The sequence below is a fragment of the Barbatula barbatula genome (genome assembly GCF_947034865.1).
Source record: "Barbatula barbatula genome assembly, chromosome: 25".
In the NCBI taxonomy this organism is placed as follows: Eukaryota; Metazoa; Chordata; class Actinopteri; order Cypriniformes; family Nemacheilidae; genus Barbatula; species Barbatula barbatula.
In genome coordinates, this window is record NC_136788.1 from 10,057,979 (window position 1) to 10,180,588 (window position 122,610).

The window sequence follows — 122,610 nt, forward strand, 5'->3', positions numbered from 1 at the left end:
GATCAGTCATTAATCTGTTCGGTGTATTTTTAGAGCACTTCCCCCGTGTTTGATGGCTAAAGACAAGCTTTGGGAACATCTCTCACTAGTGTTTACACAAGACTCCCCCAGTCAAGGTCAACGGTACCCTCACTTCTCGGCCACTATTAGGAAGACTGTGCCAACACTAATGAGTTGACCGCTGGTGACATGAACTTACTAATTGCTGCAGTTCTATTTATTTCTATGCTTTGTGTTATTGCCACATGTCTTAGAAATACCAGAAGAGTGTATTGCTTTTGTGTTCATGCAATTAGTGCAACCTTTACAACTAGATCTTTAGACCTGTGTGATACAAAACATCTAATTATCACATACTCTCATTTTGGATAGCTTTATAACATTGTTATATAAATGCATTAAAGTATAAAGTATACAGTATATTTGCACATCAGCAGTGATCAGTTAAGAACTAATGCAGTGTCTAGACACTGTAAAAAAATTTGCTTTTTAAGTTTTACAAATAAAATGAACTCGACTTTATAAGTCAACATTTCAAATATTTTGAATGTGTAAAGGAATAGTTCACTTTAAAATTTGCCCCTTTTGACTTTCCATAGCAGGAATAAAAATTACTACAGAAAGCCAATTTTGAAGTGAACTACTCCTTTAAAAATGTCTCTATATTACTGCGGTGTCACAATATATTGACAAATATTGTGATATTAAAACACCCGCGTATTGTATCGAAAACTGTTCAGCAAACTATTAGAAATTTTTTACTTATTAATTAATATTATTTAACTCTCTAGTTCTTTCAAACCTAGATCATTTTCTTTGTTCGGTTGACCACAAAGAAAGATAGTTGGAAGAATAGCAACTGACATTTCTGTTGACTAGGCCTATATTTTGAGTATAACAAAACACATAAAAATATGAATTCGACTGATAGCATCATTCATTTATATACAAAAAGCTTTCTGTTTTCACGATATTATCGTTACCATGAATTATGTTATTTTTATACGTTGCATCACCTCAACCAGTTGACTTCATTTAAAATAGGGAATTGAAAAGAAAAAGACTCATAAAGCTCACAAAAAGTATGTCATACAAAACACCTCCAACGCCTTTATATTCTAATTCCAGAATTTCAACTAAAATCAGATAATATAATGGCAAATCAGCAAAAAAAGGCCGAATATATGCAGTAATATTTTACAGTGTTGTGAAACTCTAACACAACCCCCACTCAAACAGTACAACACTGCCCTCTAGAGGAATTTGCGAAAAACGTCACTCAGGACCTTCATCATCGCGTAAACTTATATCACATTCTCATCAAACGCACTTGCTTAATGTAAAAACAATTAAATAAAAACATTTTTAATAGAGAGCGACTGGCTTAAAACGATACAATGGTTTGCAGTGCGTCGTCTGTTTATTTGAACTTTCTTTGAAGCAAAGACTGTAAATATCTGAGGGATTATGCTAAGGGAACCATTTGTATGTAGTGTGTGGTCCTGTGTGCCAAACGTGCAGTTGTTAAACACACTTGTTGCATGTGTGAAACAGCTCAGCAGGGTTAGTCAAACTCCTCCCATTCCCCGCCCACAGAAAACAAACTCCTCGCATCGGATCCTTCAAATCTTGCTTTTTGGTTTCACGCGATGAATCTTAAGTTGCGGGGCTGACGACTTGACGTTTTCATTTCATAGATATGGGTTGTAATAGGTGTGCTCGTTGAAACGTCATTGAACTTTGAAATGTGTGAGATTCGAAGTGATGAACTTAATCTCGAGGACTGAGAAGAACAACCGGGTAAGTAAAACATTTACTGAACAAGAGCGTGAACATTTAGAGCATCACATGACATGTTTTTCTGAATTTATAATCGTCTCATCCTCTCAACACAATCGTGCAACGTACAGTATAAAGAAAAGAACTTGAAGTGTGTTGACTTTCAGCGGCAGGTCAGCAGCAGTCCTCGTGATCGGAGATGCTGTCTTCTTTATTGCATTATCCGAGTATCCTCATGTGTTTTGTTAAGGCTTCACAAGCCTCTCATTGGACAGTAATCCCTGATTCACCAAAGCACTTAGTGAGTTCACCAAAGCAGAAAGATCTTAAATTCTTCTTAAGGAGCCATAAGAAGTGTGATGTCTTGCTTGGGGTGATTTATGATCCTAATTCTTGAAAATTATGCATGCAAGTCCATAAACCAATAAGCTGAATAAAGCAACAGTAGTGGGTGTTTTAAGACGTGGCTTGTTTAGTCATGCTTGTCTTGGCCTCATAATAAGCAGATGGTGAGTAAGAATGCATAACATTTTCATTCATAATCTCTTGCTGCGAATGTTAGACTGTGAATGAGCTCGCTCGCTCTTCTACTTGGCATTTTTTGGAACCGAGTCCGTGTGCCATCTGATATGACATCATTGCCATGTTCGTGCTGGGTGGATAAACACAAATTTAACTCACAGAGGCATCCTATAATCGAAGACATTGTTTGCCCTCTTCAGAAAAAAACGTGGTTACCATTGTGGGACTGTTTTTGTTTGTTGATGTGGAAAGAGAGAAAACCTATTATTAGAGAGGTTGGGATAAATCTGCAAGTTACAGTTGGTATCCGGTGTCAGATGTGTGTGGGATCGAGCTGTGATGTTGTCAGGGTTGCAGCGTGTGAGCAAGACGCCTTGACTCAGAATTCTGGGTAAAGTCAAATCAGATTGTGTCCTTGATGGTCTATGAGTTCTTCTTAACGTTTGCGCAACTGATCTTTTTTTTATTGTGAGAGACGTCAGATAAACTTATTGGCTCTTGACATGCTCTGCTGCGTGGATAGACACCGCAGGCACGCATGAGCACATGCGCCTAGTTCACCAGGAAGTCTCGACTTAGTCTGCACATCAAAGGAAACACGCTTGTTTATCTCATAGATGCTCTATGTGGTTTTCGCTCTGACACGGGCATCGAAACAAAATGAGTCACAACACACTATCTGAGGTAAACAACTCCCTTAGCAGTTTCATGGGTTGTGTGACATCAAAACCTTTTTGGTTTAAATTTGTTCCAGATTTGAACTGGCACCTGCCCGTTCACGCCCCAGCTGAACCATGGGGTCATTCCGAAGGCCCAGGCCCCGTTTCATGAGCTCGCCCGTGCTGTCAGACCTTGCCCGCTTTCATGCCAGCTCGCCAACATTGCAGCTGTCCAATGTCAGCGTCTGGAACAGGTGGGTGGTTGTCTTTTCTCTTTGTTATTCTTTTTATAGATGCATAAACGTTTATTGAGAAAGCAAATAAAATTATTTGAAGTTGCTGAGCTTGTATCTTTCGGATAGCTTGACCTTAAAGCTTTGAGGCAGAGAGGTCGACAGTACATGTGACTCAAAAGTGAAATCTTACTTTTTCATTTATGACTTTAGTGCCATATTTAGTTTTCAAGGGGGAGTACCCAGTTGAAACATGCGGTTAAAGGCATTCAGAAGGAAGCAGACAGCGGCTTTCGCCTACACTACTTCCTCATGGAAGGGGACCTCCGATGCCCCTTGCTCAGGAAGCCTACAGCAGGATGTTGGTCAAAATTTTACAATTTTGCTGGCAAGCTAAAGTTATTTTAAACAAATAGAAACTTGCTGTTTAGAATGCTTACTTCGAAGAAATGAACGTGAGGAGAAAATAGCAGGCAGTGTTATTCGTTTCTAGTTTTGTTTTCACTGAGTGCAACTCCATTACAGCAATTTGCATACGATTTTCTTACTTTGCAAAGTGGTCAATGCGGTTAAATAAAAGCTTGTTTACACTTTTCCAGGTTGAATCTCTTTTTTTTATGTTTGCAGTGTTCAGACGGCTGTTATTAAGGTGTTTCAAGGAGGAAGCCTGCAGACCAATGAGCTTTACACCCTGAATGAGAGCATAAGGTAAGAAATCAATACTCGGGATAACAGACGTGGTCTCAGATCATTTTCACTCGCTGATACAATCAAGTCAAAATAGGTTGAACTTTGCAACCAAGACTTAATATCATAAGAACATGGGGGTGGGTGACCATTTCACACTAGCAATTGCATAGAAATGTCTTATAAAGCTCTCAGAATACCTTAGCAACCACATGGCAACACCCTTGCAACATCCTAGCATCATTTTCATTAACAAGCCCTGCTTAAATTTTGTTTATTAATAAGGTTAATTACTAATCAATATATTGAACTTTCTCAATAGGTGGCTTCTAAGGACTGAGCTTGGATCATTCATCACAGAGTATTTTCAGGTAGAATCTATAGGCCCTTTTGACATGACGTCACTTATCTTCCGAAATTCTTCGTTGAACAGTACCTGTTTGATTATGAAGTTGTTTTATTAGCGAATGTGCTAGGATAAGTACTCTGTCAGTTTATTTTCACGGTTGTTAAATTCCAGCCCGCCGACAAAACTGAATTTATTCTTCTTGTTTGTTGCAAGAAGACGGATGTTATGATACACTGCTTTGCGAAAAGGCAGAAGTTAGGTTACGTCTTTGTGAAAAGGGCCTATTCTCAGTCGCATGAACATAAGAAAGCAAATTTCAATGAGAGTTTAAGAGCGTTAAAGACCACGTGTTATTCGTTCTATTCAGGATCAGCTCTTGAATAAAGGTCTGACGTACATTTTGGAGAAGATTCAACTTCACGATGGTAAGTGCTGAACCACTTGGACAGTTTTATGGGGGTGTATAAATGATGATTTGATGACTAAATCATGAGTTTGTTTCCGAAATGAGATAACTCGGATAACATTTTAAACACTTGTTTTTTATTATGCTAAACATATTAATGTGTTTCATTGTGTAATGTATAGTTAGTATCTGTTTAGTTATTATGGCTTAAATCAAGACAAACCAACTGCAGTTCGATTGATATTAATTGGAATGCACAATAAAAACATATCGCATTTTGGAAATAAACTCTTCAGATATTCATTTTTGGGTGAAATGCCCTTTTAACACACCTGAACCATCCAATTTAAACATCACTGTCTTTTGTAATGTTAAAGGTTAAGTAAGTACAGATGTGTTTAATTCAAGTCCTTCCCTGCATTCTTCTACCATTTCTCATACCCAGATGAAACTCTTCTCCAAGCGCTGTCTGAAATGTGGGTGAGGTTTTTCACGGAGATCCTGCCAACTCTCCAAGCTATTTTCTACCCTGTGCAGGTATTAAAATGATCTCACCTACCATTCAAAGTAGTCGGTCAGTGTCAAATTACTGCACCAAGACTGTGATGACTGGTTGTTTTTGGCTCTGTGTTTAGGGTCAGGAGTTGACTGTGAGGCAAATGGCTCTGCTGGGTTTCAGGGACATGGTTCTGTTGAAGGTTCCTGTGGAAAATATGCTTCACGACACCACATACCCTCCTCCAATCACACAGATGCTTCTTATCCTGCAGGTGGGGTTTTATTAATGACACCTCACACATAAATGAAACTAAAAAACAAGAAAGTATAGGCGTTTCAGCGATGTGGCCCAAACTTAACTTCCGGTAGACTGGACTCAATAACGGATACTTGACTGTAGTTTTAATTCAATTTACTACAATTAATTCACAATAAAATATGAATCCAAATGATTATTAATATAAATCAAATATCAAATAAATCGTTATATTATAACCAAACACAGACCGGAAATTAATTTTGAGCATGTGCCTCTGATGAAACCTTCTATAGTTAAGTCTACTTATTGTGTACTTCTCAATGTACTACTCAGAAATAAAATTAAAATTACACTTTAATATATTTTAGACTATTTGGCCTATACGTTCTTCTACTCAATTATACTTTCAAGTATACCTTGATCAAAATATTAAGTATTCCAAGTATGCTTGAAGTTGCGTGGACTCTTTTAAATGATTAACCTATTAAATACTATTTTAAACACCTTACTATTTGTACTTAGCTAGTATACTTTAAATGTGTATTTTGTTCAACTAAACAAATGTGCTGTAACTATTGAACCAACTATCTATACCAACTACGGTTTTCTAACTTACAATAGGTTCACTTGTAGTACAGTTACGGTACAAACGAAACACATATTTCTAAACTAGTTAACTACTCAAAGTTTACTACTGTTACACTCCTTAAAAGTGTACTTTTATAAACCAAAACATGAGATAATTTAGTCCCAAGTATTATTAAAATGGTACACTCGCCAGTATACAACTAGTTTGCACAATTCATTTGGTATACTTTCTACAAAAGAGAATGCTTTAAAAAATCTTAAACTTTACTTAAGTATGCTAAATAAGTACACTTTTTTTAAAAGGCACCGAAAAACATATGACAAAAACAAACGTTTTCAAAAATCTTTTCAAAACACACTCCCTGTCTTTCATTTTTGAGAAAGCTCCCACAGTTGATTTTGCCAATACAGCCCTCGGACCGCTCAAAGAAATGAGCAATATTTTGGTAACACCACAGTGTTTACATTTCAAGAGGGAAGATCATTTTCTTTGTACACTGAGCTTCAACAGACCCTTTTTAACTTCAAAAATGTCAGCTGCTTTCACACACAGGTGAAAAAATAAAGCAGACATATGAGGTCAAGTACCACGCTTTCAGAGAACATTCCCGCTGTGGAAGCGAGAAATGTTGTATGTACACAGAAATAGTGTGGGAACACATATGTGCTTTGTGGCAGCGTAATCAAAGATGAAATTTTAAGTGGCACGGTGACACCAAACACCCAGTCCCGACATTCATTTTTTTTCATATGGATCTTCCACACAAAGGAAATTTGTATGCTTTGTTCGTGAAGTAGAGCTAAGGTCGGAGACCACAGGGATACCGTGTCTTGCTTGAGGGCATAATGATGATGGAACACAATGATGCATCATTTTGATGCCAAATCACTCCCACTTTTCATCTGTCTTGGGATTCAACCCAGAAATGTAACTCTTTAGCTTCCAGCTTTCCTGAAACATAAGCCTTCATTTTGAATCCTTGTTTACTCTGGTCAGGGCATTCATGAACCTAACGGACCCACGCAAGAGTATTTCTTACTCGAGAAACTGGTGGATATGGTTATATCTCCCTACCTGGGTAACTACCTCTACTTGAGCCAAAGTGAATCTTCTTCAGGTGGTTGTTCATTCTTTTACCTGCTCAATTGTTTATTTTTTCATGCACAATGGAGTTACCATGAATCTAACCATTTAAATCTCACCATCTTCTTCCGCAGAAGATCATTCGGAGCACCTGAGACCGGTCAACACACCTCATTGTGGTCAACCTGAGATTACGGTAACACAATTTGCCCAGGAATCCTTCCTGGCACCTCTAGTTGAGCATGAAGGAGAAGCCTACTTGGAAAATACCAGAGGTATCAGACGCCACACCGTTGCCAATGTGGACTCGGACATCCAGCTACTGTCTGTTAAAAACAGGATGTGTTCGGGGAAAGTCGAGGTCAGTGGGGTGACCCGGATCATCGAGACAGGGAGAAAAAGGACTCCGAATTCTTTTTGTAGCAAAGCTGCTTTTTTTAATTCTAGGCAAGGTGCTGTGGAAATTCCTAGAGGCCAAAGCACTGCTGAGATACAGTGTGGCCTAACCAGTTAGAAAGCGATGCAGGAGATTTGTTTTTGAGAAACGCCTACTGCAATCCTCTTATTTTATAATAACTGTGACAGGCTGTAACATGTTTGTTTATTAAAACACAGAGGCTACTTGGAGCTGCTCTCATGGGGCTCAATGAAAATAGGTGCAGGATTATGTTTGGCCTGTCAAAAAAACATGTTTCCTCGTAAAGCTCACTGAAAGTCACACTTCTTTTCTGCCGTGGAGCTGGCAACGTTGTGTGAAAATACGTCCTGGTGAGCTAACCAAGTTTACAGAGGTACAAGCATGGTATTAGAAACTATAATTATATAATGTTCCCTTTGGATACACTAGAATTTTAATATAATTTTTAATTCCTAAGCGATCATACAGTTTCATTTATTTGTAATTTTATTCGAAAATATGCAAATATGTTAAAAATTTGTGTTTACGATTAAAGTCATTTGTTGAATGTTTTATGATTGCAATGGTATTGTACCTTCTTTTAAAATAATAACAAGAATTTGTGGGTTTGTGCAAATAAAACTGTAAATATTTTTTGAAGTAATAAACTTGAAGAAAGGTCACAAAATGAGGTACTCTATCCAAGTATGTTGTTTTGGTGTTGAATTAAATCATTGCTTGAAAGAACTGTAAAAGAGAATGTGAAGCTGACGTCGCGCCATATGTTGCAGTGGCGCCGCCATCTTGGGAGGATAACACTCCACTGCTATTATTGGTTTGATACAGTTACTTGTTCTGTTTGATATATGGCGAAATCGAAAGTGCAAGAACCATGGGCTCTTCCTGAATGACTCTGCGTACGGCTATTGCAGTTTTTAACAAAGCAAGACCGACCTACCATAGTTATTTCCTAATCAAACAATAAAAACAAAACGCACTGCATTGAACCCAAAAGCTCCCAAAATGGCACAACATTCAACATGCCTGTGACGTCGATTTACAAGCTCTAGCCTATTGTATTGTTTCTGAGTATGAACATTTTATTCTAGTATACAGTGAGCTTTTTTCCAGAGCAGATTAGCGTTTAAGAAGATTTGTGTGTTGTTGTCAAATCCTGTTTATAAGACACTTGGTGGCAGTTTTTAGGCATATGAGATCTGCTGAAGAGCTTTACACTGTATAAGACGTTTAACCTCATGGTGAAGCCAAGACACCTACGTCACTTTCCTACGTAACTGATTGGTAAGAGTACGGTGCTAGTAAAGCCAAGGTCATGGGTTCAATCCCCAGGGGATTGCACATAGTCTGAAACAAATGTTTAGTACAATGCAATGCAAGTCACTTTGGATAAAAGCGTCTGCCAAATGCATAAATGTCACAATGTAACATTAGTTGCGGATAAATAGCATTATAACTTAAGGAAATAAAATATTGCAAACTGAATGAAGGCTGCACGTCATCGAGGTTTATTATTTAGGGTTTTCTTTCCGATAAGCAACCGTTAGACTGCATTTCAAGGTAAGAATTAAACAACAGTGATTGCGTCTTTTGATGAATAAATGTTAATGTTGTAATGTTTTAAAATGAAATAAGATAGCCTTGATGACGTATGCGACCTTCGAAGTGCGCATGCTTCACATTGGGGTGCAGATATCGCGTGCAGAAAAGTAGAGATGATGCAGGAAGCGAAAAAAGAATCGCTGGTCTATGATGCCATCTTCTGGTAGCTCTTACAAATTTTAATTTTAAAATAATTATATAAACTTATCAAAACTTATTTTATTTGTAATATATACAACAAAAATACATGCATTATCAGTGCCAGTCTAATTCATTTAAAGTCCGCCAGAATCACTAATAATAATGATCCGTCGGGCTCCCTATAGACCTACATGTCATTTAAACATCATGTCATTCAAAACCTGCGTGTCTTTCTTCTGCAGATCCCAAAATAAGATATTTTCAAGAATGTTCTTAACCAAATACATCGACTTCCATTGTATGGACACAAAAGCACAATTTTTCTCAAAGTATCTTTTGAGTCATAGACAGATTTTGAACTATACGGTGAATAAATGTTAACCGAATATGTGTTTTTGGAGAAACTTTCTCTTTGTGTGTCATTAGACACCCGATCCTGCAGATGGCGCTATTAATATGTGGCGCTGTGATAGGTGTAAAATCCTGTCAAAACGCGCAGAAGAAAAGCTTGTCCCGCGGCGCCGCTCAGAGCAACAAACCCAAGCTGTAGTATTGTACGCGAGGACGACACTTGTGTCCATAATTACACCGTATTCACAGCTCATAACCACTGTGCTTAAATATCGTGACGCGTTTAAAAACATTTGGGTGTGGACGACGCATTTGTCACAAAAAGATCAACAAAAGCGCATTTTCATTGAAATCCACCGGAGAGGTCCGACACGCTGATGGCGGCGACAGTGGAGGAGCTCTATCGTAACTATGGCATCCTCGCCGACGCGAAAGAGGATCTTAGCAAGGTAAAAAAAATATCCTCCATCTGTGTTGTGTGTGGATAAGTATAATACTCTTGGCATGTTCTCCTGGGGATATATTTATATTAATATTAACGCTAACGTTATATATATATATGATTAGGCCTTGTCTGAAGATTAGCGTGTTAGCATGTTAGCCCCAACGGTTGGCTGTAGGGCTTTTTGAATGAAAAGTCATCGAAGAGCCTTTAGGTCGATTATGCGTGTGAGAAATGTTTATTATGAAAATATTTAAATTGTTATTTTTATGTTAGTGAGTTGTAAAGAAAAAGTCGTCACGTTTAGCGGTGGGCTTGTCCTACGCCATTTGCGTACGTTAATAGGTTTGGGAATTTGTATTTCAGCTGATCTGCTGAATTGCAAACCGATGCATGATTAACAGCTCAGGATATCTATGCATAATGTTGGATGATGGAATTAGCTGTTTGAAAATTGTATATTTCTTTTATATTTCGTACTATGGGAGTAATAGAGGTCATTTGTTTTTGTAACTAAATATTTGTCTTTTTCAGCATAAAGATGCCTACCAGGTCATTCTGAATGGTGTTAAAGGTGGCCCAAAAGAGAAGCGACTAGCAGCACAGTTCATTCCCAAATTTTTCAGCAGTTTTCCAGAGCTGGCTGACGCTGCCATCAATGCACAGCTTGATCTGTGTGAGGATGAGGATGTATCTGTAAGTACATTGTGATTTGCATGCTGTGGGTGGCATGCGATGAGATGCTAGAAGTCATAAACTTTGTTTCGGTTTTGCAATTTTAGATTCGGAGGCAGGCTATCAAAGAACTCCCGCGATTTGCGGCTGGCGATACTTTGCCCAGAGTTGCGGACATCCTCACACAGCTTTTGCAGACAGGTATTAAACGGATGACCTGTAAAGCATTTGTTCAATTTGGCTTTAAATAAAACTTTGTTTTAGTTATTGGTAAATATTGCTAACTAATAATCCTACTTTTTTTATCCTTATCTTTTAGATGATTCTGCTGAATTCAATCAAGTAAACACGGCATTGATCTCCATATTCAAAATTGATGCAAAAGGTATCATCCAGTGCCAAGCACTGATCAGTTTTGTTACGTCATGATCGCCATAGCACCAAGATTTAATTGTTTTCTCTGTCAATGCCTCTCTTTAAAGGTACTTTGGGAGGCTTGTTCAGTCAGATCCTGCAAGGAGAAGATATTGTACGAGAAAGGGCGATCAAGTTCCTTTCTACCAAGTTGAAAACTATGCCAGATGACACTATGACAAAAGAGGTGGAGGATTACATCTTTACGGAGACTAAAAAGGTATCTGGATGTATTTTTTGTTTCAGACATGCAACCGAAAGCTAATTTTTGGTATGTGTAGTTGACACCAAGTATCTGATCATCGTCTCAGGTTCTCGAGGATGTGACCGGGGAGGAGTTTGTGCTTCTGATCCGTATCCTGTCGGGACTGAAGATCATGCAGACCGTCAGCGGGAGGCAGCAACTGGTGGAGCTGGTGGTGGAACAAGCATTCCTTGAGCAGGCCCTTAACCCTGCAGATACTGACAGCGTTGACAGGCTCCTGCAGTGCACACGTCAGGCTTTACCACTCTTTTCTGTGAGTAAACACATATTATAGCTGCACCACAAATGTCTGAGAAAACCTGGTCACATGATGAATGTAGAGTGGGTCACCGAAACCCGGTGCCATATTACCCATGTAACTGGACCAAACCAAAACGCAGATTTCAGTGACTCATTTCGCTGCCACTTAAATGTTGACTGAGCCGTCGATTGAGACGTGCTCTTATTTATGTGAACAAAAGTCGGAAAGCTAAGATAATACAAATCAGACACATCTCATACAATAATTAAACGGATCATGATGATCTGTGCGTGATTTGTAGTGAAAGACAGTTTTAACGTGCGCTCTCTCCCTCCCATCTCCGCTAAATCAGCATTCATCACCGGGTGCAGTCTTTATCTTCAATTGCTTCAAATTCGCATTAGGCAAATTTAAAAGTGAAACTGACAGTAATTCAAAACGCATATGAAGTTCTTAACACAGTAACGCATTTGACAGGACGAGAGCGAGACACAGCAGTGAAAGTGCAAAAACCTTATAGCATTCGTCAGTCTGAACTCTATACATCAGTCTGTCATGCTTTTTACTCTTGACTGCATGTATAGGCATTATACTTATTAATTATACATAATGTTTGTTTCAAAATACACACATAATGTAGCCAAGAGGGCTCTCGGTAAATGGACTTAATCTGTTGATGTATTCAACACATTGTCGGCCCATATTTCATACATGGCAAGCACTTAGTTGTAACTGGAGGATAAACAAGGTAAACAGTAGATACGATAACGTCTTTCTAGTAATGTTAGTGTCCATGCTCATTTCACATTAAACTTTAATCGTGAGTTTGTTTTGTATTTTTTAATTGAACATTTTGTTCTTTAATGTCATCCACCAGTGTTTTGTGGCTCTTTTTTAAAAGCATAGAATTAGGCACCGGTACAGTTTTAAAAGCATCGATTTAGGCACCGGTACAGTTTTAAAAGCATCGATTTAGGCACCGGTACAGTTTTAAAGCATCTAATTAGGCATCGGTACAGTTTTAAAAGCATTGATTTAGGCACCGGTACAGTTTTAAAAGCATCGATTTAGGCACCGGTACAGTTTTAAAAGCATCGATTTAGGCACCGGTACAGTTTTAAAGCATCTAATTAGGCATCGGTACAGTTTTAAAAGCATTGATTTGGCACCGGTATCAGAAAAAACCCAAATGATACCCAACCCTAGCTTGTCATGCTAGGACAAAGTTTGGAGTAATTTGTTGAAATTCAAATAGTATTAAAGTAAGAAAAAAGTTTTACTTGTTTTACTCTATATTTACAATATTTACAAAATTTGAGAGTGGTCTGTAAATGTTCATCTTTTTAATACTTGTGTGATTTTCGTTTTTTTAGAAAAATGTGCATTCTACCCGCTTTGTGACATACTTCTGTGAATACGTTCTCCCCAACCTCAGTCTCCTTACCAGCCCTGTAGCAGAACTGGACATCCAGCTTGAGGTCTGTACAGTGTTTTGTATTGTGTCTTTATCTTTAATGCTTGTGGCATACAGTGATGCGACAGTTGTGTTCAAATGCAAATTCTGACGCAGTATTGATGTCAATAATGTTCGTGAAAGTAAACTGGCGATGCAAATTTTATGGGTGATAAAAGCCCAGTTTCACAGACAAGGCTTTGCTTAAGCCAGGGGCCGGTTGCATAAACCGCTTTGACTAGTCTTAGAAGTTCCTCATCTAATTTGTTTCTTCGAGACTGGTCATAACTTCTTTAAATCAGTTACATAAAAATGTAGATTGTGCTAATTGAAATATGAAAAGTAAGACTGGTTAGACCTAACTAATTGCTAGTCAGTGAGACTAGTTGTTAAGATGCAGTCTTTTGCAACTGGGCCCAGGACAATGCCCTAGTTAAACAAGGAAATGTGAACATCTTGGTTGCCTTGCGTTTGACAAAACAGGAATATAACGCCAAGCTTGCCCATCTATATCAGTAAATTGATCGACAGACTAAATGGTTCAGCAGAACATCCAGTCATAACTGAAGAGTCGGTAAATGTGTGGTCTGGAGCAGTCATTAGGTGTGTGCGCGCTCTTTTCTGACTGACCTAGACTGGAATAGACTCGGAAATTTAGAAGGTAAAACAATATAAAGCAACCTGTCGATCAAAAATATCAATGTCGACTAATTATCAACGTCGATTATATCGACCAATCGCGACAGCCCTACCTGACATATCTTAAAGTGTGGCATTGCCATTGTTTAGTCTCAAGATGCACACCAATAATTTTTATTGAAGGCATTTTAATAAAAGTGACTTGAATATCCAAATTTTTTCAAGGTTATGTGCTTTGTTCATGCATTCTGTAAAGTTAAAATATTTTGGTAATGAAAATAAAAGTTAAATGAGTGATTATTATTTGTAGATTATTCCAGCAGTAAGACACAATTTATCTTTATATTAATGCTCACTTTAAGAATGAGAGCTCTGTTAAGAGCGCTTAAAGCACTGCATCACTATAATGGAGACTTGTTTGCTTTACCCTGAAGAAAACAGCAACTTAGTAAGTAGTGAAGCAAGTTTTCCGTTGTTTATGATGAGCATATCTATGAACTTTTGATCATCCCGTGTATGTGACGTGTTTGCGTTACGGATGCGGCTCATGTGAGCAGCAGTGCCACCGGGGTAAACTCTCGCATCTTCAAGTGGCGAGCTCCGCCATCTCACATATAAAAAAACCTGCTGTAGTTTACACAGGACAAGCAGGAAATGTGCATTGATACACCTTCATTCTACACGTTACTTTGATATGTGAACTGTCTTTGTAGTGTTTTTTGTGGAGGGAACGATGTGGGCAATTTATTTCACCTTTGCCAGCAAGCCCTGAACATTAACTTGGCACTATGAATTGCACATTTTCAGCAAAAAACAAGCAAATTTTGCCAATTTGTTTTCAGACATGACAGACAAGATGTTACAAAATATTTTAACAAAAATACAATTTTGACCTCGTTTTTGTATATTCCTGAAAGCCTCCCTGTGTGACATGGCCGCATCACCTTGACTTTCTTCCGCGCATTTATATATGATTGAATTTGACTCCGCAGAGCATGTGAAAAAAGATACATATGATGATCATTTGCCAACTCGAGTGTTCATGTTTGTTCTCTACATTAGGTATTGTGGCCAGTCTGCTTTATTAACGGGTTTTCGTTCGCTTTGCTTGAGCTTTTAATGTTTTTTGTTCTGTAACACATATTTTCGATGAATAAACTCAGGATATAATGTAGGATTATTGTGAATCCTACATTGTCATTTAAATGTCAAATTTAAAAATGAAAAATTATTCTTAATCTATTATATGATAAATTAGTCGATATAAAAATAGTTGTTAGAGGCAGCCCTAATATCAGGGCACTTTGCTTTCAATTAAGGCTAAAACTTACAATAAAGTCTGGAAGTAGTCTCAAGCCTTGTCTATAAAAATGGGCAATGTCTGTAATGTTCGAAAATGCTCCTGCATTTTAAGTTTTTTTAGTTTTGAAGAGCTGTAAAAAATGATGTTTGCTCTTTCAGGTACTGAAGTTATTAGCAGAGATGAGTCCATTTTGCGGAGACATGGAAAAACTTGAAGTCAACCTCAACATGCTCTTCGAGAAGCTACTGGTAAAAAACATAAAACTTCTGACCTCATGGAACAATCTGACAAGCATTCCACTTTAGCCTCTTCACTGACCTCTGCGGATATTCACAGCGGTCCCTCTTTCTTTCTCTCTGCTTTAGGAGTTCATGCCCCTTCCTCCTGAAGAGGAGAATGGAGAGAATGCAGCGAACGAAGAGCCCAAACTGCAGTTCAGCTATGTGGAGTGCCTGCTCTTCAGCTTCCATCAGCTGGGCAAAAAACTACCCGACTTTCTCATCGACAAAATCAGCGCAGAGAAGCTTAAAGACTTCAAGATCAGGTCTGTGATTTGTGTTGGGACTCTTATTAAACCAGTCAAAATGATGATAGACATCTAATTGTGTTGTTCATTGAAGTTTGTGGTTCGTGTGTAATGTAGCTGGTTGTGAATAACCAAAACATTTGCTAAATTCACATCAAAGGGAGATGTTGTCTTTAACCGAAATCGCTTTAAGGGATTACAGCAATCTGCTTGTTAGGACTGCAACAAGCTACTACCTGCAGTTGTGACATTACAATGGCCAAAATTTACATAACCTCCGCTTGGAGTGTACACCTGTTATAGATGGGTTCAGCGGCAATAACTTAAACAAACGTTATGTGGCCCAAGGTTACCTTTTCCGTAGACCTCCACAAAGGATCAATAACTTGAGTAGTGTGACTGTATTAATATACAATTAAATATAAAATAAGTTGTTATATTATAACCAAACACAGACCGGAAGTTATCGTCGGGCCAGTGGGTACGTCCGATGAAACTGTAGTGCGCCACATAAAGATAAAAAAGACCTCAAAATACTGTGCAATACTTGGGCTTTATTATTTTTTACAGGCTACAGTACTTTGCACGGGGACTGCAGGTATATATTCGGCAACTGCGTGTTGCTTTGCAGGGCAAAACCGGAGATGCACTGAAGACAGAAGAGGTATTGTAAGATTTGCATATTTTGTACAGCTTTTGGTTAATTTAAACTCTTTATTCATTATGTTCCCATTGTAGAAGACACCTGTCAGGGAATAACAACAGTTGTTTGTGTATTTTTTCCACAGAATAAAATAAAAGTTGTGGCTTTGAAAATCACCAACAACATAAATGTTTTAATCAAGGTAAGGCAAACACATTATTTTAATCGACTCTTAAAGGGATAGTTTGCCAAAAACTGAAAATTCTGTCATTTACTCAAACTCGTGTCCAAACCTGCACAAAAGAAGATATTTTTGAAGGATGTTAGTAGCCAAACATCATTGGCCCCTATTGACTTTCTGTTATTTGGACACAAAACCACAGCTGAATTTCTCAGAAGAAAGAGTCCAAGATATACAGGTTTGAATGACTTGAGGGTGAATAAAGGATAACAGAATTTTTATGATTGGATGAACTATCATGTTACGATTTGGGAAATGTCTGATTGTTTTAATTTTATCTCTAGGATCTGTTTCATAACCCTCCATCATACAAAAGCACAGTTACTCTGTCCTGGAAGCCAGTACAGAAAGCTGAGGCAACAGCAGCGGTTGGGTGGGTCTTTCAAATGCACAAATTACCTTTTTTTTAAGCTTTGCTCATGTCCTCAAGATTGACATCCGTTTGTCTGCTTATTAAAGTTTTTTTCTCCTTTATCTCTTCTGTGTATTAAAGTCAAAAGAGGCTGTCTGGAGATGACGTGGGAGCAACAGCGACAGCAAAGAAGCTTCCCGCAAGTTTGCCCAGGAGGGACGCCCGTCAGATCTACAATCCACCCAGTGGCAAATACAGTGCCAGCATTGGGAACTTCTCAAATGGTGGGTTTGTACTTATGCGTTATATCTAGTCAGGTCTTTTCTAAACACATTTTATTTAACTGCAACAGGTGTGGTTGGCCCTATGAAATCTTTGCTCTAATATGGTGAAACAAACCTGCGTCTATTTTTATATATATATATATATTTCTCATCTTCACAGAACAAAGAGGAGGCTTCAGGGGTGGCCGGGGCCGGGGTTTCGGAGGAAGAGGAAACAGAAGCCGAGGTCGAATTTATTAAGAGGACTGCAACGCAAACAACAGCATAACCACAACACACCAACATCTGTACCACCCTTCATGCGTCTCTCAGACACCCTCAATCCCTTTGTTTCTCCTCATTTGGTTTTATTCTTGCGTGTTTTGGAAAATCTTATAATGTTCCTCACCATCAGAGCGGCTACACGTTTTTTTGTCCTGGATCATTGTGGAACAGGTCTGCCAAGGTGTATTTTTTTTTAAGGAGTTTTTGTATGGTGATACATCGTTTATACTTTTCTTTTTAACCTTTTTAATTTTTCAGTGCTTTTGTTGGATCAAAATGACAAATTTATAAGAAGTCAAAATTTTATCATAAACTTGTGTGGTTCAAATCAATTGCTGTCATTGATATATTCTTCAGGACATCAAATATTTAAGTTTGTACAACACCTCTTATGCCCTGATGTTTGCCGTCAACTTGGTTGTATAAGTTAATAGATATTTTTGAGATGGCTTAAGATTGAAAATTGTCCTTGTAGAGTAGAATTTATTTAGTTTATACATCGCTAAAAAAAGGGTTTAAGGAACCAATCTTTTTCAGGTATTGCTTCCATTCGAGTATTCCATTTCAAACATTTTGCATGCATAGTTTATAGGAGATATTTTGATGTTTTGGACTAAAGGGGAAAAGACATTTATGTATTACAACTGTTGTTTTCATTTCGGACAGATTTTCACACACATTAAAAATCTTTGCCTTTTTCAATAGTTGGAATGATCTGCTCATGAATATGCATTGTTAAAATGTTTTAACACTGACAAACTACATCAATTATATCATGCATGTTAATACAACAAATATCACAGATGAATACATTTAAGTTTCTGATATGAATATCTATTGTATCCACTTGATTATTGAACAAAGTTTATGAGTTCATTCTGTTTTTAGGTCAGAATGAACCTAAAATAAAGATGAGTGAAAGAAACATATAGCTACTAAAAACAATGCCATTTGGCTCTTGCAAGCTATTGGCTTTTAGTTTGAAAGGCAAGAGAAAAGTATAGTCCGCCTTCATGTGTTTAAATGTATGACTTTTTCTGCAGACCACAGATGATGGTATTTTGAAGAATGTTGATAATCTAACAACATTGGAGCAGGTGGACGCAAAACCACAGAGACATTTCTCAAAACATCTTTTGTGTTCCACGGAAGGAAGAGTAATACATATTTTGAACAACACAAGCGTGAATTAATGATCACAGAATATTTATTTTTGAGTGGATTGTGCCATCAAACTCTGAAACTCCACCACTAAGAGAAATGCAAACTGATCAATTGCCTTTTTCTTTTTTTTACAACCGAGCAACCAACACAAGTGTTTTATCTGTGTAATGCCTCATTAACACCAGTAGATGGCCTCCGTGTTCACGGTACATGTCCACACTGCAGCAGCGCGAGTTTACATTAGTTAAAAGTGACGATAAAATAAATAGTAAACGGACAAAACCTGACTCTTCCTATAGTGTTTAGAGAAGTCCTGGTCTGTCACACAGATCGATTCTCATCTACTTTATATAAAGATTGTTGTTTAAAAAAAATCTTAACATTTCAAAGGGCACGTTGCAACAAGTATGCCCTCGCGCACAAACAATTCGGACGATAGATGGCGCTACCGGCCGACAGTGACGGAGCCGCGGTCGCTCGTGACTAGGTATTTCCCAAATCAGTCCCCTTAACCCCTTCAGATCAGTCACGCGCCATATCACGCGTTAAAGTATCTTAATATAAACGAATGATCTCTCTGTGACCGGTGCAGGTTCGAGCGAGCACGTCCCGGAACAATTAAAGAACAGACGGGATGCAACAGTGGGGGCGATCGGCTATTTTCGTAAGACGTGATAAATCGATCGACCAATCAAGAGGTGTGCAAATAAGCCGGAACAACACAGCGTACGATATCAAACAAAACGTTCACGATACTGCAGTGAGCAGGTGGGGCGGGTGCGCGTTAAATAAACCCGTCAACGCACTTCTGTACGCCAGGCCCAGCGATTTTCTTTGCGTTATGAATTGGGATCAATCTCACGCTCGTGTTCTGTGGGACCGTTCACGACGTGCACGACTATTTATTGTCACCGCGTGCAAAGCCACACGACCGAAGCGTTGCCGGAGAACCGCGAGAAAAACGCGAAGACGACCATCCGCCCCCTCATGTACAATGCCTGGAATAGTAACAGCACTGCCAGGCTTACTAAATATAGCAGCCAGTGAGTGTTAGCATGTCAACTAGGAACCCGAATGAAGTCGTTTCCACACGTGTGCCTGTTGTGGCTACACATATCTACACTAATGGGCTATGCAGCAGGTCTTTAATAACAACTATAAATAGATCTAAGTGTTAACTTTCATTCTACTGTATTGCTGCATACGGGTGCGCACCTGTTCAAGATGTTCAGAAAATATGAGTTCAATGCACGCAAATATGCAATTCTCTTACGCAAAACCTCGGACACGACGAATCGCGTGACATTTTAAACGCTCGTCTGTCGTTTCGAAATGGGATGTTTTTTACGCAATAGGCCTATGTGAATGGAGACAAGGGGCTGGATTGAAACGTGAGGTATCCGTGCTATGTGTTTTTTCTGCAGTTGACTTTGAGATGTATTAATGAAAGGCGCGTGGCTTTAAAAGTTCGCATCCCAGCTCAATTTTGAATAAAGTTACTGGATGGTCTTTGTTGCATTACTTGCAATTGAAAGCCTTCACTCGGTTTCTAACACTAGCTTAACATGTCACGCAGGAGGAACATCATGTGACAGCTTGCCCGTTCATAAATATTCACCGTCTCTATTCATCCAGACTCTTCTCTTGAGGTAGGCATTGTGCCTCGACTCTGAACCATGTGATTCTGACGGGAGGGGGGTTCTATAAATAGCTCTATAGCTCGGCTTCCATTGACATCATTTAGGCAAGAGAGACGGAAAAATAAACAGAGGGAAAGGGCTGTAAGGGCGGAGATTCTTAATCTAAGCTTGAAATTCAAACAAACCCTCATCAATTTTGATTCCCCTCGCCACTCTCCAATAGAAACCATCGGGGAAGTGTTGGTTTCCTAGAACATCTTTGTCTCTCCCCTTAGTGGAAAAAAAGAGAGAGGTGGGATGGGTGGGTGAAAGTCAAACAAAGGAAAAAGAAACGTCTGACGAAAATCCAAAGCAAATATTTTGGATTATGGTGTTAATGGGAGAAGGAGAAATATTATGGTTTTGGCTATACCTATAGGTATAGGTGAATGAAACAGCGGCGTTGCAAGCCATGTCAATGTCTGTGTCTAGCTCATCAAACTACTGGTTTCTCCAAAGTGTTTTGTTAGGCAAAGTTAGATCTTGTCAATGAGTTGTTTAATGTACTATTGCCAATCAGGGTGTTTCTTGAACATCATACATACGTATAATCCATAAAGTCTTGTGAATAAGGTAATTCCCGTTTGTTTTTCGTCAACATACGCACAATTGTGACAACGTCTTTTGCATGGATAGCATTAATAAAGTGCTCAAGTCCCTCTTGATCAAAAGTGGCAGCTGGGGCTCCAACTATTGTTCCAAATGTTTATTGTTTCACATGGTCAGGTCTGTAGCCTTTTTAAATCAAAGATTTACTTCCAAGGTCGACTTAAACGAGTCATCTTACAACTCAGTTGTACCCAGTTAAGGTTTGTGGTTTTTATTTCAACCGTTTGAGTCACAGACTTTAGACTGCTGTTCCTGTCAAAATTGAGCCAATGTGGGTTAAATGAGGAGAATCTCTGAACGAGCTCAAGCCCACACAGCCAAAATCTGGATATTTTTAGCTTTAGTTGTGGGTACAATCGTCCCGCTTCGTTGTCAGATCAAAGCTACCATTTTTAGCACCGTTGGCGGTTTTATTTTTGCCATTCATCTAAATATTTACTATTTCACTCCCCCGTTAGTTCTTGTCACCTCCTGCATATTCGTGATCGTTCCATCTTCGTAGCAGTTGTCTGAAGACTCTTTGGAACATTCAGTTTTGGAGAATAGTCGTCACTGCGCATCCCAATACATAACATTGTTTGCATGAATCAAATGTTTTTCAACAGGCTTGCATTTCCAAGTTCGTTAAAGTCGATCAAACTGAATGAAAGCCTCTATTTCTTTTTGACGCCCCAGTTTAAGCACCATGGACAGCAACAACCGACGCATTCGAAAACAGTCAACTGCGGGTGACCTGAGACGTGTTTTTTTTTTAGAATTCAATAGTTTTGAAGTATATTTAACAAATGAGTAAATAAAACGCGAACTGCTATTTTTTTAAGTGAGCTGCAAGTGGTTTGGGGGGTCCTGAATGGGGTTTGGCGACACCATGCGGCAAGTTGAACTACAAGATTTCGTGATGTTTTTACCGCACTGGTCAAACGAGTGTACTTTGTGTACTGCACACTCGTATATTTCCACTTGTATTGGTATGTTTTGGGAAGTCTTCCTATAAGCCCCCTGCATTGCACCCTAGTTCACATTGCACGCGCTCCTGTAACCCTGATTTGCAGGTGTGATACCCCTTTACATGCTCTAAGATATTTTATTTAGATGCATCTCAATATTAATATCTAATCGTCTTCATACACAGTGTTTGCGCATGGAAGTCAATTTGCACATCTGTCCCTATCCCTTTGCACGAGTCTAATTACATGAAGTTACATTCCGCGCCACCGATGGGAAAACTTAAATCTCGGTTTGGGATAATATATAGGCTAGTGGTGTGTCTGCCGCGGAATCCATAGGAAAACGAGTTTTTCCACGATGCCAGCCGACAGCAAGGAGGGGTTTTGCTCGGATACTAAGCTGTTGCCAGTCGCAAGGCCCACACTGTATTATCGCCCATTTTTGAGTTTCATTTAGCGCGTCTTTGCTTGTTTCAAGCCATTTTCATTGCCGAGTGGCTGTCTGAGAGCAAAACAGCGATGGTTGTTATCAGCAGCCATAGACTGTGAAGTGGGAGAACCTAAACGTGACGTCAATGCCTAGTAACTGACGCAGCCCTCAAAAAAAAGAGATTTTGCAAGCGTTAATTGTGATTGTGTATTGCTATAAAGACTAAACATGTTCTGTTCGCAGTACAACAGATCAGGGTGCGCGCCAGTCCGCGTAAGTTTCTTCCTCTCTCTGTGTGTGTTTTGTTTTTAACGGGGGGCGAATCCGTCCCGAGTTTCCAAGCGAAAGTTGCATGGAGACACGCCGCGTAATAATAAAGAGGATGGTGAGCGACTTAAATGAAAAGGTAAAGCGGGAACAACTCGACCCGAGATGGACCCCGACTGATGATTTTTGGCGAACATGAAGCGTTTAGCCATAAGAGAGAGGGGCATTGAAGCAGTTCGATTGAAAAAAATAACTGCAGTGATTCAACGGAGGCGAATCGGAGACCTTGTATGGAGTTGGAGAGGCAAAATGTATGTGCATTACATGCACTCCACGTAACGCTCCTGAGCGATGTCTTTGTGAGTGTTTTTTTCTTACTGGGCGCTAAAAATAGCATCAGTGTTTGATCGTGGTCCAGAAATAGGCAGAGGGTATCACTTGTATAAAAAGGTCTGCGATTCCGACAAAACTTGGACGTGTTGCTGAGGAGAGATATGAATCAATGGCAGTATTTGATTTTCATCTTGTTGTTTTTGTGTAACATGGTCACGTTTGACTGATTTTATACTCATGTATATGTTCTTTCCTGCTTTCAGCAAGGGGTTGGTGCACTGGTAAGTACACACTCACAGCAATTATGTGTTTTGTGTATTTTATTTCTTTTTTTTTTTGCACTGTTTGTTGCATGCATGGTGTTGGGTAATGTGCCATTCCCGCCACTGAAACGTCGCAGATGCAACTGTTTAGTTCACAGTTCGTGCATAGTACGTGCACATCCAGAATAGATTCTTATTTTACCCAGTTCTAAAAATAATATAAACCACTCTCTCCTCAGAGCAGGAATCTCACGAATGGTAAATAACTGAACCGAAAAGCAAATCCAAACTCCTTTGTTTGACGGCGCTGTTGAGCTGTTGATTATTTTTTCGCGTTGCCTCTCCGCCACAGCTTTAAATATGAATGGAAATCGATAACGCTACAAGAGTAAGTGGATGTCGCTCAAATATGTGAAGAAGAATATAGTGTTATAAAAATAGGTGGAAGACGCGGTGCCAAAGGGAAACGCACCAGCGCAGCCGACGAGGGAAACCCGGTGCCTGCCTGCACAGACTGGTGCCGAGAATACCGTGTGGCGTCAAGGGTTTCCGCGCATCCTTTGCCCTGCAACAAAATCGCCCTTAAATGGTCAGCTTTGTTTCGGGCATCACCGCTGAAGGGATGCCGCTGGGCTACTCGGCACTCGTTCTCCAATTTTACTCTGAAGTTTTAAGGATGGTTATACATTTTGCAACATTCCCGCCTGCGTTGTTTGAACAGTTCCATCAGTTGTGTTTGAGACTGTGTAGCTATAGGCGGATTCACATGGATTACTCTTCCGCCCACGTCATTTTCAGTATACAGTACTGCAATAGACTGTTTTCTATTGCTACGGACAATAATACTGGTCTTGTGCCAAAACCAATGCGTTTACGTTGCATTTAACACTATTTGTGCAGTTCCGCAAAAGAACACTTGAGCTGCGATAGGCAGTTTTGCTGTAATGTTTTAATAAATTTGCAAAACTTCAATTCTGCAGCGTGCACATTTTAATACAAAATATCTGTAAAGACCCTTGTTTTCAAACGACAGCAGCATACATTACCACATTAGCGCCTTTAAATATACAAATGTATTTAGATGACTATTTATTTTAACAGGTCGCGTGAAGGGGGTAACACCCCAAAGCAATATTTACATGTTATCAAGTTTCAACTCGCTTAAATACTTAGAATCGTACATGCCGATATAGTGTAGCGTTGTGTGTTCGGGAATTATCCATCATTGGTTGTGCCGTGGCTGAAATACGATATTTACAGGAAAAACTCATTACCTTGACCTTTTCAAAGACACACTGGCTCTCTTTGTTTAACAAACATATCCCAGACATAGCAAGATCTTCTTAAATCAATGCTGGCGTTGTAATTTTAGTGGAAACACGGATTTTATACGAGTCGTGACTGCTAAAGTGAGTAATATGTGCGCGTTGGCTGCGTCAGGAGATGCAGTCGCTGTGCGGTGCAGACAGAAGGGGGAGAATCGTGACTGACTGGAGACGTCCGCAAATGATGCGACCACCCAATAAAATCCTCATAATGGTGGCATGTAGCTTGATTTTTCGTACACCTGTTACATCTCAATCCTCATATCTTTGCCTTTAACCACCTCAACCTCCCCTTGCACCACGAAGGCACAAGAAAAACATCAGTGATTAAGGGGAGGGAGGGGGGATCTTGCTTTGGGATGCATTTAGACGAGGGTGAGGGCGGTCCAGATATAGATCGTGACCCTCCCACTTCGTATAGTTTCTTGCTTAGAGTTCCAAGAAGGGATGACCAGAGACTGTTGTGAAATGTTTTGACAAATGATCCAGCTGCCCATGTAGCGTGGATGCACGAAAAGAACTTCACGGGTAAGTCAAATGAAGTCACATTCCACAGCTGTATTAAGCGTATGGCCAAAATATTGCGCTAAAGGGATCAAGCAGGTTCTTTTTCAGCAGTGTTGTCATAGTATTGAAAAAATGTTTAATTGATGTTGTAAGGATTTGACGGTTGTAGATGCATTCATGTTTTTGTATTTCATTTAGCAACTTTCTGGAATGTTTATTGTAAGATTATGTTTGTTTGTTTGTTTGTGCCTTCAAAGTAGACGTATGGTTTTATGTAATGTATGTCATTTGCTATGTGCTGTTGATAGTTAAGAGACCCCCGTGTCCTCACTGAGTGGTATCAGCCAGTGAACTCTCTGTGGTCATGCAATGATATTGCCTCAGAAACCTGTCATGTTGTTGTCGTCGTGTTGACGATGTGATGTTTTCTTGCTTTACGTGGACATTAAAATGCTAGTTGCCAGTTTTACGAAACAACCACAGAACGTTTACAATGGCTTAACGTGTAAATCTTTGTCTTGAATGAAAACATGACGACGCACGCCACCCTAACATGTGAGTGCCGATAGCAACCCATTTTGAAACGTGACGGGGCGAACAAATTCGTTATAAATATATATGCATAATGCTATTATCTTACACTAAATATTTGTGATCACTTGCGCCAACTAAGATACAATTGGTTTCCCCTTTCTTTCTGTCTCTCTCTTTTTTTTCAAAAAGGGGGGTCCCTATAAGAGCAAGACACCGATTGGTGGATGACGATTTTTTGTTTGCTCCAATAAGATCTCGCGCTGCTCTCTATTTATTGCGAGCAGATTACAGACTGCTCTCTCCTCACCAAGAGCACTTCAGCGGCACTATCTGCTCAGTTCCACACTAAACGACATCGCGGATATATCGTAGTACCAACAAAATTTCACGACAAAAACAGAGAAGCTCAATGGTGTCTGTATCGTGTGTGTGTTTTTGTTTAGAGGTGACTATGTCAGTGCATGTCGGTAGGCAGGAGCGAGGATAAAGACAGGGAAAATAAACTACTGGGAACGAGTGAATTCAGGACCGCGGACAGCGCACGCAGAATTACAGGGATTTGGATGCTGGCTGCTCTGAAAGCTACCCATGCTCGTAGAATGTGAATGAGTTGGATACAGTTCAGCCACGGAAAAGGCTCTCGGTTTCCCGATGGACACAATAGGATTGGGAAACAAGAAAGAGCCATGCAAACGACACCTGGATGTCACTGTTTGATGTCACGGACTTTGCTGCACGCAGACTGCGATTTGTCTTTCGCGAATCTTTTTGCGGTCTGGGCTTGCTGTTCATACGTATCTAGCTGGGAAGCCCTTACCCCAAAAAGCATTTGCGGAAGGCGCATTCACCGAGTTTCCATCGTACGATGCTCCATACACTCCGCGGAATCAAATACTTGAACTATTATTGTTTATTTATTACCATTATTATTATTTATATCCATATTTATTATTCTTATTATTGTATAATTGCATTTCTTTTTAACTAATATTTTGTTTAACTGATCATTTTCTTTCAGAAATATGTATTCGCTGTGTATTGCGGCTCAAATGTAAAGCCGAACTTCTCTGCCAGTTACGTCCCCAAAGTCTGAGAATCCTCCCTGTCGAGAGTTATCTGGCGTCTCCAATGCCAGAATATTTGCTCTCGATAATACTATTACAAAAGTCACCCAAACAAAACCACAGTTCCACCAACGAGCTTCCAGTTTGCACGTGGGAAAACACAGTGGTCCATTCGGTGGAGAGAGGGGAACGGGAGGGAGGTGTTCTCTCGTTAGTGTGCTATTCACTTAGAAACCAAACAATCTTGAAATGGCCCCACCCTGTTCGCAATAACATATTAGATACACACTCTGTCGGACGCAGTTATAATTCTACATTGATTTATTTAAAATGAAAATATCAGCCCATTGACACAGTATCAGTGTGTGTGAGAATGAGAGAGTGTGAGTGTAAGAGAACACGTCAGCGTAGGTGCCGAAAGACAACAAGGTTTCTCGCAGCCTCCACGCTTTCTCCCTCTCTCACACACACGTTATTTGGGAAATATGACACCTCGATTAAATATGACACACCTATGTATACCCAGAATATAACTTGTGGACACATTGGGTGGTGAAGTTTCTTTAAGACATGCAGATCCAGTCCATTGAGAAATTCATAACAAAAAATAAAGTGATGTGTTGTGTGTCACTACAATCTAAGTTACGACACAGGTCCCCAAGTCTTTTATAATGCATTTCCATTTCTGTGCGCTCCTCGCTAACAAAATACAGTACAGAATACTTTCCTGCCTCTTCTCCTTTATGTAAGAGTAAGACAAATACAATTGTCCCCATTGCATGCTACAGTTTTTGGAGCTGGAGTCCCTTAGTGATGACAACCCCAAATTCCTTTAGACTAACATTCATTTTAACTCGCCTAACGCATTATTCAATTATAGCAGAGGTACGTTGCCTTAGATTATATGGCTATAAAGATTAGAACAATTAAGAACGAAATAAACAGGCGCAACTCCCAGAATGACGTGGAGAAAGACGACCGAGGCACTCAATAATCCGTTTGGTAGCAAAATTGGGAAACCCCAATAGAACCTCACCTGACAACTGACGTGGTTTTCCATCACCCATTGAGTTTAACGACGGATATATCGAAGTAATGAAATCAATTTGCTCCAAGTAGCAAAATATCTAAAAAAGTAGTCCAAACATCAGAAAAATAGGCGGGGCTCTGGCTAAAACTTGTAATAAATGTTTTTCTTTGCCATTAAGCGCAGAATGAAATAATGAAAGTGCTGCTCGTGTTGTGTGTGGACGGGTTTCTTGACGCACGTGTTTAATTCGGTCCCCAGACGATAGAAATGCTTCTGAGAAATTACTTACAGGTGGTCTCGTGAAAAAAATATTTGTTGGCCTTACGATCTTCTATTATTATTACATATTTGATCATACGAATGCTTGATTGAATAGCCCATGGAAATATAACAATATTGCATAAAAAGTAATGACGAAGCTCGCATGCCAAGAACGTAGGCTACATTAACCAAATAATACGATTTTCTTGATATCTTAACACACATTAGGGAACCTTAGTATGTTCCCCGTATTCTCAAAATCGTTTTCATCTTTTGGCATATCAAAACACTATTTCAGAAGTATTTGAAACGTGTTTCTCTGTGCAACGAACGAAGTGGCTGGGAAAGGCTTTTGTATCCACACTGTCTTTCTACCAAGTGTCTCTAACCCTTGTTCACCAAAAAATGCCTGAAACCTTTCAAAATACCCAATAACTTCGCATTCACGCATACTTTGTGTTCTTGTGTCTGTGCACAGGGAAGGCGCAATAACGACTCCAGCTGCCACCCAACTTTCCCATCAGTCCCTCGAGCGCTCCGTCCACCTTCTTCAGCGTGACGTCATTGTAAGTTTGCCTCTTCTTTGAGACCGAGAGTTGGCTCATTCATCTTTTACCTTTCACGTCGTGCCTTTTGCGAGGCGTCCTAGCGCACTTTCAAAACTCTGGCTTCTGTTGCAGTTCGTAACTGCAGCAAGCACACGACTTTTAATTTCTCCACATTACAACGTTTCGAACCCTGAAAATTATTTCATTGTTAATGTGTCTATGAAACTCTACGTCCAGTGTTTGAGTCAACCAATACAGGCTGCAGTTGGCAGTACGTTACATGTACTAACTCAAAAAGGGTTGTGTGACGCATGAGTATGAAGACTGTTTAGGTGCATAAGAGTAGGCCTTCACTCAATACTTGTAATAACTTTGTTTGTTTTAAAAGTAAGAAATATTCTTGACTGAAAGTCACATGCAAACATTTTTTGTCACTTTTTTCCTATTTTGTATTGGTTTTGTACTTATGAGACTTAAGAGAAGAATTACATCTGATACATGCAGTTACACGAACACACACGCAAGCATACACTAATTTCATAAGATTATGTTGACGAGTTTACACTTTTTTAGAAGGCTGTTGTGTTTTATTATTGCTAGATAAAGCACAATTTGAAAATCTATGTTTTTAAGTATGCTTTCAGGCATGCTTTTGAGGAGCTCTCACTGCATGCTTTTTCTTTTATTCCACAGACGTGTTCTGGAAGTCCTCTGTGAAATAGCTGCAGCTTATGGAGAGTTTATAAGAGCTTTAGGCTCCAAAATACATAAAGTATAATATAAAAATCTGTATATAATATAATAATTTTCTCATTTATTTGCTTTGTCAATCATTTCAGCTTTCATTGTGTGACTCTGAAAAGTATCTGTACCTTTTCAATGTAGTTTAACATACAGCAAATGGATAGTTTTATTAGATTTATTTCAATGAGAAAAAAGTTGAGGGTATTTATCACACACAGAAGAAGTGACAGTATTGCAGATTGGACGTTACGGCAGCTACTAAAATATATAGAGTGTATATATATAAAATATATAGAGTTTTTCTCTTGTGAAAAGAATTAGTTGTTATTTAACACATTAGTGTAAACGTCTTACACCTCTAAACAGAAATTACATAGCATACGCTTGAAATAAAAAAATTATCATTTGAGTTAAAGCTAGTTACAGATACTCGAAAGTCATGAATGCTGTTATGCCTATGCTGAAGTCATGAATCAAATTATATTGACAATATATTATAATTTTTAGTACAGACAGAGACGGACTGCAACACTGCTACAATTTTCTTTAGACATCTACTTATGGTGTACTTTTAACACCTCAGAAAAATATCTGCAATGTGTTTGTCATTCATTTAAAAAAAATTCAGCATGCTGTATCTCACCAGTTAATGTATTGTTTCAGTTTTCTCTTATATATTGAAACATTGTTTTTTTTTAACTTCTCTCGTACACCCACAAATTCAAAGAGATGTTTAACAATGTGTAACAAATTTAATTATAACTAATAAGTGACTCAAGACCAAAGTAAAAAATGTAAGTTATTTAACAGGTTCACAGATTTACATTACAATACACTTATAGGTTAAACTTTTGTCATCATTTGCACTATTATTATTATTTGTCACTGTTTATTTATGTCTTTTGTTTGCCCCCAGCTCATGATTTCTAGTCTCACTCGATTGTGTTACTTGTTTGTCTGAGGAAGCATATTCCAGAATCACCTTACAAACATGATGCCATACCATTTAAAGCTCACCCTAAAATTTCAGTGACTTTTAAAAGACATCAGTATATTTATACATGTAAATTCTAAACCTTCACTGTTATTCTAATCATTTCACATATGTGATGCCTATCAGGGCAGATTAAAAATGCACCGGATTGATGACATCATGCACAAAAAAGGGGAGAAAGTTTGTGTTTGTAGCTTCCTATTTCTTTCTTTCCCTCCATACTTCCAACATTCCCTCCATCCTTCCAAAAATGAGTCAGGGAAGGTGTGAGAGATGAGTCAGATCTGGGCGTAGGTTTAGGGGATATACTTACGAGCATGGTCCCGTAACAGGAACTTGTCACAACATTTGGCTGCACGTATATACAAAAATGGCCCATAGCAATATGTGACTGTGCGACTTGTGTTTTTGAGGAATATGAAATGTCAGATGGTAAAACAAGACGTTCGTCTGTGGGTACAAAGTATTTTGCTGTCAGTTATCTTGTTCAAAATAAATTACACTAAATAGCATGAGACTTTTAATTGAGAAATAAAGCTTACATCTATTATTATTACGAATATATGTATTTTAATAAAACACATCTCACTATGGTGAAACTTCTGAGATGATTTCCTAGTTTTTGTCAAATTGCTTTTGTTAAAATAAACAAGTTGTAATGTAAGAATAAATCTGCTGAACCATAACTATTGCACTATAAATGTATAACTTAAGCTAAAATTACTAAAATAACTAAAAAGTAATTTTCACCGTTGAAGTATGTGGTGTTATAAGTTTGTTTAATGTTAAAACAGAGCAATCTAAAATATATCAATTAACTACTTAACACAAACAGTTGTAAGTAATAAATAACATAACGAAATATTTTTGTTTTAATGAACAGTTTTAAGATAAGTTCTGTTAAAGAATGCAAATGCTGTGTAAGTGTGTGTGTGTTTGTTTCTGTGTGCATGCATGCATGCCTCATACTGTATGTTTCAGGGAATTCATTGAAAAATAATAAATGTTTTATTTACAGGAAATCTGCTGATGACAGAAGGTCCAGAAAATTACAAAAATGTGACGATGAACTAGAACATACACCAGGGAAGGAAAAATTGAGCAATGAAAAGTTGCTTATAAGAGGGTTCACCAGTACTACAGGTATCAGCCGACACCCGTCCAATTTCACACATACACAAGGCAACATGGGTGTGGCCCATAAGGAGTTTATTTATAATGCAAAACTCACTTTCTGTGTCGTTACGTGTACATCTTCTGTTCTCTAGATTTGTTGGGTGAAACTCAGTGCTCTGCAAATCATAACTGATTCATACATGTAACTCAACATAACATGGACAAAATATTTATAGAAATATTTTTTTAATAGAAATTAAGAACAGTAATTAAGAAAATGAGAGAGGCGACATTTAATGAAATGAAAACAATGTTAGTCACTTCATTTAGTGTTATGTCATAAAATCCTATTTTAAAATATAAACAGCTTTTTCTTTCTTGAAAAATAAAGTGATCGTGACCAGTTTATCTTCTAAAATTAAGTCAGAATACAATTTTTTTACGAATGCTTGCAAAATAGTCTAAACTCACTGGAATATCATCCATTAAAGGAAAAATCTTTACTACATGTGTTTACAGAAGAAAAAAGGTTTTTAGGTGTCCAGAAATCTTTAAAGAACAATGTAGATGTGACAGGTCAGGTTTAACACAGACGTAGTGGAAGTATGAGTTAAAAAGAGAAACAGTTAAAAGCACTACTATTGAAATGTTGCTAAACAATCTGGATGTAATTTGCTGTATATAAATTAAATAATATCAAAGATTATTTTCTGTCAAGTATTTAATACTGATATGTTTTAATCTGGTTTATAAATTAGGCAGGGACGTAACCAAAACAGAGCCACGTGTTGACTGAACACATGTATTAATTAGATTAATATAAATTGTGTTTTGTTAAATTCCGAATATATATTTTGTCCCTCTACAATCTTGGCATTGAGTACTCATAATGTCCATATATGCTATTGAGTTTGAAAGATAATTCAACTAAACTGACCATGAGAAAGTCATAAAAATGTAGTATAGCTGGTGTTAAAGTAAAAATAAGAGACTCATAGTTTAAATACTGATTATATGGTGAATTGTAGATCACTTGTGAAGCCAGTGAATTGATCTGCAATGTTTCACCTGAGAAGTTGCTTTAGTAAAAGCACACATAAGCCATCACACAAGTTATTGGGGGTTTCATGAGATGCATTGACCATTTCTCTTGCATTTCCAAAATATCCAGAACAAGCAAGACAGACAGAAAACAGACGTGTTTGCACATAAAAGACAATACGTAATGTACTGACCTCTGAGGGGGGTGGGCTGGTGGCAACTTAAAGCTGTTTTTATTTATATATGTAAAGTATTATAATCTTTGCTGTGTTTTAGGTTTTATAGTTTTGGTGAATATTAGATTCACATTAGGTCTGTTTTCTATACCGTTGGAATGATGCTGTTAAGCTCAATGCAAAATGTATTCTTACGGTTCTTTGTTTGGATTTGATATTGATACTGTTTACTTTATATAGTCAGTCTTTCAATATCATAGCAGAGGGGATATAAAGTGGTCACATAGAGATGATTTGACCATGGTGACGTAGTTTTGAGACTTTCATGGGTGGCTTCAGTATTAAATCTCTGTGTGTGTGTTACACTCTCACAATAAATGAGAGATGTAGTGTTTCTGTCAGGTACATAAAGCGTGTGTGCATATATGAATTGCACAGGGAACGTCTGTGTGTGTGTGTGTCAGGATTCTTTACAATATAATTTAATGTCTGTATTTTTTTTTCCATGCACAAATGTACTGTAGATAGGCCTACAGTACTATTGAGTGTGTGTGTCTAAATGTGTATAAATATAAGTGTGACTGAAAGTTGTGTTTGTTTCATCATACTGTGAGAGTGAATGTGTACGTATGTTTCAGTGCCAGCAGGAGTGTGTAGAAATTTGTAAGCAGTTCTATTGTGAGTCAGAATGATTTATAGAAGTAACAGTATGTGTACAAAGCATCTTGTATTTAAATATAGTGTATGCATGTGTGTTACAGTGAGTGTGTAATGAATGGTCAAGAAGATGAAGGCGCAGGTGTTGTGTGCGTGGTGGCATATTTACGTTCTAAAATTAACACACAGAAGATGCAAATGTGTGTGGAAAAGTTGCCAGAATAATTAATAGCATTATTTAATGAGTATAAATGTATGGATATATGTTTGAATAAATGTGAAGGAATGCAAGTCTAAAGGATGTGTGTTTGTCTTTTAAATTGTATAGACAATGTAAGCATTCTTTCAGTGGCACAAACACATTTATATACCAAAAGATGTATACGTGTGTTCGCAAGTTTTAGAATGCATTGTATAAATGTCTGTGTGTTTTGTGAAACCTTCTATATAAAATATAAACACGTATAGGTTAATGAGTGTGCTTCTGCTGTTTGTATAGACCGTGAGTGAATGTGTATGTATGTGTGTTTATTCTGAAAGAATAAAAGGACTGTGTGTTTTTCATATGTGTGTGTGTGTGTTTTAGAAAACTTTGTATCATTACAAACGCACAAAAATATGAACACGTATAAGTATAAGTGAGTGTATGTGTGTGTAAATGCTAAATATCTATTAAGTACGCTAATGTGTGTTTTATAGACATTGCAAATTTGTGTGTGACCATTTATGTCTAAAAATGCATAAGTGTTTTAGTGTATGTATATGTTGTAGTGCGTTATAAAATTATTCAAAGGTGTGTGTGTGTGTGTGTGTGTGTGTGTGTGTGTGTGTGTGTGTATTAATGCATGTACATGAATACGCAGGTGTGAGGTTATGTAAATGTACCCAGAATTCTGTGTATGAATGTATGCACACATGTAAATGTGTGTGTGTACTGATGAGTAGCTGGGAGGTGGTGCACATGAGTTTAGAGAGAAAGAGAGAGACGGCAGAACAGATGTGACACGTAACGCCATGTGCAACATGGATTTATCAATCTCACATAAAGTATTGTGTTTTGAAGGCATTGTACATTCTGAAATATTGTAGGTAAATTTTGATCTGTTATTTAAAAAAGGTGCACGTTTGAGTCGAAAGTTTGAGAACAGTTTATATAAAGGAAATTATATTGTAGGGCTCAGTGTCTTTTAAAGAACTGATTATTAAATGAGGAACTGAAATACAGAACGTACTTTACAAACAAATCTGTCAAACTGGGACTTCCCTAATTTTGGAAATAGACCGTGAATATTGTCTAAGCATGTTGTTTTGATCCAAAATACTGTATGATGTAAATAGTTGGACCAGTTTTCTAATAAATATACAGATTTAGTGAAATTACATGTTATCTATTTTAAGAATTGTTGTATGCCCGTCAATGTTGTAAACAGGGTAGAGAAGGTTGATTTGACAAGTGTCTGTTTTATATTAACTGCTATCCACCCAAATTATAACCAAACTAAAATTTGCTTTTGTTTTCTGAGATATAAGGACGTAAATGCACACTTAGACGGTCTTGGAAGAGCATGAAAATGACTTTGCTGATATCTCTGTGTGTGTGTGTGTGTGTGTGTGTGTGTGTGTGTGTGTGTATGTGCACGTGTGTAAGTGTGTGCCATGCTGCTCTGTTTTCTTTTATTTTTCAAAAGCAAAAAATATATTTTAATAACACACCTTTAAACAAATTTGTATTTATCTCTTAATGTTATATGAAATGATCCCTGTTGTGATATTGTGATCCCTATTTTATGATGTCATAAATCTTCATTTGTTGTTTCATGTGTCCTTTAGACTGCGTCAAGCGTGAGAAAGGCCACAGTTATGAGAATACTGAGTTCCTAAGGTCAGGCATCACAACCAGGACATTCATATTTTTTAATCATATAATGCGGCCACTGACCTGCTTCAAGTTGGCACGTCTCTCAATAAATTGTACAAAGGAGATTAGTAAAAATGAATGTCACATTCATCTTATAAATGAAATATAAACTGACGAATGAAAATGTTGGATTTTCTGAATAAAGAGTGTTGATAGTGATGACAACAACCTTGAATATTTACGAAAACTAGAACTTCACATGTGCTATTTATGTAAATTGATATAACCGTTTTAAGATTATACACAGATGATGCATGTGAAATCATGTTTTGAAAAATATGTTTATTCAACTTTTTATGTCTCCACAGGATGAACATCCAGAAAGCGTACCTTGGGATAATACCTTAGGAATGTCTTGTGCACAAGATCATCCTCAAAGCAACATCTGTTTGTGTGCTTTACACCTGTTAATGGAAATTCCGCAAGTTGATTACTTTATAGGAGCAAGTTAACACCCTCAGGTATTTAAAGTCTTTGTCTGTAAAGGTTTTTTGTATAATCTGGACAATGCTACGTTTGAGATTATTCAGATTTCTGTCAAGTGTACATTTTGACATATCAGATATGTAAAGAATTGGTGGTAACAGACAAAATGCAGTTTACGAGGTAAAAACTGCGAGCATGTAAACGCATGTGTTGTTTTGTTCTGTTGTAATCTGCGAACACATTGACATTCACGTAGTCTGATTTAACACCGTTTTCTTTTGAATATCTTGTGTATCGTTGCAAGAAAAAGTCTGTGCGTATCTTAAATTGCTTTTGTTGTGCGCGTGCCATAAAGATGCGTTCGCGTAACGTGAGAGCAAAAACAAGGATTTTGTTTCAGCATGTGAGGGTTTATATTTGTGAGGATGGTGAATGGATATTTAAATAATATAATTCGTTTTCTGATAGTTTGCTCGAAGATGTTTATAGGAAGTTTGAAGGTTTGATGCGGTGTGGTTTGGGATGCGCTGTCCACTTATTGTGGTGCTGATATGAACTTCTGACGTGACGACCTATTACTCAAAATAAGCTTTAAACTCAATATTGTATTGTTGTACGATTGCTTTACCTTTTTCTTCTGTAGAGAAGTGTACAAATGTAAACGAAGCTGCTGTTTAAAGCATGCAATGTGGAAGACGTCCTAGCTGTTACTCTCATGGGGGGAAAAGTTTTATGTTGTCTGTTATAAATTGTCTGTGAAGCCACTGGCAAAGATGTAGCAAAATACGAATGCTGATGTATTCTTGACAAACATACGACTGAAATCAATTGCACATTTTGCTGTCACGCTGCTGTCTTTGTTTCCTGACCCGTCAAATAAAGTCTGTCATTACTTTATTCTTGCCTCTGTTTATTATTTGTCTGTTTTAATTAATTGAAGACGTGTGGAAATAATTTCCACATTTGGTATTGTACATTATTGTAAATGTTCATAATTTTAGAGCTTTAAATTATAAGAAAAAGCATGAGGGCAGTGCAAAGATGAAGTGTCAACATTCCACAGCCAGAGGTGCTTACAACTTGAAATGCTCACATTAAAATGCATTTATTCGACATAATCGACAAGTTTTGTACTTTGCACTATGTGCTTTACATGTAATATGCGTTACTTCAATTGTGCCCGTTTCATTGGGCTTATGTTTTAGGTTAGGTTTCAGTCGTGGGCAAAATCAAATGTGCTGTAGTGATCCAGTCTGTAGTAGTCTGACTGAATGTGTATGTCTGACACAGCCCTAAGAAGCTAGGCAGGGAAATAAGAGCCAAACATCCGATTAAAACGCGTTTTACTGCTTTCAACGCTCGCGTATACCTAACACACTGACAGTCTTGTAACACACGAGTGTGTGCGTGAATAAAAACATATTTCACAACGCTGTGCGATCATTTTTCACAGGTTGATCGCAAGCATACCTACTACGTGCCTGTGTGTTTACATAACCAGTCTCTCTTCCGTTCTCGTTGAGAGTTCTCGCGATGCTTCAGAACAGGGACGTGTGGTAATTGTAGTTCGATGCACAACGAAAGGTACGCAAGAACGCCGACCGTTTGAATTGTGACAAATAAATGCGTATATGTTACAAAACACAGCCCGTGAAATATAAAATCAAACAATGCGTAAGCTATTCTGTTTCCTTAACTAACGTGCACCAAACAGACTTATTTTAAAGTATGACTCATTGGTTTGACAGTTTAGTGAATGAATGAGACTGGCGTTGCTTCCTACCAATAACATCTTCCTGACTGCATTTCAGGGGCGGGGAGTATAACTCGGCTCGGCCAATAGGCAACAAGCTTCATTCATAAAATAGTGTGTGGGTGATCGTCGGAAGCGTAGGTTTGGAGGTTTCGTAACCCTGACTGAATAAGAAAAACCAGTTCTGAATCACAACCAATGACATTATTTCAATGGAGGTTACCATAATGTTTGTCCAATCGTTTCTCACTCGGAACAGCTTTCGGTCCGCCCCATCGAAACGGAGAACCGAATGAATGAGAATGGGCTCTTTGTGATTGACGCGGACAATAGCTAACGAACGGTGAGTTGCAATTGGCGGACAGGAGTGTCGACCAATCCACACTGGACGTGGGTTTGCATGGGCGGGGATGGAGTAGGTGGGAGGTGTGCACTTAAATCTGGATAGACTCGTATGTTAGAGTTGTAGGGGTGTGATGCCACAACCTGCTTATAAAGGGGCGCACACGTTGAGGCTTTAAAGCAGTGCATAACGCCCAATATTGCAGGTCATTCACCACAGACACACAGCCAGTCGTAGACATGGAGTCGTTTAACGTGGTGGAGACGCTACAGCCTGCCGAGAGAGCGCTCTTCTGGGTTGGTGCACTTACAACGGCCTCGCTGACGCTGTGGCTGTTGTACAAGATTCTCACTGGCTTCAGGATATGGGTGATTGGAAACGGGGATCTACTCTCACCCAAATTGGGGAAATGGGCAGGTAAGTTCAAAGGCATTCGGTGACAATGAACGCTTGTACATGGGTGGCAGAAATGTGCTGCGTAATTGGAGAATTAAACTTGATTAAAATGAACTTTGTGGATTTGAGAAACTATCATCAATTTAACTTTTGGTCGTTTTGAGGCAACATATGCAATTTAACACGTCATTGTTCGTGTTTATCACACACAGATGAACGTACAATCGATAGGGAAAGATTCAATGTAATTGAGGCTTCAGGATTTTATGCGTGTGGTCAATGGAGGCGTCGGGTTGACTGGTTGCGCCATACATTCATATATTATGCGCAGATGACATGTAATTCTGAGTCTGTCAGGTGTTCACGCCTGCTTCAATATACGTGTTTAAAATATGCCAAATATGCGACAATGGACTCATTATATCGCAATCTATTTAATTTGAGAGTTACGACAACTCTTACGGCGTCGTCATGCATAAAACGCATACAAGTTTAAATTTGGGTAGTTATGTCGCCAATTCAGTGGCTTGTATTCATTTTAGAAACGTCTAGGTTTTCCTCAATCTTATATGCCCGGGCCGGCCTGACCCAGTTATTCAGTTTCCTGGCTGCACTGTGCCAATGTTTGTCCAGACAAAGGCGCCTTTCCAGATTGATTTGACAGTTTATTGGGGAAAATGCGGCTTGGCGACTCGGTGGATGTGTTTCAGCCGGTGCTGTCGATTGTGAATCGCTTCTTCCCCTCACCGGGGCACGGAGGTTGGTTTTGGCAACATGACGCAGTTTAAAACGCCAATCTTAATTATAATGCGGGTCCACACCACGTGCGCCATGTGCGGGGAGTGTTGTGTTTTGCTCAAATGTTAAAAACGCAAATTGCAGCGCACGTATTCTCACAATCGGACATAAAACACAGTCAGTTCACAACAAATCGCACTGTCAAACATTTTGAAATGGCTCATCATGCCGTAGTCGTTCACTCGTGGGGATGTTGCCTAGGCAGCAGGTGCACCAGCATTTAAAGCCCTAGCGGCCGGAGTGGGTATTGCACAGCAAGCGTTTGCGAGAGCTCGCACTCTCGGTAATGCGCTGAAGAATATATTTCTCTTTTTTTTATGTAAAGTTCAACACGCTGATGGTTTTGAAGTGGACAAACCATAGTGTCAGAGTTTCAGGGTTTTTCCTAAGGACACGATTGCGGACACGACACACACAAGTGAATCTGCAGTCGTTTAGTAAGTATCAGTCAGCCAAACTGAACTATTAAACGACAAATCTAAAGCGACAGTTTAAAATGGCATTAGTGCGTTCTGTTACTTTCAGTGACGTGAAATATGGAGGTGACGAGGGCCACTCCCTGAAACTCAAAAAGGTTTCCAGTTTGACTTGTTTAGTTTTAATGTGCTTTATGATCTCAGAGGAAGCTCGCGCAGGTCAAATGGATGCGACTTGATGGAGGTTGGGGGAAGGGAAGTCTCTCTTCCTGTCCATCCAGAAGCACAAGTCTCGTGAAATTGAGCAACAGTGCATTTTCCCAATCACGAAACTGGTACTACATACAACTGACATTGCGTTCACGTTCTGCGAGCCCCCCACCCCTCCCGAGCCATGTTACGAACTCGTTCTCCTTAGTGTACCTGTCACGGGTATGAAGTCACAAGACTGCATTTTTGTGCACTGTACAATGCGCTGACTTTGCAGTAGTTTGAAGGTGACTCATAAAGTGAGTCCTGCTGACGAGTTCTGAGGATGAAGCAACGGGAAAAGCTCTACGGTGTGTGTGTTATAGTTAAAAGCTGAGGAATGCCCGATTCATTTTAATAAGAGACCCCTGGTGTCGTTCCAGGGAACTGCACTGCCATGGTAAAGGCTTTGAGAGGAACTTCCTGTTCAAAATTGTTTATTGCTTTTTGCACACTGTGTTATCAGGTATGCTTTCTCCCAAAATATATTGCATTATATTAATGAAAGAAACTTGCAATGGATATCTTTCATTTATATACAGTCGTGTCATTTCAGGTATGACTTTCTTCTGCAGAACACAAGATATATTTTGAAGAATGTTGGTAATCAAACAATTTGAGACCCTATTGATCTCCATATAAAAAAATCTCAAAATATCATTTGTGTTCCACTGAAGAAGAGTCATATACAGTACAGGTTTAGAATGACATATGGGGTGAATAAATGACAGAATTTGTTTTTTTGGGTAAACTGGATTAAAGGAACAGCACAGGATTAATGTATAGACAGGCCTCCACTTATACTTCATATCAGAAGAAATTAAGTAGAGTGGAGGCCTGTTACATTGTCAAATATTTGATAACAAAAACGCATATTTCACCAAGAATTAAAATAAAACTGTTATCATTTAAAATGGGAAGAAATGAAGTGTAGCCTATCCTTAACTCTATTTTAGGACTACTGCCGTGGAAAACTTTCCTCATTATGAAGAACAATACCCCCAAATTCAATAATGCAACCAACTCCTGGGTGTTTTTTTGCAGATCATTTTCATCACATTATATTCTTAACTGTTACTATGTACTGTATTGCACTGAAACAATACAAAGAAATATCTATTTCTTCACTATAACAGTGCTGACCTGGCTGCGTGAGGAAGCCAAATTTAGAGTTTCATCACCCTCCCACCTTCCCCTCCTGTGGCTCACTTCATCCTTACTTAGAACATTGAATGTGTTTGAGAATCACAGTTATGTAATCGAGCTGCATTCATGAGGACAGGGGCGACGTGTCCCACAAACTTATTCTGAAATTCATTCGGAGGGGATTTTCTTTTTAAAGAGCCACTTTGACTTGCTTCAGGTGGAAGGTGGTAGAATGCAGAGTAGCTTATAATACAAAGGGTCAAAATGAACCGTGTGTCACAAATTTAACATCTAGTTTTTCTTTATTAGTTTAGGTGGAGTTTGATAGATTACAGCATTACATTTAGTTTGCATTCCAGTTTTGTGCTGTGCTGATCGTCCGTCCAGGTTTGTGTATAGCAAAGTTAGCCCATTCATGCTGGGTTAAAGTGGCAATGTGAATGAAATGTTTTCCCTGTGGATTTGGACTGCGCAACTTGTGAATGTGTGAGCCCTTGCGGCTCTCGCTGTGAATGATGACAGCGTTTGACTGGCGCTCGCATTCAGAGGAGGGGTCCGAAGGTGGGGGAGCTCGGAAGAGAATGCTGCTGTTCATGTGACCAACACGCACGTTGCCACGTGCTGAAACCGAGGATGCTGGGTAAAATTGCTACCCCCTTGTCTTTTCTCACCACCTCCTCCCTTTCTCCCAGCCTATCTCCATCACTAAGCTCCCACCCCTCTCTCTCCGCGAGCCCCCACCCTCCCGTTTCTCTTCTGTCACGACTCTGCTCCATTTATTTATTTATTTACTGGAAAAGGAAATCTTCCATGTGCCGTTTAACGTTACACTTACAATGCGCGAATGTGTGTCATGTACCATCAGTTTCATAGGATCTCTTTTGCCAAAATTTAGGATTTATATGGTTTAAACGGGCTGTACAAGCAATGTTTGTAGTCATTTTAACCATTTTGTATGACAATGTGTTCTAACACCACATATAGCAAACCGTATGGTTTATGTGAGTGGCTGTGCTAAGAAATAAAGGGGATCGGTCTCCTGTCTCTGAATCATTTTTTTTTTACCTTGGGCATGTCTGACAGGTGCTACTTCATGAGATTTAATGCATGTTGCATGCATTTTTCTAGATCGTAAAAAACAATGTCACTGCAATATACTATAACTATTTTCATATTTGCCCATTTTTGTTCTAATAAAATTTTTGAACAAGGAAACTGCAAAGAACTATTGATTTGTCGTCACTTTTGTGCTGCTTCTATTTATGTCATCACACCCACCCAAAATCTTTTTTCAATCCACCTTTATCTGGTTTCTATTTTGGGTGCTGAACTGCTCTAGTGTGTAGTTTTCCAGCTGGCCATGTGACTGGCTTGTGCTATTTAAAGCGTGTTGCTTCTTTGGGGATGGGGGGGGTGTGGAGGTGTTTGCATTCTGCAGTGCTACCGATCCAAGAACGGAACAGTTCATTCATGGAGGGGGAAGAGAGGGAGAAAGAGTTGCGCAGATTGCATACAGTAGAAGCTGGTCTGAAGGTGCACGCAAGGACTGCATCACCCCCCCCCAAACTCCACCAAACAACCCCATCAATAGATTCGGTGAGCTTTTTTCCTTGAACGGTGTGGTGTACCAAGGGCTCTACAATGAGCTGTGTTGCTGGGGGATAGATAGAGAGAGAGCGAGAGAGAGAGAGAGAGAGAGCGAGGGCAGCATCTTGTTGGTATTCAAGTGCTGCGGCTGTTCCAGACGAAGCAGCTATTTTTACTCACCAGGCTGCTTTTTTTAGCGCAGGAATATTGAGTCTGTGCGGCTCTTTATTTCTGAACGTACTGTTTGTGAACGAATGCGAGCACGACTGCTTGTGCCAAGCTGCTTGCAGTGGGACGAGTATCCGCCACTATCCATTCTTCAGATCATACAAATCTTAATATCAATTGTATGATGCCTTTAACTATTCTAGGTAATTTTACCTCTTGGATGTTTGAAATCTGTTTTGTGAAAAGCACTACCGATGCTTTTATCCAAAGCAACTTAAGTGCATTTGGGGTTTACATTAGCAATTCTTGTGACGTTCACGTGGCTGCTTGCGTACATCGTGGTTGGTCCTGGTTGTATTGCTCACGTCATGAGAATTAACTCCTGCTGGGTGATTTGATTGGTGAAGGTCCATTCTGGGATTTCCGTATCGTGCATGACTCAAATCAAAACAACTTTTTGCACATGGGATTTTGGGCACAAAGTTTCAATGGGGATGGATTGAGTTGCTTTGAATGGCCTACAATGAAGCCAAAACATATAGCCACATCCTTGGATTGATTTCTGGAAACTGTCACCCAGGCCGTCTTGCCCTTAGCTTGCGTTCTAGCATGCATGTACATATACACAGTGTAATATAAGATTGGAAGTTTGGGAAAATATAAAGTGCTTGAACATTCACGGAATGTGACCCATGGCCACATTTTTGGTGACGCATGCTGTGAAAGATCCGGTGTGTTAACTAAATGTGGATTCTTTGTGTGGTCCAAATCATAACTATTAAATCGAGGGTTAGGAAATGTTTTCAACCCGCAAGCTTTGTTCTTCAGTCATATCTTCATTTATTCCCATACAGATGTAAATAGACCCAGAGTGGTTTAGCCTTAATGAATCAGGGTGTGCCTAATTCTAAGGATGAATAAAAAAGCTTGTGAATTACTTTTGTCTCCTGGCTTTCATTTGTTCTTGTGCTCTCTTGCTCTACCCACATCTGACTTTGCGCAGTCTCCCGTCCCCCCCCCCCACCTCTCCCCGGTTTCTATTTTTAGCAGCCCCCAGGATCCCTCCTCACCTCTCCTGTGCTGTCGTGCTCTACAGACGTCATAACCCCATCCACCCCGTTCTCTTTCTCCACAGCCCTGTTCTTTCAAATGACCACTGCCATGTCACACTTTGATCAGCCATCACATGTTGTGTGTCTATGCTTTTGTGCGCGTTGTATTAAACGTGAACGTCGTGGGATGTAATGAAAATCTGTTTTTATTTATTCACCCGCATGTCATTTCACACCTGTATTTGACTCGTCTGCAGAACACAGATGATGATAGTTTGAAGAACGTTTAAGCAAACGACATTGTCTTTCGTTGCATGGACAAAATAACAGCGTATAACCCCATCTCCTCGCGGTGAAATTGTGTTTTAGGTCATTGTGAATGACTGAAGTAAATTTTTCTTAATAATGGAATAACGAGGTATGTGCACTTTTTGGAGGGGTGGAATTAGCCATTAACTTCATTGCTAGTACCTTAAATGACCAGCATTTAGTCTTTTTAACACTCCGTGGCTTCTACTAAAAGATGAAGTGTGTCATTTTTTTGCCATGCAGTTTTAAAAATTAGTTTCAAACAGGTTTTTAACCCCTTTTCTCATCTGCCATCTGTCAAACCGATATCAAAACCTTAAAGCATCGCCTCAGATCAGTGTTCTGCCAGGCTGGTCAGGATTTTCGAACAGTCATACGTTAATAGTACCATCATGTTTACGTTTTTGGGAGAAAAGCGTTACTTTGTGCATAATAAACTGGTGTAAGTGTAGTTTAAACATCAAATTACAAACTTCAGCTTGCAGTTTTGCATAATGCGATTTGTATGTATATTTCTGACAAGTTGGTTTTCATTGAATAATTAAGATGATCATGTCACTTTCTTTTTCCAGTTGTGACGGGAGCCACAGATGGGATTGGGAAATCCTACGCAGAGGAGGTGAGGGTTTCTCTTCTTATTTATCTCCTCGCTCCACGGAAAGCACAGTGACTCATCACGAGACAGAGGTTTTCACTTTGAGGCCAGGAGAAGGAGGGTGACTAGAAGACTGCTGGTGGTGGAAAAAGACCAGTTACCTCAAATAGCATGCATGCCCGAGCAGTCTCAGTTCTTTCATGTCACCCTTGATGTTTAGTAATTAACATTGAGTCATGGACTTAAACTAGACTTACTGGTAAAGCAACAGTGTTCCAGTTTCTTTGTACAAAATGGAATTGCAAAATTGCTATACACCTGTCTGCCATTGATTGGAAAACAGTTCGATGGGCTGTTTTAACACTATAGATTTTAGGGCGTTTCCCCAAAATGATGCGAAAACCATTCTGCTGTCTGCCTAAAGTGCTAAAATTGTTACTACAGATGCTTTATATTTTAATCATTTCATTTATTAAAATATATTCTTTTTTCAGCTTGCCCGACGAGGATTCTCCATGATGCTCATCAGCCGATCTCAAGAGAAGCTCGACGACGTGGCAAAGTCTCTCGGTCAGTCTGCGTGTGTGTGTGTTTGTAAACTGCACAGCTCTTCTGTTTGAATGACAGACAGTCCTCCTGATGTTAATGAAACTAGGTTTATTTTTAGCCCCGTCCTGAGAGATAGGGTGGGGGCCTGATTCCCTGACTGGGTGGAGAGCTGATGCAGTAGTGCGCAGTCAAAGGTCCATGGGTCGTGCACAACTTCTCCAAATGATGATGAACTGCTGTTTGACTTTTCTATTCTATTTGCGGAGAGCGACGATTTTGGATTCGTGCAGTTCAGACTTTCTGTTGGTCGGCTGCATGCACGCTCTGGGGGGGGGGGGGGGGTACGATGAGGATCCAGAGCATCCACCCTTGATTTAGTTACATGGGTTGAGGGTCACGCATTTCCCCTTTGTCACCCGATGGGACATTTGCGCATTGAATCGTAGTGCCCCGACCATTCAAGATGGACCTAAAACCAACTTGTTTGTCTTAAAACATTTAACATTTTCATAAATAATATTTTGACTCTCCTCCCCAAAACGCTGTCTTTTTACGGAGTTCCCACTGTAAAAGCCTTCGACAGCTTTCCCTGTTTTGGTATGAATGGAACGCGACAGGATTAGCGATTTATGAATGGCAGTTTTCTCATACTAAGGAAAGCAATGATTCGTGCTCAGTTTTTACTCAATAATGAAGTAAAGATTGGTAACAAGATGGACTGATTCCGCTGAAAGGCACTTTTTAGGGAACCATTTGCATCTAGGAATTTGCAGTCACATGCTTTTTTCAATCCGCTTTTAAGCTGTATTGCATGCAGACACTTCACCAATAATAAGGTCTGAAAATTTGTGGAAATTACCCTTAGTTGGTACCATGTGCGTGTCGGAGGCACACTGGAGGAGGTGGCCATGGCAAATCACAAGTCGGGGCATTCAAACCCTTGCGAATGCTAATCCTCACTCATCTTGTCAGATGCCCAAACCAAACATTTCAATGCACGTTTGCTTGTATACAATGCCGAATTGCATCCTGTTCCGAAGATCATTTTCGGTCACGGTTTTTGCTCAAAGACTTGAGAGGAATTTTCCTATCATAACTCACAGGAACAGTGTTAGACAAATGAGCATTTGGACAATAAATTCTAATTGCTGCAGGCACCTCATGCAAGCAGAAGGGAGGGCAGGGAAACCTGGTGAGTTTCAATAGCTGCTGGGTTTAATGGTGAACGGCGCCCCCTGCCGGACACAATAGGTGGGTTTTCTGCTGCAAGGTCCCAGTGAAGTTATTTTTAGAATAGCAGCAATGGCAGGGATGCCTGATCTCAGACAGAGTGCTCTAATGCCAGTATTAGATCTGCAGCTTAGTTTGACTGTAAAATGACACGGACTGATTTTAACTCAGAATCTTAATATTGTTTTGACTTTCTTTTTCAGAAAGCACGTTCCATGTGGAAACAAAGACCATCGCAGTGGACTTTGGTCAGAATGACATCTATTCTAGAATTGAAAAGGGTCTTTCAGGACTGGAAATTGGAGTTCTTGGTGAGTGTACTTCTACCCCAGTTTTGTTTATGCACGAGCCTAATCAAATGGTACAAAACATTCTCGGTGTCTTTTCTTCACTCAAATCATTTCTCCTAGTCTTGTCAGAAAATGTCTGTGTTCTTGTTCTCTCTGAAATCGTGATGTTTTTTATCATGATCTCGCGTCTCATTTCTAATGGTTTATCTCCCCCTGCTGGTGATTCTTGGGACCACACCAGGCATAAAATATTGAATTACATATGATCTTTTGTGTTTTTATCCCAATAGTTAATAATGTGGGTATCTCATATCCATACCCTGAGTTCTTCCTGCACATTCCTAATTTGGAAAACGTGAGTAACTTATTCTTACACTTATTGCACCGTGTAACAAGCCATTTTAACATTCACAAAATGAAGAGTTCGGTTTCAAAATGCAAACTCAAATGAGAATTCAAACATGTTTTTTATTTTGTTAGTTGTAGCTGTGTTTATTTGTTGTTTTGGCTTGAATAAAAACAAACCAACTGCAGTTGCACAAAAAACATGATTTTTAGGCAAATTTTTAAAACGTAGTTATCTCATTTCAAACTTATCTTATTTGTTTCCTCCCTCCTTTTTGTATAGTTCATCGATACTATGATCAATGTCAACATCACCTCAGTGTGTCAAGTAAGTCATGACTGATTCACAAATATAAAGCTGAATGGCATATGAATTCATACAGGTTTTAATATTTAGAAATATAAGTTTTAAATGTAGAAATACTGTGGCGTGACTGATTTGATCCGCTCCTATTGTACCTGTTCTCACTCCCCATGTTTTGCAAAACTCCACCAACGCTGCTTTAACCACCCACGCATTATCTCTCTGTCTCTCTCGCTCTCTCTAGATGACTCGTTTGGTGCTGCCTAGAATGGAGGCTCGGTGAGTCTTTGGATTTTATATACTTAAGTAAACATCCCACTAGCATGTGACTGGAATTCCTAACATGTCACTCAAAAGTGCAGCTGTTTTAATGAGTGGCTGGATGACTGTTTCCTTCCCGATCATCTCTTCGCTCATGTTCTCCCACTCTGTGTAAAATTGAAAAGCAACAGTGCTTTGATCCGATTGGCTAACACGATGTCACATGCAACTCTTAAACAAATGCGATGCAACTCCTAAGCCAATGCTGCGGGTGAAATTTTGTACAAATAGGTCCAACCCTCTGCACACCCCGGCGCTCTACTGCGACTGCAGGGTTACTGCATGAGAAATCTGGTGCCATGGCAACACACATGGCGACCATCATTAGATGCGTGTTCGAGTGCAGTGTCCCTTTTAGATTCTCAGAGCTGTAGGGGGTTGTGTGTTGATTGTGAGTTGTTTTTCATACCTGTTTGGTTAAAGAAATGTTTGATGTCAAACATATAAACAATTAAAATAAAGGTTCTGTTTCTCATTTCAGAACAAAAGGTGTTATTCTCAACATCTCTTCTGCCAGTGGCATGTTCCCCGTCCCACTGTTGACTATCTATTCCTCTACAAAGGCGAGTACTTGCATGACAGTTGATATTTCTAAAGCTGTTGCCCACATGGGTCACTCTACACTTGACGTTACAGTTGCGTTGATGATATTTCATATAACGATAATATTTTGTATTTATATTTCTACAGGCTTTTGTGGACTTTTTCTCGCGTGGACTTCAAGCGGAGTACAAGTGTAAGGGTGTCATCATCCAGGTGAGACAGAGATTACTTTTCTTAAACCGATAAGATCTAGAATCTACCAAAAATTATCAGCATTTCTAGATGTCTTGTGGCCATTCCAGTAAAATAATTACACATTACTTTTGCTTAAAAGTGAATATGAACTTGTTTTATTGCTTTATTTGAGGTCTTGACAAATATTTTCTGTTGTTTTTACTTATTTCTCCAGTTAACATTTTCTGCAATTAAATGCGAAGGGGAGAAATATTGTTAGTAGTTCAAAAAATGAAGATTTTACCTACACTCATACCTATAAATCGTAAATTCAAAATTGAATGGTTTCTTAAATGTAAAGCCGCTGTATTTTGCAGGTTAGCTGTGTGTTGTGATGTTTTTTAAGATGACTCCACATGTAGGGCGGACTTGACCTTTTGATTGTATAAAACGTTTGAGAGGTCAGTGTGTTAATGTAGGACTGGCTATGTCGGATGAAAATTAAAGTAGAAGTAATGAACCATATTAGATCTATGATAAGATTTCAAAGTCAATTTCCTATTTGACAGAACCATCATCTTTCATTTATAAAATCCCAATATGAAAGACTTTCAGGAAATGACACCAAACTTTGTCCCTCTTGTAGAGCGTGTTGCCTTTCTTTGTGGCTACCAAGATGACAAAGATTAGGAAGCCGACTCTAGACAAACCTACCCCTGAACGCTACGTAGCTGCTGAACTGACCACTGTGGGACTGGAGGACCAGACCAACGGCTATTTCCCTCATGCCATCATGGTAAAAATCCCTATAAAAATAGACTTTCAATTATTAATTGCTTGTAGAATGAATGTGCCATTCAGTACATTTATTTAGCAAATAAAATAAGAATTGATTTAAAGAGGAAAAACGTAACATTGTGTCTTGCAGGGCTGGGTGACCACCGTCATTGCCCCCATTAAGCTGGTCATCTATCTGGGCTTGCGACTGAACAAGGCCCAGCGTGGAGGCTACCTTAGGAGGAGAAAGCTGCGATAGGCCGAGGATATGGTGTGATCGGACAAAATGTTTTACCAAATGTATGTGCTGAGATTTGAGTCCTCTCAAATCTTTGTGCGAGTAATGGTGTTTTTTTGTTGTTGTATCTTGTGTATGTTTGTTGGAAGAATATCTGTTATGCTCACGTTCCACAATGACACATCTTGAATGAAGATTACTGAAAATAAGAGTTTCTCTTGGCTTTGACCTGTTGCTTGTTGTCTGAAGTGGGGACATGTTTTTTGTTTTTATTTAGATTTTTTCGTACAGGGTGAACTACTACATTGCAGGGAACACTTTCATGCCACTGCTGTTGTAAGCAGAGAGATATTTATATGGTGTTGGGTTTTTTATATTTATTGAGTTTTATATGGGGCTGTTTACTTGCACTGTTGTTAACTTAATTGCCAATATATTCGTTTGCAATTGTGCCTTATTCCTCCTCAATGGGTGCTGGCCTTTTTTTAAATTCTGAAAGTATCATGTCTATCCTGACTCTTGTACTGTATCAATACGAAACCAAGTCTCACTTAAAAGGTTTTTGGTATGTTTTTGCCCTTTCAGGTTCAAAGTTTACCTGCCAGCCTTGATCTATTTAAAACCTGTGCCTTTTTATAGAATAGTTTGATATTGGTCCCGTTTATGGACGGATCATCTTTTGCATGTATGGTGGATCTAACACACGTTTTTTTCCCTTCCACTGAAGACTTCACTGTGTGGTGGAATATCACCACATAGTATTTGAGAATTACCTCCATAGCCTAGATCTCTGTATGACCAGTGTCAGTCAGGCTTAAACGCCAGGTGGTTTAACCTGATTTGTTGCCGCTGGTATAAAACTTGAATGTTCTCATTCCAGACCTATTGAAGAGTGGAACACCACGTGCTGCTTTTCTCCTGACAATCTGAAATGCTTGTTTGTTAATAAAAATACTTTTTGTAATGATTTTGCATTTGTCTTTTCTAATAAATTTTTTAACTGTGCATATGTCTTCCGTGTCACTCTTTAAGCGCTTTCATATTACTACGAGGGTTTTATGTATTATCTGTACATTTAATTGAATCTGCTTGATTTTAGATCACGATGGATATAAATTACAGTAATGTGGAAGTTTGTTTTTGTATCCCATCAAACGTGAAATAAAGAACTAATAGTGTAGTAATTGGCAGAAATTATATATTATAGTCCATGCATTTGTAAAGTTAAGAAATTACAGTTTTACATTTCAGTAATCGGCTATAAAGCAGTGATGTTCAGTAGTGTTCAATTCTGAGAAGGGTGTCTAGGCTACCTTGTCCAATATACTGCATCCTCAGTGTACCATATTAAAGGCATTGATTAGGCAGACAAAATGAAAAAAACTGATAGGTATTGTAACACAAAAATACATGTATAGATATGTAACTGATGTTGTTACTTAAATACAGGTTGAGGCAAATGTCTCATGTCTCACCCCAGCCATCTCATCTCATTGTCCTTCCTGAGTTTTTCAAAGTTTTCTCGTCACAACCTGTATTAATGTTTTTTGCACACTAGTCCGTACATATTTGATAAAGCGCATTTTACATATATGTAATGCATTTTATGTTCATAAATGCTTTAATGAATCAAAGCTTTTAACTCCTGGTAGGAACCGTTTCGCTGGTCTTTGTAACAAGCCGGACTGTTTTCGCAGAACACCAGAATTCTCAGATTGTGCTGCACAAACCGAGGCTTGGAAAGATTATTTAAGTAATCTATTGAGTTTAAAGTACTTTGTCGACTAAAGTAAGTATTGATGAAGGTAACAATGTTTGGTATTAAACAAACAGTGACTGATATACGTTACATGATCGAACACCGTCAGTGTCTCTCGCAATTGTCAAACATGAGCACTTATGTTATTCATTTTTCAGAAAGTAGATGTGCTTTTTACAATATCTAACAGGTGAAATGACTCAAATGTTGCTGACACGTAGTACAAAACATAATGAAAAGAACGAACGTCTTATTTTGTTTATATGGTTTACTAAAAGCCTCAAGGTGGCAGTGACATCAGATATATTTCTCGTTTTTATCAGTTGTTTGATGACGGATAAAAGACAGCGCTTGAGGGTCCAGGGCTCTTGGGCTAAACCTCCGATCAGACCACAACGCCCTGCTGGTGGGTACAACGTAATACGCACTTTATTTGGGTAAACCTACACGAGAAAAATAAAGTTGACCGTGTACAGATGTTATATCAAGAATAACAGAAGTTAATGTGACATTTAAGTCAACAAAAAATGTGCATTCTGTCATCCCATCCCATGGCCTCAAGATGACTTAAAATCATTTACGTAAATCCTCAAGATGCTTCGTGATGTTTGGTTATTTTAATGTTGAATAGAAATAAAAAAGGTTGAGATCTTGTTCTAGTGACCAGACAAAGAGGAAAAGTAGTGAACTAATTTGTGGATGTTTTTTTATTTTGGTTACAAAATATTTTTTACGCTTTTGTCAAGTCATTACAGTGATGCATGAATGGTTTTGTTAAGAAATTGCGTTCAATGCTGTTGTTTTATCTTAAGATGTCCAGTCGACACAAGTGTCATGGAAGTCTGGACCACAGTCATTTGTGTTCAATCAGCCAGTTAACGTAAGAGCAATTCTGTAGCACAGAGCTTTTGTATGTAGTTTCCTGGCACGTGGTTTGTCTTGTTTGTCTGATTTGTCTTTTGTTTTTTTCAGACCTTCAGAGAAATACCTCCGGAGAAAGTGATCGAGTGAGTGACTCGATCTGAAACATTATCAAGCAGCTGGTGATTAACACATCATGTATATCGACTGTGGTCTTTTTTTCTCAGAGATGCTGGTGACTATGAGATTAGTCAAGGTCCTATGGGAGTTTCACGGTAAGAATACAGATTTAGTTTTTAGCTTTTTATTAGTAGCATACTGTTTAATATTTTCACTGTCAGACTATCTCCAAGATTTAGATTTTTTCATGTGGATCACTCTAAATATTTGCAAAACCCGCAGACAAATATGAAATGAATAAATTTATTAAAAATAGCTTGTCAAAATTGACAACAGTGAAATGTTGGTTTTGAAGGTACGAACTTTTAGTCCAACAGTGACGATATGATTAAGGATGTGGGACCCTGATCACAGGCATGCATGAATAACTTAGTCCCCTATAGAAAGATTGATTTTCAGCAAAGATTTTATTCATAAAATCTAGTATGGTAACGCAAAAAAATGATCACAATTAACATTAACATTGTGTTAACATAGGAATGAATTTATGTATTTTGTTGCTTTAACTGCTGAAATTCTCATTACCGTAATGCGTCTCAATTTGCATAATATTTGTAATTCAAACAGAGTTAAATTAAAATATTATGAAAAAAAACAATTGGATGTTGTACTAGATGTTCTCAAATGATAAAACATGACAAAACAATTATTGACAGAATATTCATGTACAGTATAAAAAAATGAATAAATAGTTATGAATACCATGACTGATATTTTCATGATATATTCAAAAAATTTCCAAAGGATGTTTAAAGAAACACAAATATAATTTTCTAGTTTAAAGCTTAATATTCTCTTGTCATTCATAATTTTCCATTTAAATATACTACATTAATGTCTTATTGCGCATGATTATTAAAAACTTGCTTAGTTATCATGGCATCACTTTCTTTTTTCAGCAAAACATGCTATGGGATTGACAGTTTTAAATTGTTATGGTAATGAGAATTTTGTATAACCTTTTGTGTAAAGAAAAATAGAAATTGTGTTAAACTGTCAGTAAAAGTTTTGAAATGAATGCTTTTTAAACATGTTATGCCTTGTTTTTAATGAACTAAAAGGAAATGTGTTGATGCAAGTCTTTTTAAGAAAATCGTGTTTGACATCTTAAGATTTCATTTGAATCACCCATAAAGACCAAGGCCAGTGTTGTATTATACACCAAATAAGATAGTAGAGCAACCGCATACTGTGTTTCTGTCCAGATTGAGATTGTTCCCGGGGTTCCTACCGCAAGAGGAGGCTGACTGGATGTTTAGCAAGTTGCTCGCTGAACTGCCCTGGTCTCAGAAGACCAATTATAGGATGATGGGTAAGTGACAGGTTGCTGCACAATAGTGGAAAAGATTTGAGAAGTTTTATAACTGATCGAAAAATATTATGCACCAGACGTGAATAATACTCTGGTCCAGTAACAAACCTCTTTAAGACTTTATTATGTAGAGTATGTGAAATAAAATGTTAAGTGCTTTTGGATCCGTCTTGTTTACATCTTGAAAAAAATGTCTATACTGTATGCAATCTAAATTGCAAATATTTTATTATACGAGCTATTTTAGCAGGAAGCTCTTGAAAGGATGAATTTGCCTTTTAAAAATGACTAGTTTGAGAAGGATTTTCAATCCCTGCATGCTGTCTTTGATATCATAATGTTGGGATGCAATTGACCTGTGGCGCATAAGCAATTAGTCACATGACCCAAAGTCGGCCATCCGTCCCCCCAGTGGTAAAAATGTGCGTTTATCACGCGCGACAGTCTTTGCATCTGTCTACCCCACACATGCTTGCAGAAAAACTTCTCGTGGTGACTAACACTATCCATGAGTTCCTCTTCATCTCTACATTGGCAGGACTGCCACTGCCTCAAGCTCCCTCGTCTGTTTACCTTCACCAGATCTGACACTGTGAAAAAGTCCCACATATACACAATGTTTAAACATGTGCTTTGAACCAGTGACTATGATTGATCAAACCTCTTTTTTGTGTTCCTGTACTGAAACTCAGAGAGTGCATTTCAGCTCCTTATTTGGTGCCCTTTTTCCCACTTTTTATTGACGGACAGAGAAGAATTGTAAAATAAAACCTGATTCAAAACTGCATCTGTCATATGCCATTTTTGTTTAATTCTTGCATTTTGTGATGGAGAAAGTTACACAAAAAGCATGTGATACAAAAGCCTTATTTATAATATTGTTGACTTTTAGTGTGTCATCCACCGCAGGCAGTGCATATGAGGAACCAAGACTCACTTGCTGGTATGGGGAGTTGCCATATACATATTCACGCTCCACTTTGGAAGGCAACTCTCAGGTATATCTGTGCTACAGTGTTGTGATGCATTAGCAAAAATGGCCTTTTAAATTAAATGTACTATCAAAGTGTTGAAAGTTAATTATATACATATATATGTTTACTGTTATAGTGGCATCCAGTTCTCGCTACAGTGCGTCTGGCCATCGAGCAGAAGAGCGGCCACACCTTCAACTCATTGCTTTGTAACCTGTACCGGGATGGTAAAGACAGTATTGGCTGGCACAGTGACAATGAGCCTTCGCTGGGACCCCAGCCTACCATCGCCTCTCTGAGTCTGGGAGACACAAGGGTGTTCAGTCTGCGTAAACAGCCGCTTCCTGTAAGTCTGCAGATTTTTTGTGTTTAACCTCCTGTCACAGGTAAACTAGTGTTTATGAAAGGAATCAACGTCCTATCAAAATGATGCATTAGAAACTAGAGCATTAACGTTGCCATATGTTACGATCCACTTATGTGACTATTTTACATCCTTTATTTGTGCAATTAAACAGCGACTGTACGAAATGTAGCGGCATCTAGTGGTGAGGTTGCGATTTGCAACCAACGGCTCACTCCCCCCTCCCTTTCAAAGCACTATGGTGGCTGACACAGAGCTAAGACGTTGTAGTGTTTTCGCTTCTTTGCTGAAGGAGATAACGTATTTACGAAACGTGCTCTGTAGAGCAGTTTGTTCATTTAGGGCTACTGTAGAAACAACATGGTGAATTCCATGCAAGAGGACCCGCAGTGTATTTCGATAGAAATAGCTCATTCTAAGGTAATAAAAACATTCTTTCGGGATGTAACGATGCATTTCACGATCATTTCACGATCCGATTCACCTAGATTTATTAGTATAAAATGAGTTAAGACAAATTAGGCATGAACAACTGCCCTTTTATTATTTCCCAAATGCTCAATATGCTTAATACAAATATATTTCATGCCAAATAACAAAACTAAACTGCAATTTTTAGACAAATTCCAAATCACATAAGAAACTAATAATACAAAAGTCTCTTTAAAATGAACAAACTAAGACTTTGACTTGGATTTTTTACATTTAATATCAGCATATCCATATTCTCCAAGTTTGCAGTAAACACAGTGGCCCCTGCTGTTCAAAACATGTATTGGGATTCAAATAACATCTCAACCGGCTTGAACCGGCTACGCTTTATTATGTAAAGTCTTTATACACCTCTGAAGAAATATTTATGTACATCATATTGCATTTCTGTCATTAAATCCTACCCAAAATTACACACAGCACCTTTAAAATTATGATTAAATATACCTTCTTTATGTATCATGGGCCAACAGTGTATGTAAAGGACAAATGTTCAGTTGATCTGTTGGTTTCTCGGTTTCAGGAGGATAAAGGCGACTTCACCTATGTAGAGCACCTGCGGATCCCGCTGACTCATGGGACACTGCTGCTCATGGAAGGCTGTACGCAGACAGACTGGCAGGTACAGGAACCGCTACGTCATGTTGAACTGCTGTTAGGAATGTTTTTCTAGTGACTGCGGTCGCTGAAATGACAGTGAAATATATAATAGATTTTAGAAACCGGAGCACAATGCCTCACAAATCACAAACGTGACATCACAAGGCACCTAATTTAGAAAAGACGGCAGGGATGAAAATTATATATATATTTTTTTTTGGGATTGGATTCAATTTATTGTCATTACACACATACAAGTACAGTGCAACGAAATGTATTTAATTTAGTAATTTGAAACATAGAATGGCTGTTTTAGTTACAAAGTAGTGGCCAAAAGTGATGTCTGGTGGGGAATATTTGTGCCTCAGATTAGATTGAACCATCCATATATGAGGTGTATGTTACAAAGTAGACAAAACACTTTTTTAAATGGTATTTATTTGCCAATTGTTTGACACAAAACTAAACTACAGCATATCAGAGAACAATCAACACAATTTACAACTACAAATGCATAGAAAAACAAGAAGCTCATGATAAATAAAGCAAACATGGACATCAGTTGTCAATCTTTTTTGTTTTCTTTCGCGGTAATATCTTGTATTCTTGTGGTTCGGTAGGCTTTGTGCATGAGTTGTGCGTATTTCTTTTGCCAAACCTCCTTAAATTATTTTCAAAGCTGTGCTTCGGTTTACACTCAAAGCTACGCGTCATGCATGTTATGTTTTTAATGCATCTTTAATAAAATATTTGAATAAAGACCAAACACGTCACTTTTAGCCACTACTGTATAATGCCAGTATATTTTATTATGTTCTGCCGTTTCACAAAATTTTGAGTGGCTGAAAGGATCACATTTATAAAAATATTTAACAAACAAATGTGGCACTTGTACAAAAGGTTTTATATTGTCCCAATGAGCACTTATAACACAAATTAAGAATTTCACTTATATTTAGGCTAGTTTGAAGTGTTGGAACTGAGCTTGGCCAGCCATAGAATGTTTATTAGTAAATTACGTTGTCAGCATATTATTTGAACCAATTCTCAAACATTATCCAAAAAGGGTGTTTCAAGAAGTTGAAACCTGGCAAGAAGGCTAGTTTAGTCTAAATTGTTATTCACTGGCAGCTTGTCCATTTTCTAAATGTTGTTGATAAAGCAGACAAAGCCGATAGGCAGCGTGGAAGACCGTGTTCCTTGCTTTGGGCAATACCGTTACAGTATGTTCTGGATGTTCTGAACATGATCACATTTAGTAGTGATGATCTTGTTATCAAGAGTTACAGTAAGTTCTTCAGAACATGCTCGAGTCAGTAATAAGTCTCTGTTTAGATCAGGAGATTGGAAAGACTTGGTTGAATATTATCGATGTTCCCCTGTTTAATATTAAAGCCTGCTGGAGGTTATTTTTGTCCTGTTGAAGACGTGGCTTTAGATTCCGACTCCAAGGCAAAACTGCGGGCCTCTGGTTGGACACAAAGAACAGAGAAAGGTCAGGGCGTTTTATGGCGACACCTTTAAACGTTATAAGAAAAGGTCACTTGCAGATTGAGCCAAAAAGCTTTCAGAGGATCTTATTAGGTTGGCGTAACTCACATGGATCTGTCACAATACAACTAACTAGGTCCATGTGTTCGGCTGTTAGCAGTGTGCAAAATAGAAAGATGGTATGTTTACACCAAACACAATAATGATGTTCAATAGTTATTTAGAAGAACGCCCCCATTCACCTCCATTATATGGACATTTCTCAAAATATATTTTGTTGTGCTCCATAGAAAAGAGAGTCACATACAGGCTTTGAACGACATGGGGTAAATAAATAACAAAACATCAGTATCTGGGTTGTATGTATTGTACAGTATCGTCAGCCTGCCTCATCTGCTTGAATCAGCTCTTCTATTTTAACTTTGAAGTTTTAGTCCTGGTCTTTTCCAGCATCGCATAAACAGGCTTTTGACTATGTAAACATACCACAAATAAATATATTAACAGCAATAAAACGTGGCAGCATAATATACTGCGTGCTTGCAATTGAGTACATAATTGTTTTGCTGGCAATGGACGTTGTCTTTACTAAAAATGTAGAACTGATATTATTTTACATTAATAACCTACATTAATAACCTAAATGAGTATACACATTAATTGACTAAATGTTACTAACCATAACAAATGTTCACAGCCAGGATGTGCATTAGCTCATTGAAACTAGGCCACTGGGTTGAGTTAATCCAGAAGCGTGAAGCTGATGTTTGTCTCTTGTATTATTCACTTCATTCAAACTATAAATATGTTCACTTTAAAAAGGATATGATGTCATCATAGGTCATTTTAAACCTGTGTGATTTTCTTTCTTCTGCATAACACAAAAGAAGACATTTTGAAAAATGTTGGTACCAAACAAAGTTGGTTCCCATTGACTTTTACTATATGGTCACAAAACCACTGGGGACCAACGGTTTTCCTTTACCAACATTTTAAAAAATATCATCTTTTATGTTTTGCAAAAGAAAGAAAGTCACACAGGTTTGAAATGACAAGAAGGCATGTACATAATGACAGAATCTTCATTTTTGAAAATAACTTTCCCTTTAATGTTCTTTGGTATAGCATCAGGTGGCAAAGGAATACCACGATCGAGGACCTCGGATAAACCTCACCTTCCGCACCATATTCCCAGAGAGGGAGCATGCCGGTAGGAGTTCCTAGAGATGAGAAACAAAACGGCACAGTAGAGATGAAGCCGGTTTGACAACAGGCTTGAAGATGTGGTCAGTCACAGTCCATACTGTTAAATGCATCCGTTCTGTTATACTTTATTTATTAAAATAATTACAACATGCAAAGGTTTATTTTCTAACCTAAAATTGAAGTGTTTTTGTTAACATAAATTACCATTTTTGCACAAAGCAATTGTTCACAATATTGTTTGTTTGTGTAATAAAAAGTGTAGGGGTTACTTGTTTACACTGTTGATATGTCCAGTAAACTGTAAAGAGAGCCGAGTGGCTCAATATTTTGGTTACAGCCCCCTAGGGGTCTGTTGAAAATATTTTGTGTTGTAAATGTTCATAGCTTTTGGCTGAATAAATGTGAACTACAAACCGTAGTTCATTTCTTGTCACCATCCTCTTAACATCAACAAAATGATGCTGCAAGCACATTAAAACAAAGTTAGTTATTTGGTACATTTTATCATTAAAGTGAACAATTTCATGGCGAACTTTTAGTATTTTTATTTGGCTACATCATTATCAAGAGTACATGTAATTGTGTTTTTATTGGCCGAGTTTTACACTTGCTGTTGGCATTATCATTTTTTATTAGTCACGTCGAGTCTTTCAGGGGTTGGCTGGTGGGCTGAATGGCTCCCTCTGTCAACACACGTCATCGGCATCCTCAAGAGAGTTCCCAAAGAACTGTTTTAATGTTCTGTATATGATGTTTAAGAGCAATCGCTTCAAACTTTATAATACATAGTGCAACTGTGAAATATGGGAAGCTTAGAAACACTGTCTGCAATTAAAAAATGCCCTTGGCAGCACTTTTCAATGGCCGATTTTAGCCAAAGAACTTTATCAGAATGTTTAGGTACTGTCGATTGTAAATCTCACACTCATGCACTAGCTTGAGGTTTCGAGTGATTTGTTGCTGCACTTTCATTTGAGTTACTTGGTTTTCCATTATATCCCGCTGGCGATGCGGTGCCTTTCAGAGATTTCCCATAAAGACCGACCTGTACATGGAAATAAAGCTTTTGTTGAGGAATGTTGGAGACCCCTGCTGTGTAATGGGATCATTATTTTTCCACCACAATTACCTTTAATGTAATGTCTCACTTTCTTTCTACACACTGTTGGGTTAGAGTTAGGTAGAGGTTTATGTTTTACACGCAACATTAAATATGACCCTGGACCATTAGTATACTTTGGTATTTGTAGCAAAAGCCAAAAACACATTGTATGGCTCAAAATGATCAATTTGTCTTTTATGCCAAAAATCTTAAGGATATTAAGTAAAGATCATGTTCTGTGAAGATATTCTGTAAATTTTCTACCGTAAATATATCACAACCGTTTTTTCTTTTGAGTGGATACAGTGAAATCGTGAACACAGATGACTGGAAACATACCTACATCGCTCGCTGCTGCCCACTCTTTGGGAATTGCCCACTCAAGTTTGGTATCTATGTAAAGCTTAGAATTAACTTTCTATTCCTGTTTTTCTTAAAGTCCTGTCATCATTTCCTCACCTTTGTTTTCATTTCAATTGCATTGCATTGGTTTTGTGATTGGGGGTCCAGTCTTGTTCGGATACCAACTTTCTTCAAAATATCATATTGTGTTTTCTGAAGAACAAAGAAAGTTTGAAAGGGTTGAAATTTCAAGAGGCAGGGTAAATGTTGGGTAAACAAAATCTTTTTTGGGTGAACTATCACTTTTAACAATTACCCGCTACAGCGCCTCTGATGGACAACTTTACAGGCGATTTTCTCAATATTGATTATTTTGCACCCTCAGATTCCAGATTTTCTAATAGCTGTATCTCGACCAAATATTGTCCTATACTAACAAACAATACATCAATGGAAAGCTTTCAGATTATGTATAAATCACAATTTCAAAAATTGACCCTTATAACTGGTTTTGTGGTCCATGGTCACAAATACACCCATCTCACACTTTAGTTTGTTTAGTTAACCAGCATTAATCGGTTGTCAAAATACCTTTCTACCACTATTGCGCAACTGGCATAAGTATCATTACATAAATGTAAAATCTGACTTGATGATCCATGCTTTCAATAATTCCCAGGTGCACTGTGAATATGTGACACACATACTCCTCCTGCCAGACTCTCTGCCAATAGCCTTTAATGGGCGTTTGTTAGCGAGATTTGTTGTTAACACCTGTCTGTGAGTGCTGGAAAAGGTTTCTTGCGTCCAACAAAAGGAGTCTGCTTTCAAGTTACGTAAGAATCATGGAAACTATGTGCATCTTGCATCTCAATACTTACTTAAAGGGATAGTTCACCTAAAATAAAACATTTGTCATTTATTCACCATCTTGTCATTCCTAGCCTGTATTACATTTATTTCTTCTGTGCAGCACAAAGATATTTTAATATCTCAGTGGTTTTGTGTCTAATCCATACAGTGTGAGAGTCAGTAAGTGTCAATGGCGGCCAATGTCGTTCAGTTACCAACATTCTTTAAAATATCTTCTTTTCTGTTTTACAGAAGAAAGAAAGTCAAACAAGTTTGGACGGACAGGAGAGGGAATAAATGATGAAAGCTTTTTCATTTTTGGGTGAACTATCCCTTTAACCTTAAGATGCTTCAAAAGGCCCAGCTTCATTTTAAGCATGTTTTGAATAGATGTGGTCTGTTGTTCTTGGTCCAGACAACTTGGAGTCCACCCAACGTTTTCACCCCCGGAATGACCTGTGCCAGACTTTCATGATGACACGTCCTCACTCCTCTTAATTCCCAGATCAGAAGGCTATGTCATGGGTCTGGACACACAAAGCTAACAGCAACATGCGCTGCATCCGCACAAAGTCATTATCTGAAGTGTTGTCTTTTGAAATCCAGGCCTGTGTTCCATCTCGGCTCTTTTCATTGCTGTCGGTAGTAAGAACCAGATTACTGCGGGTAAGGAAAGGAGGAAAACTCCTTTTTCCTGCAGAAAACAAAAACAACATCTGCAGAGAGTACATTGCATTCTGCACTGAGATTCACCCTCAGATTATGGGCAGATCCCCCACAGCGTTTTTACGTCCTTGAGAAAGATGCTGCTTAAATATGATTTATCATTTAATATTGTATTACATAATATTAAATGTATACACACATATATACAGTATGTGTGATGTGTATAATAATATATGTATATAAACTATGGGTCTAAAGTTTTAGCATAATTGAGTGAAATGTTTCTCATTGTCTTAAAGAGGTTTTGAAGTGTCTAAAATTAGTTTTGTCGACAAAAATAGAATTGTGCAAATGCAGATTTTTTTTCATTACAAACTAAAAGTTGCATTTAGTCAAAAATGTCTTTGGAATGATTAAATTTGAATAATGAAGAAAGATCAGCCAATAAGATCACAAAATAGATAGAAATAGGGTTCTACTCAGTGTTGTTTAAAAAGAATCTCATGGTGAAACCTCAAGAAGCTGCTTGATAAAATGCCAAGAGAACAAAATCTAGTCAAGGTAACTGAAGATGCTAAAATATAAAAGTTTTATTTTAAATTTAAAGTTTTATTTTTATAGTCCTCTTTGTGTTTTTTCCAAATTTGGATGAGCTTCCTATTTGGTCTCAAATGTGGGAAAAATTATGAGTGTCTAAACCTTGGGACCCTTTGAGTAAATGCGTTTATATTTTGTATTGTTTATTTATATGCATATTTAGCATTTATATTTGTATACTTTATTTCTTATTATATTTCATTTCAGAAATGTATCATACTCCAAGTGTTATGGCATTCATGCTTTTTTAAATGCTTGTATATGTTGAAACCAACTTGTAAGTTATAACATAAATAACATGTTGATGTAGCTTAACGTGAGAAATGTATGTTTATGTGTTATCCATTACCGTAGTGGAATGTTTTGGTCCGTGATGGGTAAGTCAGGAGGATGTGACTTTTGGATGGAGTGGAGGGTTTTCCAGGGCCAGGTCTTAAAGGGATAGTTCTCCATAAATGAATAGTCATTATTTACTCACCCTTTTGTCATTTTAAACCTGTATGACTTTCTTCTGCATACCACAAAATAAAATATTTTAAAGAATGTTGGTAACCAAGCAATTGCGGTACCCATTGACTTGCATTGATTTTGTGCTATAGAAGTGAATGAGGATGTTGAATGTTGTTCGGGTACCAAAATTTTTCAAAATAGCTTGTATTTGTCTATTGTTAGGATCTGATTTTATTATTTTTTATTGTTAAAAAGATTGTAGAATTGCAAGGTTAAAAATTATTAAGCTGATAATCAAATTGACAATGTGTTCCTGTGACACATGGTCTGCATATCTTGACATCATCACATGATGTCACCTGATTGACAGCGGGTGAACGTGTATGTGTTTGCTAGTGTCTGGTCCCTCTGTCCCAAAATAGATTCAATTTTATTTACAGTAGACTTTACGGTAGCCCTACTGCGTCTGAAATCTGGGAAGCAAGAACCAGGGAGTGTGGTTGATGGTTTCCTGTTTTGGTTTTAAAGGGTCATCCTTAGAGCCCATGACGAAACGGGTCCGTGGCTTATGTCATCAAATCCAGCCCATGCGTTTACTCACTGCACCTAAAGTATCTTCGGGCTCATTGCTTGTCCGGGGCTTTTAGAAGTTGAATGTAGTCAATGACAGATCAGAATGATACTGGAAGTCAGAGAAATGAATGCTACGCTTATTATGGAGATGAGATCATGGCCTTGGCAGTGTGAGGTGTGATTCTTGACATGTGCATGTTGACTAGAGCTTACTACACGTCTAGTAAATGAAAAATAGTGCTTATATGTTGTAGAGTCTATATTCCATTACAAATTGAAATAGAATGATACTTAAAGGAGTGATTTACTATCAAATTAAAGTTTCATGATAATTCACTCACCCACATGTCATAAAAGCCGTCTGTGTGTTTATTTCTTCTGTCGAAAACAAATTGAGGCTTATGAGGAATACTCAGAATCTAATCCATACATTTACAATTTTATAGTGAACTACTCCTTAAAAGGGACAGTTCACCCAAAAGTAAAAATGCAGTCATATTGTTTTCGCCCTTGTGTCATTTAAAACCTGTTTGTGACTCTTTTGTTTGTGGAACACAAGAGAAGTATTTTGAGAAATGTGTCAGTGGTTTTGTGTCCATGTGGAAGTCAATGGGGATCAATGTTGCTTCAAAATCTTCAAAAGTCATACAGGTTTGGAATGACACAAGGGTGAGTAAATTATTAAAGAGTTTAATTTTGGGGTGCAGTATTCCTTTAACTTTGAACATTTTCATGAATTCTAAAATGTCTTAGTATGTGGCATGTCCCCTTTTGCTTTAATGACATCGTGCACTTGAGATGACTTGGATTCCACAAGCTTGTGCAAAACCTGATGATTCATGTCAGAATGTTCTGAAGAGTATTGATGAAAATATGACCTTTGTACCAAAGAGGATAATGTGAATTTGCTTGCATTCAGTTGGCTAATGATATTGTTTGTCAAAGTCCTTTCCATTTGTGCCAAGGTTAAAAGAAACAAATCCCACAAAAAAATATATGTTTTGGACCCAATTCAATGTGAATGGACAACTCTTATCACAATGTATATATCCAGCCCTTACATTTGTTACTATTTTATGCACAGTGTGTACAGATATCTACTGTATTTTTAAATCAAAGATAATCTTTTTAGACCACATTTGTTTGTCTCGTGCATTTAACCACTTACTCTCCTGCCCATGTGTTTGTTACTCTTTTATATATTTTCCCTCTGTTGTAACTGCACGTATCCCCTTCCCTTCTGCCCCAACCCCTTCTCTGTTTCCCAACTCCCTCCCCTGCTGGCATTTATTTCAAGGATCTGATTCGGAGGGAGTGGAATGGCAGCAGGGTTCTCAGTGGGTGGGCGGAGCCTGTACGGAGTGGGGAGATCCTGGGGGAGTGAAGCACTATAAAAGCCTGAGCTGGTTCATCCCTGTCAGTAGCACGCTGAGAAGCGGAAGCGAAACGGCAAGACTGCACAAACAAGTCTGTAGCAAATTCTGAGCATTTATGAACCTGATCTTCTGGAACTTAAGGATAAGACGAAACGCTCTTGAAACAAACAGAGCAAAAAATCAACTTGCACAGAGAAAACTGGAGAATTACAAAGTTCTCCCATCACTGACATCTCCGAAGACGAACGCACAACCATCTAAACCTATGGCTGCACGCCCTATGGAGACGGTGGGTTTCGCCGTGCTACCCGCACACATCTTGGCATCAGCCATGGAGGAGTTTCCCCAACAGCTGCCTGTACCCAAGTGTATGGCACGGGGTCGGAACCGTCCTAGGCGGCCCCGAGATGCCCGGTTCAAGACCCAGCCGGTGACCTTCGCTGAGATAGCTGAGGTGGAGGAGGAAGGGGCTTCGCCTCTGGAGGAGGAACGTGCGAGACGATCGTTCTTGCAGTCGCTGGAGAGTCTGAGGAAGAGCACACAGACTTTGCATCAATCAGGATCCACACAGAGCTGCCGCACGGCGTCCGCACAGGCGAGTCTGGACTCCAGTGACTCAGACTCGGCGCAGTGAGAGATGGAGGAAAGGCTCACACACATATCTGCTTTTCAAATTCCTGATTTACATCTGTTAGCCTTATGATATGCTTACAATGCAATTTCAACGTACAAATTCCAGTCGTGTTACACTGTGATTGTTTAAGCTCCTCTGCAAGAGCAAAGTTGTAGCATTTCAGAAACCCAAAATCCAACGCAAATTCCTTTTTCTTGCACAAGACGAGCAGTTTTGTCTTTAATGAACTTGGACTGAAGAGGTATAATGCTGTATTCCATTGAAACAGATGTTGTTTCGTTTCCCATGTGCCTGTTTAAAGATTGCACAGTCAAATGGGTTCTCACTGCTGTGCAGGATGTAGACTGTTGGGGTTTGATATAATTCATGATGGACATTTGAAAGATGTATTGACAGACCCATGTACTGTATTTTCACAGAATTTCAAACCCTAATGTTGTCTGCTAGATTGGTGAATTTACAAATGAACTCAATGAGGAGCAAATTATGTTACTTTTTAAAGGTATCTTATATTTATTCACAGATTATTTTGTTATAACATAGCATAGCAATTTTAGATAATTGTTCTGTTGACACTGTGGACTTGTAAAGTCACTGTTACTGAAAAGAAAACATAAGCCTTTATACTGTTCTTTGACTTGACCTTTATTATGATAATGTTAATTTGTTTCTTACTTTCTTTCATAGGTATGCAAATAAAATTTATAACCTTGATTTACTGCTGTTTTTGTCAATATATTTTTGACAGGTTTTTTTAGAAAATGCCAAAAGACAGAGTGACTTTTAAAATATAATGGTCATTATCAGCACTTAAATATAAATGTAAACTATGATTAATCCTTATTATCTAATTTATATTATATATAAATATCTAGTTGTATTATTTTTTTAGAGACATAGATTACAGATCAACTCTATATTGTGGAATTTGTCCTTATACCAATTTCTCGGGTTTTGAATTTAAACAGCAAACTAGTTCATGCAAAAATGTGTTGCATAGTTTCAAACTAAAGCTTTACAGTAAATGCAGGGTACGCAAAGTTATATAGATGGTATTATTAACAAAGTACATTGGCTGTACCAACTTTGAAAAAGTCTAAATTTAACATCTTAAAAATGCATAAAAAATTCTAATGTCATAAAAACATGCACATTAGTGATGCTTACTGAAAAATACATTTCTGTGGAACATCAACTGTGTTGATGATATAAATACTAAATTTATAATGCAAATACTTCTGCAGTGATACCATAATGTACTGTAGATACAATGTACGTTATCCATTAGTAAGAAAATATAGTAGAGTTACTTTAAGTTTATATTTACATTAATGCATTTGGCAGATGCTTTGATCCAAAGCGACTTACATTGCATTATACATCTGTTTCTGACTATGTGCAATCCCCTGGGATCAAACCCATAATCTTGGCATGGCTAGCGCCATGCTCTAACCACTGAGCTTCAGGAAAGCGTTTGTAAGATTGTAAAAGTCAGACCATTATATTAAGTGACATTTGTAAATTATAATAGCTTAATCTTAAACCCAATATTAATAGACCATAAGTTGGCAAGCCACATGCTAGTGACAAGAAACCAAAACTGGAGAAAGCACTTGGGGAATGCCAGACTCAACAGGGAGGGCTACTTCTCCTCCAAATGAGTACAAGAACGTGTGGTTGCCATGGAGATGGTTAGGGCTGTGGAATAATATGTTTTAAGAGTTTTGTGAAAACAAACTTTATGTCCTTTCTTGTAACAATAGCCTAAGCTCAATAGGTTGTGTCGGGTTTATGGCTTCTGCCTATAAGTTACTAGGAGCGGTTAAATGTATGATTTTGAAAGAATAGTATAAAACCTGTAGGGTCTGTAATGACTGTTTAGTTTGAGCCCTCTGAACGATAATCTAAGATGATAACATGTTTACACAGTGTTTACCCACAGCCCAAAACAACGTAATGCCTATCCGGAGTCCCTACTCGATATCAGATCTGTATCTGCCAGTACAGGCATCTAAAAATACCATCTGTCTGATTTGACTTCTGATCCAGTTACATTTTTGGAAAACACGTCTCTCTACCCTACTGGTAATTCTGATGTGTTGTGAAAGTGTGTGAATGTTTCAGGGATTACCATCTGTTTCAGAGAACCACAGAGAAGACTTGCATCTAAATATGGATGTTTTCTCCTTTAGCTAGATATTAATGACATGACGTATTAGGACTTACTGCTGGGCATTGTTTACAAGATGGTCGCACTCCAACAATATCAGTCTTCCAATGATTCTTCTCAGCTTCGAGGACATTTTCCTTCTGAGAAATACTGCTTGTTCATGTCTGTCTGTACCGAAGTGCCTCAGCAACCTACTTTGAATGTGGTTGCCATGGAGATGGTTAGGTCAGTGAAAGATGATGTTTTGAAAGTGTTGGGAAAACAAACTTTATGTTCATCACCAGCTCCTCCCGTTCCTTTTCTAAATACAATCCATAAACTCTCGGTGTATTTACATTTACATGTTATTAAAGGCTTAATGTCAAGGCTTTTTCTGATCTTTTTGGTGTTTTTGTACTATAGAAACCTAAACCAATGCATGTATGAGATTCTGTGATATACTGTATCTGATTATGAGAGGGTTGGCTAGTGCATAATGTGTACTGGACAAAAATAGCTTTCAATAATAAACATGTTCCCAGAAGGCATTTGGAATAAATCATTCTTTATTATGTAACAAATTGTTCTTTATCTTTTCTTTCTTGCCAAAAAAGGATTCGAGCTGAAATAGGTTGTGTTAAGGAGACCATCTTGGTGTTGATCATTCTCTCCAAGGCTATAAAACTAAACAAATGAATTTCAACTTTAAATTCTACTTTGCAATGGTGTTTATATATTTAATATATTGTTTTCTTTGCATAATTGTATTAATTAATCAAATATGTGGGCTTGAAACATGAGAGAAAAAAGGAGACAAAAACAGTTATTCATGTGTCCCGGTTTGTAAATGGATTGGCACTGCCGATTTGGGCTGAGTGGTATAAGAAAAAAGAAGGGCTTGTAGATTTTATTCTAATAACATGGCAAGATCATAAGCCAAATTTTGGGAACATTTAAGATATGTTGTCTTTTATAACAACCACATTTACATTACCTTACATTGAAAGGAACATATTGTTTTAAATAACATTATTCATTTTCCAGTAACCTTACCTTTGTCCTGCAACTCAAAAATGTTTCTAGTTCAGAGTCGTCTGGGTGCTGAATCCCTGACCTACATTCTCAAATGCCTCAAAGCAGAAAAGGAGTTTGGGGTCAAAAACAAGAAGCACATAACTGGAAGCACCGTGTTCCCATTCTCCCAAATGTCTGTCTCTTTCTCAGTTTGATCTTATAGAAATAAATCTCAAATTGAGGATATGCAGTGACTGCTCAGTGAGCAGAAGCTATCCCACTTCCATTATCATTTCCTCAAAATATTAATTAGGCCAGTGGCCAAAACACGACATGCGGTGAATGATTAATATATGTGTCAGGGAAAATAGAAAGATCAATACAGTACGTGTGATATATGCGTCAAGAATAAACAGAACTCATCCGACCATATAATGAAAGACAAGAATACGCTTTTGTCATTTGGAGTTTGACAATCCATTTTCTCTCATACATTTTCATTATATGGAAAGGAGTGGCCAGGATGGATCGAAATAGAAGTGCTGGGATAAAGTGTGAATAAATTCTGTAAGATTTAGATACTGTCAGGCTGGCTGTCTGATACAGCATCATTTTCTGGTCAAATCAATGGAAGGATATCAAAATGCATCCGGTGTTACTGCTTGGAACTTATCTAAGCAATGTAATCCTGACATTTCCATGCTCCTGACACAGATAGAGAAGTCGTCTGAATGTGTGCCAGAATTTTCAATCTATTCTCCCAGGTCCTGCTGAGAATTTGTTCCTTTTTTTATCATTTTACCATGCCCTTTATCTGCGTCATATTCTCCTGGCAACAGCAGAGGAATATTGAATGCACTTAAAATGGCCAGATTTAGGGAAAAGATGTTTGTTTAGGATGACTGACATTGAGAGTTTGCGTCAAATAAAAACACTAGGGTGGAAATTGAAATTGTTAATTTGGTAATGTTGAACAACTGCAGTTGAACTGTTTTAACTCTTATTCTTATTCTCTTAAAAGAATAAGAGAAAGATATAGTCTTACTCTTATCATGAACACAGAGAAAGATATTTGAAAGAGTGCTTGTAAGCAAACAGTTCTTGGCCCCCTTGACTACCATAGTAGGAAAAATGACAATGGTAGTCAAAAGTGCCCCAGAAATATTTCCTCAAAATATATTTTTTTGTGTTTCATTTTTGCTACTATGGTAGTCAATGGGGTCCAAGAACTGTTTGGTTACAAGCATCAGAACAAATACATTTATGCAGATTTAGCTCGAGGGTGACTAAACGAAGACATCATTTTCATTTTTGGGGAACCGTTCCTTTAGGAAACCCTAAAACGTCAGATGTGTGTCAAAACAAACAAATAAATAAAATAATAAATGTTATTTATTTAAAACAAATAAAAGTAAATCATTTTCTTAGCTCTGTCTTCTTGTTCTTTAAACAGTGTTGTCGTTTTTAAAGCTTTGTACGCAACTGACTCCCATCCACTAGATGCCAGTAGCACACAAACGCGCTCCATTCTAAGAGAAGAAATTATCTTATTGACATGACCGAGGACGTATGACAGAGCGAGGACGGAATGACGTATTTGTCGTTTTATTGACGGCAGTTTTAACCAATCACGCGATGAGAAACAAATGACGTTTTTAAAGTTCGAGTTGTAGAGCGTTTGCTTTGGCCAATCACATTCAGCGAATTCTCAAGCGCGAACAGTTGAAGGGATCCCCGGAGGCGGTGGCTAACGTAAATTATTAAATGTACGTAAACAATACTTATGAGTTCAATTTTAAGAACACGCACGTTTTAACTGTATATTCAATGCACGAAGTTAATAAATAATCGATCGTTTTCTGGTAGTTTTACCTCAACGACGCCGGGAGACATGACTTCTGTTGAGGGAAGTAACGTACGTGCGCATTTGGTTGCACGAGCTCCTCGTACGACGTTACTTGTTTAATTTCAAAATGTAACGTTACTCATTACGACGCAACGTCGCTACTAGCATCAGTTATATTTACTGTGTTTGTAATCACCCATGCGTTAGCATTTAAACGTCGGGGGCGATAGTGTTGTTTATGACACTGCCGTTATGGCCTCTCAGAATGTCGTGTTTGCCATCGACGTGGATTATCGACCGGAGGAGACCAGCAGCACGACCAGTGCGTATCAAAATCACCTCAAACACTGGATACTACGAGTCCTGCTCAGTTTTGGAAACAAATACGGCCTGGAAAAAGTGCGATGGGGGTATAAACTATTTCATTCGAGGACCGCGAAGAGTGCCACGCTCTTACCCAGACGGGCAGATTTCAGGGAGCTTCACGAGAAGGCGTTCGGTGACTTCGAAGAGGAACTGCTTGTCAAATTCAACGTCGAAGAAAAGTCACCCGACGTTAAGTGTCGGGGGAAAACGCAAAATAAACTGAAACCGAGCCCGTCGAGTTGTGTCCAGAATGCCTTGAAAGAGATCCTCCTGGATTTCCAGTGGGACAGACCCGACCTAACATCTCCCACCAAAGTGACTCTGAGACCAAGACGGTCCAGTCGAAATGGCAGAAATGTCCCATTACAGGACGACGACCTTGACAAAAATGTCCTGTTCGTCGTATCTGAATGCCCACGCTCTGAAACGGAGCTAGGGGACTACTTGTGTCTTCGTAGGGAGGACGGTAGACAACACAAAGATGTACTAGAGCAAGTGTTGTCCAAAAGTCTCATAGATATGCTTACGCAACGTAAAGTTGTGCTGCATTGGGCTGACTCGGGCATATTGAAGGTAGGTAGTGGTCCTATTACTTACAAACCCGTTTTTAGAAATGATGATCTTGATGTTTACTACTAATTTTTCAGGCCAGTCATGGGGTAGAGGACTACAATGGCATAGAAACGGTGGCAGAGCAACTGGGACAGGTCGGTGGACAGGTGATACCCATGCTGTCTCCTTGCTTGTCAGTAAAGGACCAACATCCAGGTGTAAGCCCTGCACTGGCTACGGGAATGGATGCTTTTCCAATAGAGTCCACTTGCATCTACATTCAGTCCTCTGAAAGGATGCACCGACAAGCGTTTCCGCCTTTAGGTGGATCTCTTTGCTGGATTGCAGGTAAATATAATGCGGTTTATAAGTGCATTTAAATGTGTGCTTTGGTGGTATGACGGTCATCAGCATCGTAGAAAATATTTGTATATTTTCATACATGTATGGACGTTTATAATACTATGATTTGTATAATATTTCCATTGCGTCAAATTTCAAAGTTCGCGATAATGCGAGGTTGTGCCTTATACAGGGTCTATGGTAGAATTGACATCATTCTCTCTGTTGGCTGCCGTCATCAGACTCTTTCTATTATTTTTATTTTGTTGAAAGAAGTGATAACACTATTGTTGAGATTTTCTTTTGCTAACTGAGCAAATGACAATGCAAAAAATATATTTTTGGTAGTCTCCCATTCACCGCGATAGAAGTTTATCCAACTACGATGGCTTCCGCTTCTTAGAAACCGGGAAACGTGAAAAAGGTTCATTATCAATGATTTTGTAAAATGGTTTTGTTGCAGGTGCAGAAAAGCAGTCCTGTAGCGTAGTGCTTGAGCCAGTCTTGTGCCGACAGAGATCTCTCCGGGCTCCTGTACAGGTGACGCTCGGAGGTGTCCTGCAAGGCTTCAGGACCCTCTCACGTTCAGATGCAGAGAACTGGATTTTGCGGTGCTCAGATGCTGAGCTTGGTCAAGTGTTGTTTAAGCACTTCAGGGAGCTGTCCACCGGAGGATGTTCTATGGTAAAATTATTAAAAAATATAACATGAATAAGAGGCTAACTATAACTCTTATCATTTTGCGTGAGTCATAAAAGGTGTTTTTATAGACTCCAATACAATACCTTCATTTCTTATTCATCTGTACTTGAATTGCATATTACCATAAATCTTAAGAAATCCTGCCAGTTTAATATAGGATCTGTGTTATTTATTTTGCACAGCTTGCAGAAGTGAGTGAAGGTGGGGTGGTTTGTTCGGCGGTGCTGTCGGTGATGTCGTCCTGCACAGCCCTGCTCACTGTCCTTCAGCCGTTGGTAACTCAGGGAAACGAGCACCTGCCTGACAGTCTTGTCTCCTCAGAAACCACGGATGACTCCACAGACTTGCCCGATGTTGTCAGCAGTGTTCTCAATGTCATATACGGCATCATGGAGAATGAAGATTGCTCAGGTGTTTGCTTTTTCTGAAATATTTGGGTTGTGCAAGTTTCATTTGTGCAGTTTTACCATTTAAATCAACATGTTAATCTTTATCACTTGAGTTTCTTTTTAGTAATCGCAACAGATGTGGAAATATTGCAACTAATGTGTTTGTGGTTTCCAGATCAAGTAAAGCCATTGGTTCCTGACTGGGCCAGTCAAGAACTCAAACAGGAGCCTTGTCCAAGAAACAATGGGCTGGTAGAGGGGTGGTTCCCTCTGTCTGACCAATCAGGAATCAGCTGCAACTTAATGGAATCGATGAGGTTATTTGTGTTTGACTGTTTATCTAGATGTGCTATTTATGATTTTATCTAAGTCTAAAAGTTTTGCATGTGCAGATTGCTGCATGCAGCCCCTGAAGAAGAACCTGCGGAGGAGCTTTCAGACTCTGAGCAGGATCTGACCAGCTGTCTCTCAGAGTTCTATGAGAGCAATACAGCTGGTTCCAACGGCAACCAGAGATCCAACAAACGTGAGTACAATATAAAGCAATATTTCTGATCTTCACAGTGATGTCATTGATTCTTAAAAAAATTCTGATTACTTTTAAGGGGGTACCCAACGCACACCAGTAAGACAGAAGATGAAGACCATGAGTCGCTCTTTACAGATGCTGAACTTCGCCCGCTTGAATGTTAAAGCTCAAAAGACGCAGCCTGATTGCAGCTCTGCTGTTTCTGTCAAAGCAAATGAAAAAATAGGAAAGAGATGCCCTGGGGATCGAACCAAGCCTGGCCTGCTGCGTGAGTACATCTGCTTGAGATACAGTTTGACTCTTTTTACAGTTTGACATTATATTCCTGTATATAAATCTGTAGAGCATGATGCTTACAACACCTAGCTCCTAAATTCAGTTTGCAGACAACACAGAAGCTGGTAAACTTCAATAAATAATAGCTGATAAATAGCTTTATTGACTTTAAGTCACTTTGTGTAACAACACCTGCCAAATGTGTGAATGTAATTGGTTCACAAACTCTCAAACAGACTTCACCAGTGAGGAGGAGCTACTATCCCACATGCAGACCGCTTATCAAAAAGCTGTGGACAACCGATCAGTGCCTGTTCTCACTCAGGTCCAGGATTTGCTCTCAGTTGTGAACGCATTCATCAAAATCAACACAGATCTGGAGGTGAGTGACATAATCACACAGCTGTATTGTACCAACTGCAAAACATGTCCAAAAAAGCGGAAATGTTAGTCTTGCTTGTGTATGACTGAAGTAATAATTTCAGAGTGCACAGTAAATATTTGTTCAGAAATAATTCATATTATACCATTATTTTACCATATATATTTTTTTTGATAGGTTTCATTCTTGGATTTGGTGCAAAAGAATCTATTGAAAACCTGTCAGTCTGTTCGTCAGCTTTATGGGGACTCTACTGATGTTGACAGTAAAATCAGGGAGTAAGTACTAACCCAATGTTCATATAAGACTGGGTACAGAGAACCGGTACATATTTGGACCAGTACATAATTGGGTCGATACCAGAGTTATTGTTATTGTTTTTTATCTCTGTATATTTGGGTGATATATGGCAATTTAGAGGCTGCTGCCGGTCATTTTCCATCCCTGAATAATGTCCGAATGAATGAAGTTTGCTTGACGTTTGTGTGATAACTAGGGCCATATGATTTCCGCGATGTATTTGTAAACACGCCTGTTTTGTTTATGAGTGAAAGAGTGGCATGGTTGAGCTTGTGGAGCTTTCTGCGTCAGAGTTTCACAACGAGGACGCTTCCGTCAAACATCCCTTTGCGATAACCCATCAAATTAGCAAATGCTAATTGCTGCTAAAGAACACACACATTATGTTATGTGCCATTTTCTGTTGCTCAGAAGCATTTGCAAACTGGAGTTCTAAAGCTCCGCTGTATTAAAGAAACTTAAAATGTTTAACCTCTTTTCACATGTCTTTTTGCATCAAATTACAGAGCGTAGTATCGATAACAGTATTGATAAGTACCGGTGTTGGTAAGCCGTATCAATATCGATAAAATCTTAACAATACCCATCCCAAGTTAAAACTATAAAACATTCATTCTACAGATGTCAAGTGCAATCAATTCTCCGACTTGAGCTGTGCAAACAACCAGAACAAGAGGAGAATGTGGTGGTGGAACAGAGAGTTGAGGAAGTAAGGAGACAAACACCCTTTATAAACCTTTTTCTCATTGTCAAAATGATATTGTAGTCATGGAGTTCTCATGAGAAACATTCATCTGTTCAGATCGATATTGATTACATTTATTTTTTTTAAGGTGGCTGACATGGTCCGGATTATCTCTCTGAGTAAAGATGCTGTCTATTTGTCCAAGTTTATGCAGGATGAAGTCCTTCCAGTGTAAGTACATAAATGTTCAAGTACTTTAATGATGTGTAAAAATCTCCCAATTACTGATACTAATTTATTTTTAAAACTATATCTCCCAGGTATTTGAACACCATACCCAAGGTTCTGGCTGAGGTCTATCACAGTCTTGGAACCCAGCTTCCAGAGGCACTTATTGCCGTCCTGCCCTCTGATTTCTTTAGTGATGAGTCTATGGCTAAGGACAGCATTTCTGTGAGCCCTTTCTCTGCCACACAGAGCAACGTCTCCAGTGTTGGAGGTCACCTGGAGGAACTCCGCAACCGCTCCGCTAAGAAGAGAAGGTGATTTTTTTACAACATGGAATGTAATCAGATCAGATGCTTCGTTTTGACGGAACTGGACATGTAATGTTTGTCTTTGTTTTTTTAGACAAAACATGCTTACACGCCACAAGAGCATGACAGAAGCTCCTCAAGCACTTCGACAGATCGAAATGCCAAGAAAGTCCACACGTCTGGTGAGCATCCTTTATTTCAGTGCGTTTACACTGTAAGATAAACACAGCCAGGAAATAACAAAGACAATCTCCTATATCAGAAGTACATGGGTTGTTGATATCCTGTGGTGTGCTTATACTTCATCTAACAGCTTACATCCAACGGTTGTTGTATAAAATTAAGTGTAATAAACTAATAATATAAGTCTATAAACACAATGCATAAACTAGTCTTCAAAGCCTTTATGATTAAAAGTACAAGCAGAGTTGCAAAAATGTAAAGAGTTCCTCTCTTTGGATCTACAGACAAAGCCAAAACCGTGTGTTCCAGTAGAAAAACCTGCTGTAGAGGATCCACCACCTCAAAAGCAAGCAGTTCAAGGTCACTTGATGTCTCATTTGACTCTTCATCATACATCAAGTTTGGAGAGATCTGTAATCTGTTGTTTTTATGTTTGTTCACAGAGGTCACAAAGGTTAGGAGAAATCTCTTTAACCAAGTGACTGTATCTCCTTCAAAGAAGTCCAAAATGCCCAGAAGCCAGTCTGTGTCGGCAGTAGAGGGACTCAGAAAACGAAAGTGTTCAAGTTTAGAGGATGATGGTACATTTTCTTTTAACATGGAAGTACTGTTTAATGAAATGGTAATGTAGTGCGTGAAATTGAACCCTAAAATCTTTGAATTTCAGAAAAACACGCTCTGTTGACAAAAAAAGTATCTGAAACACCACTACATAAACAGGTGTCCAATCGCTTACTTCAAAGGCAGAAAATTGGCAGGTGAGTCCTATGGCCCACAGTGGTTTTCAGCTCATCATAACTGTTTTTGACACTTACTAGCACTTTAAGAAAGATGTAATTTAAAATCTCTTGTTTTTTCATTGCTGCCGTCATCACAGGAGATCTGAAGAAACAGATGTGTGCATTATTGAGGAGTCTCCTATCAAACCAGCTGCAGGTTAGTGTCTGAGGTTTTGTCTTGTCCAACATGATAATCAATCATTGTTTAGTCATTGTTTTTTAAATAAATAATTTCTTCTTAGACCTGAGGAGGAGTCCAAGAATTAAAAGCCTTACCAGGAGACATTCCAGTGTGTTTTATTCAAGCTCACAGCCACGTTCCCGAAACCTGGATCGCGCCCTCTCTTCATCTCAACTCTGTCACTCTGAGGGTAAAGGTAATGGACTTTTGAAAAATGATGTAGGTTAACTGACATATGGATCATACATCTCTCCAAAAGTAAATTAGTTTTGTCATTTTCTGGTTAATTCAAATGGTTTTCTTGAGATTTTAAGGTAGCTCTGTGTTCAATTGTGCAGGTGGATTTAGCGTTAGTTTTGTTAGGTCACCAGTCAGGCTCCTTTTTGGCGCCACCCAGTCACCCGGAAGATTACGGATGACTGCGCCATCCTTTTCAGGAGATCAGGGAAACAAAGAGTCTCTTACATCTGCTGTTTTTGAGGTAATACATCAATTAGTGCACTTTTCATGACAATTACATGGAGTATATTTTTTGTCAAATGTTGACTTGTTGCCTTTCGTTGCCTTTCGTTTGTATTTCAGAGTCAGAGTCAAAATAAAACTCCACAAAAGAGACACTCTGATCTGTTTGGATCTGCAGTTGGGCGCAGAACCCCTCAGGCCCCAAAAGCTCCAGGCCGGACAGTTGGAGAGAATGGGATGGCCCTAAGAGGTAGCCCCTTTCGGTCACCGACTGCACACAACGTGGTCGTAGAGACGCCCAATAAAAGTCCCCTGAAAGGAATACTGAAAACGCCAACGAAATGCCTCGTGGATTGTGTTTCTCCAAATGGAGCTTGGCTGAGGAGCCCAAGCGTGAGAACGCCAAAGAAGAGTGTCAAATGGTCTCCATCTCCACGTAAGCGGCTGTCAGAAAATCCAGTTTATGTGCCAGAGTCTCCTGTGTTTGCAAAAAGATATTCACAAGATCTGCTAACAACACCTGGCAAAAACTGCAGCCCAGGTGAGAGGACTGATGTTTTTAAAACGCCTGACAAGGTGCCCCGAAGAAAAAGCATAGCATCTCCTGGGAATCTCGATCCAGCAGAGTCCAATGTGAGGTCAGGAAATATGAGGAGAACACTGAGCTTACCTTGCAAGGTTATAGAAGAATCTGATGAAACACAGCACTCTGATTCTGGGCCATTTTCTTTTTGTCCTTCACCATTGAAACCAAATGTACTAACTCCCATTAAAAGCCCAAGTCATGGGATGTGCACTCGCTTCGGAAGGACACATGATAAAGAGTTACCTGTGACTCCTATAAAATCCCTAGCTGTTCTAGGTACAAGCACTTCTCCTCGTAAATGTTTGGCTTTAGATAAGGAGAAATCTGGTGTATCACAATCGCCTGGTTGTCATAGATCTGGTATCAGCTATGAGGGTTGTGTAAGAAATGATACCGGAGTTATGGAGTCTCAAACAACAAAAACTGAGCATTGGGACACCATCCAAGGAAAAGTAGAGACAACCTCATCATCATCTGACTCGCAGCAGTTCTTTTGCTCTGATTTTAGCACCACCACCACTGATGATGATAGTATTGATATATCCGAGGCCTCTGTGGTTAAGACACAGTTGATTGGTGGAATTAAAATGAACATTGCTTTCACAAGAAAATCCTCAGAAGTTTTTGAATTTAAGGGCAAACATGCCACCCCAACTAGAGCAACACCAAGTCGAAGCTACGGATTTCGTCAGACTCCAGACCGCCGGCAAAGGGAGGCAGAAGCCCGCCTTGGATCATCCTCAGGGATAACAAAGTTCTCTACTCCAAAAACACGAAAAACTCCTGGATGTGGACAGGAGTCGAGCGGTCTTCAGCCTCTTACTTATGAAGTGGAGATGGAGATACAATCCTCAGGCCTGCCTAAACTGAAGTTAAAGCGAATAGATTCTTTCAATGCGGAAGACGTAACCAACAGTGCAAGCAAGAACGTGACTTCACATCTCACACACCGTAACGTGAAGGCACCACCAAATGATAGCCCTCTTGCACAGTGTTCCAGACATCGGGAATTTGGATGCATGTCTCCATCACTCTGCAGTCGTGGAACGCCTGCCAAAAATACTCCCGGGACGGGTGTACAGACATATATATGCCACTCAATGACTCCCACACAGTATCCAACAAGTAACCAATCCCCACTGGCCTCGCCTTTGACTCCATCTCCTCAAAGCAGAGGGCGGTCAACCCCAGAAAACCTCAACAGCTGGCCTCGTAAAAAAAGGGCAAGGATTGAGACCTTCAAAGAGCAGGTCATCAGAGGAGTTCCTCTTCTTGAAAAGAAAATATTGGAGGACCCAGACCTTGAGGGTGTTTTCCTTATTCAAGGAGTGGAGGAACTCAAAGAAAAGATGAACACACCAGTTGGTCAAAGAAAGTTGGGGCGATCAAGCCAGGTGATGGACTGTCAGCGCTCGCCAGAAGGTATGGACTGGACTGATACTGTGGGTCAAGACTGTGAAGTTGGAGATACCGTGAAGTCTGAACAACTTCCATGGATGAGCAGAAAAGGTACAGTATGGCATGAATGTTATTTATTTCATGATCACAGCAAGTTTATTTTAGTATGATTTTAATTTAAGCATCTGTTTGTGCAACTTGTTTGTAAACATTGTTGAATGTTGTTTTAGTGGATACACCTCAACGTCCTAAAGTAAAGAAACAAGTGTCTGCCAGTGGAATCTTTGCCTTGACGCAGTCACCTCTGTTGTACAAAAAATCAACCGTAACCCATGAAGCAACACAATTTGATGGTAAGAGAGTAAAAATGTACATAAATGGCTGACCATAGAGAATGTTATGTATTTTTTTGTCATCCCTTGTGAGTTTTTCGGTCACACCTTACAATAATGTTGCATTTGTTAAATGATCGAACAATTAAAAAAACTTTTTTCATTTATTGATTATTAGTTAATGTAAATCTTAACATAATAGATATTTAATCAAAAGCAAACATTTTTAATACACAATCGACTTACATGAATAAACCATTGTTTGTAAATGCTGTAAAAACTTTACTTATTATTAGTTCATTTTAGCTAACGCATTAATGTTAATGAATGAGACCTTGTTGTAAAAACTTCACCCTGTTCCTTTATCTTAAATATCAGGTTTTTAGCCTATATTGTTTTATGTTTAGCAATTATAAACTGCATCTCCCAACAGGATCAAAGTCTGAGCTGGATGCGTCTCCTTTTTGCAAGCCCAGTCGGCGAAGGACACCAAGTAGGACACACAGCCGAAAGAAACTTATAGACTAATTGGTCTGTCATTTGAAATTTGAACTTTTCTTTTCCTTATACTGAGCTCTTAGAAAAGCACATGTCTGTCTGTTTATGTTGTCTATATTAGCTGAGGTTTTCTTGTGTAATAATGCATTACCTAATATTGTATATTTTGTACTTTTTGTAAATTAAACGTTGCATGTGCCGTCAGTTAGAATAGTTGTAGGTGTTTTAACTGATCTGATCTAAACGTGTGCTGTGATTTTTATGTAACTTTCTTCGTTTGGCAGCTGTAGTTGTACATCTTGTCACAATGTGAAATAAATGTTAATGTTAAACAGATTATTTTAATAAAAACAATGTTGTTCTTAGGCCTAACTTCTTTTTAGAAATGAATGCAAACATTTTTGTAAAATAACCACTATAGCATAATACGCTATATAGTTGTGCATAAGTTCACTGGTTCTTGCTTGAAAGGTTGTCAGTTAAAAGGAAATTATACCTTTCATTTTCTTGACCTTCCATATCTCCTTCGTATTTTAAATATAGTTGTTGACAGACAACTATAACGTTTGAAACTGGGTATCTGAAACCAAATAAGTGTTTGGACATCAATATTTGCATTTGCAGTCCAAATCTGTGCAATAACCATTTGTTTGATTCAATATGTAAACTGCACCATCTAGTTTACCACCAGAGTTCAGTGACCTGAGTCTGTGGGTGCGTTCCTGGTTAACAGATGCAATGCCTGATCTTGAAGATCTTGAATAATGATTTATAATATTAAAATCACCAAATCATAGCATCACTATTTTGTGTTCTTTCAATAATTTAGAAAAATGTAATTTACAAGGGGTAAATCACAAATTTAAAACGTCACAAAAAACACTCATCTTTTTAATTTCTAGATGTGAAAATGTCACACAATGACCATAACAGAAAATACCAAATTGAGCACAAGTTTGGGTTTTAGTTTTAGCCCCAAACTAAAACTGCAATATGAAAATAGTATCGTCTGCCTCTAGATGCAAGTATGATATGACATTTGAAAACTGATGTAACTTTAGACACTTTAGCGAAATAAAATTTGAACATAACACCAAAAAAAGCTGAAGCTATAAATCAATAGTTTTGACAAAAAAAGGTCAGAAAGAAATTAGGTTAGTGGGCCTTTTATTTCACAATCCTTCCAAATGTACAAAAGAAAAAGCATGGTATAAAAACATAATTCACCAAATCCCCCTACCCTTTTCAATGAGGAAAACAAATATGTGGAATTGGTCTCAAAAGTGCATTTCTCCAAGGTACAGCAGAGGGAAAACAATCTCAATTTGACAAATCTGTACCTCGTCCACTTATCTAAAAATCCCACAGTCTGGCCACCACAACCTTCGACAGTGTTCCCAGAGCAGCAAGCCCAAGAGAGGGCTGGCTGGCATTGTGTCAGAGCACTCGGTTCACTAAAGACTGGAATATAATTTACGTCTCCTGCAAAATTCCCTTTTCAGAGATGTTGGGCTGTGATTGTTTTATAACTCGGACTTCTTCTTCTTTGATTTCTTGTCTTCCTCCTGAACCACCACAGCGTTAGTGGCCTCTTTCTTCAAGTAGGAAATAAAGTCACTGACCTCTCGACCGCCCTGTAAATCAAATGAAACTGGTTATTTTCACTTCCTTTTGCAAAGAACATCACAATTGGTCTCAAGGCAAGAAAACAAACCTCATATTTCTTTGGACTCTGCTTCTGACCGGCGGGAGAGAAATAGATTGTCGGGAATCTGAAAGCAAATAATTAGAATCCAAGTAAATAAAAACATCCGCCACAAACAAAAAATTTGGTACATAGACGATGCACACTACATACCCTCTAACTTCATATGAAGAGGGAACATCGTTAGCAGTAGCATCCATCTTTGCAATTACGATGTTTGGATCATTGGAAAGCTGTAAAATAAGGACAGTATTCATGCAACTGCAATGCAAAAACGATAAAATCGGCACTTATAAATATCTAAAAACTCACCTTTTCCCCAAGTTCTTTGAATTTAGGCTCCAAGCTCTTGCAGTGCCCACACCAGGGAGCATAGAACTCAATGAGAACGTCCTTGCTGTCATCATTCACAATCGAATCAAAGTTCTCAGCCACAACGACCTGGAACGAAATAAGATCAAATTGCAGGTTACGCCGACAATAATCACAGATGAAAATCAAATAGGTCACAGGAAACAAAATCCCCAAACGCACCTTCACTGGGCCATCGTTGTTATCGGGAACAGGCTCAGATTTGAGATAACGGTTCAGCTTTCCATCGAAGTAATCCTGCAGGAACCTCTCCAAGGCCTTTCCGTCACGGCTGCAGAAATAAAGAGTCGCAAATTATTGCTTGGATCTGCCTCAAAAGGTCAAGCCACTAACAAACAATCCACGTACGAGAACTCCTCCTTCATGACGTATTTGTCGCCCTTGGCAGTTCTGATGCCGACAATGGGCAGCTCTCCGCTGCTGCCGTCTAGACCCAGTTCGGACACATCATGACTGAAGCTGTTCTTATTGGCCACGGCAAAGCTAAGCTTCTTCCCCTGATCCAGGAAGCCCTTGGCCACCTTCATGACCCTGAAACACAAGACCGGTCAGACTCAAATGCATATTTTATTTGTATTCCCATGTCTTTTACAAATAAGGAAACATTAAGGAAGCAAAAAGAATCACGTTAGACATCTACCTGTTCCTCCAGTAGTTGGAACCCTTAGGGTTCTTTTCATAGTCCACATCATAATACGCCACCAACAAGTCTTTGCCTTTCAGCTGATCTTTGTTGTCATCAGTCATGTGTGGACACATGCCAAAACTGTAATATGATGGGGAGAAAATCATTTAAGAGGTATTCCAACTAGGGCCGAACGGAATCATAAAAAGCCAATGTGCATTTTGCAACGCTTTCCAAAAAAAAGGCACGTGAATCTTAACGCATGTGCATTATGAAACATGATGATTTTACATTTTAAAATACATTTTACTAAAGTTTAAATGGATTTACCATACATATTATGAATTATTGAATATCGCATTCATAATTATGTAATTCACAATACCAGTAATGTACATCTAACTGTGACTCATTTTGGGGGACCAACTTACAAGTTGTCCTGAATAAACTTCTTGATCGTTGTGCTTGTGAATGCATCCTCTGTGAACTTCACACTGCTGTCTTCAAATTTGTTGCTGAGCTGAGGCGGGCGGAACAAAATAATGCCCCTGTAACACGCATATAAAAGTTGTACGTTTATAGACAGACAAACAGGATGCCTATTAGCACTGTGAAAAGCGAAAGTGAAACAAAATATGCCACATACGCTTCATCAACGCCGTTTTTCTTCAACAGGTCCTCAACATTGGTGTGAGCAAATCGGTAGGACTCTCTGTAAGCGCTAGCAGCCTTCAGGAACTCTCCCTGAGCTGCACTTCCACCATCAACGAAAAAACCTGAGACGTTGACAACCGTTAGATGCCGCGGCCCACATTTTCATAAACTAGCCCTATGTATATCAAGAGCTTTTAGGAATATGGACACGAAAATTGTACAATCAGGGTAAACAGGAAGTACTTCATCCATAATACAATCACTCACCCACAACACTGGCTTCACGGCCCCCGATGAACTTCTCAAACTCTGCCTCACTTTTTATCTCCACAGAGGCTGGGCCCGCCTGCTTCTTAAGGTGGCTCACAATGCCATCTATTGGAATCATTATAAATAACATTGTGATATGACATCCTCTCAGGCGTGGTGAGAGAGGATGGTGTTAAGCAACGTACCGGCTGTCCTGGGACCATCGTAGCTACCAGAATCCTCTCCGCCTCGGAAGATCTTCAGGGTTGGGTAGCCGCTGACACCATATTTACCGCACACGTTGGAATTGGCGGTACAGTCCACCTAGAACGCATCGGCGACACACATTAAACACAGTCCACAACAAGGTTATGAGCTTTTGTGGAAATGCATCCCAATTAATGTTTGTGGTTGAAATGCAATACCTTGGCAAGATGCGCGATGCCTTTCAGTCGAGTGGCGGCCACCTCATATTCAGGTGCAAGACGTTTGCAATGGCCACACCTAAAAGGTAATATGGCTTATTACTGTATAAATGCACCTAAAATGTTTCACATGCTCACTTTTATTTTGGTTTAAACTATTTTTATATTTAATTTTATGGAAGTGGAATGGTGACTGATGCTGTCAGTACTTCACCCACAGTGAAAATTCTGTCATCATTTACTCACCTTCGAGGTGTTTACATTTCTTAATTTGGAAATTTGGTAGAATGCTTATATCCAAACAGATTTTGACCCCCATTGACTCCCATAGTAGGAAAAAACACTTTATAATTTAATTGTTCTGTTGAACACAAAGGATGTTTCTACCACTGTATTTTTCCATCCTATGGGAGTCAATGGTGGGCAAAAGCTGTCTGGTTATACGCATTCTTCCAAATATCTTTATCAGTTCATCAGAACAAAGAGTTTTATAGGCGAGTAACCGATCATTTGTGGGTGAAGTATCTCTAAAGGGACAGATCACCCACAAAAAAAAGAAACATATCCAGGTTTTGAACAACATGGGGTGATGTAATCATATAAACGCGTGACGGACACTTTATAAAATAATTGTAACATCGAAGATCTACAAATAACACGACATAGAACGTCACGTTTTAGTAGATGACGTGAACTCATTGCCAAATTCAGTCAAAGTTACTCATTATCGCTCAACTACGTCATCCAGCGTTATCCAATCACAAGCGGACAACGAAACTTCAACTACCAATCAAAACGTTACAACAGAGGCCGGCCGCGCCTCCAAACATCCTCGTTACCGCCCCCATCTGCCTCTGCAATCTGATGAACTAAACCTACAGACACAACTACTAACGAATCATGGTTTAAAAGTAACGCAAAAGAGGGAGATTTAACTATTTTATACGCGAGATTAGTAAACGATACAAGCAAGATTATAACCGTTTGTTGTACAAAAAGAAAGATATATACTTCAATGCCGAATAAAACTAATAATATTGAATGATACTCGCTTTATAATAAATGACTATGGTTCTCTTAAATCTCACAGCAACCCCCAGATTAAAAGGCTACAAACAGGAAGTAGTAATTTGGTTAGGTTAAGTACGCCCCCAACTATGGAGCTGCGGGAATATTTTGTCGTTTAAGATTGAAAAATGATACACCATTCCATATACATTCCCATATCACTCAGCCTGGCTGTACCATTTAAAGACACGAGTATAAATGCAATTCAATTCAACATACTGCCTTTGGTATCTGGAATAACGTTAAATGAACATTTTATTTTTCATTTTTGTTGGTTTTATATGATAAGCTAACTACATTAGCTTACCCGTAAAGTTATAACGTTAACGCTACGTGCTAATTTAGTGCGTCTTCTAAATCGACAGCACACGAACGCATGAATTGTCGTACACTCACCAGGGTGCGAAGAATTCAACGAGGATAAAGTCGTGATCTCCGATTTTGCTGTCAAAATCGTCATCCGTGAACTCGATCACATCGCTTGCCCTCCCGGCCCCTGCGAGAGCAGCGATAAACAGCAAACCCAACATCATTTCAGACTTCAGTGCAAAAGAGAGGGAAGATGGTTAATATCCCAGCAGCCCTCTTTAACTTATCCTTTCTGATGCGATGCTAAATAAAGAGTGACTTAAACAAGACCCGCGGTATCTTGCACCATGCACTCAATGAAGCGAAAGCGCAGACGGACGAGCCGGATGTGCAAACCCGGAGCTCTTCGAAGTAACCAAAGTGTGGCATCACACTATTGGATTTTCAGCAGCGTCATGCCGTTTCAATCAGCCAATCAGAGATCGCTAAATACATACTTCCGGGTGGGTTTTTCTGAGTTTAAGGTGAAAGTTGCATTTTGTTTCTTACAAACAATATCTTAATGATAGATCATTTGGAAATGTAATTCTTCCTCTTTCTTTATACTACAACTTTTATTCATAGTAAGAAAAGATGAACGAGTAATTATTTGTGTAAAGAACGGAACATAATTATATATTTTACATTTATTTTATAGAATGCACTAGTCAACACAATAAAATAAATATAATTTTCTAAATACAAAATAATTATATGTACTTTTATTTTGAAAATATTCAATTTTGTCCACTTTGAAAACCTTAAGCAATCTGCCACACTTTATGAACACGCGTATATTAATATCAATTAATAATTGAATAAGAACAAACATGTTTAAATTAATTATAAAAATATATACAAATAATATTACTAGGCCTATTATGGTTGACTGTTTGATGGTTTTCTTTCAAAGCATATTGCGTTAAATGTTTTTATTAGCCAACTGGGCTGACTGACACGACAATCCTCGTAATAGTTTGTCAGCTTAACAACAATGAATCGTCGGGGAACGTTGTCCGAAACAACACTACAACTAAATAATATCAAATCCTTTGAATGTAATTTACAGTCGAAGAAAGATCTCAAGTTCACCATCGGGGATGTGACTGTTGATCACTACACACTCGGCGGCGGAAAATCCAATAAGATTTCCAATACAACCTAACAATTCACTTTTGTCCCAGATGACCAACGATATCGCAGTCTGGGAGCTGAAGATTGTAACAAGTTCACTTTCCGTAGAGCGACCGACATTAAGCCCCTACAGCGTATAAGAAACCGCGTGTTCAACCGAAATGCGAAATATCCGCTGTTTAATAAAGTAAGAAAGTATCATTTCATATGCAACAGATCTTGATATAAAAAAGTTTTGAATTATTCACTTTTATTCAATATTGTGATGGGAAAACACTTGCAGCACTTATTTTCTTTTAAAGGCCTTTCAAGTGGACAGGTAATAGCAAATAACGTTATTCTCCCTCACCTAAATCTATCAGGTCGTCCGTTTAATGTGCTGATCATTTGCTGTGTTGTACTCAGTACCAGGCCAGCTGACAGTCTTGCCTGGGCCCGGGACAAGATAATCTTAGATGGGCCCCCCCGTGCCCAGATCTCTCCTTTTCCCTTGCTCTTCCTCTCCTCTGCTCTTCCTCTCATGTTCCTCTCCTCTGCTGTTCCTCTCCTCTCATGTTCCTCTCTGTTTCTTACCTTGCTCTACATTGACTTCACTAGTTCCAGCTTCACCGTCTGGGCCCCCCCCTATCCTGGGCCCGGGACAACAGACCCGTTTGTCCCCCCCTATCGGCGGGCCTGCTCAGTACTGTTCTAGTGGTTTTAGAAACGGGTAACGTTACACAATTAAATAGATTTTGGTTAAAAAGCTGTAGGATATGGAGCAGTATGCCTATGTTCTATCACTTATAGTCTGTTTGGCTGTTCAGAATCTCAGGACAATGAGGACCAAAAGCTTGATATGATTCAACAATAGCCTATATATAGACACACACACGCACACATATATACACATATATATATATATATATATATATATATATATATATATATTTGAACTGAATTATCTTTAGCTTGTTATCAGAATTAATCTTTGCGGATGTGTACTGGAAGTTTGGGTAACAAAAGCACATGTGCGGTAACGTTTGGATAATATTGTTGCTTTGAAAGAGTCTAAATTTGTAAACTTTTGTTTCTGTTTAAATGATGGATAGATTATGTAATATGTAGTTTTCCTTTCTGTGAATTATGTTTTTGCTGCTATTGGAGTCCACCTGTTTGCCAAGTACACCAGCTCCACTGTTCCGGGCCTTCTTTATACCAAGTCGATTTCAAGTGAGACTTTTTCTTCATGGACTTAACATAAACATATTTTTTCATAGTTCATAGTTTCCTCTAGACTAGATTAGATCAAGCCATTAGATAGTCTAAAAAATGGATCATACTGTCCTATTTTTGTAATCTCACATGTATTCATGTGTCTCCAGAAGAGGTTTTTATAACTGTTTGTTTCAAGATGCAGCTTGAGTTGGATGATGATGTAAACTGATTGAACATTTTTTTAACTTTTCAATGATTCTAACCCCCCTGGCAGACATATACCCGATTCCTTCCTCACATTCTCCAGCATTTTCACAATGGATCACAGCAATGGTTTATTAATGGACCTAAGCAGAGTTCCCGAGCTGAACTATGCTGCCTGTGTTCTGTTCATCATTGGGTGGTATATATTTGGAGCCATCATACTGAGCAGCGTTATTGTGGGTCTCATCACTAAGTATTTTCTAAATATAAAATGAAAACTAATCAACGATTTAACTTGACATGGCATTTATTTGTGCACTGTAAAAAAATTTTTTTACTTTTATTTGTTTTTACAGATTTTTTTCATGTGTAATGTAAAAAACTGTAATTTCACAAAATTGTATTGGTTTAATTTACAGATTGTTTACATATTTTTGAAATGCAGTCAGAAACCTTCAAATTACAGAAAAAGAAAATTCAATTTTATAAGAAACAAAACTGTTATTTGTACAGTATATTTCTGGCACCCTGGCTTTTTATAATATGGTCATAAACCGTCAAATTACAGAAAAACACAGCACATTTACAGGAAAAACAGAGGGAAACCATGTAATTTGACAGGAAGACAATTTTTATTTTACAGAATATCAGGTGACCCAGCTGCCAGAAATTGTCAGTTTTTTCACAAGATTTTTTTACAGTGTATAATGGATTTATGTCCACACTGGAAAGGTTTCAGGGAATAAGGGCTTCACTCATCCGCGAGGCTCATGAAGTACAAGTCCAAAAGATGGCAGAAATGATCAGAGCACGGTAAATCATCACATTTAATAAAATTTTTATTACCAAGCATTAAACATTAAATAATGGCGTTTCTCAACCAGCCATGGTTTTGGAATGCAATACCATGCAAATAACCCAATCGAGGAGATAGACTGGGATGTGTTTTTTCGGGCAATGGAGTACCAGGATGAAGCCTCTTCAGGATACTGGAGTGAGGAATGTCTCCTCAAATACCTAAGGCTGCAAGAAAGGCTTCAAATCAACCGAGAGACAAAGACACAGCTTCAGGGGAAAAAAGCAAGTACGTATTAAACAACACGTTTTCTCAGGCGTAATTTCGTATTCAGTACTTGTAATTCAAGAAACGTTTAAATAAACAATAACATATTGTTTTTTTGTTATTCCAGTTCAGGCCTTACTTAAGTTGCATGACTACTGAGAGCTGATCAGGTAAGAGCAAAATGGCAACCTCTTTTTCTTGGAATGTAAAATTAAAGGAGCTGTGTGTAATTTTTTGGAGGATCTAGGGACAGAAATGCAATGTAATACACATAACTATGTCTTCAGAGGTGTATAAAGACCTCACATAATGAAGCGTTATGTTTTTATTACCGTAGAATGAGCTATTTCTATTTACATGCACCGTGGTCCCCTTACCTCGAAATCTCCATGTTGTTTCTACAGAAGCCCTAAACGGAAAAACTGCTCTACAGAGCGCGTTTCATAAATATTTGATCTCCTTCGGCAAAGAAGTGAAAACTTGACTACATCGTAGTGCTTCGAAGGGAAAGGGTGTCACGGTGTGTGGACAGAACCCAAACGCAGGCAGCAGAGTTAAATAATAAAAACTTTATTTAAACAAAAGACCCTCGATGGGGAGAACATGATCTAAAACAAGACAAAAGTGTAATGGGGAACAAAACAAACAAAGTCCTTTGAATAGTAAATCAACAAAATCCACAAACTTAGAACAGGAACAAACACGATAATCCATAGACAGGAATAATCCAACAAGGTGACGTGAGGAGGTACGATAATGACAAGATGACAATGAACCGACAAGGGACAGAGGGAAACTGGGGCTTGATAAAGGGAAACACTAACAAGGACTGATGACACAGGGAGAGTGGCGGCAGGTGACATGGATGAAACACTAAGGGAAAGCTAACAGGAGGATTGCACGAGGCAGGTGAGGGGACTGAAACACTAAGGGAAGGATGGATCAGGGCTGGAGACAAGACTAACACTAATGGACCGCTAACCGGGGAAACAGGGGGGCGGGACTAAAGGACGCGACACTGGAGAGAGAGCATGGCTTCTTAAACCAAAACAATGCTCTTTCTCCACACAAAACACATGGGACTGACATGATCCTGCCACAAGACTCGAAAACCACGACAAGGAGAGGCAGGATCATGACAGAGCGCCCGCCTTAAAGAACTCCTCCAGGAGTTCTTCAAGATCACACTAAACATGACAAGACTGACAGACAGGAGGACAGACACCACAAACACAGAACAGAACACACTAGGGGCAGGGCTGACATGACTAGAAAGGGATTGGGGTTGGACAATAACATAAACATCAATGGGAAGGGGGGAGGCGGAATTGGTGGGAAAAACTTGGGAACATAACTGGGTGGGGACTTAGGAGGGACAGGACCCTGCTTCCTAGAGCTGGGCGGAGGGGTGGGATAGGAAGGCCTGGGCATGGTAGGGATACCTTTCACGGAGTGGGAGGAACTAGAAGGGGTAGGGCATGACAGGACGGCCGTAGTAGGGAACGGCTGGGGCAAGGCTGACTGGGTTGTAGGTTGGAGGGCCGGCTGTGACTCCGGCTGAGAAGGACTGGGTGCAGGACGCACCACCGGACTTGACGGGACCACCGGACTTGACGGGACCACCGGACTTGACGGGACCACCGGACTTGACGGGACCACCGGACTTGACGGGACCACCGGACTTGACACCTGGGCAGGGCTGGATACCGGCTGCTGGGCAGGACAGGATGGTGCCACTCTCCTCTGCTTCTTCCTCTTTGACCGGCTCACAGGACGTGTGGCCGGCTGCAGAGTAGCGGTGGGGGACCCCACTATCTCCGTGCTGGAAGAGTCGGACGGGGAGTCCCACGACTCCCTCCGTCCACGCCTACCACGGAGGCTAGCTGGTGGTGGAGCAGAGGGTGAGGAGAGGCCCACGGCCCCGATTTGCAGGGTATGCCCCTCGGGAATGGCGGCCAGCGGGGTGGAAAAACTGGGCTGGACTGAGACACTGGGCTCCGGCCGATTCATGGCATACCTGATCAGGTCTGTGAAGCCCAGCGGTCTCAGCATCTGCATCTCCCACCCCGCTAGTGGTTGGTTGAGGCCGCCATTGAACAGGACCATCTGTTCCTGCTCACTGTGGACCATCTCCCCTGCCACCTCAAAGAAGCGGTCCGCGAACTCCAATACATCACAGTGCCCCTGGCGTAAACGGAGGAGGCGATGAGCCTGGGTCGCTCGTCTTGCCTCCATCTTGCCTGCTGGGTTCGAAGTTGGTCGGTTCATTCTGTCACGGTGTGTGGACAGAACCCAAACGCAGGCAGCAGAGTTAAATAACAAAAACTTTATTTAAACAAAAGACCCTCGATGGGGAGAACATGATCTAAAACAAGACAAAAGTGTAATGGGGAACAAAACAAACAAAGTCCTTTGAATAGTAAATCAACAAAATCCACAAACTTAGAACAGGAACAAACACGATAATCCATAGACAGGAATAATCCAACAAGGTGACGTGAGGAGGTACGATAATGACAAGATGACAATGAACCGACAAGGGACAGAGGGAAACTGGGGCTTGATAAAGGGAAACACTAACAAGGACTGATGGTCCACACAGGGAGAGTGGCGGCAGGTGACATGGATGAAACACTAAGGGAAAGCTAACAGGAGGATTGCACGAGGCAGGTGAGGGGACTGAAACACTAAGGGAAGGATGGATCAGGGCTGGAGACAAGACTAACACTAATGGACCGCTAACCGGGGAAACAAGGGGGCGGGACTAAAGGACGCGACACTGGAGAGAGAGCATGGCTTCTTAAACCAAAACAATGCTCTTTCTCCACACAAAACACATGGGACTGACATGATCCTGCCACAAGACTCGAAAACCACGACAAGGAGAGGCAGGATCATGACAAAGGGAGGGGTGGAGTAAGCCGTCGGTTGAAACCTCACCACTACATGCCACTAAATTTCATACACTGGACCTTTACATGTGTAAACCATTATTTTCATTTAACAGGGTTGTTTCATTGACACTGATTTTCTTTTTAAAACTTTCTGGACATTTCAATAATGAAGTCATCTGGTGGTCATGAACACATACTACTTTTTAACCGTAATATTTTTTTGGAGGAAGGAAATAGTAGGGTTTCACGCTTTTTCACTATGAATTTATTCTCTGGGCCATCTATCAGAGGAAAATCAGAGAAATACATGCTTGGCACACAATGGTTTAGTTTTAGCATCTGCCAGCTGGTGTGAAGAGGGACCTGTTACTGAAACTGGCTGGTGGGGGCGGTAATTTGATGTCCTGACCGTTCTCCAATCTCTTCTCACACTCGATGAGATAGTTCACTCCATCGATCACAGTCTGAACCTGTTGGACCTGAGCAAACATTATGACCAAAGTGTTTACAGTCATGGTCATAACATCTATATTTCGAAGCTTAAAGTTCTGTAATAAAATTCTGTCTTAATTTACTCACCCTCAAATTACATAAAGATATTTGGAAGAGTGCTTGTAACCAAACAGTTCCTGGCCACCATTGGCTTACCATAGTAAGAAAAATGACAATGGTCGTCAAAATATCTGTTTGCTTTCCTGCATTCTTCAAAATATTTTCTTTTGTGTTCAACAGAACAATGAAATTTACAAAGCAATGTTTTATTACTAAGGTAGTCAATGGGGGCCATGAACTGATGGTTACAAGCATTCTTCAAAATATGTTTCTCTGTGTTCATCAGACCAAATAAATGCATTCAGATTTGAAACAATTTAAGGGCGAGTAAATGAAGACAGAATGTTCATTTTTGGGTGAACTGTTTTGCTTTATTATTATGAGTTGTTATTAACATTATTTGTGAACATGACTGACCTCGGATTGGCCCAGCCTGTCTAAATTGGAAATATCAAAAGTGCTTCTGACAACTTCAGTGTCCTCTCCACCAGTTCCTCTCTTTTGGAGCCGCAGGTTGTCCAGTATTTTATCGAAACGAGAGTCCTGCAAAGAGAAAAGATCCAATAAAAACATATTATCTTGGTTTAATAGCCTATTATGGTTTACACAATTTACATGATTATAAAAACTTACATGTAATAGAAATAACCTAAAAATTCCACTTAAAAACGATAGATTTGTTCACATTGTTCTTTCAAAAATATGCAGAAAAGCAGCTTCTGAGCTTTTCAGAGAACATTAGTATCAGGCTTTTAGAGAGTTTTGTACAAATTTCATAATTTATGTTTGAAGATAAGACCTTGCTGAGGTGTGGAAGGGTAACATGGACACCAGCTCGTAACCCTGTGCCCAGGTTTGATGGGCAGGTGAGGATGTAACCCAGTCGCTCGTTCCACATGAACTCCCAACCCTTCTCTTGAATCAGTCTCTCAACCTGAGGCACACCAAAAAACAACAAGCTCCTCATGATATTTCAAGAAATTAAAACAAGCAGTGCTAAAGAAATAATAAAGTCTTGTGCAGCTTGAGAGCTGACACGTGTGTGAGTTCACCTCTTGAAGCCCCCTGCAGAAACGCTCAAAGACCCTCTTCATGTTGCCCCCCTTCTCCATAGATATGACTCTAGTGTGGTCTTCTTCGTTGATCCACACCAGGAAGGTTTTCTCATTGTTATGCCTGCCATTGAAAATCATCAATTATGACTTTTTGCAATAGTAATATAATATTTGGTCAAATGGCCTTTAACAATATCTGTGTGACAGTGAAATTTTATCCTAATGATAATTTTTGTCTTAGTGGGTGTGGAGCACTTACTATAGTATATCTCTCGTCTTTAAAAAGAAATATAAGATATTCTCATTTAATGCTCACCAGAGGCCTCTCGCGTCAGGCCAATCCCGTGCCATGCGTGTACAGATCATCAGGGGCGACGTAGGTTTATTGAACAGAAAGTGTTCCTAGAGCAAAATCAGAATTTCTGTCATCTCAATAGCATTTATTACACTGACAGCAAATGTACCCACATCAATAAGTTGTTGCTGCTCTTGATCGGTCATTTGAGTGAGGCTGAAATATTTTCCTGTCAAATCTCCTCGTAGGCCTCCCAGAGCATCAACCACAACTCTCTCCACCTCTCTACGCTCGGCACGGGTGCAGGCTGGAGGCAGACTCAAGCCTCGGATACTCCTGCCTGTCCTGACTCGAGATGACAGCACGTACTTCTCATCAAACTGGCCGCCTCTTATCTGATGGGAAAAAAAGCAGATCTTAAACCTCAAGCGAGCAAGCCAGATGAGGATTTGGTTAAGAAGTTCAAATTTAATTTCTGCAATAAAATAGATGCAAATAACAGTAAATCACAATTAAGAATGCAAGTACGACATCGCTCTCAAACACAGGTGTGTGAAAACCGAACACTTTCCTTCCTACCTTACTGTAATCCAGGTCCCTGGGGTGTTTCATGGTGCAAGGGTCATAACCGTTGTGTCTGTCTCTGATGACTGGGTTAAAGATGTCAGCAAAGACCTACATGAAACATGTTTGATGAAGTTCAGTTGTTCATATGATATCTCTTAATATCCATGATTAAAATCGTCTTACCTCATATGACTCCTCATCTCCTGCCACCATGCCTACTGACATTACTGAGGGGTGGCCAGGATTGTCCACCCCTGTTTGGATTGCTTCGTCCAAAGTGTAACCATTCGGCGTGGATTTATCACACAGCTTGGCATATACAGCCGGTGTCAGGTGACTAGCCATGAAACTATTATGTTTCCACAAATCTGGATATTCAGCACTGTAAAAAAATGGTTGATTAAAAATATTTTTATGATAAAGATATTTTATCATGCTACTATCATGCATTACGCTATGTTCCAAGTTTAGTAACATAATCTGCTAACAAAAATTTTTGCACACCTGCATTTTAGAAGAAATTGAGAAGACAAAAAAAGACAAGAATTAAGTCAGACAGATAAAATGGACAATAGAGAATCAAACTAAATCAAACATCATACAAAAACAGAGATGAAGAAGATATTTATCTATACACCGACCAAATGTATTGAAAAACAAATATAAATGCCTTTTTTTCTCTCAAGCACATAGCACACAGAACCCATTGGGGTACAGGGAGGGAATGAAGAATGCATTCTAACGAAACACTTTTGCTCATTACATTTAGTCATTTAGCAGACGCTTTTATCCAAAGCGACTTCTAGAGAGTACAGGGAGGAATAAGCGATATGTCATACAGGAGCAATAATCAAATAGGTGCCAATACAAAGTTACTAGTTTAACAAAAGCCAGAACAATACCTGTTGAGAGAAAGAGAGAGGGTTAGTAGATTTCTTTTTACTTTAATTAAAAGTTGATTTGTCTTTGCAAAGCTTCGACCCCAATATTTTATATGCAAATTGAATTGCAAGTGGCATTTGTACTACAAATTTTCACTTACTTTGTTCATTACATGAGGAACAATGTATTCTTCAGCATTGTCATCTTGACCAGAGCAGGTAAAATAGTGGGGTGTAAGCCATGTGGAGGGCTTATATGTTCAATCTTGTACTAAATGTCACAAACACCTACTGAACCATTTTAAATTTGAAACGACAAGGCGTAGCCACAAATGATTCTCAAAACATGAAAACATTTAACATACGAATAAATATAGGCTATAATCTATGCCACATCATTTGCAAGGAAACGTAGCATGAAAAATTGTGCTTTCTGTCTGTCTCCTCTTCTTGTTGATCGTTGTGCTTTTCCTCCATAGTTCTCTTTCATTTATTTATATATATACACATATACATAATAATAATATACAGCACACACACATATTATGTAAAGAGAACTTTTATTTTGCATACGATTAGTCACAAATAATTTTTGTTTGACAGCCCTACTTAACATCTATTGAATCTGTTAACATTCTATAAAAAGGTGAAATTATATCAAAATACAGTTTTTTTTATAATGTAGGTACCTTGGAAGATAGGTTTTCCGTAGATGCGCTCCAGCACTGACATACTGCTTTCTATTAAAGAAGAATCCCACAGTTAGACCAATGCCCGCACCAAACAATGCCAAGATTCCCACCTTCCTGCTGGACAGGACACTTGTGAATCCACTTGCCATTTTGAACCGTTTTTAAAATAAAGATCCTTGTGAGGTCTCTCCAAACAAAGAAGTTTAATACATTTTATACCCTCATTAAAACAAAGGTTTGAATATGTTTGTTTCTTAAATGTGTTTAACTCACCTCATCTCAACTTCTCATTTAAGTGTTCACTTAAATCTTTCCTGAAACGCTCAGTAGTTCCAGCACCAACTCTTATGGAAACCCATAGCCCAACCCATCACTGTCCTCCATTGATGGGAGTACATTAAGAGTCAAATTTTTGTGGCACAGCCCTTTGGCTCGATTTTCAGAAACATCTTGTTCAGGCGTTCTTGGACCTATTGTTTTGGGGCGGATCCTAGAGCGATTGCTATGTTCACATATACCTAAACAAACCGAACCAAGACAGAAAGCGCACCAGGTTCCGTAAGAAAAAAGATTGACTCTGCTCAAAGGCTTATAGGCAGGCCTTAATTTGTGCCGGAACAAGTCCGATCCGGATCTTGCCCCTGTGGATTTGTTAAATATTTATTCTTGGTGAATTTACTGTTTAGTATATTGTGTATTTTGTGTTTCGGTGTGTGTTGACGTCATGCTTTAGAACAAATTGACCCGAGGGGGCAATTAAAGTGATTAAAGACATTAAGATCTGGATCCGGCACCTTTGAAATACGATCCGGCACCTAGAGGCATCAATAAAAATGGCTTCTATTTATTTAAACTACTTTAAAAGCATATAAATCAGACTGACACCGTCGTAAAATTTACCCAAGTTGTCACGGACGCTGGTACATATTTGCAATCAAAAGAGTGCATAATACATCAAAGGTACATATTTATACCAAATGTGTCACGATCAGGGAAGGACAGAACCCAAACGTGGGCACTAGGTGCGGAAGAAACAATGATTTATGTAACAAACACAAAACAAGACCCACAAAGGGGTAAAATAGGAACGAAGGAAATAATAACTACAGGCTAAACAGGGACATTGACTGACTAAACTGACACTTGACATAGACTAACACTGACTAGACTAGACTCCAGGAACAGGAACAATACACAATGTCTTCGCAAGGCATAAAAACAGGCGAGTGATAAAAAAACAAAGGAGCACAGGAAAGAAATGAAGGAACTAGATCAAGCAGGGAACAGGTGAGAGGCATGAAACCATTACAAGATAATTAACATGGTAACGAGAGGGCGGGACTTAGAGGAGACCAGAGAGAAAGCACATTATGTCCGACAATAACGTGTTTCTCTCCACACAAAACACGTGGTACTGTCATGATCCTGCCCCAAGACTAGAACAACCCGACCAGACGTGGCAGGACCATGACAAAATGTACCTTAATGACATATTATTGGAGCTTTTTAAAGGAGAGGGATCCAGTTGTAAAATGAATCTGTACGGTTTAGGCAGCAGAGGGGTCTTTGGCGATGCCCTTTTCGTTTTACAGTTATTTTCCTCTATTTATGTTAGCGTTGGTGGGTACGTTTTTTGTCGTTTTTCAACATCGTTTTAGTTATTTTGCTCAAATATCCCATGCAACTGTACTGTACTTTCCAACCATCTAAATAGATCATTTACAAACTTTGGTGTTTTGTTCATTGTTGTTTTGGAGACATCCTCACTGAATCTATATTGCAGTCTACCCCTATAGGTCATGATGAATGAGGGCACGTCCAATATTTTGACACTATCAAAAGGAATGTGAAATTATTGCTCATTTTACAACTACAAATGTGGCCGACTGCCGTAATGTCCACCTGATTCAAACTCAATTCTGTGAACCAAATTTAATATCGTCTTCAAGTGTTAAGTATCGGACGTGATCACTGTTGTTCGGGACATTTAGGCAGGGCCTGTCTAAAACGTGATGTAGCGATGTGCGTAAAACTTCTCGCTGTAGCTAATTAGTTTTTCGCTCCGGTGCAAACATTGGTGTCAGTTTGGCCTTATCAGTTCAACAACGGATCGACCAGAACCACATTTTAAAGCGCAAATGGAGGCCATTTTACATTTGACCAACTATTTATATTTATGGTATTTTTCTTATATTTGCAGTTTGCTGTGACATAGTCGACAGTCAATGAATAATATCAGACAGTATGCTAGGACGATGACTGCTAACTCCAGCCCACCTAGTGGCAGTAGAAAAGCTCCAGAATGTTTCTGATGGATGTGTTTTCTTGTAACTTTTAACACTTGCAACTTTATTAGCCTATTTGATGTAGTGCGGAAATCTTATTTTCAGACAAACTTGTGATACTCATTTTAAACAAAGGCGATTCTCAAATTAGCTGACAACGTGCGATCCCTGGGATCGAACCCTCAACCTTGGCGTTGCTAGCACCATGCCCTTACCACTGAGCCATTTATTAAAAAAAGTTTAGCTATTATTGAAATGGAAAATAAAGAGATAATTGACAACCACAAGCTCGTTTTGAGGTAATGAATAAGCACTTTATATAAATTAAAACGAACTTTACATCTATCTGTTCTTTATCCTTACCACTTGGGGGAGTAGTTTTACAGTAAAATATCCATTTTGAACTTGAGATAAGTAATAAATTGTTTAGATTCTAGGTTTTAGTGTCTGAGAAAGTTTTGACTTGTGACAAATATAGCTATACATCTATATATCTATAATATATTTCTATCATTGTGCACTCAAATGTCACCCTGTTATTGTAGGACTCTGAGAAAATGAGGGAACAGATAAAAAGCATTTGTCACATGACTTATTACTCTACCACAATAAAAAACACTCACCTGGGAAAGCAGTATTGAATATCCTTTAAAAAGCCATTTCTATTGTCATCATCTTCACACAAACATCTACTTGTCTAACCTGAGGCCATTCTTCATGATGGTCATAGCAGTATTATTGCAACACAATCAAGTTACAATGTGACAAATCAATAGCTCCACATTTACACAATCATGAGGTACAATACATTCACCCCTGTTTTATACGGGAGTGTGGCGTAACACAAAGGCATGCTGTATTGAACAATATCAGTGGAATATTAAAAAGAGAGCGGGACACGATGGAGGGAGGAGCCATTAGAGGAGGGGGCGGGTCACAGCCTGTTTATTTAAACTTGCTGATGGGGGGCAGGGATTTTGATGTCCTGGCCTTTCTCCAATCTCTTCTCGCACTCAATGAGATAGGCCACTCCATCGATCACGGTCTGAACCAGTTGGACCTTAAGACAGATAAAAGACATAATTTCTTAAATGTTCACAATTATTTGTTTGATCATAGATATTGCTATGCTTTCTTATGCTCTGCTCTTTTACACCACTGACCTCGGACTGGCCCAGCCTGTCCAAATTGGAAATATCAAAAGTGTTTCCAACAGCTGCAGTGTCCACACCACCAGTACCTCTCTTTTGAAGCCGCAGGTTATCCAGGATCTTAGGGAGTCGAGGATCCTGCAAAGGAAAAGACATAATGATGGGATTATTTCAACACCGTACACATGACTACAGAGTTATACAGAATTCACCATTTACTGTATTTCTTAAAAAGGACCTTGCTGAGGCGTGGAAGGGTAACATGGACACCAGCTCGTAACCCTGTGCCCAGGTTTGATGGGCAGGTGAGGATGTAACCCAGTCGCTCGTTCCACATGAACTCCCAACCCTTCTCTTGAATCAGTCTCTCAACCTGAGGCACACCAAAAAACAACAAGCTCTTAGGAGAATGCTACTAAAATGCAATATTCAACTAAAAATCAAAAGCAAAAACAACAATTTCCCCTTTAGAATAATCAACACATAGACACTTGCACATGGACAGTAAATTCACGTCTGGCAGGACAATGTGTTTACAACAGCGTGTCCACAAAATGACTTTTCTCTCTGCTGCAATAAACACAGCTGCAGCATCTCTCACGGAGCACCGCAGGAGAAATAATAAAGTCTTGTGCAGCTTGAGAGCTGACACGTGTGTGAGTTCACCTCTTGAAGCCCCCTGCAGAAACGCTCAAAGACCCTCTTCATGTTGCCCCCCTTCTCCATAGATATGACTCTAGTGTGGTCTTCTTCGTTGATCCACACCAGGAAGGTTTTCTCATTGTTATGCCTGCCATTGAAAGTCACGAAATTAATTTCTGTAACAGAAATAATATACTTTCGATATTGGGCCTTATGGGTTTGGCCTGAAATAATATGTGACAATAAGTATCTTTGGCTTTGGTTCGAAACAGATCTTTATAGTTCACATGATAGGTTACCTAAGAATTTAAATTCAGTCATTATTTACTCGCCATTGTGTCTTTTGAAATCTGTATGACTTTCATTGTTCTGCAGAACACAGAAGAATATTTTTAGAAAAATGTTCTAAATACAACGACGGTTCCCATTGACTTGCATTGGTTTTGCGTCCGAACAATATAAGTGAATGGGTCCCATCGCTGTTCAGTTAGCAACATTGTTGGGTGAACTATCCCTTTAAATTCACCCTCATGTTTCTAAAGCACTCCTGGTAACTGTATCAATGACCTCATTTCAATTTTGTCTTCAGTCTCTAATGGCATCTTCCTGAGAGAGTTGCTTTGTTAGCTCCAAAACCATCAGCGTAATTTCCTTTTTGAGCCTGGCAATGTAAGGATACTTTTCCTTGGCATACAGAAGAGGAAAGTCGAAAAAAAGGATAAATGATGCGGAAGATGTTACAGTAGAGAGGGACAGGTACACTTTGTGATCAATGTCAGATCCGAGCGTGCGCTCGTATAGGTTGCTTTAGACTATTTCTGGGTGTAAGGCTACCCTTGCAGAGGGCACTCATTCTCATTGGATGCTCACCAGATGCCTCTTGCGTCAGGCCAGTCACGTGCCATGCCTGCACATGTCAGCAGGGGCGACACAGGTTTATCAAACAGGAAGTGATCCTATTGCAAAGCAAATAGATAGTGAATTACATAGTCATACCTGAATTTCTGTCATCTCAATAGCATTTATTACACTGATAGCAAATGTACCCACATCAATAAGTTGTTGCTGCTCTTGATCGGTCATTTGAGTGAGGCTGAAATATTTTCCTGTCAAATCTCCTCGTAGGCCTCCCAGAGCATCAACCACAACTCTCTCCACCTCTCTACGCTCGGCACGGGTGCAGGCTGGAGGCAGACTCAAGCCTCGGATACTCCTGCCTGTCCTGACTCGAGATGACAGCACGTACTTCTCATCAAACTGTCCGCCCCTTATCTGATGGGAAACAAGCCCAGGTCGTAATTTGAGATTAAATTAGCATTTTCTACAAAGGGATAGTGTTTAAGTTTAAGGAATCTTAGATGTCAGCAATGTTACACCCCAGCCTGAAAATATCTATATTGAATCTATCTTTATATGTATTTGCATATATAAGAATACGTTTTAAGAATATTTTCTTCCCACCTTACTGTAATCCAGGTCCGTGGGGTGTTTCATGGTGCAAGGGTCATAACCATTATGCCTCTCTTTAATGACTGGGTTAAAGATGTCAGCAAAGACCTACATGAAACATGTTTGATGAAGTTCAGTTGTTCATATGATATCTCTTAATATCCAAGATTAAAATCGTCTTACCTCATATGACTCCTCATCTCCTGCCACCATGCCTACTGTTTTTATAAAGGGGTGGCCTGGATTGTCCACGCCTGTTTGGATTGCTTCGTCCAAAGTGTAACCATTCGGCGTGGATTTATCACACAGCTTGGCATATACAGCCGGTGTCAGGTGACTAGCCATACAGTTATTGTGCTTCCGCAAATCTGGAAATTCAGCACTGTTGGAGAATAAGAAGCCTTAGGGTAGCCAAAGTCTTTAGCGAAAAAGCTGCGTGTCAAAACCTACAGGGATACCTGGCTATTTGACGTTCGTAGTCCATATTCATGTGCCGCCTTATCATTTATGGTTATTATAAGCACGTATGCAACTCACTAGGTTTTGAGACACAGCCAATGCGCAACAACAACATGTGCAAATAAACAACCGTTGTTACAGTAGATTTACTTTGTATGTAAAAGTGATCGCAATAAAAAGGTAAACATATATACAGCTGCGGAAAAATAGCAAAGCATTTCAAATGTTTATTTAATCCGCATTTCTGGATGTATTGTGGTCATTCCCAGTCCGGTGTCTGTTGAGCTTTAACAAATTCAAACCTCCGGAATGCAAAAGACTGACAGCATGATAAGACATCTGAAAACTGTGATTCAAATTGAGGTCATTGAGGACATCACAAATAAATTCTTGAACTTTTCCTAAATGCTCAATGCTTAAAAGTGAATGTGAACTTGTTTTCTTTGCAGTATTTGAGGTCTGAAATCACAGCGTATCTTTTCTGTTATGTTCACCTGTTTTTCCAGATTTCATTTTTAGCGAATGAATGCAAATAAAAACAATGTTCATATTAGAAATTTGGGTGAAATATTAGTTCACAGAATGAAATGCATACCTATAAATAGTGAATTCAGAAAAACTGAACATAATGGTCTCTTAATATTTTCAGCTGCTTTATATAGGGCATAATCCTGTATTTAATATGCACGGTTGGTTATTGTAAAATGGTTTTATTGTAGAAAAAATACCATAAGTAGGCCTTAACTAATATACTGTAGCAAAATTATTGTTAATGTTAGCCTTGTTTAACCGTGTTTTTTTTGTTTATTCGTAGTAAAATCATTTTCGTAAGGGCTATTGATGTAAAAACTAACCATAATCTCAAAACGCGTTGTGCACGAAACGTATACGTAGCCTAATGTAACGTATAATAAAATACTCTATAGGCTTTTATCATACAATACAATCATCCTTATCGTTATAACACCAGGGGCGGTGGAATTTGTGACACAATGTATCAGTCAATATCACGTTTTTTTCACGCCTTTAGGCATTTCTGCAGTACAAAACACGGTCTGTTTGACATGTTCCATTGTTGGCATATCACTTGCAGAATATAACGTAGGCCTACTATATATACTCGGTCTATATAGGTACCTGGGAGGATAGATTCTCCGTACGTGCGCTCCAGCACTGATGTGCTGCTCTCTATTCATGAAGAATCCCACAGTCAGAGAGCCCGCACCGACCAACGACAAGATGCCCACCTTCCTTTTACTGGACAACATCCTCGCGAAGCTTCCTGCCATCGTAACCCTACAAAACCAAAAGAGAACCCTCCAGGTGAAGAATGGACAGATAGCGGAACTTGTCAGGATGCAGGGGAATGCTGCGGATGTGTGTGTGCCCTTCTCCCAGCAGAATAAACTGGCCGAGCCCCCCTCCCTTCATTGCACGGAAACTGATGATTCATAAATGACATCCGAGCACCATTTCCCCCTCTCACACTATGCATATATTCATATATCGTGTTTCCCCCTTTCTTTTAAACTGATGTCGTCTTGTGCTTGTGCATTTATGATGAACGTTGTAGCCACACTTTGCAATCGCAATAAACGTGCTGTAAACGATGACATGTCTGTCACGGTTCTACGTGACATTGAACCCTATTGGCTCGGTGTTTTTACCTGTAACGTAAAAAACACGCGCATGCGCGCTAGGGCCTTTGTGGATGAACGCATGCAGCCTATATAATGCATGGATATGTTTAGATCATTTCTGTAGTTGAGATGCAACTAGGTTAGCAAAATTCACTGAGTTTCCATTTATATATTTATAGTACAAACATTTGCTTTCTTTGCTCCAGTGTTACCTATAGGAGCATAAGTTATCACTTCAGCCGTGTATTTACTGGTTTTATGATAATCCTTGCAGAAAGATATTAAGCAAAGGTCACGTGAAATAAACAAGAGATTTACTGTTGGAAATGACTAAACTAAAGCCTATTTAGTAATCCCTTACTGTTTGGTAGAGCTGGCCATTAGTGGGAGATGAAATCTTGGTGTGTTTAATGCATGCAATACACAAATTAAATTAATAATTTCTTTGGAAATATATGTATTCTTTATTTTTCAGTTATAACTCTTTACTACAGTGTAGGCTAACTACCAACAATGCAAAATTGTGAATAAATAGAATTGAAATACAGCGAACCCAAGCTATACATCAGTAAGTCCTACAGAGAATTGATTCAAACTTACTCAAAATGAATTGAAGAAATTGAAGAAAATTCTAATGCTTACCTGGTAAATCAGTTTACAGTATACTGAAGTTGGTCTTATCGTCTAAAGCAGGAACCAGGTAAAAGGGCAATGCTTCTTTCTACAAAGCAGCAGGGTATAGGTGTGGTCCATTTATTATAATGCCACGGGGTTCATAAGACTTCCTTCTGTTTGAAATGTCCAATAGTAAATCCCAAGAAAGCCTGACTGTAATGAAGTAGCCCTGAGCCATTCATTCATTGGATGGTATATGCTGCCTAATGTTTTCTTAGGGAGCAAAATTACAGCCGGGTCTCTTATCTATAGATGTTGTCATCAGAGCTGGCATACAGTAGGCTGGCCAAGAGATAGTGTATCAAAGATGAAGTTCAAAGGTCACTCTGAGGATTTGTTAAGTTACACGTACCAAAAGGCCACGTAAATACACAATGATCTACTCAAAATCAACTAAACTAATCAACTAAAATGTTGCTAAGAAAACAAAACAATGTCACATTTACATTTCTTTTATTTAACAAATCTGAATTCCCATGGACTTCCATTGCATGGAAATAATATTCTTCGGCTTGCATACCATAGCCTAACTGTGAATGTTTTAAAAATAAATATGAGCCCATTTTCATCAGTTCTACTATAAACTGATTTAGATGCAATAGCAGACAAGGAACTTCATACTTTTTATGGTATTTTTAACCAGAACAAACCAGGCATGCATGTCGGAATTGTAAACTATGAGCTATATAGACGTGCTGACTATCTGTTACTTTTTGACGATGCATAAATAAGGGTTCTCGACGATGCATAAATAAGGGTTCTCAACCTTGTTGGCCCCCCCACTGTATTCAAAAATATTCAAAGACCCACTCCTGCTCACAGAAGAAACTCCAATACCAATTTTAACTGGCAAAGTGTTTATTCAATATAAAAATGAACAAATAAAAAGAAATATCCTGGTTTTTACTTGTTTTAAAATGAATTTCAATGCAAATTTTTCTCATTCAAAATTATTAGTCACCCTGAGCCCCTTTGGAAGTCAGCTGGGGCCCCCCTGTTGAGAACCACTGCCATAGATCAATCAGTTTTATTTAGCCTATTTATCCAAACACTTTTGCTTAAAATTACACAGAGAAATTTTGTTTGTTACCAATATATCATTGCTGTCCTTCTGAAACCTTGGATGTCCCAATTCAACATTGTACTTTTAAAATGATTAAATACTGTGTTGTCAAAGTTGATTTTTATGAGAAATTTGCAAAACCCAATGACAATCGTAAGAAAATATGATTTATGGCAAAAAACTAAATGGCTTTTTTTCAGAAAAAAACTAGTGATATTTAAAAAATGAAGGAAAGGTATGTTGATTACAGCGTCCCCTGTTGGACACTGCAATACTGTAAGCAGACATTACTATAAAAAAAGCTTATAATGTTAATATATTGTAATAGATTTGCATGAATGGATACACACAGAATGCAATGTATACATTGGACTGTTGGCCATGATTTTTCTTCTGTAGCTTCTTCTGCAGTTCCACTTCCCATACGCACTTTGAATTTTACTCACCAACTGCTTATGTTTTTACCCACTAATATATTCATATACTTCAGTATAAAATATAAAGGGGCATCATCCACTGTGTTCATTGAAATGGTCACAAATTGTAAACAAAATTATGTTTCAGTTCAGTTATATTAAAATATTTTAATGTATAGGATTTTAGAGGAATATGTTAGCCTTAAACAGTATTTATAAACTAGTGTGCTAAAAACATTAACAACAGTTGCGTATATATAAACAGTATATAACATATAAGCTGCATCATACCATCACTTATTTCCACCAATAAGAATCAACATTTGTAAGATTTTTATCATTCTGCACTTCACCTTATCTTTAGATCCCAGACTGTAACTTCCTGTTTCAATGATATTACGATAACCCATCAAACAACCCCATGTGCATTTCAGTGGGCCTTTAATACTGTATATATCTCTGTTTCCATTTACGTTGAAACATTATTTTATTTATGGTTAAGAGGTGTATCTATGTACACAAATTTCAATTTATGTTACAATAAAAATGTTTAAGTATCACGCAAGTCATGATCACCTAATGCTTGTTGTAACATGTCCTCCACGTTGTGTATAGTCAACATGACAGGAGAATTACGTCAAACATTAAGCTGTTTCCTTTATGATGACGTCTGCTGGAAACTGACAACACCATTGTAACTTTATCAATCAAACTGTCCTATCCAAGCATTTGTTTGAAATATATTGTGATTTGACATTGACCAAACTTTGGTACTTCTGTGAGGAATCACTCAAGTAAACCAGTTATCATACAGTAGTAAAACCAGTCTGAAGGAACTCTCCTTTACCACCATGACTTCTGTTTCCACAATCAATTTTCATGTTTATACACCTTAAGTCACTAACAAGACCTTAAAAGCTGAGAACATCTCAACTGAGGACATTCAAGTGGACTGCGATGAACACCAATGAAATGAAAGAAGACTCCCATCACACTGAAGCAGTAATGTCCACTGCTGTTGAAACAGCTACAGACGGAGATGTTCCACAACCGCCGACAACAAGAAGCAAGTTACTGAGAATGCTGGAGGCAGCAACCAGCTGGCCGTCTGCCTTCGAACAAATGCAGAACAACGAAGAAGTGTTTTACACCAAAGATGGTGCTGTTAGTGAAGCGCCAAGAGCGAAAACAGTGAGTAGCACATTTAACAAAGAATCATAACGTTTTTTAAGTAGGGCTTAATCGATTAATCGCATCCAGAATAAAATGTTGTGTTTACATAATATATGTCTGTGTACTGTGCATATTAAGTTTTGTATTTAAAAACATGCATATACATGCATATTGGGGTGTTTTGATCTTGCGAGATCTGTTGTGTCTCGCGAGAACACAATTTCCTTACGCAATTGGCATAACGGAGTGCTGAGCTCGAAATTGCGACCATTTTAGTCGCTTATGCTCCCTAAATTGAACCTGTGTGAATTTTTGTGAGTGCACATTTTGTTGTAGTCTTCATTACTGTAAGGAACACGCTAATAACTGCACAAAGTATGTCCATCCCGTTGTGCTAATTTCCCATTGTTTCCCAACACTTGCGAGACGGATAGGTTTCAACCTTCGCGCTCGTCTGCAGCGCCTTGTACCACAACTTTAAGTTCATATTATGTCATTTTAAGTACATTCACAGGCAAACCTCTTCAAAAACAGATCATCTGTCTCTTACATATGTGCATTGTAAGCATAAAACACGATGTGTTTATGTAGTTTTAACCGTTTCTCTGAAGGGTTTAGTCAGTGGAGGAAGGAGGAATGACAGTGTGATATGATCACCACCTCTGCTAACACGAGCACTATGGAAAAGCATATAGAGGAAACAAACAGAGCTCTTTACTAAAAGCTATGACTGTTAAGAAAACAAAGCATTAATGTTGTGCTATTGCTGCCTGTCATTTGAGTTTGTGCCAAAACATTTAGCAGTGTTTGTATATTGTTTAGCTACTCCTACATAGTATAATTCATTAAAATATAAGTATAATGTGTTTCATAAAACGCAAGTTGATTTCATAATGCCTGGATTTTGGACATTTTGTGTTAAAGTGAATAAAATACCCCTTAATCATTGAGGATTTCTTTAAAAAAGTCTTGTTCTTGTGGTAAATATAAATAAATACTCGTAAATATTTCCTAAACCTGTATGCATAATTTTTGATGCTCTCATTTTTTAAACTTTTATATTACAAAAGGCATAATGGAAATAACACAACAATAAATAAAATTGCTTAAAAACTTTTGTTTAAAAGCTGCCTTACATTTTAAAGTGTCCTTTAGAATCTCAATATGTTGCCATCATTTTAATAATTTGCAAAAATATAACGATTTACACTTATTATTGCGTAATGTTTAATGCACAACAACACTGAGGTGCAAATAGTTATCTGACACTATGTATAAGTACCAAGAGCATCTAACCGCTATTTCCACTTAATCCAAAGAAAATACAGCTATTTTCAGTTAGTGTAAATATCATATATCGATAGAAACTGCTGCTGCAACTGGTGTAAACATAACCTACTATTTAAACTAAGTGTAAATAGCATCTAACACTTTGTGAAAGTAGCCGTTACCAAAAATGAAGTCTTCCACCTTGACCTCAAATATGTCTGTGGTCAACTGTCTGATATATTATCATGACAGTTACAGTTATGAGTTTGTAATCCAAATGCCAGACTCAGATCTTGAAAAAGGATAACCGTTGAGACACTTTTTTTCACCTTGACCATGAGTTGCTCAAAGCCCGGCCTGTTGTCCTGAAGTATCACAGAATATGAATTATGTGCCAAGGTCAAATCTAGAAAAATACTACCCATGGTTTGCAAATTTTTTGAGTTCCTCTGCCATTCTGCCCTTGAAGAAACTTCAGGTCGTTCCATGTGAACGGTCCCTTCAGCAAGTTGTTTTGGATGAAACATGTCTGCTAAACGACGTGTGACGGAACAGGTTTTTTGACGTCATCGACCACCCTAAACGGAACGTGTGCATATGTACATTTACAGAACACTGCACTCGTATCTATTCGGAAGCAGTTTAATGGCACCAGGTCAGAATTAATAAATGACTCACTAATGAATTCCTTCAGTGACCTCGAAGACTATAATCATTGAGTCACGTGAGCTGACAGAGTCCTGATTGTCCACAATGTATTGTAAAGGTTTTGCTCTCACAGTATAGGATTTCTTCTGACTTGTTACTACAACCTGATCACTTCAACAGAAACGTGCTTATAGTTATAATTCGACCTTTAAAAGCTTGTGGGGGATCGAGTCTTCGCATTTCCCCGACAGACAAGACATCATGAGGAAAGTCTATAGCCTGGTTAGTCTCACTAAAAACAGAGAACCAAAAGATGCTGTGTTATCTCTTAACGTCAAGGTACTTTTAAGCTTTCTAGACCAATGTTGGACTTTGACAGCACTGTAAAAGCTTTCAACTTAACTTTTTTAAATAAATCAAATCTCTTCATTGAAGTTAATTGAAAAAATCTAGTTACATTTGTGTCACTTATAAAATTAAGCTGAATGGTGAAATTATTTTGATAAGTTAAAAAGTCAGTGTTTTATAGGCTAATTTTATTTGCATTTACATTAGATGGTTTTTATTTGTTGGCTTGTTTGTTTTGTATACGGTAAGGTTTTTCTTTCCCAAATGTATTATTTATTATTTGTTTAGTCTGTATGTACAGGATATAAATACAGTCTGTGAATCTTCGAAAGTTTGATTTACTTCTGTCAACAACAAAAATAAATGAGAATAATATTAACTTGATATGAGAACTCTTGTGAGAGAACTGAGGGGTAACATGATTATTTTAAGAATGTGTGTTTTTATCTATGGATCACTTGACCATTTAACTCTGATTTGTTTTTTCGTAGCAAATCCAGTATCCTGAACCCACAAAAGAATTTAACAGCCGATTAACCAAAACTGTCCGTCGGTCTCTGTCTCGCTCCATTTCTCAGTCATCCACAGACAGCTCAGGTAAATGCCATACAATTTATATGAGAGATTTTTTTCTCAACTTTAAATGAACATTTAGGAGCTGTATCTTTTTTGATACTGGTTTTACCTCACCTTTGATTGTAGCTGATTTTCTTCATTTAGCAGGCTCAGGTACAGAATTTGCAGAGGATAAAGTTTCTCCTCGAGACCGGCAGCAGATCAACTCCAAAGGAAACAGTGATTTCTGCATCAAGAACATCAAGCTGGCAGACTTCGGACGTCGAGAGATACAGCTTGCTGAGGAAGGTAATGTATTTTTAATACATTTACGAAACTGCGTATGTGACTAAGAATGTCAGAATGATTGTGTAATGTGTACCTGTTGTTTGTTGAAGAGATGACGGCATTAACGGCTCTGAGAAAAGCAGCGCAGGGAGAGAAGCCACTGGCAGGAGCTAAAATAATAGGCTGTACTCATGTTACTGCTCAGACAGCTGTAAGTGTCATCTTCTATCCCTTCACTGCATTGGAAATGTATATCATACTGACAGAAGGTCATGGGTTTGATTGTAAGTCACTTTGGATAAAAGCATCATGCAGCATCTAAGAAGGATTGAATGTAAACTTGTTTTATTACATATACTCCTTTATTTTTTTGTGTTTTAAGGTCTTATGCACAACAGTGCACTATGTGATTGCTTACTTGTAAATAATGCTAAGAATGTGTTCTTCAACAGGTGCTGTTCGAGACACTGGCAGTGTTAGGGGCTCAGTTCAGGTGGGCGGCCTGCAATGTTTACTCCACCCAAAATGAAGTGGCAGCTGCTTTGGCAGAGCAAGGTATAAAAGAAACACTTTCCTTGCGAAACAGAATATATTAGAAAATATAATGTAGTATAATACATTTCCAGTTATCGGAACCAAGTGCTTGTATTTTTTAATATACAGCCACAGAAAAAAATAAAAGACCATGCTACATTTTCATTAAATCAGCTTTTCTAGATGTATTGTGGTCATTCCAGTCCAATGTCTGTTGTTTTTCTGTCTGTTGTTGACAAGACACATGAAAACTGTTTATTTGAAATTGGTAGAAATATTGTTAGTAGCTTACAAAATGAAACAAAAATGATAATTTGCCTAAACACATACCTAGAAATGGTAAAACACTGAAAATAATTTTGAAATGGTCACTTATTTTGTATGAATAGAAATCATCACCTTGGAATTAGAAGGTTCTGTCTGACATTTTTATCAGAACTCACTTATTTTTCTGAACGTTGTGTGCATTTTGAGAATTTTTAAGAAAACAAGAAGGTTTTATATACAAAGTCAAACGGAAAACTTTGAAGATGATTAAATCTCAAAGCTCAGATGGCAGGCAGAACCGAGGTGACGAAATGTCAACTTCATGTAGTTTCATCAATGAACATCATAAGAAAATTTGCAATACACATAAAATACACAACACAAGATAATCCCAGCAATTCATAACTATTTGACTAGGTGGCATTTGATTCGTAATAATTCGTACGTTCTTATTGGGTACAATAAAATTTTCATGCTAGTGATGGTTAAATTTCAGAATTGCTTTATTAGGAATTTGCCACTTTGTTTAGGAATTTCCATGATCAGACTGTACCGTCAATGACAATACTTTTCTTGTTTTCTGCTGTCAATGGCAGATTTTCCAGTGTTTGCATGGAAGGGTGAATCCGAGGATGATTTTTGGTGGTGTATTGATCGCTGTGTAAATCTGGAGGGCTGGGAGCCAAACATGGTATGAGTCCCTTGGGTAATTCGGTGGACCGTTCATCTTCCATATTGCAGTTGCATATTAACAGTACTTTTCTCATTTAGATCCTCGACGATGGAGGAGACATGACACATTGGATTTATAAGAAATACCCTCATCTCTTTAAAAAAGTCAAGGGTGTTGTTGAAGAGAGCACCACTGGAATCCACAGGTTTTGTGATTTTCATTCATCTGAAGAAAATAGGAGGAATGACATTATACATCAATGTTTCTGTACTTTTATTTGATGAAGAGATGGTTGCATTAATTCTATACCGTTGTTAAATCCCAGCTTAAACATCCGATAACTACAGATCTTAAAAAAATCAGCATTGTATTGCATAACATGCAGGCTTCATCACCTGTCCAAAGCCGGAAAACTCTGTGTGCCAGCCATGAATGTCAATGACTCTGTTACGAAGCAGAAGTTTGACAACCTGTACTGCTGCAGGGAGTCTATTCTCGATAGGTAAGAACGGGTTACAGATTATCCAAACAACTGTGTCCTTGTGTTTCAGTTAGTAATGTTCAAATCGCTCTTATTCAGTCTCAGAAAGACAGCTGATGTGATGTTTGGAGGGAAACAGGTGCTTGTATGTGGATATGGCGAGGTGAGTCGTCACATCACATGCACTACATGTAATGCACATTAGTGAAAACTAAATGAGAACAACGGCCATCACAATGACCCGTTTGTTTGTGTAAATTTTAATGCACACAGGTGGGAAAAGGTTGCTCTGCTGCTTTGAAATCTATGGGTTCTCTTGTGTGCGTAACAGAGATCGACCCCATTTGTGCTTTACAAGCATGGTAAGACATTATAAAAACCTACATTCGACACAAGAAGTGTTTTAGAAAGATCCTTGACACCAAATTGTATCTTGCCCAGCATGGATGGTTTCCGACTGGTCAGACTAAGCGATGTTGTCCGACAAGTGGACATTGTTATCACCTGCACAGGCAAGTTCTGCAATGTCACATTGCTTTACTACTTTCTCACACTCTTTCTTGCTGACTCATTCATTCTCTGCACAGGCAACAAAAACGTCGTTGTGAGGGAACACATGGACTTATTGAAAAATGGCTGTATTGTTTGTAACATGGGACGGTCCAATACAGAAATCGACGTGGTAAACAGTGATTATGTAGAAAACTAGTGATTAAGATCGACAAAAAGATGCTAACGATGTGTGTGAATGTGTATTTTGTGTTCAGGCAAGTTTGGGAACCTCCGAGTTGGTGTGGCAGCATGTGAGAGAACAGGTGGACCACATTATTTGGCCTAACGGCAAGAGAATAGTTCTTCTAGCAGAGGTAGAAAAAATGAAACGATTATATACAAATACTTTTTACAACACACATGGCATATTGGTGTTTAATATAAAAAGCATATTGATTAGTTACTGTTTGACTGAATTTGGTTTTAGGGCCGTGTTCTTAATCTGAGCTGCACAACTGTACCCGTATACGTGCTCTCCATCACAGCCACTACACAGGTATGTGTGCAGTCAACTAATACGTGAATTTGAATAAAATGTACCAAGGTTAGTAGCCTAAAGGCTTAAGTTATTCTGTTCTCAGTCCAAACATTAAAGACTAAATGGGCAATGGATGATAAATTGTTTAAAGGTCCGCTATATGGCATTTAGCGGCATCTAGTGCTGAGGTTGCGAATTGCAACCAATGGCTCACTCCACCCCCCCCCCCCCCTCTCTTTCAAAGCACTACGGTGGCTGACACAGGAAAAGACGTCACATTTTCTGCTGTGCTGAAGGAGATATTGTATTTACGTAGCGCGCTCTGTAGAGCATTTTGTCCGTTTAGGGCTACTGTAGAAACAACATGGTGAAAGTATGTAGATAGAAATAGCTCATTCTAAGGTAATACAAATATAACGCTTCATTATGTGATGTCTATATACCTCTGAAGACATAGTTATGTATATTATGTTACATTTCTGTAAATAGATGCTTACCTTTAAAGGTAAATTTACACAGAGAACTGACTGTCATTTATATATCACTTTTTTTTTTCTACATTTTAGGCTTTGGCACTGATCGAGCTCTTCAATGCCCCCGATGGCCGTTACAAACAGGATGTCTACCTTCTTCCCAAGAAACTGGGTGAGTAAATGACTGAATGAATTCAGTATTGGTTTTACATTGGTTTTAAAATCAATGTTTGATTATGGTGAGTGAATCGTGTATTCAATACATCATAATATGACTCTGTTTTGTTTACCAGATGAGTATGTTGCAAGCCTGCACATTCAGACCTTTGACGCACACCTGACTGAGCTCACAGATGATCAGGCCAAATATCTTGGATTGAACAAATATGGACCCTTCAAACCCAGTTATTACAGGTGACAAATGTTATTAATTCCCAAATTATTATTACGTTTTTGGCTGTGAAATGTGACATGTTTTTGTATTTCTGTTTAGATATTAGCAAAGATGAAGAAACCTTGGTATATTTCATCATATTTATTTAAGGATCTGTGGGGTAAGAAGGACAGAAGGCTTGACTTGGATTTTATCTCTTCTACTGCACACAATTTTAGATGTTTGTGTCTACATCAGTGTACAGATCAGATCTATGTACTTGCTATATTTCTGTTCACCTTTCTCAGGATTCTGAGATTTTATTTGTAACACACATCGCATGTATTATTTATCTGTCCAATTGAATCATAGTTCGAAGAAAATAAACGTATTTACCTCTAGAACAAAAGAGTTTTTTCTTTTAAGTGCTTCTTCTAGGATGATTAATTAAAGAAACATGTATGATATAAAGTGCTTTAGATTTCCCTAATAATTAATGATTATTTGATAACACTATTCCCATGAGACGCCATTGAATAGAAGAGAAGAGTGTATTAGCAAAAAAATAGTTTTTTATTGTTTTAATGTTTTTACTCTATTGTCTTTTATTGTGTTAGTTACCTGTATTATTTAGTTATACATTCATCAAAACAACCCAAACAACAGCAGTTTGATATTACTTGGAATGCACAATAAAATAAACATTAGATTAGAACTCTTAATATAACGTACTGTTTTTCCATTGTACTCTGGCTAGGGTTGCGCTGTCTTTATTCCTCAAATATTTTCACAGCTGCATGGACTTCAGTCTCTATGACAGCTGTAGCTTTAAGAAAAATAAGCTGATCTGCATAAATTACCACGCCCCATCTTTCAAACCGATATGATCACAATAAAAGTCTCTAATAAAAGTGGGTAACATTTAGGTAAAACTAAATACAAAAGATAAAGAGAACATTTAGTCAGAAATAAAAAAGTTAAAATATACACATTTAAATCAAAATAAAAAATCATATACTTAAGCAGAGCCTTTACATGACAATCGCTCGATCGCTGTGTTTCTTAAAAACTAAAAAGAAACAACTTTTAACATTAAGGGTGACTGACAGAAAAATGTATCATTTCCTTAACAAGCATGACAGATTTTCTAGGTCTGTGTTCTCATAACAATGTTATGATGTTTGAAGTGTGCCACTAAAGTATTTTGACATGGCTCCCCTGCATTCGGACTGCATAGCTCAAGTTGTTTCTGCCCTAAATATAGCGCTGGCTTTTTCCTACAATGTCACATGTAATCTGATTCCATATGTTAAGTCACAGCTTGTCAGTTGCTGGCTGACCAGCTGAGTTCCTCTCACTCTGACACACATTGCCTGATGGAGTCTGTGGGAGCTCTGGGCAGCCCCACTGGGGCCAACTCCAATCTGCTGGGTTTACCATTACCCTGCCCCTGGGACGAGGATGATGAGTCTCTGGGTTGGGAAGGAATCAGGCCAAAATCTTCTCCGGTACCGAGGCGACGAAGTTCAGCGTCCTCCGACGACTCCCAGCCTCCCCCTTCCAGCAGCCGGAGGGTGTCCTTTGCCGACACCATTGGTTTGAGTCTCGTCTCTGTGAAACAATTTGACGCCTGGGCTGTAACCATACCGCCGGACCCTCTGGAGAGCGACTTGAATAAAGCGAAGGAGTACTTCATGGTTCCTCTCTTCGTTCTCCCGCAGACCGAACTGGAGCTTGACCTTCATGAGAAAAAAATAGAACTGCAGCATCTAGAGCTGCTTCCCGGGACCACGACCCTTCGAGGAGTCATCCGTGTGTTGAACCTGTGTTTCGATAAGATGGTGTATGTACGTACTTCTTTGGATTCATGGAGAAGTCATTTCGATCTGTTGGCTGAATATGTTCCTCGGTCGGACAAAGGGGAGATGGATTATTTCACTTTCAAGCTCACGCTGGTACCTCCGTTTGGAGAGGAAGGTTCGAGGGTTGACTTCTGTTTAAGATACGAAACATCTTTGGGCACTTTTTGGGCCAACAATAATGGAAACAACTTTGCTCTGTATTGTTGTGAAAAGACAAAGGAGAAACCTCAAAAGGAGAGTGAAAACAGAAGAAAAAGCTGTCTGAAAGGATCAAGGTGAGAGGTCACATACAATTCAACGGTTACACTGAATTGTTTTGTTTCAATGATCATATATATTTTTTTATAATAAAAATTCGACACATTTATTAAAAGAGTGACATACTAATACAAGTAAAAAAATCTAACAAATTCAAAATCCCATTTCTGTGTATTCACAAATCATGTTTGTCATTTCTTAGCTCAAATGTCTCTGCTTTGACAACAAATAATATGGAATTTCCAGGTAATTTTCCTTTTGAATATTACAACTGGATTTTAAAAATATAATCCTCTGATGTTTATATATAATACATTTAATGTTTTCTCAGATATAGCTCTAAATTCTGGACAGGCAACTGGCCCTGAACCCCAAGATACTATTGCTGAGGAGCTTCAAAAGGAAAACAAAGAATTATTGGTGAGTAGCCATGATACTTTACCAAATAACAATCCACAAAAAAAAAGTGTTTAAATAATTTCTGGTATAACATCTTTGAATATATTGAGAAAGGATGTGAAGACATTTAAACACATCTATTTTTGTTATGCAATTACTGTATTTTATATACCATATTGATACAGAGTATAATATATTCAAACATATCAGATAAACCTGTGTTGTAAAATTGTCTGCTCTTTCTGAATGTTATGTGATCACTGATGTTAAGCTTTCACAAGTATCACCATAACATTATGTACTCCCCAAACAAGACACTTGTTAGTTTATAATGTGGGCTGGCTCGGAGGTAATCAAGTTATGATGTTTAAGACCAAAACATTCAAGAGTAACAGTTGCAAATCAGTTTAAGGTAGTTAATCTTATATTCCCCTAAATTATTTCTGTCAATTGAACTTTTCCATCAGGAGGAAATTAGCAGAAACCGTAGTCAAAGGAACAGACGAAAGGCAGCTCGGTTAGCAAAAGTCAAGGAGCACTTTGCTCGGAGAGAAGAGGTGAAGAAACAAGGGACCAAGACTACAGGGAGCGAGGTCACAGCTGAAACCAGCGTGCAGGAACATGCATTAGTGCCGGCGATGGAATCATGCAGCCTTTCACAACAAACACCTCCTGGACCACCAACATGCAACCAAATACCACCCACACCAGCTACGTGCCTCGAATCTGCTGAGCGTAAAGAAGATTCCACACGTACTGTCACATTCAAGGAGCGAGATCTAGAACAACATGTACAGGATGCTGTGATCCACTCTGAGGAAAATCCACCCACAGCACAGACGGATTCATACCTGGATGAAACAGATGACTTCAGAGACCAACTGGTTTCAGTCAATCCGCCTGTTCTGGGACATCAACATGACTTGTCTATTGGCAAAGATGTTGAGAAAGCATGGGATGTCTTTGAGCAGGATGCTAAACAACGAATTAGGTATCAAATTGATAAAAAGGAGAACACCAGTAAAGAGAAACCACCACATAGAGAAAACGTGAGTTTAAAAACGTATCACTCAGTGCCACAGTTATTTTCCCAGAACTATGCGTTTGGGACCATTGTTGCTCCACTTTATCATCATGTTTTTAAAAATATCGAATCTGAAAGGAAAGACTTCATTCAGAGAGCATTTCAAGTAAACAGGACATTTAAGGAACTGAATGACAACAGGAGTCAAAGAGCAGTTACGCCCCCTGAGAGCGATCAAGCACCCATGAGACAAAACACAGAAACTGGGCTAGAGTCATGTTTAGCAACAAAACACGATGGTGAATCAACAGAACAGAACCCAGCAAACACAAAGAAGAAATCTCTTTCTGATCAGTATAGAAATAAAGATGTTCAGAGGGCAGTATCTTCTCATAGTTGTATCACAGAGCACTCGACAGACCCTACGAGTAACCAAAGCCAAACTAGTGTTGAGATTATAACTTTACAAACTAATGTAATTGGGAACAACCTACCTCTAAATATAAGCAACCAGTTTCCTGAAGAAAGCCAAAATCCTAGGATAACTGGTTTTGTGGTGCCACAGAATGATTTTAATTCTTTCCCATCTCAAACCCAACAACAAATTACATCCAGTTTGAACCCAAACCAAGTAGAATTACCCAAAAGTGAGACTGAGAATACTTACAATTTCCCCCAATCTTCAGAAGGCCCTGAAATGCTTCAGACCTCAAGCATTACCTTCGATTCATCTGATGATCAGTCGGATTCTGATTGCTCTGAGATTAGATTGAACAATAAAATATATAATTATCCAGAATCAGAGTGCTCTAAAGCTGTGGAGATCTACCAAATTAATGAGAGTAACAAACAAATGACTGTGGCTTTTTTTTCACAGCCTCAGACCTCCAACATAACTGATGGCACCAATGATTTTAATGGAGATCATGACAATAGAACAATGATTGAAGAGATTGAAAATAAACAAAAAGGGAAATTAGTTAAAAAGTATGAAAAAGAATATCATATTTTTGAGGACCTGGTTGAGAGAGAAAAGGGAAATCAAGCAATTCAGATAGAGAATCAGGAAGTAAACAAAGAACAGCAAGAAGAACAAGAAAGTGCAAAAGAAGAAGAGGAAGAAATAGGTGGAGGAATATGGAACATTGTGGATGAGATAAAACACATAGATGATGAAGAGGACATTGATATGGGAACTGTGGAAATGGAGGACAAACAGAATCAGCTATCAGATTTTAATCCCCAATCCTATGCAATGGTTCAACCATCAAATTCATTGAATCAGCAATCATATAAAGTAAATGAAGAATCAGAGTCAGTTAATCAGCAGTCAGATGCAGTGAGAGGACAATTACATTCAAAGAATCAGCAGTCAGATTCAGAGAATCAGCAGACAGATTCAGAGAATCAGCAGACAGATTCAGAGAATCAGCAGTCAGATTCAGAGAATCAGCAGATAGATTTAGAGAATCAGCAGACAGATTCAGAGAATCAGCAGTCAGATTCAGAGAATCAGCAGTCAGATTCAGAGAATCAGCAGTCAGACTCAGTGAACGAACAATCAGATTCAGTGAATCAGGTGTCAGATTCAGTGAATCAGGTGTCAGATTCAGTCAAACAGCAGTCAGATTCAGTGAACCACCAGTCAGATTCAGTGAACAAGGAGTCAGATTCAGTGAATCAGGTGTCAGATTCAGAGAAACAGCAGTCAAATTCAGAGAAACAGCAGTCAAATTCAGAAAATCAGCAATCAGATTCAGTGAATCAGCAGTCAGATTCAGTGAATCAGCAGTCAGATTCAGTGAATCAGGTGTCAGATTTAGTGAATCAGCAGTCAGATTCAGTGAATCAGCAGTCAGATTCAGTGAATCAGCAGTCAGATTCAGTGAATCAGCAGTCAGATTCAGTATATCAGCAGTCAGATTTAAAGAATCAGCAGTCAGATTCAGTGAATCAGGTGTCACATTCAGTGAGTCAGGTGTCAGATTCAGTGAATCAGGTGTCAGATTCAGTGAATCAGGTGTCAGATTCAGTGAATCAGGTGTCAGATTCAGTGAAACAACAGTCAAATTCGGACAATCAGCAATCAGATTCAGTGAATCAGCAGTCAGATTCAGTGAATCAGCAGTCAGATTCAGTGAATCAGCAGTCAGATTCAGTGAATCAGCAGTCAGATTCAGTGATTCAGGTGTCAGATTTAGTGAATCAGGTGTCAGATTCAGTGATTCAGGTGTCAGATTTAGTGAATCAGGTGTCAGATTCAGTGTATCAGCAGTCAGATTTAGAGAATCAGCAGTCAGATTCAGTGAATCAGCAGTCAGATTTAAAGAATCAGCAGTCAGATTCAGTGAAACAGCAGTCAGATTTAGAGAATCAGCAGTCAGATTTAGAGAATCAACATTCAGATTCAGTGAATCAGCAAGCAAATTCAGTGAATCAGCAGTCAGATTCAGTATATCAGCAGTCAGATTTAAAGAATCAGCAGTCAGATTCAGTGAATCAGGTGTCACATTCAGTGAGTCAGGTGTCAGATTCAGTGAATCAGGTGTCAGATTCAGTGAATCAGGTGTCAGATTCAGTGAATCAGGTGTCAGATTCAGTGAAACAACAGTCAAATTCGGACAATCAGCAATCAGATTCAGTGAATCAGCAGTCAGATTCAGTGAATCAGCAGTCAGATTCAGTGAATCAGCAGTCAGATTCAGTGATTCAGGTGTCAGATTTAGTGAATCAGGTGTCAGATTCAGTGATTCAGGTGTCAGATTTAGTGAATCAGGTGTCAGATTCAGTGTATCAGCAGTCAGATTTAGAGAATCAGCAGTCAGATTCAGTGAATCAGCAGTCAGATTTAAAGAATCAGCAGTCAGATTCAGTGAAACAGCAGTCAGATTTAGAGAATCAGCAGTCAGATTTAGAGAATCAACATTCAGATTCAGTGAATCAGCAAGCAAATTCAGTGTATCAGCAGTCAGATTTAGAGAATCAGCAGTCAGATTCAGTGAAACAGCAGTCAGATTTAGAGAATCAGCAGTCAGATTCAGTGAAACAGCAGTCAGATTTAGAGAATCAGGTGTCAGATTTAGAGAATCAGCAGTCAGATTCAGTGAATCAGCAGTCAGATTTAGAGAATCAGCAGTCAGATTCAGTGAAACAGCAGTCAGATTTAGAGAATCAGCAGTCAGATTCAGTGAATCAGGTGTCAGATTTAGAGAATCAGCAGTCAGATTCAGTGAATCAACAGTCAGATTTAAAGAATCAGCAGTCATATTCAGTGAAACAGCAGTCAGATTTAGAGAATCAACATTCAGATTCAGTGAATCAGCAGTCAGATTTAGAGAATCAACATTCAGATTCAGTGAATCAGCAGTCAGATTCAGTGAATCAGCAGTCAGATTTAGAGAATCAACTTTCAGATTCAGTGAATCAGCAAGCAAATTCAGTTAATCAGCAATTTATAGAACAGCAACAAAAGCTGTTTATTATTCAAAGTAATTCTGAATCATTACATCAAAGTTCAATTGAGTTAGACACTGCAGAAGAGCACCAGTCCGCAGAACAATGCTGTAGTGGAGATGAGGACTCCAGCAGAGGAGAGGAGGCATTAGATGAGGAAACCGATACATTCCAGAATGAATCAAAAATAAGGTGTGGCGATACACTCAGTGCAAGTCTCCACAGTATAAGGAATGATTGGGACCATATAGAATTCATTGACAAAGATACTGTGTGCTGTGAAAGTGAAAAACGACGGAACAAGTGTAAACCCAATGATGAGAATATGCAGGAAAACATGGAATGCCAGTCAAAAGACTCTAGAGATGCTGAGAAGGATGTTGAGGACAACACCTCCACAGAATCCCAGGATGATGATGAGATGGATGTGTACCTCACCTGCCTGAGGAATTCACAACAGTCAGTATTCAGAGACTGTTTGGCGAATGTAAACTATGGTAAAAGACCCTCGGTTAGCAGAGGGAGGTCTATGTTATTAACCCTGCCTTTGATATCCGAGTCAGTGGATGAAGATCAGCCAAACAGTTCCCCGGAGAATGCATCAAATACTGAGGACATCACTGAGCTGGAAAGAGCTACGATGCCTTTTATGGAGGGAAATGAACATGTCATTGGGTGTAATGTTTTGTGGTGGAAAGAATTTCTCTCTTACGATAACATGTCAAGAGTCATTGGGTACACTTTTCTGCTGATACTGTTTTTTGTGGTAGCGTATTATTACGACTTTGCTGCATGTTTTGCCTTATATCTGCTTACAGTGTATTGGCTGTTCAAACAAGAACCAGTGAAAGGCTCTCAGAGATGTGAAAGACAACTGTAGTAGTTTGTTTTCATTTTGAGATAATTTACCCATCTGCCTATAGCATAAAGTATGGAAACGCATCTGTACATTATGTTGTGTTCAATGATGGATTTCAGGCTTTGTATATCACTATTTATATATAGCAAAGAATATTGGTCATGTGATCTAGCACAATGTATGTATGAACACAATGTGGAGTTGCTATAATATGAGGGCCATACACGTTTCTAATAAAGACACTTTATATTAGTTATTACTATTAAATTATTTTATTATATTATCTTTATAAAAATATATAAGTTTGTTTTAGTTCACTTGGTAGGACGGTCTCCTTACAAACAATTAAACCATATCATGCTTAATTAATGAAAGTAACAAAATGTTAAAATTTGAAACGAATCAAAATGGACATATGAGCTACTCTCTGTTGGATGTCTTTAGGTTCATCTGTCCAATAAACAGAGTCTTTTCATTTTGTAATTCAATATTATGCACCTGTTATTATTTTAAGTCCTCTTTATCTCATCTATTCTTGTTGGACATCATTCACAGAACTAGCTGTCTATGAAAGTAGAGATGATCTCATATTCAGGTCATTAGATGCAGTTTACAGAAATAAACCTGACCACAGATCTCCTCAATTAGACTCTTTTTTTCCATGAGCAATGCATCTTATTCTAAGTTTTTTGCTTGTCCGACCAATAGCAGTTGAAACCTTTTTGGAAACTTTTTTTTTCGCAATTGCTGATGCAAAGTGTGGGGAATTATACACTTCCTCTTTAAAATATAGCCTATTTTTTAACTGCAGCTAGATGAGTGACTGTATATTCTGGCTTATATTGCCATTAAAAAGATTGTCTTTTGGCTTCAGTGAGCAGTTGTCTAAACTGCGGAGACTATTATGAGATCATCACTTAAATAGCATGGATGATGATGACATTTCCAGCTTCAAGGGAAAACAATAACACTGGTAGTATTTTTTGGCCTCTGAATGATGTTAATAGTATGTTTTGCACTTAACTTGCATTATCAATATTTTATACATTGTATTCACTATGGTAATGTTGGCAAAGTTGTTAGGCTTCATGGTTCAATGATGTCACTTCCTGTTGACATTTTGCATAACCTCTGCACCAACATGCCCTTGTGCAAATATACCTTGCTTACTAACTTCACCTTAAACTAAATTTTCCCACATGCCCTTGTGCAAGTATACTTTGCTTACTAACTTCACTATAAACTGAATTTGCCCACATGCCCATGTGCAAATATACCTTGCTTACTAACTTCACCTTAAACTAAATTTTCCCACATGCCCTTGTGCAAATATACTTTGCTTACTAACTTCCCTATAAACTGAATTTGCCCACATGCCCTTGTGCAAATATACGTCACTATAAACTAAATTTGCCCACATGCCCTTGTGATAATATACGTCACTATAAACTAAATTTGCCCACATGCCCTTGTGAAAATATACGTCACTATAAACTAAATTTGCCCACATGCCCTTGTGATAATATACGTCACTATAAACTAAATTTGCCCACATGCCCTTGTGAAAATATACGTCACTATAAACTAAATTTGCCCACATGCCCTTGTGAAAATATACGTCACTATAAACTAAA

At 38.7% G+C, this 122,610-nt stretch overlaps 10 protein-coding genes and 1 long non-coding RNA gene across 16 annotated transcripts; 8 read left to right on the forward strand and 3 right to left on the reverse strand.

The window, feature by feature from the left end:
- The first annotated feature begins 1,478 nt into the window (after positions 1-1,478).
- prr5l (proline rich 5 like) lies at positions 1,479-8,962 on the forward strand. The gene is made up of 9 exons (XM_079449861.1): positions 1,479-1,800; positions 3,056-3,214; positions 3,821-3,901; positions 4,203-4,251; positions 4,597-4,654; positions 5,081-5,172; positions 5,271-5,405; positions 6,978-7,098; positions 7,199-8,962. Exons 2-9 carry the CDS (start codon positions 3,096-3,098, stop codon positions 7,576-7,578), a joined length of 1,035 nt encoding a protein of 344 aa, XP_079305987.1. The 5' UTR covers positions 1,479-1,800; positions 3,056-3,095; the 3' UTR covers positions 7,579-8,962.
- A 698-nt stretch (positions 8,963-9,660) lies between these two features.
- api5 (apoptosis inhibitor 5) lies at positions 9,661-18,757 on the forward strand. Its single transcript, XM_079449862.1, has 14 exons — positions 9,661-10,022; positions 10,550-10,711; positions 10,798-10,891; positions 11,010-11,075; positions 11,173-11,324; positions 11,416-11,622; positions 12,984-13,088; positions 15,164-15,253; positions 15,371-15,549; positions 16,102-16,195; positions 16,320-16,376; positions 16,700-16,788; positions 16,909-17,051; positions 17,212-18,757. Exons 1-14 carry the CDS (start codon positions 9,951-9,953, stop codon positions 17,289-17,291), a joined length of 1,590 nt encoding a protein of 529 aa, XP_079305988.1. The 5' UTR covers positions 9,661-9,950; the 3' UTR covers positions 17,292-18,757.
- Positions 18,758-24,763: 6,006 nt separating this feature from the next.
- LOC306890789 lies at positions 24,764-36,244 on the forward strand. The gene is made up of 5 exons (XR_013786306.1): positions 24,764-24,860; positions 28,207-28,294; positions 31,033-31,157; positions 34,835-34,886; positions 35,231-36,244. It is a non-coding gene; the product is annotated as an uncharacterized lncRNA (long non-coding RNA).
- Positions 36,245-37,235: 991 nt separating this feature from the next.
- hsd17b12a (hydroxysteroid (17-beta) dehydrogenase 12a) lies at positions 37,236-49,936 on the forward strand. 2 transcript variants are annotated; one of them, XM_079449613.1, is made up of 12 exons: positions 37,236-37,444; positions 37,650-37,861; positions 44,138-44,184; positions 44,655-44,730; positions 46,143-46,250; positions 46,520-46,584; positions 46,858-46,902; positions 47,123-47,157; positions 47,681-47,762; positions 47,890-47,955; positions 48,563-48,712; positions 48,845-49,936. In XM_079449613.1, exons 2-12 carry the CDS (start codon positions 37,684-37,686, stop codon positions 48,950-48,952), a joined length of 960 nt encoding a protein of 319 aa, XP_079305739.1. In that variant the 5' UTR covers positions 37,236-37,444; positions 37,650-37,683; the 3' UTR covers positions 48,953-49,936. The 2 variants fall into 2 exon arrangements, with proteins under 2 accessions (XP_079305739.1, XP_079305740.1); XM_079449614.1 differs by lacking the exon at positions 37,236-37,444 and having other exon boundaries at positions 37,545-37,861.
- Positions 49,937-50,572: 636 nt separating this feature from the next.
- alkbh3 (alkB homolog 3, alpha-ketoglutarate dependent dioxygenase) lies at positions 50,573-62,283 on the forward strand. Of its 5 annotated transcripts, none has more exons than XR_013786267.1 (11): positions 50,582-50,720; positions 51,014-51,096; positions 51,503-51,570; positions 51,663-51,697; positions 51,779-51,826; positions 52,937-53,043; positions 53,953-54,041; positions 54,154-54,363; positions 55,397-55,495; positions 58,090-58,250; positions 60,719-62,283. XR_013786267.1 is itself a non-coding variant. In XM_079449988.1 (10 exons), the coding sequence occupies exons 2-10, from the start codon at positions 51,021-51,023 to the stop codon at positions 58,186-58,188; spliced, it is 831 nt and encodes a 276-aa protein (XP_079306114.1). In that variant the 5' UTR covers positions 50,573-50,720; positions 51,014-51,020; the 3' UTR covers positions 58,189-59,259. The 5 variants fall into 5 exon arrangements, 2 of the variants coding, with proteins under 2 accessions (XP_079306114.1, XP_079306113.1); XR_013786268.1 differs by lacking the exon at positions 50,582-50,720 and having other exon boundaries at positions 50,787-51,096; positions 60,719-60,788; positions 60,882-60,954; XM_079449988.1 differs by lacking the exon at positions 60,719-62,283 and having other exon boundaries at positions 50,573-50,720; positions 58,090-59,259.
- A 1,894-nt stretch (positions 62,284-64,177) lies between these two features.
- Positions 64,178-65,472, forward strand: cUnh11orf96 (chromosome Un C11orf96 homolog). Its single transcript, XM_079450461.1, has one exon. It carries the CDS (start codon positions 64,244-64,246, stop codon positions 64,760-64,762), a length of 519 nt encoding a protein of 172 aa, XP_079306587.1. The 5' UTR covers positions 64,178-64,243; the 3' UTR covers positions 64,763-65,472.
- A 4,027-nt stretch (positions 65,473-69,499) lies between these two features.
- On the forward strand, positions 69,500-79,654 carry ticrr (TopBP1-interacting, checkpoint, and replication regulator). Its single transcript, XM_079449571.1, has 22 exons — positions 69,500-70,710; positions 70,785-71,037; positions 71,495-71,715; positions 71,916-72,144; positions 72,298-72,439; positions 72,515-72,648; positions 72,728-72,919; positions 73,164-73,309; positions 73,487-73,587; positions 74,231-74,318; positions 74,443-74,525; positions 74,615-74,836; positions 74,925-75,012; positions 75,298-75,373; positions 75,457-75,594; positions 75,681-75,771; positions 75,891-75,949; positions 76,035-76,169; positions 76,312-76,454; positions 76,556-78,530; positions 78,650-78,772; positions 79,185-79,654. Exons 1-22 carry the CDS (start codon positions 70,024-70,026, stop codon positions 79,277-79,279), a joined length of 5,421 nt encoding a protein of 1,806 aa, XP_079305697.1. The 5' UTR covers positions 69,500-70,023; the 3' UTR covers positions 79,280-79,654.
- A 473-nt stretch (positions 79,655-80,127) lies between these two features.
- pdia3 (protein disulfide isomerase family A, member 3) lies at positions 80,128-85,118 on the reverse strand. Its single transcript, XM_079450462.1, has 13 exons — positions 84,744-85,118; positions 83,280-83,358; positions 83,061-83,178; positions 82,873-82,980; positions 82,598-82,727; positions 82,383-82,499; positions 81,967-82,092; positions 81,675-81,857; positions 81,489-81,597; positions 81,267-81,395; positions 81,108-81,187; positions 80,964-81,021; positions 80,128-80,883 (listed from the first exon to the last, which is right to left on the reverse strand). The coding sequence occupies exons 1-13, from the start codon at positions 84,878-84,880 to the stop codon at positions 80,773-80,775; spliced, it is 1,485 nt and encodes a 494-aa protein (XP_079306588.1). The 5' UTR covers positions 84,881-85,118; the 3' UTR covers positions 80,128-80,772.
- A 6,401-nt stretch (positions 85,119-91,519) lies between these two features.
- LOC306890887 (creatine kinase U-type, mitochondrial-like) lies at positions 91,520-95,378 on the reverse strand (the record flags this gene model as incomplete). The annotated part of the gene is made up of 9 exons (XM_079450903.1): positions 91,520-91,666; positions 92,157-92,282; positions 92,539-92,673; positions 92,792-92,915; positions 93,111-93,196; positions 93,263-93,484; positions 93,669-93,764; positions 93,840-94,038; positions 95,227-95,378. 9 exons carry the CDS (start codon positions 95,376-95,378, stop codon positions 91,520-91,522), a joined length of 1,287 nt encoding a protein of 428 aa, XP_079307029.1.
- Positions 95,379-97,562: 2,184 nt separating this feature from the next.
- ckmt1 (creatine kinase, mitochondrial 1) lies at positions 97,563-103,664 on the reverse strand. Its single transcript, XM_079449657.1, is given in 11 exon segments — positions 97,563-98,483; positions 98,485-98,574; positions 98,678-98,803; positions 98,904-99,038; positions 99,332-99,455; positions 100,178-100,263; positions 100,358-100,579; positions 100,769-100,864; positions 100,940-101,138; positions 102,353-102,511; positions 103,498-103,664. Coding segments are annotated over 10 exon segments (1,254 nt in total). The 5' UTR covers positions 102,505-102,511; positions 103,498-103,664; the 3' UTR covers positions 97,563-98,459.
- A 2,292-nt stretch (positions 103,665-105,956) lies between these two features.
- On the forward strand, positions 105,957-113,166 carry ahcyl2a (adenosylhomocysteinase like 2a; the record flags this gene model as incomplete). Its single annotated transcript, XM_079450904.1, has 16 exons — positions 105,957-106,200; positions 108,939-109,044; positions 109,168-109,311; positions 109,401-109,501; positions 109,743-109,845; positions 110,688-110,782; positions 110,863-110,969; positions 111,150-111,266; positions 111,345-111,408; positions 111,519-111,607; positions 111,687-111,757; positions 111,833-111,927; positions 112,013-112,111; positions 112,225-112,293; positions 112,842-112,920; positions 113,042-113,166. Exons 1-16 carry the CDS (start codon positions 105,967-105,969, stop codon positions 113,164-113,166), a joined length of 1,698 nt encoding a protein of 565 aa, XP_079307030.1. The 5' UTR covers positions 105,957-105,966.
- Between the last annotated feature and the right edge of the window lie 9,444 nt (positions 113,167-122,610).

Bases quoted from the DNA above. Each gene is read 5' to 3' on its own strand.
- prr5l (XM_079449861.1), top strand. From the start codon at position 3,096: ATGGGGTCATTCCGAAGGCCCAGGCCCCGTTTCATGAGCTCGCCCGTG. The intron at 3,215-3,820 runs GTGGGTGGTTGT...TTATGTTTGCAG, and splicing joins AATGTCAGCGTCTGGAACAG to TGTTCAGACGGCTGTTATTA. The intron at 5,173-5,270 runs GTATTAAAATGA...CTCTGTGTTTAG, and splicing joins CTATTTTCTACCCTGTGCAG to GGTCAGGAGTTGACTGTGAG.
- api5 (XM_079449862.1), top strand. From the start codon at position 9,951: ATGGCGGCGACAGTGGAGGAGCTCTATCGTAACTATGGCATCCTCGCC. The intron at 11,325-11,415 runs GTATCTGGATGT...TCATCGTCTCAG, and splicing joins TCTTTACGGAGACTAAAAAG to GTTCTCGAGGATGTGACCGG. The intron at 17,052-17,211 runs GTGGGTTTGTAC...TCATCTTCACAG, and splicing joins CATTGGGAACTTCTCAAATG to AACAAAGAGGAGGCTTCAGG.
- hsd17b12a (XM_079449613.1), top strand. From the start codon at position 37,684: ATGGAGTCGTTTAACGTGGTGGAGACGCTACAGCCTGCCGAGAGAGCG. The intron at 44,185-44,654 runs GTGAGGGTTTCT...TTCTTTTTTCAG, and splicing joins GGAAATCCTACGCAGAGGAG to CTTGCCCGACGAGGATTCTC. The intron at 46,903-47,122 runs GTAAGTCATGAC...CGCTCTCTCTAG, and splicing joins ACATCACCTCAGTGTGTCAA to ATGACTCGTTTGGTGCTGCC.
- alkbh3 (XM_079449987.1), top strand. From the start codon at position 50,856: ATGTGCTTTTTACAATATCTAACAGGTGAAATGACTCAAATGTTGCTG. The intron at 51,698-51,778 runs GTGAGTGACTCG...TTTTTTTCTCAG, and splicing joins CCTCCGGAGAAAGTGATCGA to AGATGCTGGTGACTATGAGA. The intron at 55,496-58,089 runs GTACAGGAACCG...TCTTTGGTATAG, and splicing joins GTACGCAGACAGACTGGCAG to CATCAGGTGGCAAAGGAATA.
- cUnh11orf96 (XM_079450461.1), top strand. From the start codon at position 64,244: ATGAACCTGATCTTCTGGAACTTAAGGATAAGACGAAACGCTCTTGAA.
- ticrr (XM_079449571.1), top strand. From the start codon at position 70,024: ATGGCCTCTCAGAATGTCGTGTTTGCCATCGACGTGGATTATCGACCG. The intron at 74,526-74,614 runs GTAAGTACATAA...TATATCTCCCAG, and splicing joins CAGGATGAAGTCCTTCCAGT to GTATTTGAACACCATACCCA. The intron at 78,531-78,649 runs GTACAGTATGGC...ATGTTGTTTTAG, and splicing joins TCCATGGATGAGCAGAAAAG to TGGATACACCTCAACGTCCT.
- pdia3 (XM_079450462.1), bottom strand. From the start codon at position 84,880: ATGATGTTGGGTTTGCTGTTTATCGCTGCTCTCGCAGGGGCCGGGAGG. The intron at 82,981-83,060 runs GTACGTTGCTTA...TGATTCCAATAG, and splicing joins CGATGGTCCCAGGACAGCCG to ATGGCATTGTGAGCCACCTT. The intron at 81,188-81,266 runs GTGAGTTTTTAG...CTTATTTTACAG, and splicing joins TCAAAGAACTTGGGGAAAAG to CTTTCCAATGATCCAAACAT.